This window comes from Pezoporus flaviventris, unplaced genomic scaffold (assembly GCF_033815535.1).
Source record: "Pezoporus flaviventris isolate CSIRO_AGI_PZ_B2104156 unplaced genomic scaffold, CSIRO_AGI_Pfla_v1 ptg000016l, whole genome shotgun sequence".
NCBI classification, from domain to species: Eukaryota; Metazoa; Chordata; class Aves; order Psittaciformes; family Psittacidae; genus Pezoporus; species Pezoporus flaviventris.
Window position 1 is genome coordinate 12171258 of NW_026892564.1, and position 144179 is coordinate 12315436.

Genomic DNA, 144179 nt, shown 5'->3' on the forward strand with positions numbered 1-144179 from the left:
ACATTATTTAGAAACTGAACACCCTTCTTCAATAGACATGGCCACCTATGAGCCATGCAGGACAGAGCTGACTGCCCCATAGATCTTCCATTTCCAGTGCTGTTAAGGTTGTGCCAAAGGTAGTTTCTGGTCTCTTTAGGGCCAACAACAGAGCCCCTCAGCACTTTGCACACAATTTTGCACATGACTACAATACAGCAGTTCTTATTTTGGGTACCTTCTCAGTATTTTTTTCATTAAAAACTGTAAAATTGAAATGTAAAAGTACAAAAAAACACTGTTTCAGGGATAGAGAGGATTTCAGACATAGCCAACAGCAAAGTGATATGATTATACCTCTTTGTGCCGTATAGATGTGCGTCCGTGAAGGAGTGGTGCGGCCAGTCATGAATCCTGACACATGCAGGCGACACTTGAACAGAGTCAGTCACGTGCAGAAGTTCTCATCCATGTGAGTACCTGCAGGCTTCCCTGGATTACTTGGGTCTTCAATTAGATTAATCAAGCCCATGAAGGTTTTCACATGCTTAAGTATTTATGGCACCACGTACTAAGGCAGAGGAGGTTGCCCTGGGTGGTTTTTTGTTTGCTCGTTTTTAAACGCCCAGGTGTAGTGTCCTTACTGCCTTCTTCCATGACCCCGGTCATGATTTTCCCTACAAGCTGGGTGGCTTAAGTAATACTATTAAAATAACTGCAAGTGCTTTCTGCAGTATTGGGGGATAATCAAGTGGGTGAAACCCACTGTAACCCTGAAAATTCAGGGTAGTGGACTGCCAGAGAAAGTAGAACTAACTACTCAATAAACAAATACACAGTAAGGAGCAGTAACTATGAGAAGTGTGTTAATCACACCGGAAACAGAAATACTTCTACTTGTTTCCAAGAACACCGAGGTTACTACTGAGAACTTACCTCACATGCTGTCATACAACGCTGTAATTATGAGTAAAGGACCCACCTCAAATAAATGTATTCTTAAAATAGTATTTTGTTTTCTCCCCTTAATAGCTTTAGTGAAATGTAAAAACATAACTAAGCCTCAGACCTTAACTGACAGTGTTGAGAATCTGCAGGTAAATTCAGCTGCCATGTGTATAAATGTGTGTAAGGCCTGAGGTTTTCTTCCTCTCAGAAAATAAAGGCAGTATGGGTTTTCTTTCCTTTTTTTTTATTACTGTGGTATCAGCTAAGAAGTGTTTCCCATTTTACACCTGGTTTTCTGTTTAAATCTCTCTCCTGCTCCAACCCAGAGTGTAACATGAAACTAAGTCACATATTTTAAAGCCTCCATATATGCATATTTAATCGACAAACGAGAGCCAGAGTGTTCTTCCCCTTAGAAGGAGCAAGTCCCCAGCTCCTTGCTCACAGGTGGGAAGTTTGCTAAAGTCAAGCATCTTGCATTTTGGACGTATCATGAAGCTGAATACAATTGTATCATCAAAGTAACCTTTTGGAGAACTTAAATTCCAAACTCCAGCTTTCTAAAGTACCATAGGCATTTAGTAGTGTAAGTTACATGAAAAAGGGCACCTTATCTTGCTCCATTTACCGTATCTGTTGTTCATTTCCATGAGATTTCCATCCTTATGCAGATGAAAAATTACACTAAAAACCCCTAAGCCCATATAGGAAGAAATAATCACATTTGATTTGAAGATGTAAACATCATTTTAGGAATCCTTAAAAATAAAACAAACAAAAAAAAAGCAAAGATCATGATGGACCTTTGACAGTAAGAAGTGTAAAATTAATTGTGGAGTGAGCAAGATGCTTTTAGAAAATTATCGTGTTTAAAATGTATAGATTTGTTTGAACAGTCAAATAAATGTTTGTATCTGCTCCAAGAGAAAAGGAGAAAAAAATGGAGGAGGAAAAGGCAGGTGAATTAGAAAAGAAGAAAAAAAGGAATAGGAAAAAGAAAAAAAAAAGACAAATAGAAAAAGCCACCATCTTTTTCAGCTCTTTTAGCCATCACCTCAATTATAACCATCCTCTCCTTTCAAGTTCTGAAAGCAGCTGGCTTTATAAAAGCCCCATAATCAATAGGCTTACATTTTTATGTCTCTCACTAAAATAGATATAAAAAAGTTTAAAATTTAAAATTGCAATATAGCTGATACAGTCACAGCAATGCCATTAATGGTCCAGTTTCCAAGTGTAACTCAATACATGCCAATAAGCTGGTTTGGCACTATACAGAAAACCAGGTCAAAACCTAAAAAATAAACCCCCACAATTCATTAACTTGATTTGTGTTAGTCATTTCTTTGAAGTGGTTTGCACCACTAGCAGCATGTGGCAGTAACATCAAGGAAACTATCCAAATGGCTCAGGTTTTAATTCCTCCCTTCTAGAGAATAGTTACAATTTTCAGAATCAGTATATATTCATGTTTGTTTCCATCTGGAGGCTCAAGTAGTAGTGATCATCAAATGAAATGTATTTCTGGGTTAAGTGGGAAAATACCAACCTGGAATTAAGCTACGATCAGCTCTAACCTAAGTTTCTTCTAAATGTTCCTTCTGTGATGAATTCTTGAAACATCTTTATCATTTGAGATGTTCCCCACCCGCCTTTCTAAAACTGATTTGCTATCTGCTGTTATAGAGAGAGGATCTGAAATCAAGGTTAACCAAACTTTTTGGCTGGAATACAGAACTCTCATAAATTTACTTGTCAGCAGCAAAAAGACTCTTCAAGTGTCTTAACCACTGTACAGCTTGATAGTTTTAATGCTTCAACTTTTGGGTTTTTTCCATTTTTCATTGTTGAAGAAATAATTTCACAATCTCAAATCAAAGTCAACACTGCAGTGAGGAGAGCTTTTCTACTTTATTACAAAGAGAAGAAGCCTTTATGTGGTCAGAAAATACAAGATTGATCTTTTTTTTTTTTTTTCTCTTCCTATGAAACGCTGCTGTTCAAACAGCCAGAGTGAATTGTCTCAGTTCACTTCTTTAAGTCCCATCACATTCACTTGGGTATGGATGTCCTTGGCTGCTGAAAATCTGGCCCTTTAGTGCACAGGGCGACAAAGAAGTCCCCTGACCAGCAGTTCCAGAATGTCCCGTTTTCATATATTGCATCCATGCACACCTCCTAAAAATGAGGTACAGCAGGGCAAACATTTTCCAAAATAGATGTCATATATATAATATATACACATTCGTACATACATACCTTTATTCATGTGATGTCCAAAAATTTAAAAAAAATGTACACATTTATTACAAAATCGTAACAAAGACTGGACAGTGTTTTGCTCATTCTGGAAAGATGAAGCTCAGTAATACACAACTCTGGAAACTAACCAGAGACTGTGGCAATATCTTTCTTCTAAACAGTCAGATATTCTTGCATTAAGCTTGGCGAAAACTGCCTTTCGAAAACAGAAGGGGAAGTAAAATGAAGGAAGCAAACCTTGCTCATCTTTCCAAATGAAATACGAGAAGGATCTTCACATAAAAATGCACAAACATTTTTTATTACCAATAGTGCTACAATGAACAATGCAAATTTTGTTGTCTAATTTTTTGTCTTTTTCTTTTTTTTTGTTTTTACATTTTGGAAAACTAAGTGGTAAACTTTTGTCAGTGTACTCGCTTGTCTTTACAGACCCAAGCTTGTCTGCTGGCAAAAAATAAAACAAAAACAAAAATTCAGACCCTGCTCAAACTAAAGAAAAAAACAATTACAAATTTAGTTGTTGGGCAGCACATAAGTAGTAAGGCAGGACCTCAAATGGTGACCCTTCGCATGAGCCAATTGCCAGATCCTCAAGGAATTAAAACCAGGATGCCTGAGCCACATCAGTTCTGCAGTTACGTTGAGTATTGTGCTGAGACAGCCATACCCCAAGAAAAGGGAAGTCTTTAGAAGGCTTGCTGAGCAGGGTTGTAGTTGAAGGTTGATGGCAGATGAGGCCTTTCTTCTAATTTGTCATATTCCAGATGGAACTCCTACAATTAAAATAAAAAGACACAACCAAATCAAACAACCAGTCACTTAGCTGGTGAGACCTGGTCTTTCTACCAGACACACTTGAAAAGCACAAACACACAAGAGGTCAAGTCCTAACTTACCTTAAGGTAGAAACACATGATTTGGCTGTCTCAGATTCAATACTTTAAGCAGGAAGAAGTTGATATCCTAAGCCATCCTACTCACAATATGCAAGTTCTCCTACTCTTTTCCATGCTACATTATTCTCAAAACACTAGTTATGATCTCAAACAATTGTATATATGTACACAGAAAAAACAAATACACAATCGCGGCATGAGCTGAACTACGAATAGAAGCTTCTGTCTTTCAACATATCAGATGTAAAGAAGACCTGAAGTTTGGGACTATTTTGTGGCATACTATCAGACCCAACTGTAAGTCAAACTAGCTAGGTTTCTCCTTGGGAAACACTATCTAAAATGCTAGAGACAAAGTACTGAGATCTACTTAAGCCAGAATTTAACAAAATATTCCGCCACATTTCATACTCCGATACGATGCTTCCGACTCACCCAAGAGCTACATTCTGAGCAAACTGCTCCTGTATCACACTTGGCCAAGACCTTACATGAGAAATTTTCTGTGTTTCATGAACAGCTAGAATAAAAGCCTTTGCCCACGTACTTGGATGACACACAAGCTACCACTTCGTAAATAAGCAGGTTTACTGTCTCACCAGCACAATCACCTAACTTTTGTTTGAGGTCGTCTGGTTTGTGCAATTTTAAATCATTTAAGTGATCCAGTAGGAATTCCTACTCTTGACTACAGCAGCTACTACAAAGTGGTTCGTAATCACCCTCAATGCCTAAATGCATCCCAATTATTACAGTGAAAAGAGCAGCCTCCATCCCTGTGACCTTAACTCATGCACACAACCCTAATTAGTGCACTTTGGCCTTTTGTGCTTTTTTCTCCATTCATGCAAGAACATACAATGACTTGCTGAAATCTTGTATTTCTCAGATAGTTTCAGCAGTTTAACTGACTCATCCCCATTTAATCTTCATTCAAGTAACAGAGTAAGCAGAAGTTTCAGAATCGTCCTTCAAGGGTACTTCTTGGTAATTCAACAACAGCTACCTCAGGCATGCACATTATTTTGCCTAACTCAGTTGAGAACCTCAGCAGAACATCGTATGCATCTGCAAAGCAAGATTACCTATTTCTACATAGAGATTCACACTAAGAGTAGTGAATAGACTATTTAAGAAGTCCCTAAAGTGATTTAACAGTGAAATATTCCAGTTTTGCAGGTAGCCAAAGCAAATTAAAGACAAAGTCAATGCAAGACCCAAAATACAATCTAGGAAATCCAATTCTCAGACCATTCTTCACTAAGGCAAAACAAAGCCCATCTAGCATCAAGAGAACATTGAACATGGTAAGGAAACAAAGTAGGGGAAATGCTAAGCATTCAGTAAGTCTGTATTCCTCAGAGAATACTTCTCTAAACCTGGAAAGACCTAACGAAACCCTGTGAGGTTACAGCCATCTGCACAGAAGTGCTGCACATCTGCTTCTATCCTTGTTCCTCACTCTCTACTCTAACCAAGAGGTATTTTAGGTAGTTGGCAGTTTTTTGGGTGTGTTCTTTTATATCAGTGGTGGGCTTGTCTGTCTTGTTTGTTTGGGCTTCTTTAGGTCATACATAGAAGTGCTTTTGGCATTCCTAATTAACACTGTGTACCAGCTGGTGTATGCTCCCTTTCTGTGCAGATACACATACACGTGCAAATACTGAAGAGATGCTCGTTTAGGCTGGGTGCATCTTCACCAATTCTGAAGTCATTTTATAACAGAAAAAAATACCACTAAAACTCCTCTCCCATTCATGACCTTCAAAGTTTCCATTCTGCACATAATCATGGAAGGATCCGCAGATTGCTATCAACCTATGTTCAGTTTCAATCAGTTACCTGGACCTCCCCGTGCTGTGAAATGCCTTCAAAATTATCCATGGAAAACAGCTATTTAAACTGCTGAGATAGTATCAGTAGCCTAAAAAGGGCCTTCCAAACCTGAGGTGGTTGTGTGCCTCTCTTAGCAGTAGTAGCTGTGAACAAGGTGTGTATCTGAATAAAATGTTTAGGAGCTTGGGTAGGTCTTGTGTGTCACAAACTGGAAGCCCCACATTTAGAAGAAGGAAGAGGATTCCCTACCAAGTTTCCTTTACATGGGAGTTCATACTTCAAACTTTCATTGATTTTTAAAATAAAAGGGCTTAAACCAGCCTGATTTTGATTTGCATCCCAGTAAACAGCAATGCTCAAATCCAATATCCAGTAGTGTACGAGGACACCTCAAGTTGTATCTGACAATACCAATAAAAGAACTCATTGACTAAATATTTTTGAAGACTAAAAGGCAATTATTTATTACATATAGAAAATACTTATATTAGAGATATAGTTTACTGTTTTGCTTTTGATTCCAGTGGCCACTGTGATTTAGGATGTGAACAGTACCACCGATATTTTTTAATATAAATAGATAAAAATAAAATGTAAAAAAAAACCCAAAGAAGTGACATTTATTCATTGACAAATATCTGTTAAATTGTTTTATTTTCTACATGGAAGTAATTTTTGAAAATTAAATACCTTTTATTAAGCAAGAATAGTGATTACTAAATGTGCGTGGAAACTCAGGGCACACATGTGACACTAAATGAACTGCTCTATGCAAAGAAATCCATCACTTCTCATGTCACTCTGAAAACTGATTTTGATGGTAAAGTTACATCAGCCTGCACATGTAGAAATAATAAGAGGCAAGAATACTAGAGATAGAACAGAACTGCTTAAGATGATCCACAGCATTACTAGAGCTAAACAAAACAAAAAATTACCAGAACAGAAAGTGTCCTGGGGACAAAATATTCTGGACTGTGTAAAGTTCACCAAAGGAGATGGTAGAAATCCCACGGCTAGCTCAAAAATTCCAAATGGAACCAAAAGAAGCAGCATTTATGTTGTCTTAAAGATAGATGCAAAGACCCAGATTTAAATTATGGGCCAAATTAAAATGCTATGGCACATCTCTATTAGAAGAACAGATTTAACATTCTAGCTATTATGAAAGTATGTCAATGAATATTGATCTTAGAAGGAAAAGGAGTAATTTAATATAGGCAACAACCATTACAAGCAAATAAACGCTTCTCTTGCATAAAGAATTCCATGTTTTGTAACTATAAAAATCAAAGTAAAAGGGTTTTATATTCTTGTTCCTTAAGCAGGATTAATTCAAGTTACTTTTCAAAGGAGAAATTCCAGACAGATTATTTCAGGCAATTTAAATCAGGATTTCAGTAAACATGCAATTGTAGAAAGCATTTCTGGCATCATATCAACTTCCCTTCCTCTGTCATGTCTCCTCAACAGCAGCAAAATACATAGCCCGATCCTCAGTGAAAAACCAAAGTGTCTTTAACCACACTGTACTTTCCACATGCCCTAGGATGAAAAACCATATATCTGTAATCAGCATTTTTCTGCATTTTGTTTTGCATTTAAGGTGAATTTTACATTTACTGACATTCATATTTTGTCCACTATTTACTACCATGTAATGTATCAACATAGAATTAATCTGATTTTATTTCCTAACAGTTTAGGAACTCTCATTACTCAGCTGTTACACTGCATCTCCTTCTTCACTCTATTATCAATTACAAATATAAAAATAGAGCTGACAGCTTAATAGAAAAGGTTAATTATTTAATGTTTTCTTGAAGTCACTCTGTCTACTGGGCTTTGTTAAAACCAATCTAGGAGAGCATCAAGAAATCTGCTAGATCATGCCTGGTGTATGTTTTTACAAATATAGTCTTAAAGTTTATTCATATTATCTGAAGTAAAAAGTCGTATTTCAGTACCTATTGAAATGCAGTATAATTTAAAATAGGTACAATAAATACGTAAGCTCATAATGCATCATGTCTGCAAAGCACAACACATTAAGATATGTGCTGCCCTACATTTGAGCATATACACGAGAACAGATCAGTTTATACAGTACTGTGAAAAACAACTGAATTTACACATGTAAGAGACAGCAATTTAACGGAAATAATTCTTGTCTGACTGCTTCAAGAAAGGACTAATGAAACTGTTTAGCAAAAATTACTACTGCAGCCTTCTAAGGAACTGATATTCTCAGCATTTGGTAATAATGAAACAGTTATAGTAAGAGACTGCAATTTACCAGAAGACTTTTTCTCACAGATTCTTATATTTTGAACTTCCTGAAACATTAACACTTGAGCATTTGTCTGATAAAATTACTTGGCCAAACTTTGCTTTGCTTTCATGCAACATGGAGTTATGAAATACTGCCACTCTTGTTATGGTTAAGTCTGTGTTAGTCTTCCTCCAAGGAAATATCAACTCTGGAAATTAGTATTGGAGGTAACAACATTCCTTTTCAAAGCCAAGATCACACCAGGTATACATCTGATTTATCAAACATGGAAAGGTCACAGAAAGATTTCTAGCAAGTGATTCATTTCCCATGTAACAAAATAGCAATTTTTCCCCAAATCCACCTCTAGCTGCCTGCTGTATTCTGCATCAAACTAAAATTACATACAAATTAAAATAAAAAAAATATTAAAAAAATACTCCAGTTCCAATTTTTACATTAAGAAATACACAAACCTAAAAGAAATTATCTCTTTGTATGGACATCAGGAAGGGGGGAAATCGTGTTCCCTGTTAATTTATTGTTGTAGGTGAAAAACTTCAGGGAATACTGTCCCTCTCCTTACTAGTTATCAACTGCTTCTTAATGTTGGGACAATTAATTACAGGATGCAAAGTAAAAAGAAGAGAAACTGTGTACATCTTGGGCAAAAGCATCTGGAGAATAGTAGTGGCTCACCTCTCACATGTATCTCTCTCACCACAGTATTTTCAGGAATGCCTAATAGGTGAAGCCAGCTCTACTCTTTAAGAGGAAGGATGTAGTGTGCTAACTGGCAACCCAAGTACTGGATGCCGAATTTCAGGACAGCACTCAAGACCCAAATAGAGATAATACTGTCTTCAAAAGTAATGTTTAAGCACCAAGTAGTAACTTCATACATCTACTATAGGTAGAAAAAAAGGAGACATACTAAGGTGTTACTACCCTTATACAATGGGCACCACTTCTTCCTAGTAAAAGGAATGCCTTTCCATAAAGGGTAAAGAGTCAATTCCACTGATATATGAACCTACATAAGGCTCTTATTGCTCATAAATAAATAGAACATATTCAGTTGACTCCAAAGAAGAAATCTGTCCTTTCAAAAGGTACTTATTTCCCCTTTGATTATCTTACGTAATAATAAGGTAGCTTTAAACAGTGTCTTGGGAAACCTAAGGAAGTATACCAAGCAACAAATTAAAACTTTCCTTCTGTTTCGGGTTTGGTTTTTTTTTGTTGTTTTTTTTTTTTCCACGAGGGGAGTAATGCTTTTGCTTAGAAGTTTTGGAATTACCTCGGGTTTATGAAAAGCCATACAAGTCAGGCTTGCCATTAAAAACTTCAGTTACAAAATCTTGGTTCTTATGGTCACAAAGGCAGAAGAGGCAATGAGTTACACCAGCAAATGGATTGAATAATCTCCCGTATCACTTGGGCCAACTAAAATGCTCATTTCTGAGGGGAGCTGGCACAGACTAAGCAAACTTACTGGGGGAGAGGGGAAGAAAAAAAGAGTATTATATCCAGTTAATCTCTAGATGACAGCAAATCTCAATATACAGAGGGGAGAACACGAAATTTTATTCCCTTTAATTTAAAGCTGATGTTTAAAAACACATCAACAGACATGTAACTATTTAATGCAATATTTCACAATCTGTGCTGGTAGGTTCAAGCAACAAGCACATAGATGCAACTTGCTCACAGACGTAAAATACCTATTCAGGAAAAAAAAATCATGAATTTGGCTCCAGGTGACAAGATTTCTGCTTAAACTAAATATGTAAGGATGTGGAACCACAAAACATAGTTTTGACATGCTGGAATCACATCTGTAAGTGCAAGGCTTCAAGATTAATCTGGTCTGATCTGTTTAGTGGTTTTATAGAGAAAAGCAGCAGTGTGATACTCCCGTCACCTACAGGAGTGACCTATATGGAAGTTCTATGTTCCTCTTTCACTGATGAATCCAACATGTCAGCTAAAACTTGAAACAAAACCATGCCACGTCCGTAAGATCTTATGTAGCTAACTTAAACGGGGAATAAGATTCTTGACAAATTGTTTAACTCAAACAGACTCTAGGTAGGTGAAATATGTATATGTGTATTACATGAATGTATCTCTTTTCAGCTCTAGCTGAAGCTGAAGGCATCACTTTGTCCAGCAGCTAATTTCAGAAGAACACACCTCTTGCCAGTTAGTGAACTTTAACACTCCTGATGTACTCGGACAGTGTTCTGGCACTAGAAAAATCTTTGCTTTAGCAGGGAAAAATAATCACAATCCAGCCAGCAAAAGACATTGTATGATATGGTCTTAAAGGCTGAAAGCTAGAATTGGAAGTTGGATGGTCTTAGAAGTTGGAAGATACTGGAAATTAATTATTTTTGGGGGTGGTGGAGTAAATGAAGAGCAATGCTATACATTTCTTCTGCTAACAACTAAAAGGTGATCATTACTGACAGTATTTACAGACAGAAAGGAACAAGATTATGAAAAGTTTGAAGGGAAGACTTGGCCTCTTGGCTTAGAATCAGAAAACAAGTATCATGAAAACATGACTCCTCCCTAAAAGAAGTGATTTATTTCAAAATACTCTGATGTTTAAACAACAGAGCACAGAAGTTTTGCATTATGCTCAAGGAAAGTACCTGAAAAACAATAATAATACTCATCCTACCCCCAATTTTTAAGTCCAAAGTGAGATATGCTGGCTCCCTACTTAATTTTATAAAGCAAAATAATGAAATACTCGCAAGCACAAGTTCTAAAAGAATGCTTGTCATTCTGTAATTCTGTACTTGGAAAAAAAAAAAAGCAGCAGCTTTTCATTGTAACAAAACTCATAATAAAAGTTCTAATTCCTTGTAAGTCCCAAAGAAGACTGGAAACCGAGAGACAGCTCCTCCTTTCCCACAAGCAAGTCAATGTTTTACAATGTCTTTATTCCCTCACACATCAGAAATTAAGATAGCGAACTTAAACTACAGAAGGTTAAAATGGTTGAGATTTGGGGGTGGGGGTAGGGTTGCGGGGGAGAAGAGGTTGAGTTTTACTTTTGTTTTTCTAAAAACACATGGTTGACATACTTAAGAAATCTGCACAAGGGGAAAGAGATACCTTAGCTACTTTCCTCCAGTTAAGACAGTCAAAGAAGTAATATGTTCCCCTCTCGTACGTATTGGTTTTCATTGTTGGCTCCATGCCGGGTGCCCTGGTGATCCATACTCGTTCTTCTTTGTGGTATCTCCAATCCCGGTTAAATCTTTAATTTTCAGTAAGAAGGAAAAATAATTTTTAGTGTTAGTTATCTGAATGTGACCTAATAAACAAAAATTTTAAGGGTTTCAATTAAAATTGTACAATATATTAAAAGCAAAACTATATTTTTAAGACACTGTGATCTCATACCTTTTCCGTAGAATTATTACACCTCAAACTAATCACATAGGAAACTTTAAGAAGTCTGGTAGGTTCAAGCAACAAACTCATACGATTATTTCATGGTTTTTGTTTTGTTCAAGACAGTTACATTACATGCTCAGTAATGACTGGCACCTGCCGCTTTTTCACAGCACTTCGTAATAACGCAAAGTTCACAAGACAGGCTTTTGATTTCCACTATACGAATGAAAAAAAATGGTACAAAATTGAACCAAGGTTGGAGGAGGTTTTAAAAAAAAAATAAATTTCCAGCTTTAGATTGACTAAGCTTCTGTTTTCGGTTTCTGACTTGTTGGGTTTGGGTTTTTTTTACATCTACTACATTACTGCAATAGATTAAATCATAAAAGACTGACAAAATAGTTTGAACGTACAGCTCTACTGCTGCTAATAGCTGTAATACATCTCCTCCATTCATGTAATAGAGATAAAACAGGAGATCTTCTCCATATCGGCCAAGTTTTATTGCAGCCAGCTGCAAAAGATTGAAGAAAATGAGGATGAAAAATCACAACAGATAAATGTTTTAAGACATACTATCCCACTTAAATAACACAAGGATATATCCAGAATGTGCTTCCATGCTAAATGTGTTGCAAATGATACTCTAATATAACAATAATTATTAAACCAATCCAGTTTTCTTCAATTTTATAGTTAACCTGTACAACTTGAAGGATACAATAGAAAAATAAACAGAAGTAATGAACTGGCAAGACAGAATTTTCTGCCTTTGTGTATCCTCAGCTACTTTTTATTTAACAAAACAACCAACAACAGTTACTTGTATTTTCCCACTTCAAAATCTATTAAGTAACATTACAAAAATCTTTTACAGTATTTCTCAATGATCACTCTTACAGAGCGGCAACAGTTGAAAGGAAACATATCTATCAAAAAAATCCCAATTCATGTAGATATGGAATGCAACAGATAAATGTGAGAATACCTTGAACCACAGTTCTGACCTCATCTCTATAGAAATATCTTGATTTAATATGGCATTTGAATATTACAGCATATGGGTTGTAAGAAACTTTTGCTAACCATGCCCATTCTCAGTTTTGTCTTCCCTTTTTTTAAGGTGGAATGGGTGCATGATGCATCCAACTAACCGGTTAATGCACCAATGTCCCCCAAACAACTGAGGACAACCTGCACTGATTTTGAACATTAACTATCTAAAAGAAAATTACTATAATAAATTAATAAAAAATACACACATACACACATACTCACCTTATCCCTAATGTGAATGTTAGTTAAGTATTCAGATGGAACATGGAAGTCTAAAAAAGAATCGGAATTGATGAAACTATTAAGACATGTAAATGAATAGAATTTGCAAATATTGATATTGAATGAAATAGTTATTTCTCTGTTACCTATGTCTTGAGGTCGACAAGGTGATGAGGCCCAGGGTGATGCAAATTTGGGATAAAGATTTCTGAAAAAGAGAAGCACAAGCTTAGCAAAGTTAAAAAAAAACAACCAAACCAACCAACCACAAAAACTCCATAACCATCCATACAAGCCTAAAAAACCACCAAAATCACTAGCTGGGGAGAGAAGGAAAGAGAAAAGGAAATTTGCAACCCACTTGCCTATAACAGTTACATTTATTCATTTTCTTTTTAATATGCAGAGTAAGATTGCATTTAAAGTGTCATGGGAATATACAGGGTTAAGATTTCCTTTTTCATCTATCATTCTTTCAACTTGGGTGCCAGGGATCCCAACCTTCCAGGGATCCAATTTTACACAGGGTTTCAATTTGCATAGGAACAGCTGCCACAAGCTTGCTGGGTTCTGATTTATTAGCCTAGCATTTAAAAGGGAAGGAAAAGCTAATACTGCCAGATTTTACTTTTCTTTTAAGCTAACCAGTAAAGATTTTACTCTTCTTCTAAATTTCAGTGTCGACAAATAAATCGAATCTTGGCACAGCATGAACATAAGCTTATTAAGATTTAACATTTTTCTTTCATATAGTTTTTGCTACTGTATTTTTAAAAAGGAGCCATTAGTTTAACAAAGACAAAATTATGAACCTTCCAACTCTACTGCAGTGACTGAAGTACCAAGGAATTAGTTTTCTAATTAACAGGTAAAGAACTGAAAAAAAGGATTGAGCAAAGCCTACTTTTGGCAGATTAATACAGCCTGCTTTTAATTATCCATGATAGCACACTATTACGGCAAGTTTTTTAAATGAAACTTGAGTATGGTACACCTTATCAAATCTTTGCTTCCTTCTTGTCAAAGACCTAATAATGACTATAAAAATACTGGAAACCTATTAAATCACCTCAGCAACCAACTCCCAGCTGAGCTATATAGGCCAAAGGCTACACTGATCAAGTGGTGTCCATCTCACTTCAGAGCAATTAATCTTACTGTTGGCAAAAACTTCTGCTTTAGAGCCTGAAGGAAGACTCTGGTGGCAAAAATCTGCAGATGTTGAGAAAAGAATGAAACTGCTCCTTCTACTGAAAGCATGGATGAGCGCTATCCCAAGAAGAGGAGTGTCATGTGTGCCCTCAGAAGTCTGGCTTCCTAGGGCAAAGAATCCAGGATTTTACAGAGATAATGCAATTAAAAAAAAATGAAGCGTTTGTGCACAGTGCTCCCTCTACAATACAAATAAAACTGAAGTACTTCAACATTTTTCAAGGAAGCACTGGACAGCCTACAGTCTTTTTGATGAACATTTCAGAAAGCTTCAGAACCTGGACAAACAGCTACATGATCTCTAAAGAATTAACCGAAGTAATGCCATCTTCTTCATTTTTATGTAGCAGTTTAAGCTATCCTAAGGAATAAAAGGCATATTTCTTTACAAAGATACAGGACTATAAAGCAATACATAATCATTTCTTCATCTGCCAAAATAAATCTTAACCTACCTGCATAGAAAATCTATATAAAACCAGGAGTTATAGGGGTTAAAATTCAAATCATTAGAGCTACATACAGAATTCTAAAATTTTGTTTTTAAGAAGCACATTTATTGTGCTGAATGTTTAAGTCAGACAGGTACTTCTATCATCAGAAGCAGCTCACAAGGCAGAAAATTCTGGCTTTCCACCTGTGAAATGCTTTTACTTTTCCAAATGAAAATTCATAAAGCAAGCAAAGGATGTTTAACATAAGGCAAGATGGCAAGCCAGACACTGAGGACTGCACAAGCTGTCTGAAAAGCTTTTCTGTAGCATAAAGTAAAAACAACTTTATGATACCGAACTGTCTGCATTAAATGTTAACTCCATCCCCTCCATCCAAGACCCTAATTACCCTATTTAGAGTTATTAAATATTAATTAAAAATCCAGCTATTTACAGGACAGCTGCTGAAGAAAAGCAGCAAGCAGCATGCCAGGTACATATACCATCCATGTATAAACACATACTAATAATTTGGATGCTGTCTGTAATTCAGAAGGTGCATAACACAGCTACAAGTTATCACAGCAAAGTATGTTTAGCATTCCTCTGCAGTGAGGTGCTACATAAACCTATGAGATTGTATGCAGACTTTCTAATAGATGTGTTAAGTTTAAGCTTTATGTTAGCCATTAAAACTAATGAATAGCATTTAATAAAATACCAAAAATATTATCATTACTACTATTTTGCATACCAACACCTGAAGAAAGTAGCTGTATAACCAAACAATGTAACTGGATTCCACATGCGCTAGGAACAACTGAAGAATTCAGATACAGATGTACCTGAAATTATTTTAGTGAGCAAAGGCATTCTACTTTCAGCTGATCAGCTCAAACTAAGTTTCAGCAATCTGTACTAAGAACAGTAAATTACTTAAGTATTGTGTAGATCCAGGAGACCAGTCTCCCTGTCACTGCTGTAAGCTATGGGACTACCAAGGAGAAGCAGCAACCCGAGGCCAGCATAACTGTTCTTTATGCATTCTTTTTATGTTGTGCGAGAACTGATGGGAGTGGGGAAACTACTGGATTCAACAGAGAAGTGACCTGCAAGACTAACACTATATGTGAAGAAGATACTGTGTTAATGTAACACATTCTACAAATAAATACAGACAACTAACTTAAAAACTATTTCAAAACAATCACCCTAAGTGCCAGTGGCATACCAATTTGACCAAGTTTTGATGTAAGCTCTACGGGAAGAATTTCTGGAAGTGAAAATTTCTAAAAGTTTACATCTCTAGAAAGAAATACATACTTTAATGCCAATTACTTCAAGTCAGAAAAATTAGGAACCATTTTTCCCCTGCTTTCCCTTTCAGCTTCATCTCTACATTCAGCAATCTTTCCTGATTGTATGAAACTCCATGTAAATTTGTGAAACATGGAAACTGTGCATGTGTACACTGTTTGGTCTTTCGTTTGTTAATATTTTATGTACAAACCTTAAGATACATGTACTATTTTGTCAATAAAGCTAACATTATGTGAAAATCTGCTAACAGAATGATGGGAAATTATCAGCTGAAAGTCAAGAGTACCAGATATTATATTTGTCTCGCAATTACAGTCACCCAGAAGACACCCGTTTTGTCCAAAATGACCTAGGTTCCTTCTGCAACTAGCAGAGAAAGAGACACCCTGGGCTAGTGACTCATTTCACCTATCTTAAGCACTTACCATTAGTGCAGTCAATAATTGCTTTCCTCCCTACTGCCTCTACAGGAAGCCTAGATGACTAAACTTCAGTGAGCTGAATGACTAAAAGTTAACTATAAAACTACATTTTCATTTAAATTACTATTTGGTGCAGATGCTCTATTCATTATTACACTAACATAAATCAAATTTACCTCAAGGAATATTATTATTTGAAAAATAATGTATACATGAAATTTATTAAAAACTCAGTGTCAATTCCATGAAGAAAGTTCTAAAGAAGTTATGAGAACAAGCAAAGCCACTAGGTTTATTGAAAGCTCACATAACAAGATCTCAGTATGCCTTGAAGCACAATTCTTTTGTTTATGAAAATTTTATTTTACTGTCATTACATTTTCAAATCTTATTGGCAAAATATCTTGTGGTTTGATAGTCATGTGAGCCTATTGTGAATGACAGCATAATAAAAATAAAACTGAAAATAGTATTAAAAAGCAGCAACTTACTCAGTCGAGTTGAGATTGAGACCTAGTGTTGTTAAATCACTTCCTAATGCAAGATGTACCATTCCTGGATCTGTCTCTGCTGCCCTGATGAATGTTAACAAGCCGATCATTCCAAACTGGTCCGTCACCATCCCTTGAGGAATGTTGGTAACCCGACCTGGGCAAAAAGAACAAATTAATTTTATCCTTTCAAGAAGTGGAGGAATCAACAAGGTGATCTAAATGACTGTCAAAACTTTGCAAGAAGAAAAAGTGGAATGACACATACCATCAGGTAACACCTGGATCCCTTTTTTCTGCTGGTTGTTGTTTTGCGTAGTTGAACTTTTGTCTCCAGGAAACTTGGGCCCATCTGTGCTGGATGATGTTTTGCCTGATGTACTCAAATTCTGATAAAAATGATTTGCAGAGTTGGTATGATGGAAACAAGCCAAAATGGAGAAATCTGTTGACCATATCTTTCAGTCAAGCACTCCAAACCAGTATGTCAAGTCACTCAGTAAATTAGGCACTAAAATGGAACCAAGCTGAAGCTCTTAAGTTTTTCTGACAAACCTTATGTAGTATTTACCACTTTCTAAAGTATACCTGTCATACAGTAGTAACTATTAAGGAGCCAACAGCTTACAGTATTAAAGGGTAAAAAATATTTTACACCTCAGCTTGAATACACAATGGATTTCCCAAGTGCCTGTGACCAGACGATATTTTGGACTCATCACATCATAAATTTTTCACCATAGTTTTGCTCCCACATAACACTCCATGACATACCAAAAAAGAGTAACTCAAGCCAATTTTAGGTGCAAGAAACATACAGTTGGCACATTTGCAACCATCAAGAAAGAGATGTAAATAGTATGTCTGTCAAGAAAACTGTGATTGCGTTCCAAGAGCCCAATCTTCCGTAATTATTCTTTCTTACTCTTTACTATTCTTTAAAACAAGTCTGCAGTAACCCAGTGTCATCACATTTACTCCCTCCTCCCTTACTGTATTCAGTATATATATATATATAGATAGTTGTATATGAAATGCTGCTTATGCAAAATTTCTCACTAATTCTGGGGGTAAATTTGAAAATCTTACAGCACAAATATAGTCAGTGCTCACTTTAAAATATAATCATCAAAAGTAATACGCACACCCAAAAGAAGAATAAGGCGTACTTACGGATTTATTGTCATCATTACTCGATGTTGGGTCTTTGTAGCTGGAGCCTGGTAATGCTGGAAAATCTTCATTGTGTATTGAAAAGTCCTGGGACTGCTCACTTGCTGGTTTTGTTACCATTCCAACTATCATCAAAATGAAAGCAGGAATAACATGAAATGACTGCTAAGTAAAGAATTTTCTGCTGTTGATCTTGCTTACTGTCCATTTTTACCATGTGCAAACTGTACAGCAGAAACAGCTTTCAAAACCAAAACAAAACAAAAAAAACCCAAACCACCAAAACTCAAGTAAACCAAAACAAAGCATATTCATTTAAAACATCCACACATATTAGACTAAAGCCTCTTATTTAAGTGTGAGCTAAGAAACACTCTGGGTTAAATTCATAGACACATCCACTGCTTTAAGAATGAAGCCCAGTACTTTTACCAGGAACAGCACCTGTTTTGCATGTCTAAACAATCAAATAATCTTTACAGGCATTATTCAAGCAGTATTTAAGTAAATCCACTGATGAAGGAAGGGTCTACTGCTTTTACGATTGTTAACACAATTTTCCTCCATCCCCTAATTGCATGAAGAGTTTCTTAGCATAATCTCTTCAGAAGCACATATTCTTAAAGGAATTGCCATCCATTGCAACAGAACATATCACCAATGAAATACTTGCCTGTGACATAAGAACGACTCCTACTTTCAGTTCAGTATGAAAACTGAAAGCATTTAGCCTGCAACTCTCAGTGCTCTGACCCTAATTTAAAAAAAGTAGGCCAGTCACATTGGAACATGGATTCCAACTACTGAAAAGCAACCTTTTTTTTTTTAAATGCCAGTTAAAAAACCCCAAAACTAAACCAAACCCCCCAACCAACCAACACCAAGGAAAAGCCCCCTACACTATGCACCCATGGGCAAATACTCTGCTGTGAGACAGAAAAGTATTACAGTGATTTGTTTGCAAACAACATTGCATTAGATGAAGAGAAAACAGAAGGACATCTAGGGCCTGTTTTTCAAAGATTCTTAACAGCTGTGTAGGATCTAAACTAGTTCAGTAGATTACTTATTACTGTAGTATTCTGAAATTAGGGATAAAAGTTCCTTTATTTAAGAAAAAAAAAACCCAGCCACTGAGTTAATCTGGTTTCTGCTGTTCACCCTTTTCACCCAGGGTTATTCCCATTTCTTCCACTGGATGAATTAAAATTGATAATGAAATAACTGTGTTGCACACTCTCTATCTAAAAGCTATCTGAAGTCTAATTTTCGAAGAAAGTACGTCTCTGCCCAGTTTCAAACTTTCTTCAACTTTTTGTTCCTGAAGACAGTGTCTAGTGCACCTCATATCCCCATTGCTTGATTGTTTCTACAAACATAACCATCCCCTGCATTAAGCAGATGCTCAAGATAATTCTTCAGACAGAGAAGTTTCTTTCCTGGTTCACCACACCTTTGTGCAAACAGCTACTCCAGCACCAAAATGGGGAAACTGTTTAAGCACAGGAGCAATTACTGATTATTTTTTTTATGCAGCAGTGCTGCTGAATGTTGAACACCAGGTCCATGCTGGAACTGAATCCGTGTGGATCTCCTTCCTATCTTCTATCAGTTTTTTATGTAATGGCTTTTTCACAGACAGACAAGCTCTCGTATAAACCACAAGCCATACTAGCTCTCCACTCTCAGTGTAACTTCTCAGTCTGGGGTAGTGACTTTCCACTGTGTGTAGCACTTCATTTTAACTCATTCAGCTCTTTCTCACCACCACCTTAAGCAGAGAGCCCTGGTTATGTCCAATCCGTGAGGTTACTTCCTCTTGATAATGCAGCATCTATTATTTCTCTCCCATTAAAGTTGGAGATATCTTTGGAAAAAACTACCTTTTTATAGTCAGAAAACACTGCGTTACTTTTTCTTGGAAGTTTTACAAGTATCACAAAAATAACTTTCAGTAATAAAAGCAACTTTTTAGAGTAGCTGATGCAACATGCATGACAAAATCTACAAAAGCAGTAACAATAAAAAAGTATTGTGGCTCAGGCTAAGCTTACCTGGTATTTTTCAAGACCCACCTTAAAGATTTTCCTTTTATTATTTTTTTAATCTGTTCAGCAGTAATTATATAAGACACAGACTTGGAATCTGACTGGGAACACTTCATTCTTACACATTATTTTTTGAAATCTGAGGTTCATCATAAGAGTGACAGTGAATACTACAGCAAGTACTACCCATAAATGAGACAATACACTGTATGTTTACAGTTGCTGACTTTTGACACAGTAACACCTGTAGTAACCAAATATTATTTCTAAAATTTACTACTCAGACCTTGACGGTTCTTGTACACATGGACTTAGAAAGCAAGCTATTACCTAAGAAATGTCTAGAGCGAGTAGCTTCAGAGAAATCATACTATACAGGCCAAAACCCCCCAACAGCTTCTACTGAAAGTAAAACTAAAGCAGATGAGTTCCAATACTAGAAAATCCTGGGGGGAATTTCCAATCAGAGACATACTGGTTATTTATTTTTTTTAAAAATAAGACTTAGAAGCTCAAGTGTCGGCATTTTTTAGAAGACTACCTATTGATCTTTTGTTGTTCATAAGACAATCAAGCAAATACCAATTTCATTCAAAGAGTTTTCAAAAGTATAGTCTTACCATAGGGTGCCCTTCCAGCTAAAGGGTTTATTAATGGAGTTGGATTGCCACTTCCTTCCCTTCTGTTTCTGTCTGCTAGTGCTGGAAAATCTGAGAGGTCCAGTCCTGTCACATTTTCACTTCCATCTACAATAAAAACAAGTATTTTAAATTCCCTTAAGCTTTTTCACTCTAAGACTTCATTATATGCAAGATAAATGTAGGATATATTTTCTTTCTTCAAGGTGATCTTTTTACTCTCAGTATAATTATTACAAATAACTACAGCCTCTGTGTTATGAGACTAGCCTGAAGAGCATCAAGGTGTCTAGGGTTTGTTTTTAAACAATAGCTAGTCAACAGCATTTAGTTACAAGGTCTACTCATTTTGAATTAAAGACTGCATGTGTAAAATACAGGCTATCAAAATTACAGTACTAGGATAGGTAGCCTGTTTAAAATTTAAGGAGCTACCAAGAACAAATTTGAGAGAATAACCCATATTTGTAGAAGCATCAAGGAACTCTTTCATCCTTAGATAAGGTAAGATAAAGCTGAAGCAGCTGTGAAGCCAATGCAGTGCAAATTGCATGGGAACATTTTTTGACTAGCAACAGAAAATACTACATAGGCCAAGCCAGAGCTGCAATTCTATAATGATGCCACAAGGCCCCAAGGGATGCCCAAACCCTTCCACTCTGTGATGTCACCAGCACCTCAAGTTCCTTCATATATACAGCCACCTACAGAAACATCAGCATGGACAAACCTGAGGCATTTATGAACAGGGATATTTTCCCCTCTTTAGTTCATTAAATTTAGGTGAAGAAGTAATTGCCAGACAAAAATCACAACTGAAACACCCTGACTGAAGGGACTGCTTTATAAACCAGCTGTTTGAAAGGAGTTTGAGATGTCAGAAAATGCTTTCCCACTGTTCCTACCCTATATAATGTTTTTGTAGAAAAAGGATATTTTTTTCTCTGATCCCCTCTTCAATTCTATAAGCTATTTTGCATTTCTGACTAGATGTAATCTATAGACATGTGATGTACAGCGAGTATTCGAGAGAATTCTTTCCCTTTGTCATTAAAAGTATTTAAATTCACTGTTATGAAGTAGTAACAGTTTCACAGCATGGCTCTTGGAGCAGCATTTCTATGGAACAACTAAAAATTATAACAAAGTTGCACTCCAACAGAAGAAAGCATTTTCAATTAGACTTACTAAAAAAAATAATCTCTGTACTGTATTTTAAGAGCAACACTAATCAGAATAAACTCACCTGTTCCATTAAAAATGTTACTTGATAAGGAGTTATTCATTCCAAATGCCTGATTTCTGTTCATCCCAAATCCAGACATACTGTGAAAAAAATCCAGGAAGTCAAACAAAAGGGTATACATACTTTGTAATTCCCAGTGGAAGCCATTAAGCAGAAAAAAAGCTCAAGACAATTAAGTTATTTTAAGCTTAAGCAACTCCCATTAGCCTAAACTCAGTTTTTAATGATTTTCCTTTATACTTCTGAAAACTCTGAGCAGCAGCAGCAGGCACTGCTCAATCAAGACAACTCGAATGACTTCAAGTTAACTTGGTTTTTTTAATTGCCACTGTGTCTTCAGACATCTGTCAATCAACAACTTATGGCAAACTTGATTTTTACTCAATAATTTAATATAGAAAAATGAAGCAGTAGTAAATGCAATAGTGCAAAGTCAGGCAGCAATCCATTCATTTGCAGGTGTGAAGCTGGATCATGGAAGGGATCAAGTTTGTAATGACTCAGTTGTAAGCTGATCAGTTATGGTGTCCAATCATCATCATGTATATATGGTACTACTATGAGCATAGGGATGGTCTCTGCAACACAAGGACACCAACTATATTAAAGTTTCATATAGTCAGGCAAAAACATTTGAAGACATCTAAATATCATATAGGACAACTATGGTTGGAAAGGCACCCTCCAAATGATCCACTTCCTTCTGTACAAGATGGATATGTTGAGAAGCCCAAAGGTAGGTCCCAGCTGAGTGAAATTCTGAATTTCTGCCCTGTTTGAAATCACAACATGTATTTTTTTCCCCATAACAGGATGGAAGTTGATGTTTTAGCAGTTTCTGTAACTAAAAATGGCAAACGTTCTCCTAGTGGAAATTTTCCCTACAGGGTCTTTTCCCACAGTTACAAATCTGAAGCATTTAATTTCAACTTGAAATAGCCAAAAAAGCTTCATTTTGGATTGAACTATCAAGAAAGGGAACAGCTAGCCAAGACTGGTCCTGTCCTGCCCTGCTTCCTCAAGGTGGTGGGTTTGAAAGATATCCAGATCTTTGATACCTCAACATGTCTGAAGAAACACATTCCTGGTACCATCTGGGAATTCTAGACTAGGTGAGAGCACCAAAAGGATACAACTCTATCTTGAGGGTATATAATTGAGCCTTATGACAGATCACATTTCTCATGCAAGGGTGTTTTTGTTTGTTTCTTTCTTTTTAGATTAGAAATAACCATGTTAAGAGTTGCAGGGATAACTACTGCTATCCTGGTATAGGTTAATAAACTGTGGAATATGAAATTGTCATTGTCCCAGTCGTATTTCCTTCTCAATTTGTAAAAGTTACAGTTTCTTGAAAATGATAAGCAATGCAAACAGTGAAAGATGAGTATTTTCATTCAAATGGCCCTATAGACAGGGATTTTATCATCTACCCTACAGCCGAATGGTATTTAAATGAGTACTTTCTATACATATTTCAATCTCCAAAATCGTTGTCCTCTGCGTGCAGAATTTTTAAGTATATTACCATTTCAACCTTTTGTGATATTCAGGTTTTAAAAAACCTTTAAAATTTAAAATTATCTTTTTATATTACCTTTTTTTAATCTTTGTATCTTTACAAAGGCAAATTCTATGTAATCAGAAGCAAGACACAAAGTCTTCTTCTACTCCAAGAACATACACCACTACTAAAAAAAATCTCTATTGCTGTAACTCATAAAAGCATCTTTAAGTCTGTTTCAGTGTGAAACCACAGAACTACATAGCCTGACCAAGCTTTAGATAGCTGCTGACCTTAGTCCTTTACCCATTTTGTAAAACATTAGATTGGGTTAGAGGTGGCACCTGACTCCCATGAGCTTGTTTGTGCTCCACGTAAGAGTCAGTCTCCTAGGGAAGGCCTGAAGGGAGAAAAAGGACACAACTGGGAGCACACAGATTGTGAGGGTGTGGAATGAAGCCTGGAAAGCAGTCAGCTGTGCAAAGCTGTGACAACACACACTAAATAATTAGAATTGACACACTTTTTACTACAAGTTTATCAGTATGAACTAAGCATAAATACAGCATCAAAACACAGTTAAAGCCTAATGAGTTATGTTAGAATCCTGCCCAGAGTTAGAAAGGGCAGAAGTGATGGAGAAGCTTTAGGCAAATGACCACTAAATTTTTAAACAAATGGCAAACCACTGTCTGTATTATTCCAGAATTTAAAGATGTAAAATTCTAGGTCCCCACTGTGTCTGAATCAGTTAATTATTTTTCCACAGTAACTACTGTGTTTTTAAATCTTGCCACATTTCTTCCCAAACTCACAGATGAATCGTCTTTAAATGGATTCATATACCCAAACATCCAAGATATGTTTCAAAACCAAACTTGGGAACACAAGAGAAACACTACATATTTTAAAGAAGCAACAGTAGAAATTCAGTAGCCAGAAACAGGATTTAGCTTAAAGGCCTCAATAAGCTTGTATGAATATCAAAAGCATCTTCAAAGTTTATTGCCAGGAGACGAGAACAGATGAAGCAGCTTTTGAGCTTTGTTCTAATTCCATTAGATTTCCAGAGCAGCATTTAAACATGTCCGTGACTGTACAGGGACAGTCCAACTAAATAGTCTTACCTGTTCACAGTAAAAGGTTGTCGAGAGGGTTGCTGCTTTGGCATACATATTATGCTTGGAGAACTTCTGTTGGGGCTGCCTAACCCTGAACTGCTCATGCTGTTTGTCCTGCTGGGAATTCCAATGCCCTGACCAACCTGGGAGTGGTTCATCATATTCCTAGGATTCATAGGCAATATCCCCCTGAAAGAGAAAAACCATCCACAGAGATGAATCTCTACAATAGTATTTGGTTACTCATTTAGATTACTAACCTAGGATGGACTCTGAGCTGTTGTAACTTAATTTGTGCTTAGTGTCAATACGGCATGTTTGGATTATTCTCTATAATTAATGTAGTTTTGGATTTCTTCAGAAATACCAGATGACCCATTACATGCTAACCAAGTCCTTGGTCAAGTTTAGATATATATTTAAGTATTATGCATTTGAACTGGTGTTACAGCTCCTTTTTTAGCAAGCACTTCAGACCTACTACCTTCTTAATATTCTTATACAGTGTATGATATTGATACAAAAACTTTAACTGTACATTTACAAGAACAATAAAAAAAAACAGCCTCTTATATTCTGAAGCAGAATTTGCCAGCAATTTGTCTTTTACATAAAAAAAAAATCAAATACTGTCTTACAGGAAGTCCTTACTGTTTAACAGTATTATTTCCCTAACACACACAATGGTCAACAGAAACTACTTTTCTTCTTTTTTAATTAAACAGATTGTAAAGTAGTTGAGGCAAAATATGCAGAACATTTAACAAGAGCTCTGCAGAAAGACACAATGCCAGAAATATCGGCTAACAATAAATACCTGCTCGGAGATGGAGGCGTATGAAGTGACATTGTTGGTACCCCTGTTGTTGGCGTTACGTGGCTCGGTAACTGAGTGCCTTGTGATAAGCTGCGATTTAACTGAGGGGTATTGTTGCTCATTCCCCTCATTGGAAGGCCTAGTGCACCTATTGAAAAAAAATTCAGAGGGGTGGAGATATAGAGCAATCAGGAACAAAGTCTTCTCCATCAGGTGTAGATGGAAACAATTTATGCTGACAACCTACAAAAAAGTGTAAAGACTGAAGGAAAGTGCACTGTGAAATCTAGGTCCCTCTTTGCACAGTAGAAGCTCAATTATCTCAAATTTAGCCCCATTTCTGTTAAATATTAGAAAGGCTCTTTAAGGAATTTCTGTGAGCAGCTAGCAAAATTTTGTTTCCTTTGAGATGTACACTGTAGAGAATGGTTCAGTTTTGAGCTTTTTGATAAGGACATGAAAATCTGTAATTATCTCAAAAAAGGCAGCATTTTGAGAAAATTAGTAACTGCACTCAAGAAACATGTTGATTACTTCTGCATAAACTGGTATATATTTGGCCAGTATTTCAAACACAGATCTGTCTTGAACACTGATCTGGTCTTGTTAAAAATTAAGCAAACCTCCAATAAAAAAAGTTATGACTGTTTAGTTAATAATAACATTGTTTTTAGGACAACAAAAGCAACATTTTAGGCTGTAAAGTTTAAGTTGCTTCTATTTGGTAACACAGGTTCAGTGCTCACAATCAAGTTCAATCATTTAAGAAAAGAAAGCAAGCAAAATTTTAACTGCCCTCTATTGGTGTTTACAAATAATCAGATTTTTAACATTATGATCAGAAGTGTTTTCTACACAAAGAGTTGGGTGTGACAGTATAAAGTAAGCACTTCAGTGAGACAAAAAAAGAAATTAACTCAGAAGGGCAAAAGACAACCAGTTGCTACCCTGTCTTAGACTGTCCAAAACCTGTTCCTTGTCATTCTCACATACCTTTTCCACATTTGTTTTCAAACCTAAACAATTCTATGATTCTAAGTTTTGGAATGATGCTCAAAGACAAGAAAAACTCATAGTGCAACACATCAGTAGAAACAAACTTGGCATCTAAAAGTGATGGCTATCAGCAACGGTCTCTATTGCTTCAGCATAAGGCTGCTGAGGTAGACTCACAGAACTTAAATCTTTTATCTTGCAGACCAAATAAAAGACAAATTTCAATGAATGAGCACTCTCCCATGATACATCACCCTTGCAGAACAGGTGAATATGCCAGCGTATAATGTGATTAAATACTAAGAGTGCAACGAACAGACAGCATATGCTCAAGTTATCATCATGGACAAGGTCTACAGAAACATCCCATCATTCAGCTCTCACATTTTAAGAGCTGCTGCCTGTCCATGTCCTTCCCTACAAATTGCAACCCAAGAAGTGTGCAGTAACACACACACTACTTCTTAATCTGAATTAATGGAGGTAAATTTGACTTGCAATAACAAGCCTCCTAAGACTTCATTAAATGTCAATTATATCAAGGTGTTCACTGTAAATATTTTGGCAATTTGCTGCAACAGAATCATTTTGATGAATATAAATATATATTAAAAATATTTCACACTGATTAACAATTACATGAAATTTTAAAAATAAAGTAGTAAATAAAAAATGTATACACCTCCAAACTAGATACAGCAGACTGAAAAACATGATTTCAATAGGTTAATTTTGTGCAAGCATTTGCTTCAGCAAAGCCAGTTTTATGCTAATGGTTACTTCTTGCTGTTGGCAATCTTTAAACTAGATTCTTTAATGTGTAGGGCTGTTACAGTGAAGCAGAACCATATTCCTGTGCTGGCAAGTAGGGGCAGCTGAAATATTTGCCATAAGAAGGAAAAAAAAAAAAAAGTATCTTTTTTTCCTTGTGCTTCCTTTTTCCACTTTTTTACTTGAAAAAAGAGATCTGCATGGGCTGTATTGGAGGCTGGTCAATGAAGTGGCCAATTTCCTGCCTAATAGTTAAGTTTAGGCTACATTAACAATATAACAGGACATCTTGCTTAATGACTGACAGCTACCAATCTAAAAGCACACAGGCATTATTAGCTTTGTTGTTCCTTGAAGTATTTTAATCATAAGCATTGACTTCAACACGGAAGTTTCTTGCCCTTTTTTCTCAGTATTTGGTAGAAACTGAACCCTGACAGTATTTACTTTCTAGTTTCTAGCCATGCATGTCTCCACATTAGAGAGATTGTATCTCTAGGCACCATAACCGAATGAACAATAAAGCTGAAAAAGGTTAACCTTAAAAATAAACAACAAGTATCTATGATAAAGAGAATGAACAAACTACTTTGGTATCTTTATTCAGTTGAGGCTGAAAGGTTCAATAGTGCTAGATTGAGGACCCCAAAAGCAAAGAGCCAAATAATGACTCTCAGACTGGCCAGAAATTGTTCATAGAAATCTCAGCAGCATAACCAAATGTCAGTGTATATTACCTGGTCACTCACTGACAGCCACTGAGACAGTAAAAAACAAAAACAAGAACAAAACCACTGTATTTTTAAATTTGAAGAAAGCCAAGAATTTGTGAAGGCCACACATCTAGCAGACAATGCTTTTAGCTTATCCAGATGAAGTCTATACTCTCTAAAGCAGGCTGAACTTTTTTCTTAGAATCCAAGTCAGATGCACTTGGCAAGAAAGTTGCAAACATTCAAAAGTGTATAGTGATAAAAGAGAGATGTTCACAAATCCCTTTTACTTGTGTAACTGTACCTAACTCAGATATTCTGAGCCACTTTCTGCATACATCTCTCGGTTACAAGGAGGTTCAGCTCTCAAGGCTGGCCCTAAAGTTAGCTGGCTAGCAATACACACTGTGCCTGTTACTTTATAGGTCTTCTATTTCAACAGTATACACAAGAGTGTCAGATACAGAAAATAATCTTCAAGGTGTGGGAAAGATAAAACCAGTGGTGCCAGCATGCAATAATCTTACTGGCATAGTTCTTTGCCAAATGCGAGCTGCCAAGCATGTACAGAAGATTTAATTTGCTCCTGTTGAGCATGAAATATCAGTTATAATTTAAGCTATAATTTCCTTCTATTCCTTACATATTTTTCTGACTAGGTTCATTTTGGCCCAGCTCACTTAACTCAGTTTTTACTTCAGAGTCACAGTTACATCACAGACATTCTTTATAGGATTATATTTGGGTATTTAACAGCTATACAGCGTCAATATGACACTCTGCATACTAAACACTGCAAAAATACATATTAAGCAAAGCAAAAATGTCTCTTAAAAAGAAAAAAAAAACCCGAAACACAACTAAGGAGACATACTACTGTTTTTACAATCACCAGAAAAAAAAAAAAAGCCGTATGCACGTTCTCTATCCGAAGAGCATGAAACTGTAACTTGTTTAGCATAAAACAAATCATCAAATAAAAAGAATTCTTACTTTGTTGCCCGTATAAACTTGCCCCAAACTGAGACAGCTGACCTGATGTTGATGGTGATGCCAGCATCTAAAATGCAAGAATAAAAGATTATTAAAGACACAAAGATATTGTGCTTTTTTGCTCTGACAGTTTACAACTGTAAAATTAACAGTATATGACATGTAAAGTCATAAGTTTTTATTGACATGTATAAAACCAGACTTTCTTCTACTGGCGATAAATAGCACAGAGGAAGAAGATAAATGCTTTCAGTTTTAACTCCCTTGTAGCGAAGAGATCCATCTTTACAGAAGGAATAATCAGTTATTTAAATCAGATGTAGGGTTATTTTCCCATGCAAAACATGCATCAGACAAGCAGTGCAATCCCTGCTCAATGTAGTAATATCAAACTTTGCACTTGCTGTTATCAGTTACAGTAGCAAAAGGTGGGAAATGAGTGCTAGGTAACAGGTATATAGAAACAGATACGAACTTCAAATAAGATTCCAATGTTAGAATTATAATGTACTGCCCTAAGAGCTGGTTTGTATACACCATATGAGTAAGTAAGATGTACTAATGTCAGAAATAATTGCTCCTGCTCTATTATGCCCACTTTGGAGACATCACAGTTCATCAAATGTTTCCATTAATCCTTCTTTGTCGACTTTCAGACAGGACATGTTTGCATACTCCAAAAAGAAGGCAACTGCGGTAGGGACATAGTGCCAGATTTCCAGTCATTGTTGTAGGAGGAAAAGAATAAACTAATGATTCTATGATTCCATTCTCCATGCTGCCACAGAAGGCATTCATAAATTTGAGAAAACAGGAAATTTAGGGCGAATATTTGGGGAAAAAGTCCTTTGCAATCCTAAGAAAAGTTAAGCACTGAAACATCCCTCCCTGGATGTTTTTAAAGACCAGATTAGACATTCATCAACATAAGGTATAGCTGATTGTCACTCGGAGCAAGAACAGGTTATTTATTAGTTGACCTAATCCTTCCAGCTCACAATCTTGTATGCTACTCATACTTGGTGACCCATAGGCAAATGTCTGCTTGTTTAGCGCAGTAGTCTGGACTTGGACTGAATTTTACGATAGTTTCAAGGAAAGGAATGCCTGGATTCTTACACCTAATGGGATTTCAAGCTTTTTCAACTTGAGAGTAAAGAATTCAAATCAAAATAACTTTTCCTATAATAAACTTCAAACTGCTTTGTTGACTTGACAGATGCAAAATTCAAACAAACCTTATAAACTGCATCAGCCCTTCCAACCCAAACCATTCCATGATTCTAAGCTAGTTGCCTATAATGGGGCCAAGTCTAGATGGTAGAAATGAGAAAGACGATGTGCAGGATAGACACCAAATACCAAAAGTAACATTCTTGTCTGTAAACCACAAAGTATTTATGATTTTCTGGATACATACAGAACGCCAGAGAAGAGAAATGATAGCAGACAATTATTGTAGACCATCAGAAAAAGTGTGAGTAATATCACCCCAAAATACTACATGCTTATACATATTTTGAACAAAGTACATATATTTGAGAGGAACTACAGCAATTAGCATCCACAGTTGCATATACAACAGGTCTGAAATACTAAGACTTTTTTTCTGCTTCCTGTAGAAAAAAAAAAAACAAACACCCCCCCCCCCAAAAAAAAAAAAACAAACCCAAACAGAAAAAACAAACCAAAATAAATAAAAAAAAACACCAAACCTAACATATATGCCAAACTGGACCAAAGTTCTCCTTCCTTAGTGAAGAACTAGCTGTGAACAAAAAGAACACTTCAAATAACTACCAGTGGCTTCAGCTCAGCACTTACATAGCCAAATTCACAAGCCACATCTGCATTAGCAAGTAATGCAGGCAGAGAGGAATGCATTTGTAAAACAAACAAGTTGGCCCTGAGGGCCTAACATACATACTGTATTTATTTCTAACTAAGCTGTGACTAAGACACCTGATGCCATGGAGTTAGTGAAGAGAACCTGATGCCTGTTAGTGAAGAGAACATATCTGGTGCACTCCTGGAGCACCTCTTCCAACCTGTTTTGATCCAGAAGGAATTGAATTCACTCACACCCAGACTGCTCTACAACATGAACCAAGCATGCTGAAGAACGGACACTTGGGAGACAGGCTTCAAAAGCACATTCCCCACCCAAACTAACAAGCTGATGTTTGTTAAACATTGATAAAACAAGCTGATACAGTAAAAAACATTCAACAAGTTGGAAAACCCCAGAGCATGCTGCAAGGTTTGGCAAACTGTAATTGTATGGAAAAAAAAAAACAAAAAGAGAAAAAGTTCTGAGGCACCTTCAGAAAAAAAAAAACAAAACAAAACAAAACCAACCAGACACTGAGATAGAACCAACAGTCAAAAAGCACTAATAGCTTTGGTGGGACAAGTAAGCAAAACTGTTAAGCCAAAAAGAAGATCCCATAAGAACAGCTGCTCAGGGCATTCAAAAATTGCTGTGATGGCATGTGATAGAATCAGCAGAAGATGATACAAACATCAGCATAAAAATCTTTTATTTATGTTAACTTGGATTAAAAAAATAAAAATATCCCAGACCTAAGAGGTACTAGATTACTTGAAAGAGAGGAAAAAGAATCCCACCTCTTCTACACTACTAAGTGATTTTCTACTACTAAGTACTTTAAGCTACAGTTAAAAGGAAAGGCAAATAATAGTTAATGAACACTGCTTACTACAAATTGGATTTTCTTTTGAAATATTGCAAAGTAGGTCACATATACTGTGCCATTTGCTTTCACATTAGAAGTTAATTGCAAAGTGACTTGTAGAGAGACCATTACTGAAAACCGTAATAAAGGCCCAGTATTACATTCAGTAAGTCTAACAAATAGTGTTAAAGTCAAAACATACTTGGACCACAAAAGATAACAACTCACAAGAAGAAGTAAATAAAAATTTCTGTGGATCTGTTCCAGGCCGATTAAATGCATCACTTCTGAAATTCCATGCAGAAGGAATATGCTGTATGGGTATCTCACTTGTTCTCTTCTTAGTTTACTTTGTAATACGCCAAAAAACACTCCCCAGTGTTTTTTGTGTCACAGACAAGTAAGGGGCAGTTTGAATTTTGTCTTTTTATTTCTATTATTATTTCCATATAACTAAGGTTAACAACAAAACTAAATTAGCTAAAACCTCAACCTAGCCTAACATGACCTTTATTTGCATTCACAAAGCCTGGGCAACTATTATAGCCTACTCAAACTTGGTCTACCAGAGGTAATGAAGATTCAAGACACACGGTATCGGTAGTATTAAAAACATTCCTTTGGGCATTCTGCAATCATTATTTTATCTGACTGGACTACTAGCCACACAACACAAAACCTAACAGCTCTCCAGGAGCTGTACCTGCAAGAGTGGCTGGAAATCGCTCTTGAATTTCTTTTAGTCTACAACAGCCGAAGGTCATGATAACCTGAATAAAAACCAAACCAGTCTAACCTTAAGGTGACTAAAGCCTCTTGCTGCTGGCAAGATCATTATTTTAGGAAAAAAATGCCAAGAATTACACCTGTAGCAACCTTTGAAAAACAAAATTTACCAGAAGACTGAAATCACACCAGCAAACAGCATATTCTAGCAGTATGTGTACAATATCAACTTTTTAAAACCAGTAACTAATAATCCTCAATCGAGTCAAGACCTTGTGTAGCATGAAGGGTGCACTTTATTCTGCTAGTGTATGGAAGAACCAATGATCAGTGCTAGCAGACTGAAGAACTAAGTGGATGACAGTCAACTAGGATGTGAACATCATTTTACTCACAAATCTCAAACAGTTCTGATCATGGAAGATTCTGCATCTAAACTCAAACCGATGATCGAAGCAGACGGCCAAATTTTTCTGGACTGGTCCACACCAAAATTCAGTTGCAATGTGCTATCAGGCAACTTCCTATGCCTAGTGACAAATGAGATTTTACTTTAACTACTTTCATTACCTCTTGATGGGTTTACTGCAATTAAGTTCATGTAAGAGTGCCAAGAACCTCAAGGAAACAGCACCAGCAACTGTTTAAACTGTGTAAACCTGACGCAGTTTACACCCCTCTGGGGAGACTGTCAAACACAGGCTGTAGCCTTCCTGCAAGTAGAGGGAGGTAGGGGGAAGAGACCCAGTAGCCTCTCCCAAGCAAAGTCCCAACTTATGGCAAGGAGAGCTGCCTGTCACTGTAACTGGTGTGCTAGCACACCTCGGCATGGTAGCACCAAGAAATCTCAGTAAAGCAACACTTCTGCCAAGGCTATTACATTACGCAGTTATAGCTTAAAGCTACTTCCTTAAACGCAAGGCAAGCCAAAGTGAAAATACATCAGTCCAGCGCTACAAAGTCAACTCCTAAAAGCAAACTGTGTTAGAATAAGCAAGTAAGCCTCTGAGTAATATTTGGCCCAATAAATGATGGGTTTCTCACAGGTGCAAACAGCATCATTTTGTATTTGCACTGCTTTATTTCTGGTATCTGCCATCTGTGCTGCATTATTTAATAATAAACCAGCTGACCCTTAGCCTGAAAAGAAAAAAGTGTTACACTGAGGTAAAAAATAATAAATCAAGCTAGCAAATAACAGACAGAGAAACTGCACAGATTTTTTCTTTACTTTGGCAGGTTTTCAGGAGTATTATTAGTCCTCCTCTGGGTGAAAAACTACCTTTTAATACAGTGCTCACAAAATTCCCATGTTAGAAGAAAATATTTCAAATCTCAAAATCAGAGATGAGTGGAGACATTTGAAAGCCTTATTATTGCAGAGGAAAACTGGTTTTGATATAAATCATTTGTGAAATATAAGTCCAAACAATACTGAAAAATAAATGAAATCTTATTCAGACTTTCAGAGTTCACCATTATGGTTGTGATGGTCTGCCACCAGCTGCACTTGTGGTGGTCTGTACCAGTTGCACCAGAAGCACAAGGAGATAGAAATGCACTGTTGTTGTCAGCAGTATCTCAAGATCTTAAAAGGGAAGATGTTGCTACTGAATGACACTATTAACGTAAGGTTAACGCAGCTATTAAAGTAAAACTCTAAAACCAAATTCTCTCTGTGCAGATACATTCAGTTTGATGGTACAGTGTATTAATAAGCCAAAAAGAGTACTGAAAAATCACTGAAAGCTGTCACAAAAAAATGCCATAAGCAATCAAAAACTAGGACAATAAAGGAAATATTTCAATGAAATAACCAGTTGCATATGAAAAACAACTAAAAACCCCCAAGAAAACACCCCGAAACGAAGCAACCAAAGCCACCCACACTCTTGAGCACATAAACCACTAATGTTACAATAAAGCATGTTCAGTGAATTGAGTTATTGTATAAGAAACCATAACCTCCCCCTTCTAGAAAAGGCAGATGATTTTATGTATGGAATTAATCTGGTCCAAAGAACCACTTCAAATGCTAAAGCTGTCACACAGAAACTATTATATGTCGGTGATTTAAATGGAGATGCAGTAAAATACAGCTTTTAGATGAAGTACAGAAACAACATCTGCCACAGTCATTTAGTTTTTCTATTAAAAAAAATTAATCTAAATACAAACTCAATCATAGTGAAAATTATATACTACAGTCATCAATTGCAAAATTAATTTCCGAAAGTGATGTGAAATAACTAAGATACATACTTTCTGCAAACTGTGTGACAGAATACAAAACCCCATTTTTCCCCTCTAGGTAAATTTAGTTTATCATGTATTATTTTATTTGATAAACACATCTGGGCTGCATTTCAGATTCTAAACTTTTTGCTCTTTCTTCACACTTTATTATGAAAATGCAAGCTATAGGTAGAATGGCAACAAGCTCTGAAAGTGTAAATTGCATGAAAACGCAAAGACTCCCTCAGTTTGTTTCAAATCTCATCCCTTGCAAGTGCTTCCAGCTGTTTTCATTAATGGCATTGCAAATTTCATTAATTTAAAGTTTGGTTTTGTTTTCTTAAAAAAAAAAAACCAAAACAAAAACCCCATACTACGTACTCACTGAAAGATGCAAAGAATGTTTAATCACACTCTGGAAAGGTAAAAAGCAACTCTTGCTTTGCAACCCACACTTCAAAGAAAAAAGCTTAAGCCATGTGTTTCTCAAAGCAAGCAGAGCAAAGCAACCCACCACTCAGTCAAATCTACAAGTATGTTTACATGCAAAGTAACGCATACTAAAGTATTCATTTGCCATTTATAATTAAAGACATTAGAATCATAGACTGGTTTGTGGAAGGGACCTTATAGATCATCCAATTCCAACCCCCCGACACCTTTCACTAGACCAGGTTGATCAAAGCCCCATCTAACCTGGCCTTCAATATTTCCAGGAACGAGGAATCCACAACTTCTCTCAGCAACCTGTTCCAGAGTCTCACCACCCTCCTAGTGAAGAATTTCTAATATCTTAATCTCCCAGCTGCCAGCTTAAAGCTATTCCCCATTGTCCTGTCACTACAAGCCTTTGTAAAAAGTCCCTCTCCAGATTTCTTATAGGCCCCTTTAGGTACTGGGGGGCTGCTCTAAGGTCTCCCTAGACCCTTCTCCAGGCTGAAGAACCCCAACTCTCTTGGCCTGTCTTCACAGGAGAGGTGCTCTATCCTCCAATCATCTCTGTGGCCTGCTCCGTACTTGCTCAAACAACTCCACATCTCTCCTGTGTTGGGGTCCCAGATGCAGTATTCCAGGTGGTGTGTCACAAGAGCAGAGTAGAGGGGCAGGATCACCTCCCTCGACCTGCTGGTCAAGCTCCTTTTGATGCAGCCCGGTGTACGGCTAAGTTTCTGGGCTGTGAGCACACACTGCTGGGTCATGTTGAGCCTGTCATCAACCAACACCCCCACATCCTTTTCCTCAGGGCTGCTCTCAATCCACTCTCCACACTGATCCATTTTCTTCCCAAAACAAGCCTTACTTTTTTTTTCCTCCACAAACAGATCAAGATCGAAACTATTCAGACTATGACAAGTTACGTTAATGTAAAGTAGCTCAATTCAGCCAGCCAGCAATAGTGTGAATGCTGCAACTGCTCCTGATACAAGAGGGTTCCATGGGAATTCTTAAAATACTTACACATGCAGTATCTGAAGTTAAATTATGACTAAGCTAACAAACTCTCATGCAATGACTCAGGTAAAAGCCAAGCAAGATGCCTTAGGAAACAATATACCATAGTTTTCCTTAGAATCCTAAAAAATAGCATTAGAAAGTAAACAAGCCAGCTGCAACAATGTAGTATTAGGCAACCCTAAAGCCAATGCTGTCTCAATACCGACTAAACCCTTCCACATTTAGTTTAGTCCCAAACTTAGCACGGTTCTGGATTTCTATCTCCGTGCTAAGCCAAGTCTTGTTACAGGGTTTTATCTCTTGTAAAAGTAACACCTCTTTGTAATGCCACATATTTCAAAATACAGTAAGAATTTGCTAAAGGTCTATAAATTACTTTAATGGAAGTTCACAGTAAAACGTTTTAATAACAGGTTCTGACCCCTTCGTTGCATTGCCATCATCATGTCCATTACAAGCCAAACCCACTGATGCCTTCATGTGACTGCCTCATGACAGACAAACACCTGACTGATCCATCACAGACATGCGTCTACTACATCAGGATGGAAGAAGCCTCTGGAAAGCAGGCTCCCAGAACCAACAGGCCATTTCACTGTGTTCAATATCCAAATTTGAGGACCTCCTACACCAGGAAATACAGCACCAGGCAGCTAGATTAATAGTTGCAATGAGCCAAATCTAATCTGCAGGCTACATCTTACTTGTCCCAGTTGTTAAAATACATTTGACTTCATAAGAAACCCATTTTGAAAGAACTAAGCTGCAAAACAGCATCAGGTCTCAACTGAGAAAGTCCAGATAAGTTACAACAGTAAGATGGTTCAGAGAAGAGAATATGCTCAGCAAACCAACCCATTAGAAGTGAAAATCAAAGATTCATTATTATGTTACAGCAAGCACTTTTTTATCCGCTGAGCAATTGAGAAAGTGAACAACAAAGCACTGGACCAAGAAATGGAAACAGCATTCACTGAAAAAGGTCTCCTAACTTTCTGCATAATTTGAGCAGATTTTCACTAAGAAGCATGTCTTTCTATTGTCAGATTTAGAACTGCAGTTCAGAACAACAGAAGATGCCCCAGTGCTCTGCTCTCGTGTAGGCATCTTCAATGGATTGGGCTTGACTCGTCAAACCTTGTAGAGCACTTGTATTCTTATACATGAGAAATCAAATAATTTCAGACTGAATAGGTCCCATCTTTTCTCAAAGCTTACTGTAATTTTTCCCCGCCCCTCATCTGAAGACAAGAGATTCAAAAGTATATGAAAGCTTTGATATACTGATTTCTACCATTGTCACTCTATCCAAATAAAAATACGTGTAGTCTTGCCCTCAAAATGATTTTGCTGAGTGCACAAACAGCACAAAATTGCCACAAATAAGCTCTGTAATTATTTTGTTGGCACACTGTGCATCTTGTTGTCAATTTAAGTTATAGGACTACACTTGTTTCAAGCCAAATCTTAAACTATTTTCTTACACTGTTCTATTCTCTGCAAGTTCTATAAAATATCTCATTTCTTTGCCAAAGGATTATTGACCTGGTTATCACACACAGATCCTAAGTGCAGCAGAATTCATAGACAGCATTCATGGATATAGTCTGTTCCACTTCCCTACTTAGCACAGCAAGGCTTGTGATGACTCAAGGCAAAGCCACTCATTTAGTAAAAAGGAAGCATTAGACGGCTTGAGCAAGATCTACTCTCATCTAAGGAACCATAATTTTGTGCCTAAAACAACAGACCCAAACAGCATCCGTATTTGGAAGCACTTGTGCACATGAGTAACATGCAACTTTTCCATTTCATTTACCATTATCAGTCCTGACTGTCTAGAACTGCATTCCCTAGTGAAAAAAAAGAGAAGTTAAAGAAAGCTTTTAGTTTTTAGCTACACTGAGGCTCTGAAGTAAAAATAACACGTCCTAAACTATTTGCTGCAACTTTTTTCCACTTGTAAAAAGTCTTTAAAATTAAGACAGGACCTGAGCAGCCTTAGTTGACTTCACATTTGTGTAAAGGAAATTCTTTTAAAATCCAAGTTAGCCAAAGCAACAAGTCACAAGAATACCACACCAGTAAGTGCTATGAAAGTTGTTTATTAAAAGGCCTGATTTTTTTTTCCCCCACGTCTTTATTTTAGATAGGTTCTTAATTCTTTTTTCATTTTGTGAGGGAAGAACTATTTCCTAATACAATTTGAAAAATAGTAAAACCTCCACCTTTGGTATTAAAACAAGGTTGAAAGCTGAAAAGATCCCAACCCAGGCAAAAACTGCGTGCAAGTCACCACTGTTATCACATCTGAAGACAAGGAGAGAAATTCTATAAAGTGAAAAATAGGCTCTGAAGTTTATACAGAATATGGTTGCATTAACAGTCCTTACTCTAAGTTTAAGCAAGATTTCACCATTCTGTATGTTCCTCTGCTTGGAGTATACATACACATTCATAGCAACAATTCCTTGGAAAATAGCAACTTTTAAGGTCAGAATCAGTAAAACTTCAACAAAGAGAAAAATATAAAAAGACTTAGTCCTGTTCATTATGAGGATATACACTAAACAAGCTTTAGCCCTTTCTGAAGAGCAGCTTTCAAGGAGACATTCACAAAGGCCTTCCCTCAGAACCACTGTATTTCAGCTTGAATGCATGTATATATGACACACTAGAGAAAAAAATTAACCTCTAACTATTTTCTTCAAGTTTGTAGCTAAAACCTGCAAAATGCATTATTTTTAGCCGGAATTAATAAAGACATACAAGAAACTGATAATGAAGGAGAACAATAATTTTAATTGCATTAAAGCTGCACTTTGATTAGATAATGCTACCATATTAAAAGCACAAAGCTTGCCATTTTCCAGCAAGCTTACAAAGAGATTGTCTATGCCAACTTTTAACCTTCTCATTACCAGTTGGGTTTTCTGAATACAAAAGTGATCTACTCCTTTCCCCAAAAGTTTCTTCCACCTTTACCTCCACATTTACCTACTCCATTTCAATACAAATGTGAAGGCAAAGACTCAAAGTGTTTCAAGTATGCTGAATGTTTTTCAACCCCCAGGTGTTCATAAAACTGGATCCAAATTTTGAACATTAGTCTTTATTAGCTTGCTCAGCTAATAAATTCTCAGCTAAAATTCTGAGCAATTATGTTTGTCAATACTATTATCCAAATAACAACACAGTACATTTATTCTGATCTCAAATACAGAACAATATTTTAGCAGAACTGCAGTTGAAAGACTATTAGAAAACATGGTTATTTTCTATTAGAAAAGGTTTCAAAGCCACAGAATTGGTTGGAAACTATATGAATACAACCACCTTTGCAACTTATCAACTATGAGCCAAATGAGATATCAAATGGAACATGTAATACAGAATATACATTTAGCTATACATGAGTGATCAAAGGTGTGCAGACAATGTCAATATCACCGCCATATATTTATTTTGATCAGCTTTTTAAAAAAATATTACAATAGCATATCATGATTTAATATTTCTTAAGCATTAACTCAAAGTTGTAGTCATCAACAGTGAAGCCACAAGGGGAAAAAATAAAATAATAAAAAATTTTAAAAAGCCCTTAAAAGGATTTGGAAATAAAACTTTAAAAAACTTCTGCAAAAAGTCACTCTTCCATTTCCTGTTGGAACGACATCACTCTTCTGCCAACTACAGGAGCTTCTATGCCCTGTTTTGGCCACTTCTCCCACAAGCTTTCATGATTTCTTATTTGTCATTCCTGGTGTCTGGAACACCCACCTTCCTTCTCTCGAAGTCCCATTCTATGATCCACTTCTGCAACATTGCCTACAGAAAGAGTAGGCAACTAAAACACTCATTCACTGTGTCAACAAGCATCAGCTTTCATTGCATACACTGCACTGCACAGCATTCATCTCACTTTACCTTTTTCACTACACCACAATTTCATCCACAGTGCATCAAAAATACTAAATCCCCACTTTCAGATAAGAAACACTTTGGAGAAATAGTATCTACTGGCTTTGAGAGCTAGCTGCATGTCTCAGTGCTCACAGAAAGGAAAGTATGTTCAACATCATAAATATTCTATTGTGTCTGTGTGCATCTGTGGTACATACACATCTGTAATGGAAATAAACAGGAAAGAGCAGCCGACTTATTTTTCTTTACACTTAAGCCCTTTGCTGGATTACCTGAAATTTCCCATCAAAATACCTTACGAAATTGAATTGGAAATCTGCATTTAAGCATATTTTTTTGTTTTGTTTTAAAAAGCCTTCTAGTCTGAAACTGTTTCGTCTCTTTGAAAATCTGGCTTAAAATTTAGGTAACTATGAGTATATAGGAAATGTTTATGTTTACATAGGTCAAGGTCTATCACAACTATATATTCTCATCTGCTATTAAACAACTATACTGCTGGAGAGTCATGGGGGCAGACTTGAAGCAATGACACCTTTTTGAAAGTCTGAAGGCATTTTTGAATTTTTCTATAATTAAAAAGAAAATTTAGTCTATATGCTGCTTACACATATTAAACACAAACCTGTCATGAGGTGGTATTACTGACATTCAGGTGATACGAACTTCAAGTCATGCTTTCAGTCTTCCATATATTTCTACATGCCACTCCATATAAAAGTAAACTATTTTACTGGCTAATTTATTTATTTTAATAATAAGCAGAGCTTCAGTAATACCACTGCAGTTCTAATGTACAACAGTGCATTACCAAGGGGAAAAAAAAACTTAAGAATGATCTGGTTTGTAACTTTACAAACCCATTGTCATTACAAATGGGAGAAATACCTGAATTGTTACACTTGAGCTGTCAAACAAGCTGCACAAGGCATTTTCAGAAATTAAAAATGGTTGAAGATGTAAAACACAAAACAACAAAAATACTGTAGACACAATGTGTAAACAAATAAACCCTGGCAGCTAAAGTTTACATGTATAAACTCACTAAAATTAAAGCACTTGCCACTCATGCAGAGCTTCAAGCCAAATAAAGCCCTTCCTCACATTTATGTCATGTACTTGAAAGTATCTTCCTATTGAAAGAGGAAATAATAAACGTATTCAACTTACATCTTTTTCTGACCGATGTGGGAACATCGATGATTGGCTGTAGTACATATTCTCATCATGGTAGTCACCATCAACCCCCTCTACAAACTTCTTCCTTGAAGCACCAAACATGCTGTTTGTCACCTAAATAAAAAAAAATGATTATATATCATATTTCATTTGGTCTGCTACATACTTAGAATATATTTTAAATTTAAGGATTGTTAAAAAGTCCTGTTTCTAAACATTTGAAAATTCCTCTTTAAAAATATTTTATGTACATTGCCAATGAAGTGGTTCTTTCAAGAGAGATATTCATGTGACAGAAACCTGTATTTCAAAAGGGCTGAGGTGGGAGAGGGTGCACACTTTATTTTCTTGGAGGGGTGTTATTTTATTAGTTGGGTTTTGAGTTCTATGACCTTTCACTTAGGTTTATTTAAAATTCCAAATGTCATGAGCAAATGTATCAATTTTTCCTCTCCACAGGTAAACACTTCCAAACCAAAAGAAGAAAATTAAGGAATGTTCTTTGGAGCTCAGCTACCTTAAAAAGAAATAACCGAAATTAAAAAGGGAAGAAAAAAAATAAAAATCTGTGAAATCACTCCCATGTCTCATCACCACAACTTTGGAAAACAGCTTTCCGTTTGACCCTGAGCACTCAGAGTCATAATTAAGAGGAGGTTGAGTTTAACCACACTCAAAGACCTCATCACAGACTGGCAAAGTTACTGCAAACAGCCCATAAAAACCCAATAGATTTTACTGTCCCCTTACTTCCACAGGCATGCACACACAGAGCGTTTAAGTCAGGACCTGGAAACAAAAGAAAAAGCAACCATGCAGCTGGTCACAGAACCTTAATTCATTAGAACACTTAATCCCACAGCAAGGCCATACAAAACTGCTCAAGCATCTACCACATGCAGTGCATATTTATACACCTGACTCTTATTTATGTAAAAACACACCTCTGCTAAGTTTCTAAGCTACCTGGCTATGAAACACTACCACAGCACTGTGTGGGCTAACCAAGTCCTGTTTCAACCCAAGAGGTTTAATGTTCAAACCAGCAACATGGCACATACTGCTCAGCACTGAGCAACTTACCCAGCTTCCTGTACCATATGGGGAAGCTGGAGAGAGAGCACCCAACAGGATGGTATCAAACCCTGAGCTACCACCCTACATAACATACCTTTAAAGGGATCTTTAGCATCTTGAAAGGTAAGGAAGCTAAATTACAGTTAGCTTACGAAATGCTCTGAGCCCTAAGATTTACTATCTTCACTACTGACAGCATTAGCCGAGTTTAAGGGGAAAAAACAAAAAAAGTACAATTTTTTTTAATTGATTAAATTTAAAGAGTCATTTTACAATACCTCATGCTTGAAACTGAAATTTCAAAACATTTATTCTGGTTGTCTGCAAAGAGAGTTACTTTCAGCTTGAAATCCTCTTATCTCTACTGACACAAAATTACTCCGATATTCCTCACAGTGTGGTTTATTCAAATTTCACTTTTACTGGCAAAGATTTCTAAGCAGCATTTAATAATATGCATGGTCCTATACTAGTAACAACCCCGATTTCAAAGTCATAGGACTATCAAATATAAGAGAAGTCAACATTTGGGATGCATTTAATACAGCTACATTCATAGAATTGCCCTAAACCATTCAGCTAAACGAAAGCCTAGTCCTACAAGAGTTTCAGATACTCAGACTACTGATGCCTCAAAACAAAGTTCTAATCTGTTACACATGTATAAAGGCATGTAAAGGTACTGCACACCTTCTCCACATGAACCTTGTATTTTATGGTATTTACAAAAATGTGGAAATGTAAGGTCCCAAAGTACTCCAATGCATTCAGCTGACTTTCACACTTGTAGTGAAGCTTTCATTACACTATAAACCTATCCCACTGTGCTAATCCCCTTACAATGCAATTATCACCTGCCAGATGGGATGGAGCATCTAACAGGCTAAGGGGATTATATCTTGTCCTTTGCTCTGCCTGAGTAAAGTGCAGAGAGGTGAGCAGTTGCCTTTAACTGCTGTAAAAAGGATAGTGAAATGCTTTGGTAGAGCTATCTCAAGCAATGAGGAGAAACTGAGTGTCCCAACCCCCTACTGATTTTGAGAAGGTAAAAGGCAGCTTCTCACAAGTCCTGAAGAACTTTTTAGTGCTCCCTTAACAATACCTGGGATAAGAGATTTTTATTTGCCCTATAACCTTCTCTTCTGATACATCATCAGGATAACAAAATTTAACTGTGATAGAAAGCAAGTCACGGAAACATACACCAAACGGTGTATACCTGAGTTATGGTACAGGAACTATGTAACAGGAAAAACAACTATGTCTTTGACCCTATAACTTTAGATCTTATTTTCACAAAGGTTTGCACATGGATAGCTACATATATACCATAAAGATTTCCAAGTCAGTGGGGTATGGTCAGAGCTTTCTGTCTCAAAGTGTATGTTTAAAGCTGCTGAAAGAAAGCCAGTCTGTCTAAATATGAAGTCTACATACAGAAAAGGTGGACGATATTTTAAATGCTCTTCACTCTCCATTGTCTAAAAGATTATTTTCTATATTGATAATTTTATAAAGACAGCAGCCCAAAACCTAATCAAGATTATGCCCTGAAGAGTGATGAAGTGCACTGATATTAATAGGGAGTCTGACGAGAACATGGTTATTAAAGAATGAAGAAAACTTTTAATAATTAGATAGATGCAATATTGATATTTTTATTGGCAACCCATATTTCTACGTGATACCTAACAGGACTGCATTGATGAATTTCAGAGAACAGAGCAGTGCACTGCAAGCTGCAGGGGAAAAGAGGAAAGTTGGAGGAGCTCTGCCTGCCACTCAGCTGCATTGCTGTGCCCAAAACTGCTCTGAAGACCTTTGAAAACTTCTTTTGCAGAAACTGACAGCTCTTCACAGCAGCATTTTTTGCAAACTATTCCGTGTCATTCAATGTTGTCAAGCAAAGCAGTCACATGCAGCACTCAAGCTGTCCACACTCCCAACTGAGGGAACTGGTACAGGCACTGGAGGGCATTCTGGCAGCTGTCTGCACCCCAACAGGATTTCACTTCACTAGAAAGAACTGTCACTTGCTCCCAGGGTGAACCACAGCACAGATCACAACAGAGAAACATAGTGCTGCAACCCACTGCTATCCAGTCCCGTTACAAAACTAACAGCACAATAAAATGAGGCAGCAGCTGAAGACCAGTGACTGGAAGGGCAGGAACTGGGGTGAGAGACTGGAGCTTTAGCTGCTATAGCCAGTCTATTTGCTTCCTGCTTGTTCTTAGGCTAGCACCAGCAGCCAATTTACCTACTACTCAGTAGTTGCCAGTGACAGTAAACAGCTGGTAAATTTCTGCATCAGAGCACCTATCCCCATGCAGACCTTTATAATATTACAGTAGGTTTACACAATGACAGCGTCAGATAGTTGCCAACTTAGCAGCAGGCACCATCCCATCCATATTAACTTATTCCAGTCAGTATTCCCCAACATTTTCATTAGTCAGTCAGGCTACAAGCATATGCACAGATAGTTAAAAGCACTGCTGCAGTACTATCTGAAAGAAGGTGTGAGAATAACTGGGGCTATGCCAAACTGAGGCAGATCTGCAGATGGAACTTCACTGTTTATTTCTTAGGACATGAAGCTACCAGGAAACCTCATACGGAAAAGACTGCAGCTCCTTTTTCACAGACTGATAGATCAGCATCCAATCAGCTACAAAAGTAAACACAGCAAAGTTCATGCAGCCCTTAAAAATACTTTTTAAACCCTTCTGAAAGTAACAGTGACCTGAGGTTTTGTACTTTCACAAGATCTAGACCAATGAGGTGAAATGTAGGAATTTGCTCTTGTATTTAAGTCCCTCATTCATACATACTTATGCGTATATTTATACACACACGCATTTATGCCAACACAATCTCACAGAAGTGGTACTCCAGCTGCACAGCAATTTCATTAAGTAAAGAATTCCTGTCTACTCACCCTAATTTAATACAGATCCCTGTCCTCCTAATGCTGTAACTACCTTTCCTGTTCTACTGTGGGAACTCAGCCCTCTGTTGAAAAAGGCACATTGGCAGCGCAATCATTCATTAAAAACGTAAAAATGGTGCACTTCCTTAGCATAATATTGCAAAAGTACTTTCAACTCCCACTGGTAGACCCCTTACAAGTATTATTAGAAAATAATCATGCTAACAGAGCAATGAAAGGAAAGGAGCTGCATGTTAGGATGGAGTTCAGAGAACTAACCAGCCACGCTGTCACAAACCATGCTCAAGTCAGACCAGTTGAACACAAGCATTTCTTTCAAAGCACATCATGTTTAAAAATTAGATCTGTCTGCAATTCCAAGTTAATGTTAACCACGCAAAATGCCATCACAAACCTAACAAAACCTTTAAATACTTCTATGGAACATTTTCTAACAACCACCACTATGGGACAACTAAAGGCACCATACAAACATTAAGAACTAGAAGCATCTAATAAGCAGTTTGCTGTGGTCACTGACCTTTATTCTTCAGCTGAGCATATAACACATAAGACCCAACAATACTGACTTAAAAAAATTAAAATCATTCTTATTGCAAGAAACACTGCAGTACTTCGGCACACAAAAAAATTGTTTGTTAGCAATAACTGAAAATACAGTATTGTCACCAAATTTGTAAGGAAAAACGATTAAAATTACTGTTATCTTAGGCTGTAAAAAGACCTTTACAGTCAGTTATAAAATGATACTATGACTGTATATTAAATTAGCTTAACAGCCTGAAGCAAATGATAGTATTAAAATATGAAAAATGTTTCTGTTTGAGATATTACTATAGGTAGTGCTCAAGGAGAGCTTACTCATGACATTAATACAGCCAACTCTAAGAGGATACTGTAAAATCTCCCTGGAGAATGACTATTTTAAATTTTGCATAGGGCAGAAAAATCAATCATTGCATTACAACTGATAAAACTCATCATCTTTATGAGAGCTGAAAACAAAACACAGTAATACCAGTTAAAAAAAAAAAAACCAAAAAACAAAAAACAAAAAACCAAACCACTTCAGGAATTTCAGCAGTATCTTCCCTTTCCTGCACCTCAAATGACTATGGCTATTTGTCCACATACACACTAGAATTACATGAGAGCAATTAGAAGTTGTAATCTCAATCTGACATTACAGAGCATCAATATACTAAGGGTTCTGCTGTTATGTCTTACTAAGCAAAGTTAACAATTTACTCTGTTTTTCTCATCTGTTACAAATCGGTGTTTTCACATAAGGTAACATACCCAAAATATCCACAAAATTGACCCTGAATGAGCCTTTCAGTGGCAAGTGTCTCAAAAAGTAAGTGTCTGTCAAAAGTCACACACTAGTAACCACCAAATCAGCCTGCAATTTAAGTCAAAATATAGAATTTGGAGTTCCATCAGTTGGTAAAAGCGTAAATCAATTTATATTAAAAACTGCTACTGTTTATGATACTATTTTCAGCGTCAAAGATAATTCCTATTTGACCCAAACTGCAAAAGATACACAATAGAATATATACTTTCAAAGCGCTAGATGCAAAAGATCTCCTTAATCCCAAAATCCCTATTAAAAAGCACTATGAAAAGTACACTGGTACAAATAGATACATTTAATTTTCAGGATGAAAGCCAAACCAAAGCTAGAAGTTGAGATCCTTTGGTCCCTTGTTTCCTTTCAGTGACAGTTGCTCCACTTCTTTAAGGTGACTGATAACCTCTAACAGTATACTGTATGCTTATGCTATGGTAGCCCTTCAAATAAAAATTTTGCAATATCAACATTACATAATAATGGAAAATGGAACATTTCACGGTATTTCTTTTTTGTTAAAAAGCCTTTTTTCTATGATGAGATTAATACCAGCACAGATTTGTATTCATTTTAAGAATACAATAGTGTATTAGTTGTTTTGCCCACCTTTAACAACTGTCTTTGTATTCTTTTAAGTTAATAAAGTCTTTAAGTTTAAATCTCAGAAATATGGAAGACTGAAATCAAGACCACCATAATACATGAGACAAATCTGCCAAGGAACTTGAAGGTTGTCTAGACTTTAGAATAATCTCATAGTACTTGTGTCATATGGTTCATAAATTGATTATTTTCTAAATAATCTTATTTTACAGAGCACTGTAGAAAATAGCAGCCATAAAGAAACTACCTGATTTACAGACTCAGGTCACGTCTCAAAGTAGTCCAAGATATAACCAGTCTCCTTAGAACACTGCACAGTTTTTTCTCTCAGAAAGAAAGTATGACACATAGCAGGAAGTTCAGACAAAAATTCTGAGCATGAAGGAAGTAAAGAACATGCAGTTATGATTTTAGACTATCCTCTGCTCATATTCCCAGGAACAGCCATCAACAAGGTATCATTTTTCAAGTGTTGTATAAAGTATGATAATATTTTCAAAAGCTACACTAAACTGAATCTCTGCCACATGCAAACTATGTCAGGAAAGTCAGGCCCTAACATCAACTAAGCCACAGATACTGCCTTGACCAAGATCTACGTGCCAACTGTTCTAAACCCTTAACCATCCTTAACTACTATGAAATGAACATTTTAAAACACTCCTGAAATAGCACAGCAGGAAAAGGAAAACCAATCCTATGTTAAAATAAATAAATATTGAAATTACTAAAGCTAAATTTGAAAACTGAGATTACAAGAAGCTTCATTTGGCTTCATAACATGGTTGACACCATGCCCATGCCAGGACAAATTCCTGCACGTTCTCTTCCTGCTAACCACAGGCACAAGATTTCAAAGATGTGAGAAACCCACAGTGGTTGGGGATATGACACTTTACACTAAGCTGCGTGGATGGCTTTTAAGGGTCTGATAAATGAGATGTACTCAACCAAGGAAGCAATCTTTGGACATACCATTCACCAAAACACACGGGAAGGACACTTCAAAGATGAGAAAGGCAGCAACCGATCTGCAAAAGTGACCAGAAGAGCAGACAAACTAGCACTCCACCTAGAGCAGCCATGGGGAGAAACCGAGAAGGTGCCAGATGCATTCCACCTTACTTAGTGATCTGACCTGAGGAGAATCAGGAGTGTGTCCTTTGTAGATGTAGCAATTAAGTCACAAGTCCTGACTAACTGCACACACATGCTTACCCACAAACATCTGAAAAGCCTGAAGCTCGATTATCTGTCAGAGACATGGTTTAAGAATTTTGTTGATGAGGAACAACTACCACTTGTCTGATATTATTATTTACTTAATAAGAAGATAGGGAAAAAACAAAACAAAACAAAAACCAGTATATCACCTTCAACAGCCTATCCAAAATGTGATCATATTTACCAACTTTCTTATTCATGGTTCCAGGTTTTTGTAGTACTTACAGTACATTCAAGACTAAGAGTAGTTCTAGATTTAATTTCACACAGCATTTCTAACTTACTACTCTAAAATGCTATACACCTTGCTATGCAATGCCTTTCAACTCTAAGGTTTCACTAAGATGACTGCATTTTAGAAAGTGACAATCATGCCAGTAACATTAGGGGGCAATATGTTGACTCATACTCTTAAATTCAACATTTTAAGTATGCATGTAGTGAACAACAGGAAGAATCTTGAAAATTAATGATGTACTGTTGTACTCCTGTTACCTACTTCAGACACCCCTCAGCCACAACTTTTTCTTCTTTTAAAGAAAACAGATCAATTTGTAAACAAAAAGTAACTTTTAAAGTATGTTTCAGCTGATGATCCATCAAGACAATTACCAGCTAAGTATACACTATCTGTATATTTATTTATTGATTATCTTTTGGGAACACCATTAAAGTAGAAATCAGTTATGCTCAGAAGCCAAAGTTAACCAAAATGAAGCTCAGAAACCAAACAACCTTGGGAAGTACCTGTGCCATCATGGAAAAACAAATAAAACCCAACAACCAACCAAAACAACATACTAAATAACAGGCAAACTTGGATTTCTAGTCACTATTTCAGTAAATGTGCCTGTGAAAACTAGTATTTAATATGAAAATACAGTTAACAAAGTTAATACAGAAATGGGTCAGTCTTAGGAAAGAAAAATTCAGCTGTCATGTTTGTAAACAAATGAGAAGAAAAACAAACCAACCAACCCCAAACTCAAAACTCCATTCTGGAAAGATAATGAAATTTGCTTCACATATTCTCATAACAAACCTTTTCCTACAGGGGCACTTCCCCCGGATCCTCAAAAGTTTACTCTGTGAGTTTCTCTCAACCAGTATTTTGCAGCTCAACCATAAGACAAACAGCCATTAGAAGGTATTGGAATGACAACTTCGTACCTTCTTTTGATTGATAAACTTTGACTCATCCCATCAGGTAATTCAGAAACACACTTGCAGTTTTAACTGAAAATTAATTTTGCAATTGAATAACATTGAAGTTTGCCATCTGGACTGCATTAGTGCTTTTGGGTATTTTGCTGTAGACAAAACGAGTTTAGCTGTATTTCAGAAATTACTCTTTCATAACAAGCTAGAGTAAGATATCTTCTAATTCAGCAATTTAATGCATTTGAATTTTATCTCCATCTTCATGCCCGAGCTTGCCTTTTTGTTGCTTTGTTGCGTGGCTTTTCTTTATAAAATAAATAACAAGGCACTTTACTCAGTTTGAAATTCTAGATCTACTCGGATGCACTCTAGGGAGTTCCTTAATAGAGAATATACAATGGTAAAGCCCAGCTTCAAAAGATTAAGATATCAGCTACTGAACTGAGTTCTTCAGAAATAACAAAACCCTATCATTGCCTCCAGTCCCCAGAGAAAGAAGTAGGAGTCTGGCATTTTCTTAAACACTGAAATACCCAAATTGTTAAAAACACGGTTTCTGCATTCAGCAGAATTCTGCTCTAGCAAGTTGTGCATATAGCCAAACTCACACAATGTATGTGCAGTCTGAAAGCTGGATCAGGTAAGTGAAGAAATGAACCCATAAAATAAAATCATACTAAGCACACGCAAATTGTTCTCTCAAAAACATGATGTGACAAATTCTATGCATTTCTCATGGAGGCAAAAAAGGCAATACTGACAAAAAAAAAATCTGTATTAAATAAGTCATATAACTTATTATAATTTAATTGACTTCAACTGAAAACTCAAGGAGGGGTGCCAAGACAATGAGGCAAAGCAGACACAAGGAACAAGAAGTTTCAGCCTGAAAGAAAAATGTTCCAATTTACATAAGCAACAGGAAACAGGGGATTTCAAGAGGGAAAGGCCAGCCTGCTGTCAGAATACTGGTACTGTCAACACTCTTTACTGTACTCCCCCACTACTAGAATGCAATAAAACAGGACAGTTTTACTAGATGTGTTCCATTATACATGTACAGACATGCAGCAGAGGAAAGATCCTCAAGAGACATAAATGCACTTTTATGAAGAGAACTGAGCAGGTTAAGTGATAATCATACAGGCAGGAAACCAGATTTGGAATTCTAGCATCTTCATTCATAGAAACACCAGATACGACAGATATGTTAAAAAAAATGCAAAGAAATTAAGTATGATTTTTTATGAAAGGCTTAGAAAAGTTTAAGGGAGGAAAAACAACCAACAATATCTTTTTAACAGCCTTCCATTCTTCATTGGTATTCAATAGTTATCACATATTCATACAACACATTTTTAATGGCAATTAGAACAGGAAGTTAAACTAAGTAAGATTAAGTAGGTCAGACTTCAACCTCCCAATCAAGAGGCCTGCTATGCTAAAATACTTCTTTACCAAGTGTTACATCTTCACCATGACATACTTTGCCACCTTCAATGTTGATACCACTCCTAGCCAATCAACACAAATGACAGACAACTCAGATGATGCACGCACGGACTGACAGAGCTTAACCTGGAAAATGAACTACGTCCTAATCTAGTCCAAACCAGCAAAATAGTCTCACTAAGGTCCCACCTGTGAAGGAGAGATGATTGTTCCCAGTATTACAGAAATGATATAAGGGTTTCATTAACGAGCATCTCCGAAAGCTTTTATGTTGATGAGTCCCCTAAGTTATGAAAACAAGAGAATCCTTGACAGAGTAACATGCAAACTTTATTTTACAAAGAAATAAGGTGGTAACCATTTCTGTGAACTATGCCCATTGTAACTAGTATGTTAACAGCTGATACTCCTCCCAAGAAAAAGTCCTTAAAGGCTCTGCAAGCCAGCTCCCTGCTACCACTTACTGAAAGCAAGAAAACGCCATTTGTTCATGTAGATGACAGTTATGTATTTGATTGCAAACATTTGCTAACAGTCTATTTTCTGGTACTTTACAACAGACAACCATGTGTTACACCACAAATTCATCTTCCCCTCTGCTCTGTTGAGACCCCACCTGAAGTACTGCATCCAGCTCTGGAGTCCTCTGTACAGGAAAGACATGGACTTGTTGGAGAGGGTCCAGCAGAGGGACATCAAAATGATCAGAGGGATAGAAATACCTCTCCTATGAGGAAAGGCCGAGAAAGTTGGGGTTGTTCAGCCTGAAGAAGACTGGTGAGATCTTATTGTGGCCCTTCAGTTCCTAAAGGGGCCTATAAGTAAAATGATGAGAGACTTTTTTAGCAGGGCCTGTTGCGACAGGATGAGGGGTGATGGTTTTAAACTAAAGGAGGGGAGATTCAGGCTGGAAGTGAAGAAAAAATTCTTTACAATGAGGGTGATAAAATACTAGCATAGGTTGTCCAGACAGGTGGTAGATGCACCATCACTGGAGACATTCAAGGCCAGGCTGGATGTCATTCTAAGCAATCTGATCTAGTTGAAGATGTCCCTGCTCATTGCAGGGGGGTTGGTCTAGAATACCTTTGAAGGTCCCTTCCAACCCAAACTAATTGGTGATTCTATGATCTGCAAGCTTCACTACGTTCCCTCTTTTAAAGTCATCTACATATTCAGTCACACACCAGCACAGTGTGACATTATACTTAAAAGAAAAAAATAAATGTATATACTTAAGCCTCCCAAATGGTAAGACACAGTTAAAATAAAATAGCCTTCAATAAAAGTGGCACACTAAAACAACAGCTTCTGATCTGACCACCCAATACCTGACTCATTTCGTAAAAAGGCTTTAAATGGTAATTCACATGTAAACCGCATCCCACTGCTTCAAAACTTTTGCTGAATTTCTTGTATTTGCCAAATCGGGAAACTTTTACAATGAAAGCAAGTGGTAAGCAAAGAAAAAACAACATTCCCACCGTTTTTAGGGAAGCTTTATCCTTCCAGGGGACAAAAAAAAGAAAATTAAAAAAAAAAAAAAAAATTGAAGGCAAGGATACTGGCACCGCAAATCATGGAAGCAAGCTGACCAGAATGGATGAGTCAGAAACATGAAGGTCAGCTGGGCCTCACAGGCAAGGGAAGATAGTTACAGATAGCACAGCTGAGAAGCGATTCTCGAACAGCATTAGGAGGATGGCATTGATACGCTTGTCAGCGAGCAAGTAAGATGACCACATGCATGCTCAGTTGCTGGGAGAGTGTTTTTTCCTTTATCTTAAGAGATACATGTGGTCCCTTATATCACATCTAAGCTAATCTGGTAGCATTTCATCTTCTGCGTGTCCCTCCAGGCTTTGCAGTCATTACCTTACATGCTTTTCAAAGCAGTATTTCTTAACAGTTCCAACACACCCAATCTAGTTGAAGCCAAAAATGCCCACTGATCAGCTTTCTAGATCTGTAAAATATTAAGCCTTATTAAATGATCTATGTTGCAGTAACTATGAGATAGTCTGTATCTGCCCACTGGACACCTTCTTTTTTTATTTAATTTACTATTTAAGAACTTTTGTGCTGCATACCATATAGGGAAATGAAGCTTATAAACCAAAAGGAAAGAAACAAACTTTGAAGTAATTCAAGTTTGGTTTGTGAACTCAGGATTTACATATTTTCATCACCTCAAATCTCTTGTGGGAGAAGAGCAAAAGATTAAAAGTTGAAGAATAGGACTCCTCTGACTTTTTATTTGCTTTCAGCTGAGACTCCCAACTAGTAGGCCAGATTTCTGCTTCAGCTAAAAGAAGGGTAACCATTGCTCCAGCTGAGATGTTTCCACGTTGATTTTGAACAGGCTCCTCTTCCCAGGAATACTGCAGTTATCTTTTTTCTCCTTTTTCTTTTTTTTTTTTTTTTTTTTTCCATAGCAAACAATTCCTCTAACTTTTTAAGACAGCAGCACTGCCTACCTATTCCTTCCTGGACAGCCAAAATTTTCATGTTTGGTTAATCTAAAACATTGTATTTTAAATAAGTGTTGGTTTCCCAAGCATTTCCTGCAGTTAAGTACTACAGAGTCAGATGTAAATCATGATTAATGGAGTAGCAGCAGGCTTTTTTTTTGTTTTTTTTTTTTTTCTTTCACTAGTCAGATGGAGTTTGTTGGCATTAAGTAAATCAGTATGAGACATTTCTACTCTGGCTTTTACCAGGCCAAAAAAACCAAACCGACCTCAAACCAAAAAAGTATCGTTTTGAAGGGGTTTTTTTGTGTTTAGGGGTTACAAGACAGTAGGCAACTAAAACCAGTACAACTGATTTTTAAAGATTTATCTAATAGTGCATCCACACATACTGTATTTAATGTAAGCTGCTGACCATTTGATTGAACCACCCACAAGAAAGAGGTAACAACTCTATTCTTACTTTATGTTAAATTTTAAGAAATACCAGGTTCCTTTTGGTTTGGTTCCCCCCACATCCCTCCCTCCAAGGTATTCTAAATAAAGACATAGCTGAGAACATTCTGGCCAAAAAAAATTCCTTCTGCACACACAGCATATCAGACATCTTGTCTTACCTTAAAATACAACTGGAAAATTCAAAATATTAAGTACGTTTAATATATTGAATCCTTGAAGAGAAAGAAATATTTATGAGCTGCCACAACTTCCTGGCAGTATACTTGCATCTCAGTGACTCTCATTCTCCAGACTAATGGTACATTCCACAAAAGCAGAAACATTTCCCAAGAGCACAAAGTTAAACTCATGTATAGCTTTTTAGTGTGTCCTCCCTAAAACATACTCGAGAGTCTGCGACTCTTCAAGGCAAATGCAAAGTTAAAATTAAAATACTTCTGTCCTGTTATTATTTTTCTTTTTAATGAAAGCTTTAAGACACTTTAGGAAGCATGTTTCTCAAAATATTCTGCAGCCTGGTTCTTGTAACCTTCTGACTATGCAGCCAGGCTATGTTGTGCTTACAGCTATATCGGATTCAGTCATAAAGTATGACAAAACAACTTTGATGTTTTTACATTATATCTAAAGAACAAGGACACAGCCAATCTTCATTCAGAAAAAAAAAAACAACCTGTTACTGAATTTCTTTTAAAGGTAATGAAAAAGTACCAGAATTCTTTAAAATTTTAAATTGCTGAACTGCAATTCTTCATTAATTTTTTTATTATTTAAGTGTTAATTGATACTAAAGAATTTTTAGAGTTAGATACTATTCCACACAGGAAAAGATAAATCACAAACTCTGAGATCCCTACTATGCTATCACAAATACAACCACCAAGTAGAATTAGGAAAGCAGTAACTGCATCCACCATGCTTTTCCACTGTACTAATCTTCCTCACATCTAAATTAAACCTCTTCAATCATTCTGTTCTCCATTAAGGTTGTCAAAAAATGGATTAATCTAGCTGTGAACTCATTTAAGCAGGTGGGCTTCAGTCAGATTCCCATATTGTAAAACTTTGGCTCAATACACACTGCAAACTTTGTTCAAATATCAGAAACTGAAATAACCAGTCATTTCTCATTTTAAAGCAATTACTCTTTGAAATGCCAGACTTTACACCACAACATTTTAAAATAGAGCTACCTCAAATTGGCAGTCTAAGCTCAGACTGCAAGTGTTGCTTAGACCTGGCCCAAGTCCCAGACATGGGATGGTCCTCTCCATCTCATACCTTCCTCGCAGTTTCTCAGAAAACAGTCACATGTATTTAGAGCTCCAAGACAGGATGTCAATTTTTAGCACCTCAACAGCCTGGTAAAACAAGCAACAGGGCATTAATTCCCATTATTCTGTTCTCATAAAAAAAAAAAACAAAAGACTATTTTCACTGAAAACGTGCTCAATCTTTAGCTAATATATGTAATTTTGCTCACAATGAAAGTGTTGTAGTTGGTGAAGTACTTAAAAATGCAAGACTTCAAGACTTCATCTTCTATTTTTTCTTTTCCTAGAGCTGATTTCATAAGATTCAAAAGTTACCCTGACCAGCAGCATTACAACGCTTTTATCTAGAGTTGCAATAGCAAACCACTCAAATCAAGTTTAGTCTCAAACCATTTTACCAGTATTGCAGATGGGAAAAATACAGGGATTTAAATCATTACACCACAATCTGATGCCAAATTCTTTCAAGACTTTTCAGGGTCAGCCAAGATCTTGCTTCTCAAGTGATACAATCCCTTCCCCGCCCTCTCCCACCCTGCACAATCTTGAAGCAGGACTCAAAAAATTTTGCTTTTAAAAAGACACATTGTTCCAGCATTGATCTTGTTCAGGAAGACAGAGAAACGCTAATTTCTTCACCACATTTTCAAAATCCAAATGCATACTCTGAAGGCACAAAGATGCCGTTCTCTGAGCATGAGGATGGTGAGAACATGAAGGGTGATACACTTCATCATGAACCTATATACTGGATAACTGGAGGCAGTTACACATTATATAAATTTGTAACTATTCTTAGGTTAAACAAAACATCACCCACATAGAGCAGCTCTCTTTCAATGACAGGAAGCGTACCACAATTAGCCCTCTAACACTACAAGTGGCAAAAGTATTTACAAATAGTGAAGTATTCTTTGTATTTGATCTCCACTTACTGACATTTAAAAAAGAAAAAAAAAATGGTTTCTGAATCTCTGTGGTGCCATAAGCTTTTTTTACTGCACTGTTAAATAAATGTGTTATCACTTCTGTTAACCCTTCCCTCTTTTAAAAGAGAATTTATCAAAATGCTTATTGCTACAAAGAAAAACGTTCCCCAAGGGAAGCGTACATAAACAGCCCATAGAGCAGCACTGAGCACAACTCACAACTTCCAAAATCTAGGTATACAGACAAGTATGTTCTTCTAGTTCTGCATGGAATTTATCTTCAAAAGACAAGAAATTTTTTTCATTTTGAAGTGATAAAGAGAAGCCTTCTAAGCATTCATTGAACAATTCTCACATTAAGGGGCTGCACAGAAAGATAAATTCATTGTAGTGTGAATCATCACTGAGCAGGATTTTTACAAGGCTTAAGGTTTCACAGCAGCCAAGTCCTGCTCTTGCCCAGTGTGTTAAAACTTTAAGCCAGCTGGTCGCTTGCTCCAGCTTTGCTATATGGTTACAGCCATGGTTACACCACACCATAGGGACAGGACAAGGCAACAGCCACAGCCCCAATTTACTGTATCTTAACAGCCAAGAAATTGTACCTGAAGATCAAGGTATTAAGAAATGAAGAAAGGCAAGAAGCCAGTTGCTCAAATTCATTTTATCATAGGGATGAATTGTATGATGGCCAACACTATTAAGGAAGCGTAACATGTAACTGATCACATGCAGTGGTGGACTGAACCAGGGTGGCCAATACAGCTGTCGTACTAAATTTTTCCAACACGCCCACTCCCCAGGGGCTGCTGACAAGCTGCATAACACAGGTAGGAACCACCAGTTTACTCCTGATAGGAAATCCTACGCACATTTCCGTATAAACTACATACCCTGTCCAACCATTCCGACAGCAGGTACAACCACCTCCAGGACAGGACTAAGAACACAGCTGAGGGTGGTAATCACATAAACAACCCCACTTTCACTCCACAGGGTGCAACCTGCATGTGCTGTTTTCCTTTATCTGCCCAAATGCATTTTCATTGGGAAAGAACAACAAAATCTCAAAAAACCCAAGGATCCTAAAAGATCTTAACCTTCATGCTTCTTATGTCACATCAAGTGTTAACCCCCAGTCTTAAAATTTCAGTTGAAAAAAACCCAAACTATTAACCAATGCCTGTTAATTTATTATTCAGGTACTACAATAACAGTTCTATGACAAAACAGCACTAAAGGAAAATAATCTGCAGCAAGCCAAGAAACACATACAGAGAAAATATGCATGATTTGAAGAGCTCTTTTTTTCATTTTAAAATAAAGATAAGTTTTCTAACCTCTAGATTAAATTCTTAGGTACATGTTTTGGGCACCCATAGCCCCAGTTAAGCAGATAAAACCAAGGAGCTGTAAATTTTCTTTTAAAAGGTAAGTCCTCAAAAAAGGACTTAAACGTTTTTACGTTTCAGGTTATTTACAAACTAAGTAATTCTGTGAAGATTTCCAGTATACTACAGCTCTGTGAACTTTGAAAGTATTCTCTGCATCCTCCGTGTATTCATGTTTCTGGACGTTCTATGAAGTTTACAGTCCAATTAATTGACAAAAGATTGAAGTGAAACTTTAGGCTTTTTACACTCTGGGTAGAAGGTGCATGCTTGGCAAGTTCTACTCTCCTCCTTTTATTATTTTTTTCCCAGTTCAACAGCTTGCTTTCTTACCACAATTCCAATAAATTTCAGAGGAAAAAATATTTCGACTGCATCATTTACAGTGATCCAACAAATTTCTAAGGAATAAAAGCTGGGGCTTAGCCTAATAAGGATAAAGACAGGAGTCCCTATGGGAATTTAGTGACTTTCAACATTTCTTCTCTGATGTTTTCCTCTACATTGACGCTTCCTGATTTCTTCTCATCAAGAGCAGAGCATGGGTGCTGTTCTCTACAAGGATTCTTCAGTTACTTTCTGAAGACTACTCTTATCATCGGTCTTACACTTTTTAGAGTATAGTTTTATAGTTTGTTACCTCCTGTCATATATGCTCATAGGGACTGACACATTCTGTCAATCAGGGTCTCTGAAACACTACTTCATTCTTGTTCACAAAGCAACGAATGTGTCCTCAAGGATTTAATACAAACAAAAATCCACATCTGAAAACTTTATCACAGAAGCATCCCTCTCTTCCAAGTTCTGTTCTGAAATACCTACTTCTAAGGGAAACAAAACATAAATTAGATATAGTTGCCTGTGAGTGGTTTCTGTAAAATTTCTCGGTATCAAAAGTGCTAGAGATTGGAAAAGAGAGACAGAGATAGAGGGCACAACCAAAGCAGCTTTATTTTACAAGACAAACCCATTTTAATATTTCAAAAAGAACAGAGCTGTAGATTACTCTAAATAAATGAATGACTTTTCATCTGTGAATCCAGTATTTCAAAACAGGTCTGTCTGGTACTGTTTCATGAAGTATCAGATCTAGTCCAAATTTAAATGAGCAAGGCTGCACTGCCACTCCTGAATCACATGTCCAGGAGTGCTCAAGCTGTATCTGTCCTTACTTCTCACACTGTGATGTTCACATCCATCTCAAGGATTTCTGGCTTTAAGAAGTGAACCTACTGCCTGGTTCAGAATAAACGAATTCAAAAAATAACAGCCACCTGCCTTCCTTATTACAGCAACTGCATAAGGACAACTTTTGTCTTTCTGATACGAAGGATATCTGAACTGCAACTTCTCAAACTTGCAGTGAACCAGTCTGCATACTCCATTGCTGCACTTTAAATGCTGGCTCTCAAAACTGAGCCTTCACCTTTGTAGAGAATTGTAATTTCACAGTACAGGCTGCTCAGACCTTAGCCTCCTTCAAGCACTACATGGGAAACATGCTTTGCCACAAAAACCAATCTCAGAAACTTTGTGAAATGTATGCTCTCTAATGGTAAACTACTTACCCAGCCTTGCTCTAGGAAAGCCAAACAGTCTGAAGACTGATTTGGAAGCAAAAGCAACACACTGATAAATTATTCCGAGGAACAAGAAACTAACCTGTGCCAAGCATAACTTTTTCCCAACTAGTTTGGGATTCTGGAACAAGAGCTAGAAGCACATAGGAGCAAAGTTCAAATTCACATTTAAATCCTCAAACTGAAGCCTAACTGAGCATAACAAACTACATAACGAATGAAAGGAAAAACTGTTCAAGATTACTTCTGGGACTTTCCACAGTGTATCATTAAATTCAAACACATATTGCCAAAATGTAAAATAGTAATCACAAAAGCAAGCTGTTCTTGAGGGTTACTGACTCTTCTGCTCATCTTATTTTAATGACTCTTAAGCATGTCATTTCATGTTCCTGGGAACATGTCCATGCTACTTTAACATGCTATTTGGCAAAACCCCAAAGTTAACTTGTATGTTTTTAACTTCATGTCTCCTTATCACATTCACTCTTTTCTTTTCCAATAACCTGTAGGTTTGATTACCCCCCATGTCTGCAGTCTGTTGAAATTCCTTCCTAACTCACAGGAATTTAACAAATTTTGCTTCCAAAATGGCATAATACCCCATTTAGAAATGTCACCTCCTTCCTATTCTCCTTTTAGGCCATAAAGACTGGCTACATTACACAGCACCACAGTTTGGGACTTGCAATAAAAACCAAAGCCACCAAGTTTTTACACTAATGATTTAAAGATAAAATCAAAACGGTCCTGAAATTGAACTTTCCACTTCAAAGGTAATTTTACTGAATTAAATGCAATGCTCTCCTGAATTATCCTATATAATTATTAATAACATACTTTTTTGTATGAACAAAACCAAGTGGTTTTGGGGAATTTCTTTAGTCTTATGCCATTTGAGCTGAAGAAACATTAGGGATTAAAAAATCTCCAAGATTTATTTGCAGAACAGACTATGCTAAAATAAAAAAGAATTAATTTTTTTTTTTTAAGGGAATAAATAAAATGTGATTGGTATTCACATGCCAAAATGCAGAACACACCCACTCACTGGATGGTACTACTGCTGCAAAGTTAGAATCCTGGAACCTTGACTAACTTTCATTATGATTACAGAATACTATAAAAGAAAATAATATACTGAGGCATAACAATTATTGCACTACACTTCAAGGCACTGAATGTAGTAAAATACCAACAGTCAACAAAATAAAAATGCTCATGCCCCGTCCCTTTCTAACTTACATTAGGGAAGTCATGTTCAAATCTAGGAGAACTATCAAGAACACTTAATTTACAAATCTTACAGACAAAAAAATGTTACATTTTTTAAAGTACATTTTAAAATAAATATACTTGCTCAATTTTTCTGTACCACACAAATGCACATATGCATCATTCTGAGGCACTTTTTAATAAAAATCTCGTGAAAGAAAGGAGCACATTAATATACTTCAAATACAGTTCCTGCAACACCTGACCATCGAATCTATTGCCTGAATACATTAAAGAGCAAAATCTTACATTTCAATAGCTATCCCCACTCCCCTAAAATAAGGTTCTCCTCAAAGAACCTTAAGGGCACCGAAAATAGCTACCTACCTACACACTGTACTTTTGCCCATTAATTTTTTGTCTCTGCTGAGGTAAGCAAATTTTGACCGATGACCACTTCCTGTAAATGAAGTAATTAATAAAACATTATTAGTAAAAATATATTATTATCTTTCAAGCTTCTTGCAATTCTTACTCTTCCATAAACAGGGAAAAAATGCATTTCAAAACCTTGTGCACTGAAAATAATGTAAGAATAAACTTAAAATATAAAGCTTCTCAGTAGTTTTAGAGCAAAAGTAAATGCAATAAAAAGCAATAATCACACACAAACTAAAGCAAGAGTCATTAACTGTCAAAATTTCAAAAAACAAAATTAATACTATTTTGGAGACTTAGGAAAAAGACGCATCAGCAGTAACCTCTTTCCCCCAGTAAAAGGTGTTCACAACTTGAACTAAAAGGCTACAGAGATCTAATGTATCTACAGCTCCTCTGTCCAAACAGAAAGGCACAGATGCCTTGATCCTTTAAAGACAAGTTATGCTAAAAATAATATAGAATTAGTCTCATAAGAAAGCCACACAGAAATCACAAATGCCCCCCAAATTACTTTCAACTGTGGGTAATTTACTCTCTGCTAAACCCAATAAAACTCGAATACCATCCAACTCTTTCTATCATACAGTTTAAAGGGAACTTTGTCCTCTTAGAAGACAAACAGAAATGCTTCCAAACCACCCTTGGGACAACAGGGGAACAAGCCCAAATTCATGCCCCAAGACTTTTCAGAGATGACTGGAAAAACAAAACGAGAAGCTGGAAGCACAGAATCCATGATTCCAAAACCAAAGGAGAAAGAAGAAAGCAAAAATCATTCCTGACAGAAATCTCGGTCCACTGGAAAAACTAATGGGAAAACTAAACATAACACCAAAAAACAAATGCAAAAGCAAATTTCTGACCCTTCAGGACCTCCAGAATCAGTATGTTCTGGCTGTAGCTGGTACAGGAAATGAACAATAACACTGGTGAAAAACCACATCACCAGAGTTTTAACACAGAGCAGTATGCTAGGACCCTAAGCTAGTGAAGGAATGAGTTGTTGGAAGTAACGATGAAGTTGCAATTTTTTTTGACCAGAAAGCCAAAGCACACATTCACGCTGTTGAGAGTACACCCAGAACAGGCACAGCACAAACGGTTGTGTTTCACACCGTCCTTTCTCACAATACTTTCCTAAGGTTCTTTACTTCAGAAGAGCAGCAAAATTTCAAAGTAGATTTGCTAAAGAATTTGTATACACTTATTCTGAAAAACTTTTTATTCAGCTTTAAACAATTAAACCACAACACTCCATTGAAAATATCACCGAAGCACTGACTGACTAGGGAACCTATTCAAAATGGCTACCACTAACCATGCCCTTAAGTGCCTGAAGAAAGCAACCAAGTTGCCCAGGCCCACAGCAGTTAGCGCTGTGGTCCCGGAGCAATTCAAGTGTGGTCCCCAGCGCCAGGGCTGCACTATGCAACAAAATCCACAGTTTGCCAATGGGAGGAAGCAAAGCAGGAGATTCTGTTGTCTCTGCCACTGCTACACCACCTTAGCACACACCCAGATTCATCACATCCTGCAAATAAACTGTAGGACAGCAGGCAAGCTGCTGTCTTCCTCCTTCCAAAGTGTGTAAAGTCAATATAAACCACCAATAAAGTCAGCAGAAAGTTTCAGATACCCATGGTTCTGTGAAGAGACCGGGCCTCTCAAGCCAAGTGCCTATATCAGATGACCCAAAGACGCTCTCTTTGCCAGCACTATAAAGAGCAGTAGCACTGCCCAGTGGGAGTGGGACTTAGCACCGCTGGGTGCAAGGATGTGTCTGACAGCTGGTTCTTCACCTGACAGAATGGAAGTAGTACCAAACACTGTGGAAAACCCACCAGGTTTCTTTTCTGAGGAAGGGATTGCTATAAGGACTACATTTGTTGTAAAAGTACAAATTATGTCACTGAAGTCTTACAGGCAGACTTATCCTTTCTGCCTGACAAAGGACTGAATCCTTAGAGAGTTCAAATAGGAGAAGACATACGAGTTCAGAGTTTCCAAAAGTCCCAGGTAGACTCTAAACTCAGACTGCACTACTTCACACTCAGTAATGCTGCCTTCTTTACTTGTCTTTTAAAGTGTTACGATTTCAGTTCTAGCATCTATACACTTGACAATATGAAGTATTTCTTCTAACAGTGTAATCTTCAGACTTCATTAAGCTTTTATTTCATTAAATTCAGACTTGCTACACGAGGAACAGAGGAACAGCTCTTTCATCCAGTCTTCTAAACCTATTGGTGGGAGCAAGCACCATATTTGACATGCAAATATAGTAAAATCATAACAGAAATTAGAGAGAAAGAGTTACATTCTACAACTACACCAAAGCAAGAAGTTCAGTTCCAACAGAAGAAAGACATCTCATGCCATTAAAATGCGATCATTATCACACCAATTAAAACAGCACTGATAAGATTCCACAACACTCCAGCCTTGTCATCCCTGGGACAGGGATAAAGCAAGTGGGACCTTATGTGAATACCAAAATATGACTTGAGAAAGTTATCTATTTCCAATTTGAAAGCAAACTGGAAATAAATGCAGTTTGAATGAGAAAATGCCAGTCTTCATCATTTTATTACATATGTATATAATGTTAAATCAAGAAGACAACACGCTAATACAAACATTAGCCTATTTCATATATACACACAATCTCCGCGCTGATTAAAATCACTGTAATTCCACCTCATTACAGGGCTTTTCTTCACACATTTTATGGGAAATGAGAATTCTTTGGCCCAAAGGCTGCGCATCAAGCTGTATTCTTCTTTTCCAAATTACATGTTAATTTGTTGATTAAAAATTTTGCAGGAAATAGAAAATCGGAATCATAGAATAGTTAGGGTTGGAAAGGACCTTAAGATCATCTAGTTCCAACCCCCCTGCCATGGGCAGGGACACCTCACAATAAACCATGTCACCCAAGGCTCTGTCCAACCTGGCCTTGAACACTGCCAAGGATGGAGCATTCACAACCTCCTTGGGCAACCCATTCCAGTGCCTCATCACCCTCGCAGTAAAGAATTTCTTCCTTATATCCAATCTAAACTTCCCCTGTTTAAGTTTTAACCCGTTACCCCTTGTCCTATCACTACAGTCCCTAATGAAGAGTCCCTCCCCAGCATCCTTATAGCCCCCCTTCAGATACTGGAAGGCTGCTATGAGGTCTCCATGCAGCCTTCTCTTCTCCAGGCTGAACAGCCCCAACTTGCTCAGCCTGTCTTCATACGGGAGGTGCTCCAGTCCCCTGATCATCCTCATGGCCCTCCTCTCCCTAGCAAAGAGGTACCTCATACTCAAGAGACGCTAGCATCTGCTACCATGTCCTGCATGGTAGCTCCTGGCTCCTGCTTTTTCACCTAAGCAGAAGGCAAAGTCCAACACCATTACCGGCTCTTTGACCCACGACAGACCTTACATGTACAACCGCACTGAGGAACCTATCTCACAGCTGACCATACTTACCAAATTCCCTTGACCTCCTAAAAACACTTTTACACAAACATGATGATCTTACACCTTCTCAGAGGACAAAGAACAGCTTTTCTTCTCCCTCTCCTTTTGCACTGAGGCACAGTACTGTACTTGTTCCCAGCAGAGAGCTACTCCAGTTCCTCTCTGTTCTTCCAGTTCATCTTTACTAGACCCATGTTCCTTTTTAGTCCTTTTAATAGTTAATATACTTCTGTAAGTACAGTACGCCATGCGAGTTCCTAACATCTTTGAACACAGCAACAGCATTTCACTACAATTTGGACACAGGAACTCTTGCATACAAATCCTGGTCTGCTTCCATCTCTCCCTCAACAACATACTGCCAGTCTGAATGGCTAATTACCCACTACAAGCACTACATCATTCCCTGCTAATTAATCACTACTCCTCACTATAAATTTGTACTGTTTGTCATTTCTGTATTTGCCATTTTATGCAAAAATGGGTACGTTTGCTTCGGATTTTATCATCCAACAATTCAGGAAAAGTACCAGGCTCAAGAAAATGCTTATGAAATCTACACTTTCACAGTGACATACTCACATTACAGTTTTCCAGACAACTTGTGGTATCTTCAGTCTAGGACATACCTCCTTAGCTTATTTATGTAGACCATATCAGTATGTGCAAACACTCTTCTTAAAATACACAGTATCTACTCTGATCTTCTGCTCCACCACGGGAAGATGCCGGATTGCTTTAGCAGTTTAGTTTTATACTAAATCTCTTTTCGATTAAGCTTAAATAGTAATACCCAAGTCAAATTCAATCTATAGCACAGGTTTAGGTTTTCCAAATCCTCAACCAAATAACTGACCCTCCATTCTAACAAACTGAGAAATAACATTGCTAGGTACTTAAAATGTTTAACTAAAAAAAACAAAACCAAACCAAAACCAAACATAAAGGCAACACACCCTAAGAGCTACCTTATTTTAAAAGGATGTTAGACACCGAGTAAAGGTCACAGAAATATAAATAACAAGTAACTCTGCCTTTGATTTTCAGAAATACTAGTCAGTATCCATATAGATCCTGTCCCACTTCAAATTGCAGAAAACACACCTTGGACAACTACCTCCATACAAACCAATCCTAGTGGGAAAAAAAAAAAAAATATGTTTAAGGGCCAGGAAAAATGGTAAACACTACCTTCAAGGATTCCAAACTTCAAACACAGATTAATGCAAAGCTAAAACAAAGATGCCCCTGATGTTAAGACCTTAGGTCACATACAGAGTAAGGACAACTGAAAGGATGTCATTATTGGAAAGATTTTATTCTATAATTTACAACTCCCAGTAAAAATGACAAAACTGCTTATATTAAAACAAATTAAAATATGCACGTCATTTTGTATAACATTTCTTCTATGCTAAGCTCAGATAATACAATCTGCTTCTATTCATGACAAATTAGTTTAATATTTGCATTCTGAATACTGGAGAAGGTTGCCTGCATTTTTCCCTGTAGAAAAATTACTTTGAAAGATACTTTCTCTGTAGTCTCATATTCATTAGTCTTATACTCATTAGTCTTGACTGATTGGCAATTTCATTATTCCCAACTTGGAGATGCTGTTGCTACAGTTGAAAAATCAGATTTATTTCAGCATCTCCCTTCAAATTCAAACATTCTTATAACTGCTTTGACTTTACATTACTTGTGAAACCTTCAGCTGATCAATGATCCTAATCCCAACCACCTTAAGTCATCTTTGGGAGCAAACTGTTGAGAGATTTACTTTTTATTTGTTTTATATATAACTCCCTCCTCCTGTCCACAGTAACGCATAAATAAAAAGGTTTCTCCAGGTAATGAGGCCTTTTTATATGTTCCACCAAACCAAGCAAATCTGCAGCACAAATCAGAAACAGCTGCATGAAGAATCCTGCTTTCAAAAGCAACACGTAGGCTTGCTTTATAGTCAGTCAAGAGAAGTAGCAGGGGAGGAATCGCTCCTGGAGTGACCTCTATCCACTGACTATAAAGGGAGCCTGAAGAAGTAGGTGAACCAAATTTCAAACTTGTTAGTAATTAAATATAAGCAAGGCAAACCTACTCACTGCATCTAGCTGATTATACTTTACATTTCCTCTGATCTCACCAATCGGAACAAAGCCAATAATCCTAAATTTGTCACATCAGAATTCTAACGGCTCACGCTAAAAGTATACCCTTTTTTTTCTTGTCACAGAGAAACACAACCATCTAAAATGAATGACAATTAACCATGCACAATAAATTAAAACAAAGTTTACCATATAGTGTAATTATCTGCAACTCATTTACTTATGCTTTAATACACTCTATTTCCACTGCACCTTGCATTCATCTAACACAGCTCTAAATTGCCATTAGCATCTCAGGCCTCAGCACTTGAAGCCTGAAGTAGAACAGGCCACAGTGAGCTGCACTTAAAACAATCCAAAAATATTTACAAACTGTTCAAACATGCAGAACTTTGGCAGGAGCACAAAACAACTACATAAAAGGTAGTAGTTAACAGAAAACAAACATTAAACACAAAGGACCCATAATCTTGAATTATCTTTTACCGCAGACACTACTTCTATAAACTTGAGTGGCAGACAACTATCAAAGCAGAACACCGCTATTTTGTGGACAAGTTTACCTATGTGACCCAACTGTCACACTTCGTAAGTACAGACACACAGAAATATCCGAGTAAGGCTTTTAAATCTTCCTCCTATCCAGGTAAAATGAAGCAGGGAAAAGGAAATACTTGAAGCATGTTCTAGCACCAGTTTCCCCTCTAACCACTTCAGGAATTGAGAACAAAAATATTACTTTTCTTTTCATATAAAAGCTCAAAATACAGTAAAAAGTTTCCATTCAGAAAAAGTGACCATCTGATCATTATGAAGAAAAATAATGCAGGCAAATTTAACTAATTACTTTAACATATTAATGCAGAGATCATTCTAACGTATTCACATTTCTTGCATACTTTTCTGTCCAGTTTACTTGACAAAAAAAAAAACAAACCAAAACTTCTCTACTTGGCACATCACAACCACATTCTTGTTCACTTGCATCATGCAAATGACCTAACAATCCTATCAGAACAAAGATTTTCATTTCACCAAAGTTAAAGGGCAGGGGTCTAATAATCCATATATCAAGATATACATATACACATACACACAAATACATGTGCACATGTCTATCGTACTAAAAGTCTCCCTGGTGACTACAGAATTCAAAAGCTTTAAGAACTGGCAGCACTTATTAAAAAAAAATAAAAAATAACATCAACAAAACCAAATATAAGACTCCTATAATGTAAGCTTTCTTTTATTCCCCTCACCCTGAAAAACTCACAAAAGAGTAATGCAAGGGTATTCAAAGTCATAAAACCTAAGCAAATATTCAGTTTCTGGCTAACCATATTCTCATTCAGTAACATTTTTCAACTTGCACCTTTCAAACTTCTTCATTAGTCTGTATGATTTGACAACTCCTTTTCATCTTTCACTTTCAAATCCTCCTCATCTTGCACATCTGACAATGTAACTTTAAAATCCACGTCTCTTGTATGTGTACAAACTGGTATCTTCCTCAGTATCTGGGATGAGTATATACACTGAAGACTTCATCTGAAGAGTGAATATCCTATGGAAGCACTACTTACTTTTAATAAACATGACTAAAAATAATGAAGCATTCATTCAGTTAGATATCACATTGTCAAAACCTTCTAAACAGATAAAAAAGGCAAGTAAGTGTCACCACAAGAACGCATAAAATTGCAGCATTCCAAAGACACTGACTCAGTACATGTTGCACAGATGTCACACAGGCTCCCTACCGTGACCAGTGGTAAGAATGAAGACCAGTAGTCTCTTTGAACAACATACTAGCAAGAAAACAACCTTAGTTTGGTATTCAGGAAAAGTGTGAAAAGCGGCTAAACTGTCATCATTATACCAGTAGTGAGCCATTTCCAGCGCTGAATTAACCCCAAATGAGAATAAACATGAAGAAAAAGGAACTTCAAATGGGTCAACAAGGAATTGGTGAAGGGGAAGTAACTATCTGGCCTGGGCTGGTATAGGTAAGTGTTTACAATGTCAATGAAATTACACAATTTCCTGTTGACACTACATGCTTTTATGGTCTCACAGATTTGTTCCATTACCTGGAAATTACAGCTATCCAAAACATAGAGCTGTTTTTCAGTGATTCTCCTACCCAATAAAGGTCATTTCAAAATATCTATTCCAGGTGATCATTATTTTAATCCCAAGTTTTAATTCAAAAAACACTAAATAAGTAAAAACTGGAAGACATTACTGCTGGAAAAAGGAAACTGAAAAGCACCTTCAGTTTCCCAACTTGATGCAGAAGCAGGTTCAAACAGGAGCATGGATAATACTTCAAAGGGTGACCAACTTTTTCATTGGTCCAAGTCAAATTTTTCCCCTGCTGTGCTAAGGGTCAAATTTGACCTTCCTGCATCCTAAAGTGTGGAAATCCGAACATGTATCACTGCAGCACTAAAATTAACAGAATTGATTATTTGCTTAATTCATAACAGAACCAGCAGAGATCCATCTGTAGATGTCCACCTCCAACACACTGGTCCAAACCTCCCATTCAGACTCAAAGCTATTAAGCAACTCTACTTTTGCTAAGGTACTTGCATCTTTCAGAAAACAAACCAAAGGCAAACACAACCCCTGATGTGGTCCTTGTAAATATTACATGACTTCATAGTATCTTTTTCAATATCGCTATACTGTAGCAATATACACTGTCACCCGAAGACAGTGACTTGTCATCTACTCCACTTCACTGAAGAGCTCTAGAAGGCTGATACTGCACTTTTGCTTTGCTGGCATAAGCAACTCTAAACTGCAAGCCCTGTGCATCCCACTTCAGATTAAATAAAACCAATTCAAAATAAACTTTAAATCGGGAGAAGTAACCCATTATGAGGACAAACTTAAGGATTTTACTCTACTGTGGTAGGACAGACCAAGACAGAATGGTTCTGAATCTGCCAAGGCAGAAAAGCCTTTGCAGATACTGCGTCCAGAATCACCCCAGTCAGCTGCATCCAACTGATAGGATGTAAACAAAATTTCTGGGTGCTGGACTTGGAGTTTAGCTTTCCACTGAGAAAAAAAAAAATAAAAAAAAAATGCTTCAAGATAACCGTATAGTTTCTTGAATCTCTTGAGACCCCTATTTCATTATTATGAAGACAAAGGAGACATCACCATAGTAGGTAAAGAAGCCAATCAATCAGATATTTTACTATTAGTATATCTGCATCACTAAAAAATAGATAATTCCTCTGATGCTCACTTCTGTATTTCCATTCCAGTATCTTGAAATCACAAGATACACTGATTTTCTTTCCTAACTGGCCAAGAGGGAGGGGAGAAGATCAAAGCTTAAGTCTAAAATTACTCCATCTTTCACCTCCTTTTTTATATTTGAAAAACAGGCTGTAAAATCCTTTCATTCTGCAGCACAATGGAACTTTCTCTACTATACTGTGAAAGTCCACACTGATTCTAGAAAGGGAAAGGTAGCGATGAGCTATCGGACAGTAGTAGTGTGACTGGCAAGACTTCTTGTTAGAGTACCAAGTACAGGAGACAGAGTTTCTTATGGTTTGATGGGTTTGTTTTGTTTTTTTTTTATTTTAGAGGAAGAAAACTGCAGGTGGGGAGACAAAGCAGACAACATGAACCTGCTGGGACACCTAGAGGTTCCCAGCAACAGAGGAAATATAGATGGGTCACAGTAGGTAACAGTCATGAAGCCTCCAACTCTGATAGTATTTTTCTGCAAGTCTAAACAGTAAGGAGAAGCTGAAACTAAGGTCTCCAAGCTGTGCAAAAGCCACCTTCCCGGGGGGGGGGAAGGGGGGGGGGAATAAATAAATAAATAGGCAAAAGAAAACATGCTCAACTGACTGTCAGCTAGAAACCCTGACAAAATGAAAGATCACCTGTTTTCAGGCCAAACAGCACAGGTTTATTAAAAGTCAGATCCTCTACAAGAGATACAAGCATACTGTCAAAACACAGGTATATTGTTGCCAATCCTGGGCTTTCTTAGAACACCTATCCCTAAATTCTTTAAAACCTCTCTTGATTGTGTCAAGACAACCAGACAGGAGCGCAATACTGAAAATACTCTCCTAGAAGCCTGGAACTTCAAACCTTTCTTTTTCAACAGCCAAGGAAGCTGAAGTCTGCAGCAAAGCACAGCTGTGCTTTGGCCTCACCAGCAGTTAAGAACAGCCCAGTTACTGCAAGACATCCATGAGACTGTGGGATGCTTCCCCTCTTCTGTCTCTAGTACACAGGACATTGCAGTGCCTGCAGTTAAATCCCAGAAGTAAAGCCCTCGTCCCACTAGCACCTGGGGATGATGCTCCCTCTGAAAGACAAAGATGGGAGAAGACCTGTATTGTAAAGTTGTATTACATTCAGATGACGTGAGGAAGATGGAGAACCACTAACTTATCACACAAACCCACAGACTGGAGTATATACCCAGACAGGTTAACTTAATAGGCATTCATTTGATCTGCTTTTAAGAAAGAAGTAAACAGAAGCTTTTGCACCTAGCCACCATCTTTTTGCCCTACCCCACACACAGCTTGAAGAGACTATAAAGCCACTACCACAGATACCGATGACAGGTAGGGTAAGCAGATTTAAAGGCCAGAAATTCCAAGTGAAAAACTGCGTAGCTCAGGGAAAAACAAAAATAGCAAAGTGTTGCCAGCAAACAGGCGAGGGCACCAATACTACTCCAGCTAAATACCACTTACAAAGCAGAAGAGGCCTCTAGTTCGAGCAGCTGTGTGGTACACAAGGATCTCTGATGAACACACACATGGCTCATGACTCAAAGGTAAAAGAATCCCCACGTGTCAGAAACCTCCAAAAGTGGGTGGTTTGGGGTTTTTTTTTGGCTGGTTTTGGGTGTTTTCTTTTGTTAATATACTTACAGGAGTACTGGATTCAATAAGAAGTTTGAGAAATATTTAGTTGTTAACATATGTTCCCAAACTGTTGAATGCAGAACCAGAGCCCCAGCTTTAGAGTACAAGAAGCATTAGGCAGCATTTGTGGAAATGGAGCTGAGACAACCCTAACAATGACACCTCAGCCTCTGGATGCACGTAGTTCAACACGAATCAACAGCACTCATCTGAGCACACCTGCACTATTCCTGATGTCTTGTTTGAAATTGGTTAGCACACACCACTGCAGCTGAATCAGTTGTGACACTGAAACTGGATTTTGTCCTACTTCATCTAATGGATTATGAATTCTCGAAGTTTCCTTCTCCTTAATTTAAGCATCCTGTGCCTACATGGAGCTACAAATATGCACCTGTGCTAGCCTAGCACAGTCAAGCACTGATGCAGAGCTATTTTGTTTACTTTACTCAAAAAACAAAGCCCAGGCAAGGTGTACCTTTCTTCTCCAACCGTTCCACTTATCCTGACACCATATTACAATATCCTATTAATGTTTCAAGCATTTTACCCACTGCTATTTAAGTGGATATTAGATAATCCTAAAATGCCCTTATTTTTAGGTTGCTAGTAATTTTACAGTAATGAAGCAACATTAACAGAGCAAAATAAATGTGCAATTCATGATAAACAGCTACTTATCTTTATAGTAAGTCCTACTTAAGAGATATGAGGTCATGCCTTCACCCTTCATCTACACACACTCCTTAGAGATACAAGAGTACATGACTTCAATAAAGACCCCTTGCAGACTTTAAAACCATGAATCAGTGGTTTATGCACTTGTTACCTCTGCTTGCAAATAAATCACAGACTCACCAGCAAAAGTTACTTGAAGTATTGTTAGTATTTTTGCTTATTTAGTTGGAGAGCACTTTGCAGATCACTGGTTTCACTCTGGCTGCCACTTTCTGGTTCCTCCATTGATGCTGTGCACTGCTCATGCACTCCTGTGTACCCAGACCAACTACAGTATCTAACAGCAACAAACAGCAGAAACAACCCTGCCCTGAAGAGCCAGCAGACAGCAAAGGGTGCACAAAGAGGAGGAAGAGAAGAAACTAGCAAGATACCTTTGCTGACAAGCAAGAGTTTCTGCAGGAAACTGTACATCAGCAAGTGGGGGGGGGGGGGGGGAGCACTTGAATAAATAAAAGGCCTCATGGTAAAGTATTCAAAATGTCAACTTAAAACAATCAGCAGTGCCCCTTCAACTACTCCTTTTTTACACAACCTTCTCCTCAAGTGGAAACACTGCACACAATTAGCCTTACTGAAGTCAAATCAGAAACTCATGTCTGAAGTCAAGCTATGTTTAGTGGGATGGGAGGCAATCTCTCCCCAGATGCAAGTGGTTTTACACACAGGGAACCCTACCGACACCAACAGGGCTCAGTTTATTCTAAATTAAGATCTGAAAACTAAGTCCTCCCCCCCCGTTTTTTTTCCTTTCCCTTATTTTTTCCCTTCCCCTTCAATTTTGCCTCCTCTTGCTTAAGCAGACAGCAAGGAATAAAATTTCAAAGAGAAAAATACAGGATGAGCCCTGTTATCTCCAACACCACAGTAATAACATAACCCTCACAAATGAGCTTCAAGAGAAATCTGTTTTTCATGTTAAATACCATAGCATATTCTAGCATAACTGAATGTTTACCTCCATAACTGTCTTTTAGATAGGTACACTAAAATTTGGATTTTACTTCTTACATTTCCAAACTGGGCAACAGACAAAGCATTTCAGTCTTTGCAGAGTAGCTAAATTATAAATTATATATATATATAAATTATAAAAATCTAGATTGCATTTAACATGTTAAAGTATGGCTACAATTAATCCTTCTAAGGCTCATCCAGAATTTATATTCCCTTCATAGGAAGGAGCCAAACAGCACTGCCAGTATACCAATCTGTGCACCTCTTCCAGCTGATCAGTGTCCAGGTTATTTGGCTTTCAATTATGAAACCCTTCTTTATTTCTGAATGGCAAATCAAAGTACCCAGGAACAACATGAAGCTTATTCACTTCCTCTCTCATAAATGCTTGGTTTTCTAGTAAGAAAACTATTCAGCCTTTTGCTCCTTAAACTAGAAGATCTAAATGGCAAACCTTTCTTTTTTGACCTATTGCAGACAACAATGCAAGAATTCCTTGGGTCAAATCATTGCTTCAGTATTGTCTATGCCACTTCACACTCTTAATTTGTTGATGGACCAGAATAGCAATGCCACTCATTAGTTCTTAAGGCACTAGTAAAATTCCCATGATAGCTAAAGAAAAAAAAAAAAAAAGCTCCTTTTCTAAAGTAAGCACTAAGGTATATCTGAAAGCACGAGGATCTTGTAATTAAAAATGTGTCATTACATAGGCACTTTTATAAATGAAGCTATAAAGAGTACTGCTGTGATTATTCTACATTATATCAAAACTCATTCTTTTAAGGGAAGGTACATTAGGACACTTTAGGCTTTCGATCAAATTTCAGTATTACAAATATTACTATGTATGCTAAACACTTCTCCTACAGTATATAAAATTAATTAAGCTTCTAGAAATGAGCATCCAGAGATCTTCTTGACTGACTATATGTAATTAAGATTAAAAGATATGCATGCATAATGAAAGATAAAAAAAAAAAGCTCCGCAGTCAGTGCTAGAGATAATGATATTTACATAGATTTAAATACAAAAATATAACATTTTTAATAAGTTTTCTCAATAGTATCATCACCAGGCTGCCTCATATTAAATTTTTTCTTGCTACGTATTTACTGGCCTATCATCCTTTAAAAATTGTTCCTATAAGGATACAGTAACAAAGTATTTGAAAACCTTCCACAACAAGTCAGTTAAAAAACTAATGCCGGTATAATCTCCATTCTCATATATATCTGGACTTCTGAATACGTCTTAAGTTATAATATCAATATGCAAAACGAGTTTTTGGAAAGTTCAATACATTCTTATAATAAATTTGAAACAAACAAAAAAAAAAAACACAAAAAAACCACCCCAAAACATTTATGTTTGGATTAAAAGATGACTAAATATTATGTCTCTCTCAGAGTTTGCTTTGAGTTAAAAGGGACATACCCTATATCCATTTTCACTCACTTCTGACAAGAGCCTAAAGAAGTGAGACAAGGGAAAAAAAAAAAACAAAACAACAAGGGTCTGGAACAATACCACTTACACACCGCAAACAACAAATAGGGGAAATGGGGCTGACAGTATTATTAAAGATTGACAATGAGAATTAATGTGATACGAGTTTTTCTACTTTTCCTTCCTTTGCATATTATCAATGAGTCTCTAAAGCTAAAATTTTGCACTGAGTATTTCCTAGCACTGGATAGGCCTTAACCATTCTACAGTAGAAACACAAACAAAAATTATGGGATACTGTTAGCATATTTTGCTACTACACAGAAGAGTAAATCACAGGTTTATCTTACTTACTGAAAGGCACTGAAAGGAAGAAGGGTTCCCTCCTTCATTCCCTGCCTATGGACAGAATGCAAGGAATGCAGCTTCTGTTTCTCTATCTAAAGTTTAAGAAGTAAGACAAACAGAACTTACTACAAAAACTGTTATTCCGAGAGAAATATTCTATAAGCCTATTATAATGGACACTTGGCCTACAGCAGCCAAGAGCCAGACTTAGGACTTGCTACTAGGAAGGTAGAAGTCTGGTTGCTGGAAACAAGTACACTTAAAGAAGCTGAGAAGCAATTTGACTATTAGGAATATATCAGAAAGTTACCTTTGAATAAGACAGGCCTACAGACAAAAATGGAACAAAAACAAAATGGGAAAAAAAAAGAAAAAAAAAGAAAAAAAAGAAGAGGAATGCAAGATAACAGATTTGAATTTTTTCCCCCATAAAGTTCTCTTTACCGTAGCTCATTTTGCACATTTGTCCCAACAGACCTTTTCTACGTTGAGTTAGTAACTTATCAAGTGACTTCTGTAAAAAGGTAATACTGACAGAGGAAGCAACAGGACCTTTCTAGACATTTGCTTACTGACATGATACTCACCTTTAGGTAGGTATCAAAGCAGAACAAAAATGCAGAAATTATTCCTGAAATGTCATGTGAAGAAGTATACTCACTACAGACAGCTGCAGAAAAATGCAACCTATACAGAAAAGGATTTTGCACCTCAACTCAAGCAATTTCAAATGGATACTCCATGAAGTATCATATTAGTCACATCATGAACACACACACACACACCCCGTCTTACTTCAATGACAAGTTTAAATTAGTTGGCGAGCCAGGATCCTGCTCCATCTATGAAATACTCCATTTATGACCTCCAAAATCTAATTTTGTGAGAAGGACCAAAGAACAGCAATAGCTTCCTAGATGACATTTAAGCTGGAAAACAGCCCAGCAAGCTACCTGAAATATCTCTTTAGAAACTTGTTCCTGTCTTTCCCTGATGTAGCAGTTCTCCTTAATTCAGCTGCCTTGCTGGAAATCAGAGATAATTGTTAGAGCCTAAGGCAGTACTTCCAAGCCTGTCTAGCATTGAATACTGAAAAAACAACTTTCCAGATCTATCAGAGCAGGCTTCACCAACCAACTTCTCCACTGGTTCTCACAGCAACTTTGTAGCCAGTTTATGGACTGGCAGGATCTCCTGGGTTTATGCTTACTCGCTAATTTCCCTGTCATAGAGAGGTACCTGTGCTGGCAGGTAGGAAGCTTTTATGAATGAAAGGAAAAAAAGGGAGGCACAAAGTGCTTTGTGGCAGTGATGATCATAAATAGTTTGCTCAGACAGGGCTGTATCAAAGCTATTGCTCTGCAGTTGACATTGCACTCAGAAGGCTGACACCACAGAAGTAAAGCGGGATAGGTTTAGATCACTCTTTCTAGTGGAAACCATCACCTTACATAAATGGCTTCTGTCTCTTACTTCCAAGAGAGGAAAACATGACATTGTCCTGAACAGCCCACACTGTCCAAGACTTTAACTGCTTTTTATGTTCCCGCACGTATGTTCCCACTCCCACACAAATCTCTCTATCTAATGCTTTCCTCTTTCTATACACAACACCTCTTGCAGGCTATGAATGGTAACACTGGCATTTAAGAAAGGCAGAGAAGCAAAAATAATTCGTGGAGACAGCTTATTCCTCTACACCCTTGGAATGGCAAGCTGCAAGGAATCAGAAGTCATATAAATGAAGAGCTGTGTAATGACTTGTGTTTTATAAACCCTTAAACAGCATTTCAGGGGACACTCTCCTAGTCATGTATCATGTACCTCTTTATCAAATGCTAGCATCTTCCAGGACACGTATCTCCAAGACAGGAGATCCAGCATCAGCTGTCCCTCTCCTAACTCAGAGACAGCAGCAGAATCCTTGGATCTGGTTATCACCTTCCATGACATCCCTATGGGAAGGTCCCTGAGACTAACTGAAGAAAGCTAGACTTAATGCCCAAGTAAAGTCTGTTAACGTTTTAACAGAGACATTCTTTACTTAAAGGGTTAACAAAGATGTTATTTAGGAAGTACATCAAATAGCTTTAAGAAGCCCAATAATCCAAAGTGCTTGCTTAACAAATGTGTGTTTTGAAAAACAGAAAACAGTACTGTCAGTCAGAAAACACTGTCAGTGTTTTGAAAAACAGAAAACAGTACTGGCCACAAGCTAGAGATATTTCTAAGAGTGTATCATGCATTTCATTTTGTTACCTCCTTTACTCACTACCTTGATCCTGAGGTTAGGATCAGAGTCCTCTGCAATAGCAAATGATATCACAGGCATTCTTCTGCACTGTATTAGGCTACACTGGTGTGATTTGCTATTTCTCAGGATAAAAACTTGAACTGTTAATTTAGTTTAATGAAAGTGACACTGGGTTTGAGATGTTTTGAGGCATCCTTCAATATGCAATCCTAAATTTTACTTTTCAACATAACAAGGTTCTATAAGGCACAAGTTCACTTAAGAACCATTTACAAAATAGTGCAAGAATGCAAAACATAGCAAAGCCACAGTCTCAGGTTATATTATCCCTGAAAATAAATACATATATATATATATATAAAAAAAGAGATTGCCCAATTTTGTAATGCATACCAGGTGGCATAACAGTCTGGAAATTGCAATCCATGTTTGCAAATCAAGAGTAAAAATATACTTTTCACTACAGAAATGAAAAAAAAAAAAAACAGAAAAATTCCAGAAATCTTCAGACTTCTCTGTAACGAGATGAAAGGAGGAAAAAAAAAAAAAAAGTAGTATCTTCCATGAAATCTACTATCTGCAATATTGAAAAACTATAGGTTTTAATACTGAAATTAAATCCAGCAAGGCTAATGCTTAACACAAAGGAAATTTCACTTTTTAAAACAACTGGCCCCTCAAGAATCTTCCAAACCACATGAAACATGTATGAAAGATCATGTATGATCCAAACCACATGAAACATGTATGAAACAAGTATGAAAGATCATCATCTTTTCTAACTGGTATAGTGACTAGTTAATATCATGGCTCCAGTGTAAAAAAATCCTTTAAGAAAAAGTTTTCAATTAAACACAATTAATCCACTTATACTCTATTTCTTCCAGCGTAAAGTATTCCTAAATTATGACCAAACATCCCAAGATAAAAGCCTAAAGGAAAGAAATTGTTTCACTAGTTTACTCCTTTGAAGTGCACGATTAATGTGTCAGTTACATGATGTATATGGGAGTAATATACTTCCGCTGCCCTAACGGGGGCTCCCTTAAACAACTCCTTATCTACCTCTTTTCAGAAAATTAGATTTTTACCGTTATATTTCTTATTAATCCAGAACTCTTCTGTAAAAAAAAAAAAACACCCACAACCCCCCCCCAAAAAAAAACCAAAAAAATAAAGAATAAAGTTTTCACAGTAAATGTTTATAGTAAATCCATCCATACCAAGCACATTTCTGCAGTTCTCAAGTCTCATAACCAATTTTAAGGGAAAAACAAAAAGATAAATTTTAACACTATTAGAACTCAGTAGTCTTGAGTATGTCACATACTTAACTTGACATAGATAAAACTTCAATTTAAAAAAAAGAAAATAAAACCCCCAAAAGACAACGTAGGCTGATTAAGAACGTCTCTAGGATACAGAAATGGTAACAAGAACTCTACCTCATATTTTAAGGACAGTTTTATAAGCAAGGTCAGTACTTTGGGCTTACTTAATACCATTAGAATGGTGGCCCAATAAGGGTTTTCTCACAATAGATCTAAAGTGCAAAATTAGAGGGCGCCAAGTCATTAACTGAGCAAAAACTACATAGCTTGCAAGCTTTCTACTTTGTATACTACACACCCAATCCAATTTATATTGTTCTGATTGTCTAAAAATAAGCACAAAACTAACTTGAACATAGTTTTAGTCAAAACTGACAATGATTTACATATGCATCTGAAGGGTGGGTGCACACATGGGATCTACACAATTAGAAGAACTTTGCACTAACACTATAAAGGCTGTACGTCATTATAAAATTATACGTTAAAAAATTATCACACTTTTCAGTCAGAAAAATCCAAGCAAGTTTTAAGAACTGCAGACTCTGATTTTCCCAGACAAAGAAGACTTAAGAGGAAAGATCCTAGAGGCACTATGCCTGAGGAACAGGCAGCAAGAAGCCAGTGAAGAACCAGTAAACAAATGATAATTCAATACAGGCCCTTCACCAAGAAGGACAAGCACCACAGCACAGGCCTGACAGAGGGGAGAGAGGAAAACATGAACCCAGAACTGATCCCTCACAGGAAAATATGCTAACCACATTCTCATTTGTGATTTCAATAAACACTGCTTACAAAGTCACACAGAGGAGCTCTTCAAAAAATGCATAATCCCACAGGGATTCTACTGACTATACATTGTTGCATGCCTCTTTTTTTTCCCTCGCCCCTTAGAAGAAGATTATTCAAAGGTTTCACAATTGTTGATACATTATACTGTAACTGCTATACTGATATAAGACTTATTTAGGTTCTTTTGCGTTAGCAGAAGTCTAGCATTGCTACTGCCTATTTATACTGGAAGATTTTTACCAGAACTGTAGGTTACAGGCAGAAAACAAGACCTGCATAATAAGAAAAGAAACTCTACCTGGAAATTAAAGCGTAACTCGCAATGTCAGTTACACATTATAACTCCATCCTAGTGGAAATTACTGATTGTTCATTATCTAGAGCATATTTGCATATCACCTAGATTTGCTGTATGTGTGTTGCCACAAGTATGGTCTGAAAAGAAGGAAAAGGGTACAGCAGCACTTACACTGACTGCATGATCTACTATACACATTACAGTAACATGTAGTCTCTTCAGTTATGCCTATTCATTCAGAGAGTAAGTGCTCATTTCTGGTATATGTATGTGTTTTCAAGCATACATACAAAGTTCTTACATTTCTTTCCCTGGACTTCCAGAGGCGTAGATGCCTACCTTTTAGCCAGCTGAAGTCAGAGGAAAGAATTTTAATGCTTAAGGTGAAATTAAAGTGGAGAAAGATACATGGGATAAATCTGGATCTTTAATTGGCAGCCAGAGATTTATAACTGAGTCTGGGTTTTCTAAAATACAAAGAAAGGAGAAAATGAGTTGTACATTACCTGAATAGACACCTTTCCTATTTTCATTATGGTTTCAATGTAGATGAACACACCAAATAGAACTAAAATCTTCACCTCATGTGAGAACACTCCATTTGTAACGCTTTCTCTTTTGTTTCAACCTTTTCCTCCTTATGTAATCCTTCCTATACCCTTACAACTAAAGTATCCTCATTTACATCACAAACTTTTTTTTTTATTTGTTAAGTAGCAATGTTAATCACTCCTTGACTATGATGTTACAGCTAACCCCATTTTCATGTCTTCCTATGGCTACAACTCCACTCAAGTGAAGCTTTGTTTCAGAAATAAATAAATAAATAAATAAACAGCACAAAAAACCCAACTTTTTTCTAAGCATTTAACTCTAGTGTCATTTTCAAAATAAATTTTGGGCAGATAACTCACTTTGAAAACTGTATCATGTTTTATAGTTAGGAATTCTGAAAACAATCCTGTAACCTGAGGTTTAGCCAACACTTTTAGGCTAAGCATTTTCCAGACATTTTCTACTGCTCTTATACTCCAGAGAACTGCAAAATAAATTGCATGTACATGAAGTACACTTTAATCTGGGCCTTCTTTTAAATTGCCTTCAAATGTACTACTTTGAAAGAAGAAAAAGTTATGAAAAACATACAGATTCGGTTTTACTTTTAAGAGCAATTTATATTGTTACAGGCAGCACAGGAAGTAATAATGCTGTGTTGGATAATCCTACTCATTGCTTTTAAGACCCAATACTCATTTACTTGGACAAATTACAGAATGCACAAGCCTTTTATGCCCAAATACCTCTTTCCACCACTTCTCAGTCGAAACTCCTCAGATTTAATTTTTTTGTTTGTTGGGTTGGTTTTTTGGTTTTTTGTCGTTTTTTTTTTTTTAAACAGGTAAAATGCTCTGTTCATTTCTGAATGTTTATAAACAGGAAAATATCCTCCCCCCAGGTAAAAACATCTTAAAATCTCATCTGTTGGGATACTCTAGCACTTGAAAGCTGTGCAACACTAACAAGCAGGGCACACTGCCTCAGAAAGGCACTCTTAGGAAGGCCCTGCATACCCTCACAAGGACGACCTGGCTCAAGTTTCCTTCAGCTGGTAAGGCTCTGCACCACCACTCCACTCACATGCAACACCAAGACTGTACAGGATTTCACCCTCTTGCATGAGGCCTCTATGAGATGGTGTGGATGTAAGCCTAGCCACAGGATAGCTAAGGACACTTAATCCTAGAACTGAAATACTTTTTATTCACTTAAAAATCAGTTGGGTGCCATCAGGAGGATAGTTAGGACACAGGGGAAGTGGAAACCAGAAGAGGAATTGGAGTTCAGAATAGGAACAGAAAAAGAAAACTGCAGAGAGAGACACGTGCAAGATGCTGATGGGAAAGCGGAGAGTCCCAAAGACCCAACCAGTACAGCATGTGGAGCTTCAGACCCTGGTCCCAAAATTTCCAGATTCCCTCCTTTTGGTGAATAGCCAGTAGGCCAAGGACCAGTGTCAAGATGAACTTCTATCTCTTCTAATTAATGACACAGAGACTAGAAAGAAAACAACGTGTCTAGCTAAGATGCTTAAATGCCACATAAGTAAACCCGTATTACGGCTTTTAAGGTTTGTCTTTTTTTTTGGTCCCCAATAATTCTGGGAGAGGCACACAGATTTTCACAAGTGCCTTCTACTCCAAATATTTCAAGAGTCTATACGGAAGCATTAACCATTATGCTGCAGATAAAGTGGAAGGTATTTGTGTTATGAAGAATTAAGCCAATGCCTCAGTTTCTCTGTTTGTAATGCATGGCTGTCTCCTTAGTGAGGCAATATAAAAATATAACTCCTTCAAAAACATATTATAAATCACTTCCATGAAATTGTAATGAAGAAACTGGGGAGAAAACATTAATCCAGAATTTAGTTATAATTTTGGATAGCATGACCTGAACATGCTATCCAAATTATATATATAAATTAAAAAAGAAAAACCTCAGTGAGCAAACACCATGCATCCTGTCTAAAGAGACCAGAGTCCTCAAGGAAAAGCACCATTTGATCCAAAAAGCTACATAACAGGCATATGCAAATAGAACCTGACTTAAGACGGGAAAGAAAATCTTCATTCCACCATTTCTTAAATTCAGATTGCTTTGAGTATGCTATTTTAAGTTACTGAAGCAGAGGTTTGTGTACTGAGTAAGGGAGGGGTTTGTTTGTAACAGAACTTCAAGATGCTCATATAAACAGTTGACCTACATCCCTCTCAGTTTATGAACTGAAAATGAGACAAGTTTATGACACAGCAATACAAAAACTAAGCATCAGGAAGAACAGGTAATGAGATAACCCAAATCTCGTCTTTGCAATCTTAAATTGCTGGAGAAGCACAGAAACCAAGTGAAAGAATAAATGAAAAAGAGTAAGAAAAGTACAGGGACAAAAAAAGACAAACCAAAAGAATATATAAGGTAGAAAAAAGTGGTATTTTGAAAGAACAGGAGACAATAGAGGCTAAAGTGTTCTGCATTTATCTAAAATCCTGTCTTCAGATAAAATTAAATTCACAGCATTGTGTGCCTACACTGAGACTGGGAATGTCTTCATCCTTCCTTTGATGGAACATAGCTGCTCCTCTCCAAATTTAAATAGCAACCCAATTCAAAGTTTCTCATGCTAAATGAAAAAAAAAAAAAAAAAAATAAAACCAACTCTTAATAGTTAAAATTTCAAAGCATATTTGATTATCACAAAAAAATGTAAATGAAATATTACAAAATTAATGTGTGAAGGATATGACCACCTCAGCAGTGTTGCATAGACTATTATCACTATTATATTTATCACTATTATACATACTATCACTTCATATATCAACCGAAATTTAAATTAGCTCCTCGTTACAGATTTGTAATTCCAAAGTATCACTAAGAGTTGCATTCTTACTTAAGGGACATATTTCCATCAGTAATCCAGCCATCAGTAATTCTGGGTTTTTTTGAAGATTTTATTTTCCCAGTTTGACAGTGTTCACAGAGGTCAGGCTACTGACAGGAGGAGGACCTGGTCAGGTTCCCGGTGAAGGACAAGACCTTGCTGTGGAATCCAAACCAAACCCACTCTACCAGTGGCTATCCATCTTGTTGCAATATAGCACCCTTACCCTGTCACCTCTGCGAGAAAAACACTAAGTGGTTTTTCAGAGGAAAGAGAGAGAAAAAAGAAGAGGAAAAAAAGGATAATGTGGGCAGAACCACACTCTGCGTACAGAGAGAAGAAACACACCACCAAAGGGAATCTTCTTTTGTTAACCAAGGCAAAACTTGGTATGTTGTATGGGCTTTACACTATAAAGCACGAGAGCAACTAATTCTGCAAGACCATTTTCACTTTTTCTTTCCTGTTTCAGTGTTAGAGTTCAACACTGACAATTATTTTAAATGCTCTTCATGCATAACAATTTCAGAAGTCTACCTTCTTAGTGAAATGTCATTCTCTCGCAGTTCTACACACTTTTTTTCCTTTCCTGTAAAAGCAGTAACAGATATATTTCAAAGTGTCACTACAATTATTAGTGACTAAGAGTTTTCACAGAAAACATGTTCACAACCAAAACATCCATACCTCAGAAGGATCAAAACATACCCGCACAGTTTAATGGAGTGACATGGCAAGGGCAGCATTAAAGGGATGTCAGGTCATTTTGACCCTGCACTAGTCAATGAGACTATCCATTCACTCCACAAGCTGCAAGTCAGAAAGGCAGACACTAAATAAGCCTGACATAAAAATTCAAAGTTTTACTTAAATAGAGAGGAAAAGGGAGGGTTACAGATCTTCTACAAAAATCTAATATTTCTCATAAAAAGCAAGTGATACAAGGAGTGCAAGATAATCACTAATTTCACAAAATTAAATTATATTAACAGGACAATTGAGCATTGACAGTAAAAAGTGTGTGCAGCTCTTCACACAAAATTAAATAGGAAATTCTTTCCATAAGACTCCTCCCTCCTACCAACCCACCCCCCGCGAACCTTGTGATACCAACAGTTTCCTGACACAGCTGTGCTCAAACCAGGCCAAGAAGACTCAAGAGATAAGATGCCAACAACCACCAGGGCCTCCTTGACATTAGCAGTCTTCTCTTTCCAGTGGACAGAAGGACAAAAAACAGCTGTGGTGAGGGAACTCTAGAACACACTCTTAAAAATAAGACTGGGCACATGAACAGTGAAAGATACAACTGATGTGTTACTCTTGCACTTGGCTCCCTGTATTACTACTCTAGAATAAGAGGGAACAATACCAAACAGAAGAGTGGAACATATTTACTATGAAAACAATTCATTTCTCCTCTGTAAACGCAGTATTAATAACAGGCTAAGCCAGGGCTGACAAACCAAACACAGAACAACATGGCCTGGCCTGCACAGGCTCTTCCTCTCTGGGATGCTTCCCCTGTCCTTGTCCTGCTCCTTACGTCGCTTACCCAAGGTGCGTGCGTGCTCCACCTTGGCTAGGGCACAGTCCCAGCCTTTCTATGCCAAGAACATGGCACTTGGGAGTCCCTCAGTGCCAGCAGACAAATGTCCTTCCTTTCCCCAGAACCACAGTGCTCCAGCTGCGTCCCAGGGCTCTTTGGAGAGCCCAGAATTGAGAAAAACACAAACCACTGCTATTCACAAGGCAAAGCTGAGTAACAACAAACTTGCTTTTGACATCCTGCTCCTCATCACTTGCATACTCAGCAGTTCCCCAAGAACAGGAGGGATTGTCTCCTCATGGTGAGGATAAGAGGATGGTACCCCCAGGCCTCCAGGAAGGGTGGTGCAGTGCTTTGAGATGTGGGAGTGTGGGTGTGTGTGCGTGTGTGTGTCCGTCCCAGTACATAAGCTGGGTCAAGAGTTTCTTAAGATCCACAAAGGAAGAAGGCACAGGCCTTACTGCAGGCTGTCACCTCCTGTTGCTACCCACTCTCCCACTGCACAACCCAAGTCCATCCTAGAAGCAAAACCTATTCATATAGAAACGGCACATCTCTATCAATCTATACAGATACACGCTGTTTGGCCTCAGGAAGGGCAAGAGTAAGCCTCATACAGGGCTTCTGGTGCCATAAATACTGAGGTTTACAAATTTTTCAGCCTTTCAAAATGACCTCTATGATTGACAAAGAGGTCTGAGGGCTGACTACTTCCCCCACCCCAAAGTACTGGATACCTGACCTAAGCACTGCTAGAAAATTAAATCATTTCAATTGTTCAGATACAGCAATCATTGAAAGCATCTATAAAATCTCACTTGTTCTTAATGCTGAGACCTAACGAAGTCACTACCCGTTTGTTTAGTTTTACAAGCACCTATCTACTTCTTCAGACCTCAGATCGCTTTGAATCCACTCTTCACTGAACCACAGGATTCCTCAGGGAAAGAGGACCTTGTAAAATGAAGCACATGGGATAGCAGTAAACAACACTACAAAAATTTAACTTTTATAAGGACAGTAACAGAACCAACAAAGGATGTATCTGTTTTGGCCTTGGATTTCAAGACTCTCAACTTTTGATCCTCTAGTCTAACATTTCAGCTCTGCTCCTAACATAAAAATAAAGCACCTACTTCAAGAAGTTGTGAAAAATGAGAACCAAACTACTCTGTAATGAAGCTATAATTCTTAATAAATCCAAGTTCTGTCCTTTAAATTATTTACATATGACAGGTTTGTTCTGTCCAGGTGTTAACCCACGAGTAAGACATGATGCAGCCTATTATTTAACATGTTATCTGTAGCCTGAATTCAAAAAGTATGAGAAAAGTTACATTCAAAAGAGCAAAACATTGCTAAGACTACAGCAAGATGTGTACAAAAGGTAAGAGAACAGTATAATTTGATCATAAATGTCACCTAAAATACTGAAAAAGTGGTTTATTTTCAAGCATATTTAAAGTTTGCTCTCAAAGTTGCATTAACGCAATTAACATCTCCCTTTCACATCTGCAGCAACCACAGGCTTTCAGAACTACTAGAGCTACAGAGCAGAGTCAAATTATGCAAGAGGTCTCTGAGAAAGTCCATGTACCTGTGAGCCGGAACCCACCAGGTTTTTTCAATTAGAGAAACAAGTATCCACTGTATTACATAGTGCTTTCAAACTGTTGTTTCCTTAAGATATGCCAAACTAATACTCTAAAATTCTGCAAATGCAGAGGAGTAACATACCTAACTGTGCAAATATGATATTTGATATTCCTAAAACAAGCAGAGATGCTGTTTGGCCATAGTCGCTAACAGGGAAAATATTTCAGATGTAAATACCCACAATCAAGAACTATGTAGGATGTATTCTGCTTCATACCAGTGGGGATGAAGCCTCTAGGTGCTAACAATACAAGAAGCGTTACATAAGACTATGCACTTATTTTTAGAAGCACATTACAAAATTAAGTACTGCACTGGAATCTGTTGCAGAGCCATGGACAGTTACATCAATGTGCACAAAGAACAATTGCTCAGCTGGAGCAGAATATTAGATTTGATTCAGACTGGAGTTCTCTCCTGCTAATCCCCAAAAATACTGAACCATCTGAGACTAAGAAAGTTAATTTGCATCCATTAAAAAAAAAAAAGGAAATTGCACTACTAATCATAAATGCAGACATATTCTTTCCTATGAGCAGCAGAACTAATAAAGAAATAGTTTCTTCCAAACCTGTTCTTTTGTTTCTTAATACTTCTCCCACACCATGATAATGCTCAATTTCCTTCTTTTCCACATCTCTTCATGATTCTCCCCTGCCCTGGTCCAGGGAAAAGAGTTGTGGTGCAGACACGGGAAGTCTGCCTGTGTTCACAGGCTGCCTGACCAGCTGCCATCCTGCAGAACACATATTAGACCCGGGCTGACTATCTCCTTTCCAAGATGATGCACTAATTTCAGCTTCTTTCCTCTAGCTAGACACAGTTTTCTGAGGTTTGTAGGACCGTAACTTGAGTCTTACTTCCTCTTGCTGATTTAAGTTTCCATATATAAATACAAAGTATAAATTCAGTTAAATGCTTACCTCCTGATTTAACTCAAAAGTTAGGTTACCTATATATACTTCACGTATTTTAAATTTTTATATATACATACACATATATACACACTTACTGGGAAAGGACAGGCAAACCAAACAATCTCATAAATCACACCTCCTGAGAAAAAGTGAACCAAAGCTTCCTAGGTGTTTGCTTTTTTAAACAGTACTAGATACCACAGAATGAATCCAGCATGCATTTGCCTATACTTAACTTTTTTCTTCCCTCACCATCTGCAATTTTCACTGTTCCTCTCATTCTTACCAGTTTTTAAGAAATTACAGCTAACTCCATCACACGTCACACTGCTCTTCAAAAGAGCCCAACCTGAATTCAGCAGAGTGGCTTCCTTTATTTCTTGTAGATACAGACATAAGCACAATCTACTATCAACAGATTTTTACTACCACTGTTCATTCACTTGCAGCCTATGGTATTTCTCTTCAGGCTATTTGCTAAGTACACTAACAGCATGGTCTGTGGACTACACTTAGTCAACCAAGTTTTAAAATACACTTCTCCAAGTGTTTTGTTTTAAAAAAATCAGCTTTGCAGATGCACATATTCACTAGTATAGAAAAGTCCACCAGTTATATGATGGAATACACATGTGCTGCAGTTAAGGGGCAGTTAAGATACCTGCTCTCAGCCACTCACTCCTGGCTTCCAACCAGACATACACTTGGTCACCCCAGTTTTCAAGACTTATTGAGCTATTACTAGAAAAACAAATTCAGCCTGGTGGCACATTTAAGAAACAGTGGCTTGAAATTCAATCTACAGCTAATATCAACCACTTGCAAATTCCTAATTAAACGGTTCTGAAAATACTACTTTCCATCAAGCATATACTGCTGGTTGTCACAATACGCACCTGCCCAAGGTAAGGAAAGTTCAAGATGTTGGTGCCCTTCTGAAAACTACATTTTATCTTACCAAGAAATTTGGAAATTTCCTGTTTCATCATGGATGTCCCACAGCATGTATGTTCTTATATAACTCAACTTCTGTGAATTAAGGGGAAAACAAATAATGTATTTATTGCCCAAAATATACCAGTCTGAAAGTTCCAAAAAGCTCTTAAGAAAGAAGTTAGCTCCACATCACAATGGCACAGGGACATGAATCTTCTTTAACCTCCACCACAACACAAAAAGACATTCTCATATATAATGCTGATCCTAATCAATTTGATCTTGAAGAATCAACTTACTAGAAATGCACATCCACATCCAAAATTGAGATTTCAACATTAAGGTACCTTTCTACTTTTTGATGATGCTTTTGATATGTTGACAAAGGTACCACACAGCAAAGTATCAAGAACAGTACTGCCACTGCAACAAACTAATCAAATACCTCATCTAAAAAGTTTTTTTTACTGTGAACAGTTTTACACGTTCTTCTTCTAACATTCAGCTTCTAACGTTCAGAACTGCTCCTCATCAGTTCAGTCTTTCAAAAGCTGACATTGCATATAGCTGATCTCTTTTTGAAAATCTTTCAGGTCTCCACTTCTCCACGCCAAAAAGCATGGTATGACGCCAAAAAGCATGGTATGAACTTCAAAGAAGGAAAGACCTTCTATGCATCTTTTAGCCTAATTATTCATTACGTAAAATGCCCACTTCACAGCCATCTCCTGCTTTTTTTTTCTTAGATATGTTTACATGCAACAAGTACTTTCTCACAATGGCACTACTTCTGAACGGTGAAAGACTCCAACCGTATACCCGAACAAGTCCCCTACACAGTAGGGCAACAGAAGGCAGGTCAGCAGACCTTTTTTCCATCATTATAATTCTCTTGTAATACTTCCTTTGCAAGAAGATTTCACAATTAGAACAACAACAACAAAAAATGCATTGAAAATAGTTACAAAGAATAGTCGAGTCTACCTTAAAGAATGCAAGGCTTTAGTAGGCTAGAAGAGGAAAAAAAACAACCAACCTGATGCAGTCATACAGACTGTATGACAAGTATACAAGCCACTGACACAAGCATTACTTATTTTGCACTAGGCCAGGCATCTTCCTAGAACCCTTAGACAGAAGAAATATGTTACATGAGTATTGTCTGTGTTACAAAGGCAGGCTTAGAAAAATTTGCTTGCCAAGAATTGCCTACAAATCTAAACATTAACAATTTATAATTTAAAATAGTTCGTGGTTGTTTTAATGGAATTAGACATACTGGTTCTTTTTGTGCCTGGAAAGCCCTTGCTATGGTTTCCAAATACACACAGATTTAGACTGCAATGAAAATGTTGTGGACATACAATTCTGAAACGTAAGGACAAACAGCGCAAGTGCCACCCACTGAATTTCGTATAGGACCCTTTTGAGGTTTTTAAAATTGCTTTCCCTGACAATGTATGTTAACTGCTACTGGTATCTAGTTCCACAGATGCCTTGAACCATGAAAGTAAAACATGGGAAAGCATTATCTTCTTACTACAGACTAGAATTTGGCTATAAACTGGTTAAATGACTTACCCAGTCACCCATCTCTTCAGCAGGTAACCCAAAGACAGAAAGCATGCTCCAGCTCTTATGCTTATGCTCAATCCACTGGATTACTGCTCTTTGCTCTCTGCTCAGAGAGAGTAATACGAAGTAGGGGTGTCTATTTTACTTCCCACAAATGCACAAGCATTTTATACTAGTTTTCATTTTAAATAAATATACCTTTTTACAAATAACTTGACAGCAGCCAACTATATTCAAACATCATCAATATCAAATGTATAAAAAAAAAATTAAAACCAGAACTTTAATGAACTTCTGAAGTATTTTCAAAGTACTCACTGAAACAGAAAAGAATCCCAGCCAACACGGGGTACAGGATGACACTTAAAAATTCCCCCCCAAAAAACAAATCCAAATCAAAAGAAAACAGAATGAAACAATGGTTTACTTATTAATAAATTTCTGATCAACAACTCTTGCAATGCAATTCAACACTGAGAACATGGGTTCAGACACATCTTCCTCAAAAGAGGAGGATACGTCTGAAAAAAAAGCCTCAGTTACAACCAAGTTTTAACCTACCACCATAATCTGATAGAAATCCTCATTAAGAAATGTGGAGAGCTGTGAAATTAAACAGATGAGCAGTGTAAAGAGCGGTCAGATGGCAGAGCATGCAAGTCAAGGGGAAAAAATAATGCACGCTTTTCTGTAATGCTAATGATAACCAACGCTACCTCAAGACAAATTAGGGGGGCTCAGTAACCACTTTGGGCAAGCACCATTTACACTTTCATTTAGGGCCTATTTCACAAGCAGACCAGAAGCTGAGCTAGTACACACTACCACAATATAAATACTTCATTTCCAGCACAGATTTATAAATGAAAGATAAAATATAAACTAAAAGCAATCTGCCTTTTATTATTTTTTGCTGATACAAAGACACAAAGATTTTAAATCCTACACAGAAATCTCTTACTGATTAGCAGAGACCATGTTTGGTATACACACACCTCCTCTAACAAAAAAAATAATTCCGTAAGGACAATTTTAAACATCCTACTGTGCAGTAATTCCATTTGACACAATTCTTCCTAAGCTATTACAATGCTCAATAAAAGCACAGTTAGCTGTCAACATACAGCACCCATCCTGAAGACTCTCACACACAAAGTTAAGTGTCAACATGCAAGTAGGTGCTTTTAAGTCAATGAAACTACCCACAAACTTTCAGTTGTACATGTGATTTCACAGGAACCTGGGTCAGGAGTCCAATGCAACACACAAACAGAACATATGTACTAACATATATTTGGAAATAAAAAAATAAATAAATAAATAAAAAGGGTGGGTGGGGGAGGGAAAGGCAAACCCTGTTCAGGGAACACAACTGAAAGAGGCTGGTTTGAATGGCTCAGTACAGCATATTTGAGACATCAGGATAAATTTCAAGCAAAAATATTAGCAGATCTCCGTTATGCAGAAGAATGTTTACATACACATTTTTATTTATTTATACCTCAAAAGCCAAGATGAAGTATAGTTAACCTAACTTGAACTTCTTGGCTGTTGACAACAAGTACTGTAATTGAGGCAGACCCTGTACTAATAATAATTTTTAAAAATGGGAAAGCCTGTATCACTTAGAGAGCAATCATTTAAATCTGTGGCAAATAATACTGTTTTGACTTACTATTGTACTGTACTTCTATATAAGCTGGCACAGAACTTTCTATCTAAACTCACATTTAGAAATATTCTCAACAAATACAGCGAATATTCCTCCAAAAATTCAAGAATTTTTTAGATTTTTTTTTTTGTACACATTTTTTAAGGTACCTTTTAAAAATCTATATTCAAGCCCATTACAATTTTTAGGGGAAACACAAAAATAAAGTTGAATACAAGCACCTCCTTACTTTAGAAAATTCTGTACTTGGAATCTTAGGTGCACTTTCTATACTACCTCATTACAAAACAGCAATTCAGCGTTTCTCTTAACTTTCCAGATCAAGCCAGAAAGCCAGGTGCAAGAAACCTCTATTTTAATTCACCTATGATGCATTTTCAAGCTGTGTTCACTTCTTGAGTCAATAACGAGGAGCAAGAGATTTCTGAATAAACAAAGTTATGATACCAGACGGCTTCAAAGCTATGATGTGGTTACAACTTTGCAATTACTACACAACAGACAGACCCCTGCATCAACACAAAAATTTAGAAGAATGTTACTCACAAGCTACAGCAGAGGCTAAAAATGCAATGTTTCTAATTTCAGAACTAAACTCTATGTAGACAGAAATGCATTTATAAGTATTGTAAATAGCAGGAGAAATGCTTCCTGACAGCTACCACTCCACTGTGAGCACACAGAACTTTCATATGAAGGACCTGAGGTACAGACCAAGATCTTCAGGCGCAAACAGCCACTTATAGGACCAGTTTTTAGCATCAAACTTCAGCACATGGTAACTGCCCAATTTTTTCCACTGAATAGCAATTCTCTAAAGTTAGATTCTTTCAAAGAGAATTCAAAGAGATTTTTTTATAAATTCCAGGGATTTTTTTTTAATTATTTTCAGTTCTTACCCAAGGCCTTTGCTTTCATTTTACTGACACATAAACAAACAGGTTACAATAACAATGACTACTTTGACAGCAATATTAAGTTTCTTGAAGAGAAATGTAGACAAGGTTTATCTGCTACTACACTGTTAAGCATTATCAACAACTTCCTGAAAGTGAAAATAGACTTGCAAGTCATGTCAGTCAGCTCATGATAGCGAGTATTCAAATCCCTTCCTAAAATCAGAAGCAGTTGACACCCTGAAGTTTAGCATGTCAGCTGAATTCTCAGCATAAATAACAGTGGAAGTTAGGGAGGGTGAGAAGGCATTGGACACTCACAGAGTCTCCAGGATCATAAAACTGGATCTTGTGAGCTGTGTTCTATGCCACTGTAAAAGAACTCAAAGTACATACACACACACACACACACAACTATTGTTCCAGGTCCAAGCAAAGATGCCTTCGCAATATAAACCTAAACGATTATTTTGCCCTTGCAGGTCTTTACAAGTCTTAACATGTAACCTCAAGAAACATAAAGGTTTCCACTGACTGATGTGACAGCAGGCCTGATCATCTTAAACTCCCTTCCCCCAGCTGAAGAGTTAAGACTAGCAGCCAGCCACCAGCACCAGATGTTACTGCCGTGAAGGCACACAGGAATATCTCCTTCACACACACACATAAATATACAAGGAGACAAAAAGTTCTTACCTTCCCCTGGGGATAAAAATAGCACAAAGTTGGAAACAAGTTTTTCCCAAAGAAAACAGACTCGCAGTAGAAATGAAAACATGCTTGTGTTAGATGTGGATCAGAAGTTGCTGATCCACATCTAACACAAGCATGTTTTCATATTCTCATATTACAAAATCTCCAAAACAAACTTAAATGTAACTTCATGTATAAAACTGACCCCAAAACAGATCTGCTAAACCTATGACACCTATAAGCACAACCTTGTTTCTGTCAGGAGCACACATACACTAACTACAGCGTAAATACTGCTGCCGCTTACACCCTTCCCCACCACACTGGTGTCCCTAACCTGTCACCCTGTGCCACCTCCTCCTCCAGCCTGCACCTGAACCCCCAGGTCAGGTTCACGCCAAAGCTCCATACCGCCGACCCGGCGGGCAGGGGAAGGCCAGCTTCTTCCGCCGGGAGCAGCGCTCAGCGAAAGCAGCTCGGGCCGTTTCAAGTTTGTTTTACAAACACGTCCGAGGGAAAACCAGAACCTGTTTATACACCGCCTTAACGGCGGCCAGGAGGGCAGTGGAAAAGGCACAGGCAAAACATATATAGATATATTTCGAGATAAAAGCAGCCAGCAGCACCCCTCTCTCACCCCTTTCTACACTCCTGGCCTTCCCGACGGCCAGCAGAGCAGGCCGCAAGGCCACTCCGGCGAGGCGCGCAGCCCGGGACCGCCCCGGAGCGGGACCGCCGGCAGCCCCGGCAGTGGGTGGCAGGTTTCGCTGCCCCGACCCCTCGCCCGGCGGAAGGAGGCTGCGGAATAGGGCCTGGCGGAAGCGCAGCCCCGCCACAGCACGGAGACAGGCTCGGCGGGAGGAAGGAGGGGGAAGCGCGGAGGCGGCCTCCGCTAGGCCTGAGGCCGGGCCGGGGCGGGCGGCGAGTCAGCGGCGGGAAGGAACCGTCCCGGGCGGGCCGAGCGGGCCGCAGGGCGAGCTGCCAGCGGCGGCCGTGGAGGATGCGGGGCGCAGGCACGGCTGGGCCGCGGCCTCGACCGGCCCCGGAGAGGCGCCCGGCGGCCGCCGCCGCCCGCGGCCGCGGAGGAGAGCGGAGGCAGCAGGCCGGGTCGGGCCTGAGGCTGCGCTCCCGGCTTGGGCGCCGCGCGTCCCCCCCGCTCCCCCTCGGAGACAAAAGCAAACGGAAACCCGGCGGGACGGCCCTGGGACCCGCAGGGCCCCTCCGCAGGCCTCGCCGCCTCCCGGCCCTCCCTCATCGGCCCGCGGCCGGTACGGCGGCAGGTCCCGGTGCAGCGGCGGGGGCCGGGGAGGGGTTGGCCAGGGCCGGACTCACCGCATGAATTTTCTTGTCCCTCGGATCCAAGATGGCTGAGTATCCAGCAGGAGGATGCTGGGGGACCAACCTTTACCCTCTGACCCGGCCGCCGCCGCCGTGACCCCGCCGCAGCTCGGCCCGGCAGGCAGTGCTGAGGGGCGTGGGCAAGCGCAGCCGCACGGCTTGGCGCGGAGCGGATCGGAGCGGCCCCGCTGGCAGCGGCGCACGGGGGTACGGGGAGGAGGAAGAAGGAGTATAGAGACTTGCTCGGCTGCGCTCACTCCGCCTCCCGCGAGAGACGCGGCCAAGCGCTTAGAGCCGGGCCCGCGGCGGGTCACGTAGGCCATAGGGCTGCCGGGCCCTGCTGTGCTCCGTAAGGCCTAGGGCAGGCGACGGCGGCGGCGCTGACAGAAGCGCAGCGGGCCGGGTGCGCGAGGCCCGGCCCAGAACCCGTTTTGTGAGGGGAGAGGACGGCTCAGGCGGCGCCCAGGCCGGGTGCGCCGGGCCGGGCCGGGTCGGTCAGTGGGTGTAGGATGAGCAGGGCCTGGGCGCAGCGGTGCTCCCGGCCCTTCTCTCCCCCTGCTGAGGCAGGAGCCACCAGGAATGCGGGGGGTTGTGGACACCTACCCTGGGCGGGCGGCCGTGGTCCCCCAGTTTGCGCCTCAGCGTCCTGAGGGGGTGTCCCATCCCCTGTGTCCTTAGCCTGTCCCCGCTCCCTGAGTTACAGAGCACAGAAGGCGCGGCCTGGCCTCAGTGGAGGCTGAGCTTTCGCCTGCGGAGGATCTGGGTAAGGAGGTACCCTGCTGATTGGGCAAATTGTGTGAAAGTTGGTGTTTTCTCTGTCCGTGAGGTAGCAGCGGGCCCCGTTTTCTGCTGTGTCTGTTATCAGAATGGAAAAGCACTACCGAGATAACGTGACTGGACTTTTTTAATTTATCAACCCTGAGAACATATATGTTTTAACAGTGGCTTCAGTACATCAAATGCTGATGCACAAAACATTCATAATGCAAATTATCAACAGTAGTAAAGCTATGCCTGTGCACAAGTGTTTAAAGGATCGAGACCCACATTATTTGTGGACTGACTTCTCTGCTTCATCAGGAACACCAATGACATTTCTACTTTGTTTTGAAATCATCACAAAGCTTAAAAATTCAGAAAGATAAGCATATTGCACTCTGCCAGAAGTAGCATGGTTTTGCCAATAATTTCACAGACACGTAACATCTGTCAATGTAGACATGTTCTGGAGATGAGAGAACAGAGTCTTTCGTCTAAGGCAGGACACAAGACGGTTTCTTGCTGCCACCACCTTCTTGTGCAGTGCAGTTGTGTGCTGAGCATGGGTGCCATGGCATGGGAATGAATGTCTATATGCTCTGTCCAGGAAAATATTGTTATTCCAATATTGATATTTTGTTAGTATTGTTATTCCAATATTTTAACATTTCCTTTGTCATTCAAATACTCATACATTTGGTATAAACAAACCATTAAAACTCACCATAAGTGACATCCTAGTCTGAGTAGAGTATGAACTTCTGGAGTACTTTCGTTGCTCAGTCTGAAAAATCAAAGATTACACCACATGACAAAGGCAGCACTTTCAGACTGAAAAGTGGTGAATGTTATTAGTCTTCACTGTCACTGAACAAGCTTTCTATAGTCTCATTGACACTTTTACATACATTCATAAATGTTTCGCTTCATTATGCCTCACTTTACACTTAAGTGGTCTTGAGTTTCTTTTTCAAAAGCTGATTTTTGTTACTTTCCCCTAAAAGATGTAATTTAAGATTTATGATACCAAATGATAAGATGCAAGTAAACTAAGCACCTGTCATTGTTACTGCATCTCTGTGGACTGATCTCTCTGTGCACAGAGATCAAGTCAGAGACACAGATGTGGACAGATCTGTCCACATCTCTGTACAAAAGTACAGTTTACATGCAAATTAATTTAACATTTATAGGACAAGAAGCCTGTATAGTTCATCAGAGCGAGGGAATGAAAATAAATGGGTTTTCATGTCTTTGACTGGTTAGCTTAGTATAAGAACCTAACTAGCAATCACAATGTGTGTAAATTCAGTTACAAAAGATCTAACTTGCCCTTCTGCCTAAAACTCTGTTTAGTTCAGGAGCCCTGTCCCTCTGGGTAGGTGTGTATTTGACTTCCTCATTTGTTGTCTTAAAGAAAGTGAAAGCTGTTAGCATTTTAATGCTTAAAAATAACCTTTGAAGCTGCTAAAGAAGATGTATTGTCATGTATGTTTTCATATATTTGTTTATTTTTAGTTTCTGCTCAATGTGTTTTTCCACAACGGTGAGGCTTGTTTCACATAGTTCCACCTGCTTAATTAAAGAGGTGTCCTGAGCTCATTTAATTCAACAGCTGCTAATCATGTGCGGACACTCCCAATCCATTTTGCACCTTATATTGTGTGGTTTGACCTCTACAAATAGATACACATTTGTTACTTCTAATCTCATTTAATCAGTGGTCTCTTATTCTTTTCCCCTTGACTTATTTCACAGACTAGGCTGACACACATCAGTTTTTAATCAATATAAGAATGCCCACAGGAGCCAACATGCAAATTTTTGTCCGTGACAGCACAAGTGAAGGAACTATGATATATGATGGCAGCTATTACAGAAAACATGTTTTGCAGGTGACTGCATGTGCAGTCCCATGCAGTCAGCAATTCATGTGGTGCTGTTAAAGTCAATCAGCACAGTCTTCTACCTAATCTTTGTGAAAGCCAGGGCCTTAATGTGCATAATGTTCTATAGCAGTCATGATATTCATGTAGTAGCCATTTGGATTTCCACCTGCCTATTGCTTCTGCTGAAGTCCACAGGGGTCTAAAAGCTTACAGCATCTGACTGGAAAATTTGGGAACAGGTCATTCAGAGAGACACGTGGTCAGAATCCCCCAGTACTTTACTGTAATGGCTCTGGGTGTTCACTGGAAATTCACTGCAGTTTTTCTGAACCTTTGCTCTTGCTTATTTGTGGATCCTTTTTGTCTCTGTTCACAGTGTTACCTATAGATGTGGGCAATGCAGTGGCAGAAGTGGGAGGAAGGTGAATTGCATAGAGTATGTGCAGGGCACAGTTAGGGTGTTCCACTTTACCAAAACATAAAATTAAATTAGTTGTAGTAAGACCACCACCCTTATCATGAGTGCAGGCAGAACATGGTGAATACCCAACCTTGTAAGTTTTTAAATTAAACAAAAAAAAATGTGTTGGAGTGCAGCAAGGCTCTTTTCTTCTTCCACCTACAGATTGTCCCAGTATTTCTCAGGAAAAACAAATCCAGTACAATCACCTAGAGCAAGGGTTAGCAGCTTCTCAGTCATGGTGAAACAAGCTGTATTTTTCTTTCTAAAATTAGGCTTTAAGTCCCTTAGAAGAAACATCTTGAAGCAGAAGATAGTGCCCCCTGATTGCATGGTGCATTTGATTGGCTAAAACAGTGAAATACCTCTTCTGAAGGAGGCAGGGTTTTCTCATTTCTGCTGAACTCGCAGCTACTTGAGACTCCTGACTTGGGAGCAGCAGCTTCTCACAGATATCTTTGTTGCTGCATGAAGCTCTGAAGTCTGTCAGTTGCTTTCCTTGGAAGAAAGCTGTAGGGTTGCAGCACTGCTCTGCATTAATCTTTGCCCTGGAAGAACATAGCAGATAAAAATAGTCTATCTGATTTTTTAAATACTTCTAAAACACAAGGATAAAGGTGTGTCAAAGTGTACACCAAATTTGATATTAAAGATCTTACCACAAAGAAGTGTTAAAACATCTTTTTCATTAATAAAAGCAGTAATGCCTCTCATTTTCTTACTGTATTTTCTCATAATTCTTAATTATTACACTAAAATGGAGCACAAAATACTTAGATTTGGGAGGACTTGATTAGTTAGTTTGAATTTTGCAAGTTAGCCTCTAATTTCTAGTTTATTTAGGAAAGGTAAAGGAAGATTCAGCTGTTTCCATGGCACTGTCCCTATCTATCCTTTCACTCCTACAGGGGATTTCCTGGGATGGCTGCTGGCAAGGGAAGCCCTATAAGTGCAGCTCCATTACTGTTTTAGTGTTAAAACGCATCACAAGGTATCCACACAGATGGCCTCTCATCTGCTGGATTTGTATTTTCCAGGAGGGGATACTGGGAACAGAAGTATCTTTATCTCAGTCTCTCATATTTTTACTATCAGGAAGCCCTATCTCAGCCTTCTGCTTTAGTGCCTTCAGTGTCTGATTTAGTGCTAATTATACCAAGTATCAGGGGAAAAAAATTACCAAGTTTAAAAAGAAATCTGCCAATTCTGGAAAATAATATGACCCCAAACAGGAGCTAAAATGTGGATTTTCCAAAAATAAGATGGTTCACGCTGCTGCTAGCAACTCAAAGAGTTCTGCCAGAGTGCTAGTAAATGAGAGGATAAATCAAGAGCTAGAGATAGCAGCAGTTTCGAGTATTTCTTAAGACAAAGGGTAATACTGCAGGAGGAAATACGTTCTTCCAGAGGAGACAAAGTATTAAAGAAGCACAGCCAGCAGCAGAGTAGGTGCTGACTGACATTCCCAAGCAAGATTATCCATGGAAAGATGGGAGTTATGACAGTGGTGACAGGGGAATCCTTCCTATCTTAGTTCTCAAGAGTGCAGTCAGTGGCACTCTTGCTGGTGGTCATTGGAGAGCCGCCTGGCCAGGCATGCTGTTTCTCCTTTGAAACTACTAAATCATAGAACCATAAAATCATTTAGGTTGGAAAAAAACTTTAAGATCATTGAGTCCAACCGTTAACCTAGCACTGCCAATTGCACCAGTAAACCATATCCCTCAGTGCCATATCTACATGTGTTTTGAACACCTCCAGGGATGGTGAATCAACCATTTCCCTGGGCAGCTGTTCCTGTGCTTGACAATCCTCAGATGAAGAAATTTTTCCTAATATCCAATCGAAACCTCCCCTGGTGCAGCTTGAGACCAATTCCTCTTGTCCTGTTGCTTGTTGCTTGGAAGAAGAAATCCAGTGCCCACATTGCTAGAACCTCCTTTCAGGTAGTTGTAGAGGGTGATAAGGTCCTCCCGAGTCTTCTCTTCTGCAGGCTAAACAACCCCAGTTCCCTCAGACACTCTTCCTAAGACTTGTGCTACAGACCCTTCACCAGCTCTGTTGCCCTTCTCTGGACATGCTCCAGCACCTCAGTGTCTTTCTTGTAGTGATGGATCCAAAACTGACCACATTATTTGAGGTGCAGCCTCACCAGTACTGAGTACAGGGGACAACCACTTCCCTAGCCCTGCTGTCCACACTATTTCTGATATAAAACAGGATGCCATTGGCTTTCTTGGCCACTCAGGCGCACTGCTGGTTCATATTCAGCCATCTTTCAACCAACACCTCCAGGTCCTTTTCTACCAGGTGCCTTTCCAGCCACTCTTTTCCAAGCCTGTAGGGCTTGCCTTTATTTCGGGTCTTGTAGACTTTTTTGGCATGACTTTCCCATGTGACTAACTGATATGGTTACTATGAATACATGCTACATAGGAGAGTCTCTCCATTAAGTTGCAGTCCCTATTGATAAAAACATAAACTTAAGTGTTTAAGATGGTCATCATTAAAAGTTATGCTGGCACGTAAGAGCTATTACAATGGCTTTGTAAAATATGATTGGCAAATGTATAACCAGCAGCTTTGGGAAAGCAATCTCAGTATTTAAGGTAAAAGGAGGATTAGTTTCCCTTATGACAGGTCTCAGCTGGGGAAGGGAACAGCCCGGAGGAGGATGGAAATTCTAGTGAATTCTAGTTCCTGCTTTTTGACAGTTTTTCAAGTTTGATGGTCAGGCCAATTTCAAAAAATGCACTCTCCCCTAAATAAGTGATAAGAAGCCCAACAAATAAACTCTGGCTAAAGCACATGATGATAGTCTGCCATCCCAGTAGAAGCCAGAGGGCTCAGCATCACTATGCCTCTGGGCAGAATGCTGGGATCATGGCCCCAGCCCTGTTCAAGCAAGTTGCCGGCACGGAGCTACAGAAGACCCACAAGAGCACAGCTGACTGGGCAGCCCAAGTTAGCATCTTCAGTTCCTTCCTTCCTCCCTCCCTCCTTCCCTCCCTCCTTCTCTCCCTCCTTCCCTCCCTCCTTCCCTCCTTCCTTCCTTCCTTCCTTCCTGCCTGCCTTCCTTCCTTCCCTCCTTCCTTCTTTCCTTCCTTCCTTCCTCCCTCCATCCCTCCCTTCCTTCCCTCCCTTCCTCTCTTCCTTCCTCTCTCCCCTCCTCTCTCCTTTCCTCCTTTCCTCCCTTCCTCTTTCCCTTTATCTTATCTCTCTTTTGATTGATTTCTTTCTCTCATCTTGCTTGTCTTTTTGAAATCATACACAGAGTGATATAAATACTCTTGCAATTAAGCAATCAAATCCTTCTAGTACAAGAGCCACTCCTGGTGTGGTTCCTGTGCAAACAAACTGCAGGACCTGCTGGGGAGCCCCATGGATTTTGGTAAGAGCCAGAAACATGCAAGTTGTATTGTGCAAAACTTACAATTGTGATTTCTACATCCAGGATATTTCCTATTTCATTACACATTGTGATAGCTAGATATGAAGGCATTAAAGCCCCAGTTCTGCAGCACTTTCTCAGGCAGAAGCTGTAGTAGGCAGTGCCTGAGCTGAGCACAGGGGCAGACCCACCAAGACAACCCTAGGTACCTGTCTAGGTACATCCCAGCAAGCTTCTGTTAACAGCAAGTCCATGGGATATACACATTTTCCCTCATAACTAAGCAACAGGGTAATGCTGATTCCCATTGGTAACTGAAAAGATACAGTAGCACGTACTGATGGAGCTGCGTATCTCACATACACAAATCTATTTTACTTTTTTTATTTTTCCATTGATGTTCATTCAGGTGAATTTGAAAGCCAGTGGTACGATTCATCTCAGCACCTTTACCTGTCTGAAAAGGAGGCGCCTGGTCCAAGCTGTTCATCCAGTCCTCCTGCAAGTCAGTTAAGGGAAAAGGGGGACCTTACTCCTTCCACTGCCTCCCAGGGCTGGGTGTCTCTGCTGGGTGCAGGTGCCTGGTGTAGATGGGATGTGTAGCACTTGGATGGCTAGTGCTAGCTGGGAGAAATTATACAGTCTGTGTACTCAAATGGGAAGCCTGAGTATTACTTGTTCTGCATATTTAGGAGATGTTCACTAAAATATAACTTTGTGCACAAATGTTAAGATTTGCTATTTAGGGCTTGTGTTTGGAAAATATGCAAGAAGGTCTCTCTTTTATGCACTATATGGTAAATCTGGCCATGAACTATTATGTTGGCATAAGAGAATGGGAAGTATTCTCTTGATTGCAAGATTTAATTTGATAGGAAGATCCTAGATATAAAGCTATGTCATCCTAATGTATATTCCTACAAAATACTTCAGGAGATCTTTGCCTTTTTCAGGGCTCAAAAAGTTAATCTGGAGGAAAACAATTTCTTAACATGAAGGTATTATTAGCTTCTTAAAATGTAAGCAGCAGTTCTATCATCCTCTGTTTTCATACTTGATTATGTCTGGCTTTTTAGGCATATTTCTTTAAAATTCACCTGCGTAAAGAGCTGTTACAAGCTCCAGAAATCAAAGTTCTAAGTGCTGTAAGTATATAACTGGAGACGGTCCTTTTATGAGTGCTTACTGTCAAAACAGACAAGAGAGAAATGGAGGAGATGATGAAAAAGAGCTGAAGTGACTTGCTAAAACTCATGTAACAGTCTCTTCTTCCAAGCTGCAGTGCAGGGGTAAAGCTGCTGGCTGGAACTCCAGATGGACTAACTTACTCTGCAGTTAGCCTGGCCTTTCCAGGTCAAGGGAGGTGTTTCCTGGGGAGAAGAACAATATGACAAATCAAGCATGGCAAAAGATTATGTGATGAATAGTGGTTGCTACATCCTTGTTAGAAATCTGCACTGCACCCAAGGAAAATACTAGCTGAAGGCTTCTTAGTGTGGTCTTTTATAAATACTGTACAAACATGAGATAACCTGAGACATCTTCAGCAGTCCAGGTATACAGTTGTCCTTGTGCCAACTTCCCCACTCAGCCGAGTGTTTCTTTACTGAGAACATCTATGGAGATTCCTCATGCTGATCCAGTGAAAAGACAGTGGGTGTTCTGAGCCCTGAAACCACTTGAGGTTGGGTCAGAAAATAAACCTGACTTCAGAGTTCCCAATGCTGACTAAAAAATTGTGGCCCTCCTTCTACTGGCTCATATTCATCGTAAAAAATGTAAATGAATTAATTTTGTAGCAACAAGCCTTGTGCCGCAACAAGCTTTTTGCCAAATCAAGAGCCGAGCTTTGTGCCAGAGCATGTGTTGTCCGTCCTTTGTCAGTTAACATAAAATCAGGAAAAATAGTGAACTAGCTCTGGCTGGGTCAGCAAGCCCATTCTGGGATGGACCAGAATACACATTGACCCAGGCATACGCAGATCTGGCATTAGCCATCATGGCATCGCAGCCTCAGGGTAGATAGCCATATTTTGGGTTGATTTCTTTTTTACTGCCAGTCACACTGCAAACTGACAAAAAGCTGCTTAGCCTAGGAAGCCTTAATAATTAGGTCTCTGTGCTCAGCTAACAAAGTTGTATTTTTTTCAGGGAGGATGAGCTGTGGGAGAGGCTTCACGTCTGGCTGCAAAACACTGAATGGACCTACCCTGAGAGCACAGTCTGTGCATTGCTCTGCTGTGTGGTGAAGCACTAACAAGTTTAGCCTTTGTGCTTCCTCCTCCTCCTCCTCTGGAATGCATCAGTCAGTCACCATTCATTGTCTTTGGGGTACCTGAGATGGCATTGCTCTCTCTTCTGGAGCAGATGGGGGTTTTACTGTCCCACCAACCACTAAAGCAATATCTGTAGCCATCATTTCTAGTTATTGAACTAATAAAGCAGTAGAAAGGAGTACAATGTAGGACATTTTCTGCCAAAATCATCCAGGTCTGTGCTGAAACTGAAACACTGATTGCTAAGCATTAACTGCTGGTGGCTTAGCGCTTCATGAGTGAATTCATGTTTACATAAGTATTTTTATGTGCTCCCTTGTAATACCCATAGGCATTCATAAGCAGGAATTGGGAGGAACAGTTTAATGTTGTTATAGGTATTATCATTATTACAGTTGCTAATGACTTGTAGAAGAGCTGTGTTTAAATGAGCCCAGGTTCACATGTGTTAGTTAGGTCAGGACTTGCTCTGGAAGGTCCCCAGTGCAACAACCAGCTGGTTTCCAGCGCAGCTTGGGGCAGATGGCTTGAGTCCTTTTCCCAGGTGGATCTGACACCCAGAAGCTGCTTGTTCTCTCTGTGTTTCTCCAGATGGTTGCTTTGTCACAAGTGTCCAGCCTCAACTTCTCCTTCCACTATCTGTTGTCACTGTAAATAAAGAAATGCTTGATGTTGACCAAATTTTCACGTGTTATTAGGAAATAAATACCATCATTCAAGTCTACTTTGAAGAAACTTCCATGTCTTGGCCTCGTGGTAGTTTCAGTAGAAGGTCTTCCTGACACTATAGATAAAAATTATGTTGGAGGGAAGGGACTAACCCTAGTGGTAAAAGCATATGTTTCTAAGCTCACCATTGAGCATTTTAGAATCATAGAATCATAGAATAGTTAGGGTTGGAAAGGACCTTAAGATCATCTAGTTCCAACCCCTCTCCCGTGGGCAGGGACACCTCACACTAAACCGTATCACCCAAGGCTCTGTCCAACCTGGCCTTGAACACCACCAGGGATGGAGCATTCACAACCTCCCTGGGCAACCTATTCCAGTGCCTCACCACCCTAACAGGAAAGAATTTCCTACTTATATCCAATCTAAACTTCCCCTGCTTAAGTTTTAACCCATTACTCCTTGTCCTGTCACTACAGTCTCTAATGAAGAGTCCCTCTCCAGCATCCTTGTAGGCCCCCTTCAGATACTGGAAGGCTGCTATGAGGTCTCCACGCAGTCTTCTCTTCTCCAGGCTGAACAGCCCCAACTTCCTCAGCCTGTCTTCAAACAGGAGGTGCTCCAGTATTTTCATAAGTTTAATCATATCCAATGTGATCTAATTGAAGAATTTATAATTTGTAACATATAGTTAAAATCCCAGTGGTATAATATAGCAATAACTTGTACAAATTCATCTGGAAAAGTGCAAGAAATTTTTTTTTGTTTACAGTATTATCACATATTTTACATTTTATGGCAGTTTAGGGAAAATAAAAGCTATTGAATTAGTTTAGAATAATTTGCTTGTATTCTCTGAACTGGCAAACAGTCTTTCATTTCTCCTTTATAACAGCCATTTTATAAGCACTGGAGCTTCACCCACCCACAGCATGAAAATAACTAGGAATTGTGTTTTAAGAGCTGTGTCACATGCATGTACGTTGTGTGTGTGAATACCGTACTGTTACAGTCCTCTGGAGAGCAACAGAGCAGTTGTAGATCCTACTTTCTAAACCCCATCTCCTGGGATGAAAACAAAAGCTCTCTTGGTCATCCTTGCTGCTGTATATCACATGACTTTCGTTGGAGTTTCTTGAGAAAAAGAGATGCCCAGTTATAATTTTCACACAAACATTCCCGCCCTGAAATTCTTGTATAATAAATAACTGGAAATGCTAACGATAACCAAAATATTTTTAAAATACATTCTGATTTCTCTTGTCTGTCAGACATAGCTGGCACTGGCACTCATTTGCCAGCAGAATTACTTCTCAAGACCTAATGCATGTTTATTTTAGACAGAGAGCTTCTCCAGAGGGGATACCCTGACTAATGTATGTCAGTGAGGAAAGTATTGAAACACTACTTCCACACCAAACCAAAACTGCCAGAAATGAAATTCACTTCACATACAAAAGGAACCAAAATGTCATAAGAAAACAGAAATGTCATAGATACCTCCCTAACTCATTGCTAATGTAGATACATTGCTACTTTGCTTATAACTTGCATATAAGAATATTTTCTTGTTTACCTTTACAAAAGAATGATCTGAAGTTATTTTCTCTTCACATCTTTCATCCATTGATACTTTCTAAATCATATATTCAACATTTAATTTTTTTAAGTCTGCCTGTCACTGGTCACTCTAACTCACTCCCTGGATCCATGTATTGGTATAGATAGTATAGACAGGCAGTTCTGTATGTAATGATCCACTTCCTATATGTAGGATGCTTCAGTACAGCTGTGGTGAACGTCTCTGGACCACTGATAACCACTGAATACACCCTACTAGTTTAGCTGGTGTTTTCCCAGAATCCAAATCCTGTGGAAAGCCCCATTCTGAAAACTGAATTTTATTTTAAGCAACATAAGAAATTTAGCATATAAATTTCTGCTTGATTTCCCTACCACATTTTAGCATTCTTTGGGATTTAGGTCATTACATTTTTATTGTTCATGACACCCCTCATCCTATCACCTCATCCATCTGGGATTCCCTTCTAGGTTACTCTTTTCCTCTAATCAGGGACTCTTTTTCTCTCCCTCTGACCTTTGACAGTTGTGTCAGCTCCGTTTGGTCCATCAGTGGAAAAGGGCATTCTTGCCTGCAAAGCCTTTGTCTTTTGGAGTGTTCTCAATGTCTCAGCTTTAGCAAGCCTGAATACTTGTTTGGGTCTTTTTATTTGTTTCGTATTCCCTGCTTGGCATAGCTCTGCACTCTACACTTGCCTCCATCCAGCTCTCTGAGGCAAAAAGGATCCTCTTAGGTAGTACACACTCATTAACATCCCCTCTCTGTGTTTGAAGTCTTAATGACTTCTTTTTCTCCTCTTTACTCTTTTGCATGATGGGATTCTGACAAGCCTTTAGCTGTTTTGCTGCTCTCAGAGGGACAGAATTGTACACAGATTTCTTCAGTGCCAACAGAGCACACATCAGAGATTGTTCCAATACCCCACTGTGCCAAAACAAGCTTTTGCATCTGGGAACCCCACCTGGGCTGCAACTGCTTCTTTCCAACTACAACACATCATGGACAATCACCTCCAAGGCCAGGGATGTGGCAACCCTGACTATTCATCATGAAATCCCTCACTGTGGGAGGTAGTGATGGCTGGAGTGCAGCCACAGGCTCACCAGCATGCTGCCTGTCATACAGTCTGGCTCTGGCTCTCCTCAGCTTTGGTGATGCTTACAGTCATGCTGTGCTGTCACACATGAAGTTGCATCCTAGAAGTGAGAAGGAGGGTAGCTGAAAAAGTGCTTTGATTAGACAGAAGTCTGGCATTGCTATTAGCAGCCACATGCAGACAACTCTGGCAGCCTGGGACATGCAACACTTACAGGAACATGATTCAGTGCAAATGGTGCCCCTCTTTAGCCACTCTTCGCAAAAGGAGACTCAAAAAAGAGAGAAGAATAAAAACAGAGTCCACAGCAGCTGGATCTTTGAAATTTTGCGGCTTATACCTTCCTCTCTCTGAAAGAGCTGTGACAAGAGGATTTGGTCTAAATAACTGCAGCCTTGCTCAGTAACAGAGCCCTTTCTCTCCTGGAAATGCATTTTATGTGCCTCACATTCAAACTCTAATAACCCTGGCCTGAGCCAGCTAGAAATACAGTGTTCATGTTTAAAAGGTAGATAAAAGCTTTTGCTTTCCCGAAACGTCCTTCTAATGAGGAACAAACCAGATGACATTTTCCCTTGAAAGATGCATTTGAGATGTTTTGGTTTGAAAGCAGAAAAATGTCCAAGAACCTGATCAAAATTCAGACACCAGTCATGCAAGTCATCCTCTAGTATGAAGTATTCAAACAGGATTTCTAATCTGATGACTCTGAAATGCAAAAAACCCCAGCAGCCTTAAAACCCTCCAAAAGACAAAACCCTCACACGAACCTTGCACGTAATTGTTTTGTCTTTGCTCATATAAAAATTCAACAGTTTCTCACATGCAGCTACTAAACTTTTACTTAGAATGTTCAGGATAATCAGCTTCTGGCCTGCAGTGACACAAACATGCTCCTCTACCCATTTGGTCCAGCAGATATTAATCTCAGTCTAAAATCGTTAGACAAGCTGTTGGCACTAAGGTCGCAGGTGCAATGCTGCCGATCCCAGCGCCATTGCTCCTGGGATGAAGTTGGCAAGATCTCTAGCATGGCTGTGCTGCTTTTCATCTGTTCACATGACACCCTGCCCACTGGCAAGTGCTTGTGCCAGGATTATCGACTCCTCAGTGCTGTAATGTGGGCACGATTAGCTCTGTCCCCATCGCAGGCACCGCTGTTTGGGTGGCTGGGGCATGGGTCTGTTTGAGCAAACAGGCGTCAGCAGGGTATGTGTTATCCCACACAGACAGGATTTTGGGGGGTTACAAAATCCTTTGTTCACTGTCCCAGGTTCCTTTCCTGCAGTGCTACCTGGTGAGTGGCTACTGACACTTGAAGGGAGCCAAGGGGAGTGCGGCAGCAGTTGGGAAGGCACCAGTCCCAGCTCTGCAGGTGGCAGCTGGTGGAGCCAGGACAGATCTCAGTGGTACGCCGAGTCCTGTTGCCGCCACAGTGTGCTGTGGCAAGCTGGTATCTCATGCTGCTTTCTTAGGTACCTGCCAGCAGGAAATACAGAAAGCTTTGCTAGACTGATCCTTTGAAAGCAGCAGGAAGCTTTGAGATGGTATAGGCAGAGAAAGCACTATTACTGGGTGTAAAGCTGATTTTATAAAAGGAAAAGGGGTTGTTGTAGCCTTGCACCACATGAACAACCTGAAAAAGGACATAAGGTCTTGACCAACATTTTGCAACCTGCAGCTGCTCAGGTCCACCTCTGCAAAAACATAAAACCACAGTAGTAAATGCCTTGCTGTGCCCTTCAAATTGAAAATAAGTTCCTTTATAACTGAATGTTCCTTTTATAACTCAGAGTGCTGGAGCACCTCTCTTGTGAAGACAGGCTGAGAGAGTTGGGTTTGTTCAGCCTGGAGAAAAGAAGGCTCCGGGGGGACCTTAGAGCACCTTCCAGTGCCTGAAGGGGGCTACAAGAAATCTCGAGAGGGACTCTTTACGAGAGTATGTATGTAGTGGCAGGACAAGGGGGGAATGGATTTAAACTGAAAGAGGGGAAATTTAGATTAGATGTTAGGAAGAAATTCTTCCCTGTGAGGATGCTGAGGCCCTGGCACAGGTTGCCCAGAGAAGCTGTGGCTGCCCCATCCCTGGCAGTGTCCAAGGTGAGGCTGGACGCGACTTTGAGCAACCCGGTCTGGTGGAAGGTGTCCCTGCCCATGGCAGGCGGTTGGAACTGGATGAGCTTTAAGGTCCCTTCCAAAAACCAGTCTATGATTCTATGATTCTGTGATTCTATGATAAATACCTTTTAGCAAGATACACAAAATGCATATGTAAGAGTATTATAGTGGATGGTGCATAAGATATATTTATATGTTTTTTCAGACATACAGTGAAACTTTTTAGACTGTCCAACTTTTCCAGACTTACCCATCTTACACAATGGACAATGAAAGTAAGTGTCCATGTTTGTCTTCTGAAAAGTTTTTGTCCTGTGTAGTCAATACTTGGAAATAACTTGCAAAATAGTTATGGGATTGAAAAACATTAGATTGGGTTTTGATCAGTTCAGGAACAGGATAATGGCCAACTTGCCAGATAATTTATTTGCAATGAATAATTTAGTCTTAATTATAATCAGCTAAAATTTTAATCCCTTATATCTTTCACTAATCAACCTCACTTAGCATATGAGGAATGAAGACAAATTCACCCTTTTAATTAGAAAATCAGAAGCCTTTATATGCTTGTTGGTTGATGACAGGTCTCAGAAAAGCATGTCACCAAACTGCTGATGTTTCAGAATTCCTGTCTTATACAATGCAACTCTTTGATTACATGAGGTGTTTTAATCATGAGATTAAATTCTGCAAGGATGCCTGATGCCAGCACAGGAGCACTTCTGATTGTGCTCTTTGATCCCAGCCACCTTTCAGACATCAGCAGTCATTGCTTAGTGGCACCCAGGATGGGGTTTGAAGTGACAAGGCAAAGGTTGCATGGCACCTTATGGCAGGCTCTCATTTTTCAGGTGCACTTAATGGGCTTGGTGCCTTTCTAAACAAAGATATTTAAGATGCTCAAGAGAGTATGAGCCACTTCTGGGAAAAGATGCAAAAGAAAAAGAGTTTCATTATATTTTCTACCAGAAATGCCAGCATTTAGAGAAGTATTTTCACCTTGACAGCGTGCTACTGTATTTTCTTGTGTTTTCTGAGTAGCCAAACTAGAAAAGCTGGAGGAATTGTTAAAAATATTAGCACAGGATGGATAAAAACGAGTGCTGGTCTCAGGTGGTGTAAAACCAAGAAAGGGAGTTACGTGGTTATTCCAGAAAACTGAATAAAATCAATGTAAAAACACAAGACATTTCATATCTAAACAGACAATGTTTAAGGTACTCTTCTAAAGTGTTTTTCTTCTGTCTAAAGAAGTTTTTGAGTACTTCTTGTACTGAAGAAACTGCTCTGGAAAGATATATCAGACTATAGTGGTCACAAAGGACCAGTCAGGGAATCCCGAGGACTGGGAGATAAAGAAGGGTTAGACAGCACCCTGACCTGTGACCATGGAGGAAGGTCCACCTCTTCACACCTGCTGCTTGCTATCCTGTCTGTTCGCACCACCTCCAGTTGCAAATATGATACTAAATAAGATGGACCAGGAAGCCTTTCCCTGCCTCTGACACTGACTGACATCCCAGCAGCTCCCCTTTGCCAACCTGACTTATCAAATCTGCATGAATGGGCACACTCAGAGTGTCTGCTGAGGACATGCAACCCCCAGACCATGCCCAGGCATTTCTCAGAGAACACCAGGCAACACAGGCAGGCAGCACATGGATGACTGAGTGGTGTGGATAACTGAGGGCTCAAGCCTGACTGCCTTGTTTGATTTGCTAGTGCACATATATCCTTAATGTCTGCCATGGTGTTGTGTTGATCCTGCTAAAAGACAAACTAATGAGATTACGGGAGAAATGGGGGGAGGGTCATTGACAATCCCTCCCAAACCAATAAAGAATATCTCAAACAGTGGGCAGTTAAGGAAGGAAATGGGCTTTGCAAAGAAATTCTCTTTCCCATTGGAAAGGAAGGTGCTTGTACAAGAAAAAGTTCCTCTTCCTTTTTTTCCCCCATGTCTCTTCCTCTTTTCCTATGCTAAATTAAGCAGAGTATGACAAAGGTTGCACCACGGCCACTCATCTCTGTCTCTCCAAACTCTCCAGCGACCTTTGTTCCTTTTCTGGGCTTAGAATGAAGACAATATTAATACAGTACAACCCATCTGTTGTCCCAGACCCACAAAGACAGACATCTGGCTTCATTAAAACTAAAAACCTTTATCCAAATCAGAAATAATTATTTAGAAAATGAAAACAAATTTTTAATGCATTAGGTCGTCCCTAAGAAGTGATATTAGTTAGGAGTAGCTCCCTCTGGGCACATTCTGCATCTCTTGATGACCCCACCTTTTTCATTTCCTGTTTTCTAAGTGAACTGTTTTTATCTTGTAGTAATCTTTTTAATAGCTTAAAAATCAAGAAAAAAGAAAGTGACGCAATTTTCCAGTTTTTCTCGAGCTGTGGATCATAGTTAGATAATCATAGTCTAAAGTGTATATAAATGTGATTGATCATTATCCTGATAATGGCACCAATGTATTATAAATGCTATCCTGGCTTTTCATTTCTTGAAAACCTGAGCAGTTGTCTACCCTTAGCAAAAACAAAAGAAAAAAGAAGAGTACGAAGGGTTTCAGATGTCAAACTCCAGAGCAGCAGCTGAACAGTCTCCACTACATTTTTGCCTCATAGTAATGACATCTGTTGCTTTCACCGTCCCAAGGAACCACACATAAGATGAAGTCACCATCAGCTCTCAGATGGGAGACCTGAATTGCCAGAGCAGAGGTGTTGGGGGTATCAGTGCTGGTGACTCATTATGTGACACATTTCCTTCTGAGTCACGGTTGAATCAGTGCCCCATTAGGATGCTGAGAGGCATCGGCAGGGGCTCTCTCCATCTCCTAAAACCATCAGGAAAGTCAGTTGCCGACAGTGATGTCTTCAGCACTTATTGGCTGACCTGGAAAGAAACCAGAAGGAAATTGCAGAATTTTTGTCTACTAGGAGTATTTCTCTCAGAATGGGCTGTGTCTATTTTCCACATTGTGCCTAGGTTCCTGTAAGTGCCTGGTCTTGGTAGCTTATAGTTGGGTCCTGTAGTCACCGCATGTTGTGTAGAAACTTGCAGCTGCGCAGTAGGTACCTTCCACCAGGATTAAATCCTAGCGTGTGCTGAATTTTACTCTTGATTTTTTATTTTCTTTTTCAGAATTGAAGCTCTGGCAGTTAATTATATTATGTCACAGATTTTCAGATTGAACTGCTTTGGTGAAATATTTAATAATGGGAGGGACAGAGTAATTCACTGGTCCAAATAGTAAGGGGCTATAACCCTGACTTCCAGACACAAGAAGAATCTTCACAGGTCTAAGAAAATAAAATTCCATATCATGCTGCCTTGAGGATATAAACTGAAATGGGTGAACCAAAATTAATCAATGATGGGCAAAAATATTTATTTTGTATCAATACTTAAAGCCAATGATGTCAAGCGACAAAGAATTGATGTTTTAGCAAATACCTGTCATAGTAGTGTTCCAAATCCAGTACAAGCAAATGCTTGTAGAAAGAGGCAATATTTTTGTTAGGCCATTTGCAAAAACTAAAGAAGGTTTTGAGTATACAGTATCTCCATCAGGTCTGGCAAAGAAGTGTTAAAGCCACAAAGCTAGAAACATTTACTTTTGATATAACGTTGTTAGACAGAGATAAGAATTGTTTGTGTGACAGCATGTTCATTTAATTCAACTGGATCAGCTGATTTAATAAAAAGTGTTATGCCTACCTAGGTACTTTATAGTACAAAGCAATATTAGATCACTTAGGCTGGTAAACTTAGTTCCCTTGACATTATTTAACTCTGTATCATCTTCATGATAAAATTATTTTTAGAAAACAAAATAAATTGTATTATATTTAATATCAAAATGAACACAAGCACCCTGTCTGCAAAATTAAGCAGTGATATGATAATGCCTAGCCAATGCTTTGTTTTGTAGGTGCACAGCTGACAATGAGAAAATAAACTGTGAGCCCTGTACTTTAAACTGTACAACTTAAATAGTGAAAATAAAAAGGAGCACATCAGGCTATGCAGTTCGCTTATGTGAAAGATTTTTGCCTTTTAGAGGTATATTATTTCACATTATTATGTCTCAGAACTCAGCAGATTAGGGCTGGGGAAGTATCTCAGAAAAAGCAGACGTTATAGAAATTAGTTTTAGTTATTCAGTGGAGATGTTCTGTGGAGTAACTGGGCTAGTAATCAGCAAAAAATAAACATTTGACATAATGCAATCTTGTGTCAGACTTCTATTTAACTTATTTCTTATTTTGTTGAAATCAAAACACTCCTATGAAATACTTATATTTTAATGAAACTATTTTCTGACAGAACAGACTTCAGCCAAAATGCTTTTGAACAGCTTCTCACAATGCTACTTTAAAAAATTGCAGGAATCAGTACTTTCAACATGAGCAACAGCTTGCCTTTTTATTCAGTAATCTAGAAACACAGATAAACTCTGCAGAGTTTAACCTAAATCTGTGACATGATTTCGTTATATTACCTTTGAAGTATTCAGTAGATTGTTACCTCTTTTTCTCAGTAAGATGAAAGTAAAAGCATTTCCAAAATGGGAAATCCCCTGTAGGTGGCAATTTCGGATTCATTCACTCCTTTAGTAATTGCTTTGAAATTCTGGAGACTCAGTTTCAGTGATGATTAATGGCTTGCATTTGCAAATACAACTCGATGATGCTGAGATGCATTGCTGAGTAAATAGACTGATGTGTCAAACCCACAGGAAGATATTTTGCGGATTCATTTACTCCCAGTAGTAGTCAAAGAAGTAAACACCGTGGTAAATCACAACTTGGTGTTTACTTCATTGGGTGCATGCTGCAGTCCTGACTGAGTCGCAGCACATGGCAATGCATGGGACTTGGGTGTCTCCCCAGCAGCAGTTTCTGAGCCCTCTGGTGTCCCTGTGTGTATTTCACTAGCCACCAGAGATGCCATGCATGTGTTGAGATGTCCTTCTCACAGTATACAAGGTCAGGGGAACCAAATCTATGTTTCCTTGTCATTACATGGTATGAGTACAGAGAGTGAAGTATCCCTGCCGCTCCATTTCACATCCCTCATAAGAGCCTGAGAGAGCACACAGAAGAGGGATGATGCTGCTGCCTATTGCAACCACCTGCCTCCTACAGGTTCCCAGGTGTTTCAGGAGCTATGGGCATGTTCTCCATATTATGGCCTTGCCGCCCTCATTTACACTGTCTCCATTCGCTCTGCTTTCCCTCCCAGGAGGAAGCTGAGAGAGGCGTGCATTGGTGATAGCAGGAGAAGAGCTTGGAGGTACAACCTGAGGAGACCAGGGGTGGTTTTGGGTTTTCCAGATCAGTTCTGAGAGCACATGGGCAGTGCTTTTAGCTACTAAATCATTCCAACTGCCTCAGAATGACTCATTTGTCACTTCTTAATCATTTATGGCCAAGTGATTAGCTCTTTTTCATGTTCCTTAGGAGTCTTGAAACCAGAAACAGACTAAGTACTTTTCCCCATGCATGTAAAACAATTTCTGTGACTCCTCACTCAGTCGGCTATAAATAACCCCAGTCCCCTGTGATTACCACGTTATGGTAGGAAGCATTAGTGATGGAATTTCAGGCACCCAGCCAGCATTTAACAGCACTTTACATCCTGTTACACATATCTCTTCTAGTATCTCCTCATGAAAGTTACCACCACAAAATAAATACTCACCTTGCTAATGCTGTGACAGCACACTTTACAGTACGGGAATGATGAATATACACACCCCATCATGCATCACACCAGATAAACATAGCTACATTTGGCTCTCCCTGACACAGTATATAGGCTTGGTGGCAACCCCTTGGTGCTAGCACAAAAGACCTTTGACAAGCCCATATTCAGGGCATCAGTGAAGGTTCAGCAAAGACGAAGCAGAGCTTAAAAGTAAGAAAATAAAAAATGTCATCTGTCATGTCAGATTTAAAGGTCCATTTGCCAAGTGAGAGCACGGAGCATGGCTGACCGAGCAGCAGTGTGACATCCCGGGAAGGACACAAGGTGGAATTCATGGTGCTGCTTTCCCCACTTGCTGACTGACCCCACCAGGCCAAGTACACGTGGTGAGTGGAAGGCACCGTCTCATGCCGAGTTCTGAGACAAAATGGCCGTCCCTGTCTGGCCCAGGACATCCTCCCTGGTCCCGAGGTAGAAGCAAACCTTTCACAGTTCAGCACCTGCATGGCACAGAAGAAGGCAAGCTCTTGGTCTTCTCTCTAGCTCTGCCCATCAACCAGTGGATGTTTTTTTCCCTACTAAGGTTTGTAAAAGTGAACACTACAAGTGGTACAAGTTAATACACACAGCATTTCCAGTGAAAAATATATAGCTAAGGTATTTGCCTTCCCACAGTCCATGGACTTTTCACTTTATCCTGTTTTTTTCTGTCTTTTAAAAGAGAAAAAAGAAAAACAAAAGCGTTAACAGTTTTAATCCTTTCCTCCCCAACTTCTGTTTCTCCCTTCCCAACTTCTTTCTAATAAAAATCTTGTCAATAACAACTTAACCAACATCTTCTTAATGTTTTTGAAGTTCTTCACCAAGAGAATAGAGATTCTGCTGTTGTCATGTAGCTTAGATAAAGTAGTTCATCCCACAAGCAAAACAAAATAGTCACGAATGTTAATGATTGTAAAACATATGTCATGTCATAATGATGTATTTTCCTGAGAAAACGAAAGACCTTTGAAAGAAGAAATACTAGATTACATTTTTAAGCTGTGTTGTTGTTTGTATTTTGTAAACTGTAGAAAATTACTTGACCAAGTCACATAAAACTTAGGCAAGTTTAAAAACCCAGAGTATCAGTCAAGGGATTTTATTTGATCATGCCTTGCTTAGCTTCAAAATGATTTTCTAGTTCAGTGGACTTAGTGGAAGCAAGAGCTTTATGGGGCATATCCATATCTGCGTTTTAAATTTCACATTAAACACTGCAGTTATGTACTGTGTTATTAATATCCACAATCTGCTCTCTCCATGGTGAACATGCTCATCTTAAAGTAAACTTCACCAATAAGTGACTTGATAAAACTTGTTTGAGAAAAGACTTTTGAGGGTGCCTGGAGCAGTATGCGATTGAATTCAGCTGATGGGATTATATAAAAACTGATACAAACCTAGGAAATTTCTGCTGGATTTCACTGCAGAAGAAAGTGAAGGAGCAGTGATGGAGTTCAGATGAGTGGAGAGAATGAAAGTGTGGAATTCAACCAAATAACCTTGGAAATTGTAAAGGCAGCTGTGACTCAGGGATTATGTCTGCAAAGATCTGGGCAGACAGTCCACATTTGTTGTAATTGCTCTGACCTGATGAATACATTACATGAGGAATTAACTTGACAATATTTTACACGTCGTAGATTTTTTTTGTTTAAAACAGACTTTAGCTGGTTCATAAAGACTGACAAAACTCTTTAGAAAAGTTTTGTAACTAGATTATTAGTATTGCTTTTGGAAAAAGCGTCTGTAAACACAGTGTTGAGTCCTCACCTCAGATGTGGCTGGTTTTACAAAAAAATTTGATTTAATAAACTCTAGGCAAACAACCCTCATAAAATGCATTTAAAAAAAGGTAATTTTCCCTTTAAATTATGCATTCAAATCACAGCACAGTGCATAGTGTCCTTGCTTGTTTAATGAAAATAAAAATTTCAGCAAGTTCCACATACCACTGGTGAATAAAATATATGTATCTTCGCACATCCACCTACCCAGATTCATGAATGTTATAGGCTACACGTAAACAGCACCTGCAGCTATACTCCTCTTAAATGTTCAAGGTGACTTCAGCACAGACAGGCTTTTCCAACCCATTACATACAGTACTCTGTGTATTATATTGAAGGCATTCCTTCAAATAGGAATACATTAGCTTAAGTGGTCTGACTGAAGCTCATTACTGCAATGGCTTTCTATGTATGTGGTCAGCTGTGTTCTGTAGCTGCACAAGTATGGAGCTCTGCCATAATGAGGAAATCCTGGTAACTACACAAGACTATAAAGAGCATCTGCTGCTCACTGCAGACTTCTCTTCTGGAGAGGAAAAGGCACCAGCAGAGCATAATTCGTCTTACCTAGCCACATCAGATAAATCCACTTCTGTAGGTGTTTACTTCATTGCACTGGCTAGAAGAGGGAGCTTCTTAGACTGAACACCTAATTTTTAGGTCACAAAAGCCAGCTGAGGTGTATCCTGCTTTCAGTTATTCACAGAAGGACTGATTCAACTAGGTCGTTTGTAGCCCTTCAAAAACTGGGCTCTGGCATTTAACTGGTTGTTTGAGGTTCCTTTACAGGGAGTGGGGAAATGGAGATGCCTGTGGACATGAAGATGCTCTACAGAATCGGGGCTGAGCCATCAGGGCTCCCCATCACTCTAAGCAGCAAGTGTAAACTGTTACACATTTCTCATCCTGAAAAGCTTAAGTGAAAGGAAATCTACCTATAGCTGCAGATTTAAAAAAGTATAAAACAAGCTTAAGGAAATACCCAACAGATCACTGGAATTTGCCAAGTGAATTAGACTATTTTCCTATCTGTGGCAAAGCCCGATCAGTGACATATCTGTATCCCCTGGGTTCATTTTGTCATGAAATTGGTTCTCTCCGGATTTTATTTACCTCAAAATGCCTTTGTGCTTTGTTACACATTCACTGTGATCCTCCAGGCCTCACCCAAACACCATTAAGTTAAAAACCACGACACCTCCACATCTGAGTTTTGCCTTCTTTATTGATAAGGTTCTCAGTTATGACAGGGCAGAGCAGATGCTGTGGAGATGCTAACCTGCAGGAGCAAACAAGAGGGTGCTTAATCCTCATCGCTTTTTTTTCTCTTACACTCACATAAAATCTCATTTATTAGCACATTTGTCTAATATTCCCTGGTTATGTTCTGAAATGCAATATAAAAAAAAGCCTTTCCACAACAGTAACAAAATACTCATTTTGCAACTGTGAAGTTCTTTTTCATTGCACAGATGGAACTGTATTGTATACTAATCCTTTTTTATTCCAATACCTTCTCAGTGCTTGCATGTTTCACGTATTTATCCTAGAATTTTCCCCAAAAAAGGTAAAATAAAAGAAAAAGTAAAACCCAGCTTCCTAGAGATCTCCCACAAATTGTCTTTCCAAGATTATCGCATTAGTACAGCAGATTACCTTGATAGATTGAATATAATGCGCTCTCATTTTACCTAATGCTGCTTTACTGAAGGGGCTAACAAACTTAATTCTATCCAGGCCAGGATTACTTGGCAGGGTAGATGAGTAATTTTGTGTGCTTACAGATAGGATGAAACAGATAGATTGGCTAATTTCTTTGCTTTATTTGCATTACTTTGTTGGAAATTACTTACTCTTTGGACTTACCTTGAGGGCCCTCACTGTCTTTGGTATGAGGCTCTGAGGACCTCTCACCGCCTGGAGGGATATTGCTGCCAGGTCCAGCAGCTGAAGCTCATCCTCAAGCAATGTGCTTTAACTATATCTCCAGCCACAAGCCCTTGCTGCCAGCGCTTGCCTGCTCATGTGCAGAGTGAGGCAGATGCTGGTATAAGAAGACAAAGCACTTGCCCAAGAGCTTGCCCAGATGATGGAGCCCTCACTCTCCCCACGCTAGGCTCATCCTGTAGCTTCTGAGCGCTCAGGGGATATATTTTTAGCTTTTGCCTGCTTTGCTGAGTGATGGCAACTCCCTTGGGACCAGGGCCAAACCACCTTTTGGTTTGTCCTATCTCTGGGACAGAAAGGTCAGCGGGCAGCCTCCAGCCCAGATGTCCTGTGGTCACTCCAGGAGGTATTGCACTGTCTGGCCTACCTCACATTTACTCTGCAGTAGACAGGAGATTAGCAGGCATGTACTGAGGCTGTGCCAAGGTGCAAGAGCTAAATCCATCTGGGTGGGCAGCAATAACAAGGCAGTCATAGGGTAAGTCACAGGACTATAGTTGACCCAACCCGTATTAAAGCAGAAGTGGGTAAATTTTCTTTAAAAGAAAAGGCAAACTCCAGACCTTCTCATCTCTTTAATTACATGGTCACTACCAACATCAGCAAACAAACAAACCTTTTCTGTATTTTTTTTTAATATGCTCATCATTACTGTGACCATGCTGTGGAGCCTCATGTAGGCATTTCAAGGGCTTTTCCTGCTCGCAGAGACTGGAGTGGCCATAGCAAGGTCTCTTTGAAGAAAAGCGCTAACAGTGAAAAACTTTGGTAGCTTACCGCTTGCTTCAAACAATTTCCAGAGTGTTAAAAAGCAAGAGAGAAGATGAAAGAAGGAAGATTCAGGCCAGAAGAACAGGCTAATGTGAGATCAAATTATATATCCTAAGAAAGTCCACCGTGTGGGGCTCAGGATAAGTGACAAAAGGAGTTTCATTCTCAGGGAGTTTAAATTAATCATACCCTTGCAAATAAGCCACTGTAAGGTCTTTTCTGCTCTCAAAAATAGTGAAAAACAGGTAAAATGCAAGAAAGTACCGAACAGAATAATGAGAGCAATCTACGTTGGGCAGCACAGCAATTGCACTGGGAAGAAAGAAAATTTTTCATTGAGAGCAGTCTTTTAACACCTAAATCTTATTCTCCGGTACTTTCATCCAGGGACATTAAATCACTTTACTAAGGAGCCTAGGTTCCCCTATTTTTTCAAGGAGGGAGATGAAAAAAGTTAGAGACAAGTGTTTGAACAGGTGATCACCAGTTTTCTTTGCCAGTGTGGCATCTCAGCAACCTGGCTCTTACACATTGTGGATGACCACAGACTCCATCTGATTAATTTGTTTTGGAAGACCATGAGTGGGTCTGGCGTGACCAAATTCACCTCAAGTCACAGTAGAAGAGTGTGAAATAACAAGTGTATGTTACAGTTCAGCTTAGCATACCTCCCTAGGGAATATGTGTTAGATATTAGTTCTAGTCGTGCCATTTTGACAAAAAACAAAAGCTAGCATATGCAATGACTAAAGATCTAAATAAATACAGAAATCCAGCTCTGTTAGTCTGTCTCTCTTAAAATAGCCTGCCCTACAATAATAACGCTGCTACATTTATATAACTGAAAGTGGGAACATCAAGCAGATTTGAAGCATTTCTGAGACTATTCAGTGTTCCTAGACTTTGGCTCCTCTCTCTTTCCAACCTGCTCGACAGCTCTTTGAGAAATGGGATGTGCAAACTTTGCAAGCAAAGCTTGGGCTGTGGCTGGACCTTGCAACAAGGGTTTGTCAGGTTTCTGGAGCCAGATCAAAACCACATCATTCACCAGTATGTTTCCTCTGTGACACGCTCACTAGTTCAGCCTTGCTCAAACAGTATTAACGAGTTAACTCTGCACCAATGATGTTTAGGTCCAATCATGTATTGTCTGTGCTACTTCTTGTTTCTGTTGGATTAGGTAATGCCTGTGTTCCTGCAGCTGGGCTGGAAGCACAAACTTTCTGTCATGTGGCTGGGTTAACCCATATCCAGCCTGTGGACATGCCTGAACAAGGCTGAAGTTGTTCTCTTCCAGGCTTCAACATTAATCCAGTATTAATGAATGAGGGATGCCAAGCTCACTGACTTCTGCAGGCCAGTGTAAAGGACTAAGCACTAGTGAAAGAGTGGTGTCCAGCCCTGAGAGGTTGTCTGTAAGTCTTTGATTTAAACATACATACTTCCTTTTTCAAATGACATTTTGTTCTCTTGAAGGTTGTAGTGCTGACACCCAGCTTTGCTCAGCAATGAACCCTGTGTGAAGAGTGCAAAATACACTGCCCTGGCAGTCTGCCCAAAGCCTGTTTTTCTGTGATACGCCTTAAAGTGGAGGTATGGAAGATCTCCATATGCTTCATGGTGAGCCTGCAATGGAGGTGTCCTGGCACAAAGACAATGAGACCTGCCCAGGAGCAGGGTGGATGCAGTGGTAGGGAGCCAAGCACCTGGGCACAGGGCGGGAACTGAGAAGAAGAGCTATGGGAGCAGCTGGAGGATGAGAAAAGAGGTACAGTTTCCAGCATCTTGTTGCGAATTTCAAAATGGATAAGGCAAAGCCTATCCTCGACTAGCCCAGATAACATACAGATTACACATATCAAACAGTTGCTTCTTTGCATCAATACTATAAAACAAGCACAAATACATGCTTTGCTTTTCAGAGATTTAATCTCTGGGTTGCTGTCTTTTGACTTTTCCCATTGGAAGAAACTGTCTCAGCTCCTGTGAGTTTGTTCTCCCAAGTCTCCCTTTCAACAAGGAAAGAAAGCTAATGTACAGAATTATATTTCAAGTTTATGTACAGAGGCTTATTATAATAATTAAAAAATCCATAGCGCAATCAGTAAATAGTTTCTATGCTTTCATTCATGTACACCAATTTATCTTCTTGGAGTAATATGTTGTTGCAGGGAGCTCCCAAGATCAAAGTCTGGTTAGTGCAAAGACGTTATCTGATCAATTCCATGCTGCTAGGGATTGAAATTGAAATTTAATGCTGCAAGAAAAGAATGCAGTAGCTCCTGCTGTAAAAGCTTATTTCATAATACTGGCCGACATATATGTTGTTTTAAATGCTGGTTAGCATGCCATTGTCTACTAGTTGATTCCAGCTGCTGCAAGTAACTTGATACGTCATGGTCAGGAGCAGCTCCAAGAATAATGCAAATAATGCCAGATGCTGGAAGCCCATATTAGGAGAAGTGTTGCTCTGTCCTTCCGCATCAGCTGAGTTTACGCCTTTTCTTTCTAACTATTTCGTCTGTATATTCATATTTTCTTCAACTTTTCAAGGATATTCCCAAGACGTTGGTTTATTATCTGTTTGTAAACCAACTTTTGAAATTATTTGGGATCAGGATTTAAAAAAAAAAAAAAGGTGCAGACAGCCAAAATTATGAAATTAAAAACACAGATGAAGATTTTTCTCACAAGTAACTCAGCACTTTTAAGGGACTTCTCAAAACCAAGAGAAGTTCGGTGAATGCTGTATACTCGCAGAAACAGCCTTCTTGCTTTAATGTATTTTTGAAAATCAAATAATGGCTTTTAGAATTCAGTTTAAAGGAAACTATTCCTTTCTTCTTTGCATTCACCATCAGTTTTTTGAATACCTGCTTTATCTAAGGTGTTTTCACTGATTTTCATATTTGGAGATTTTCACTCGCATAATTGAAAATGGTGATTGAAAGTTTCTACTGGCAAATGCAGTCTAGTACTTCATCGAGACAAGCTTACATCACAGAACACAAACCTCACTATATATTGACATCCTGTCCATCAGAAGTGAGGATAAGAAACAGAGAGCACCAGTATACTATATCTATGCAGTGCATAAATCCTATATACCAACCAGTTAAGCATTAATTTTGTTTGCCTACAGTATCATCCTTCACATGGTACCTACTTTTCATGGAATATTACAACACAAGCTCAAATTCTTTTATCCCTTCTGGTTTTGGTTTTCCATCAGTTTTCAGTCAAAAATATTACTTTTAGAGGCACTATTAACTGACCTTTGATGTGATGCCAAGATCTTGCCTTGAAGCACACTCAAATTTTTCATACTAAGACATGGTTCCTGATGTTGCATTCTGACATAAAATAGTATGCATTGACCCCTCATGAGTTTAAAACGTCCACACATTATTTTAACTTTTAATTTAGATCCATAAGAAGTAAGCGAAAGGAAGAAAGAAGTATCTCTATGCCAAGCTGTGACCAGCACCACCAGTGTTGGGAGCAATATGAGTAAAAATATATCCTAATTTTGATCTACTGTTGTAGACTGTTTTCACAAGAAAGATACTATATTTTCAACATTTTTATTGAATGTTCTGTGAACTAATTTGTTGAATATATGAATATTCGTCAAGCAAACAATTCAAAATATTAAGGTCTGACGTCTGTCCTAAGGCATGCAAGGACATCTTAGGACAATGGTTCAGATTCATCTCACCTGTTTCAGGTTCTAGGTGTGCTGGGCATGCTCTGTCATCAGTAGGCCACGTAGGCATTTTCCAGCTGGATAGTTAGTCCACTGAAATTTCTCTGTCGACTAGAAAGGAAATCAAGGTGAATACACGCTTCACTTAATTAGATGTCTCATTTCAGTGCGATGCAGTAAGTGCCAGCAAGCTTGAAGTTATAAGCAGGAGATCACAATTTGGCACAGCCTGTGCATGGTATTAAACCATACAACAGACATCCACTTTCATTCAGCAGAAAACCTCACATTACTTAAAGTGCTAATTAAAGTACATGTCAAAGTAACATACCTGTACCCACTACAAGGAACAGGTTTATAATGTTGTTCTGTGAGGACTGTTAAGTATAGACAGCCTTATGTATGGAAGTCATTAATAATTATAAGTAATAAATAACACTGAAAAGCAGTAACCTTTTGTTGCAACATTAAACTTAGTGAAGCTATCAAACCACTCACTGCATGTCTTATTGCAGCAGCAGTACATTTAGATACAGATAGAACAGCTCTGCAAGTAGCACAGTTAAAGAAGTCATAATTACAACCAGTCCTTACCAACAATCTGTCCCGTCCTTGCTTAAAATTAAAATAGTCTTTTGTGCACCTGATTAAACTCTAAGAACTATAAATTACTGATTGCTTCCCTGCTACATGCCTCTTTTCTTGCTCTAATCTCTTTATCCTTACATTTTTCTCTCATAGCTGTTGTGAGGAGGGACATAATAATTTGGGCTCAGGAGGATTTGCATCAGCATTACATCAATGTGTTTTCACTCTCTTCTATCTTCTTTAGGCAACCAAGAGCACTACATAGTGCTTAGGTTCAGAAGCCTGTATAACCCTAACTAGATGCTCTGTATCACCTTCATTTTTGGAGCCCACAGAAAATGGCAGTAACACCTCTACAGGGAAGGCTGTATTTGTTGTTTGAACATCTGCAAGAACCTGGCCTCTGTGATTATATAAGATGCGCACGTAAAGCCAATTTTGATGTAACGATGATTTGACAAATGTAGACTCCTGCTGATAGAGCTACTAATTACATTCTGCAACTGTGCTATTAGATTAGAAGGATTAATATATGATATTCATAAAAATTCCTATTTTGATGGATACCATGCATTAATTTAGTAATTCTTCATACATCTCTGTTCAGTGAAACAAGGAATTACTGGCTCGCCAAGGGCATATAAAATCACACTAGTGTTTAAGGAGAGGTATCCCCCTAAGTTCCTTCCATCTTTGCTACTATTTCTTATTTTTCTTTGGCATTTACATTTTTAGTGCAAGAGTAGGGTTTCTAATCTTGTGCTGTGGAAACTAATGCGGTTACTGTAACAAGTGAATAGGTGACAAACAAATGTAGATACAACACCTGAACTGAGATTTCAAACAATATTCCACCAAGCCATTCCTTAGCTGCAAGAACCATCTCTGAAAGAAACAAGATAATCCAGGCTACACATCAATTTACTACTTAGTCTTTTGAATGGGATTACAGGGAAGGACACAGTTTTTGACCATTTTTGTGATGCTTCAAATGTTCCTGGGAAATTGTGTTGCCAGGACCAAAAAGTCACCTGCAAGCACCTGGGCAAATTTTCGTCAACTGCCTGCAGAGAGCTGAATGATTCTGTAAATATCAGAGACCCCTGAGATATCCAGATTGTGAGGAACTTTGTTTAAAAAATAAAGCTTCCAAGAGCTCAAGCTTATGGAATGTATACTTTTAACTTCCTTGCTGCTGTACTTTTAAAGCAAGCTATCATTAGTGATCAGTTTGGTTGAGACTCCAGGCTCCGACGTTCTTTTGTGAAGACTCTGTATTTTTCTAAAACCGGCTCCTAGTCCTGTAAGAATGATCTAAGCCATAGCAGATGCCACTGACTCCAGAGTAAGAGTGTTTTTATAGGATAGCAACATGGCCTGATTCTCCTTTCCTCTGAAATCACCATATAGGTGACAAGTAGTTTCACTGGAGTTAGAAGAAACCAGCAAGTGCAGGACTGAGGCCAGTCAGCAGGGAAACCAAGGCTCTGCAAATGAGTCATTTTTAGTGTTAACTATGATGATTGTGGGTCTGAGAGTTGCCTCCCTCATGCCACCCATCACCCATCAGGCTCAGGCAGGGACCCTGCCAAGTTGGAGTCAGATATTTCATAATGACAGCTTCACTAAATCCCACTCTCCTTAAAGAAAAGTGAACCTTACAGAATGAATACTGAACTTCTCCAGACATTATCTTTCTTATTTATTTGCCAGCTTTTCCATTTTCCCAGACCTCTCCAATCCAAAAGCTTTCTGCATGGGGAAACGGAGATCTTCATAGTATGGGACTCCCTCAGGGACAGTTTTAGCTAGATGTGATGATGTGGACATAGTTTAAGCTAAAATATTTGGTGGTCAAGATAAGTGGCACATGAAGGGATAATCCCTCAGTTTTTCACATGGTCCTAAGAGGCTGTTTGGCAGGGCTCCCACAGGACTGTGGCAGCTGAGCATGTGGCCAGCAAACATGACATTAGGGAAACAATTAATCTTCATTCCAGATTATCTGCCATTAGTCACTGTGTACATGTACACAGTAATTAATCCCTTTTCTTGTTGAAGGGCTGGTTCACTGTCATGTAACACAAATTTCTGCACCCTCCTTTGCTGCTATGAGTACCTTTGCTTGGGCTTTCTCCTGATCACATTCTTCCTTCTCTCCTCCTGATGCCAGGTGCAAAAGGGGTAGTCGAAATTCAAACACTATCCCAGAGGTGTATCTCTTGAACAAGGTAAGTTTATAATTATCCAGTTGCAAAAATCTGTTAGAGATGATGTAATTTCTCTCTGTATCCCATGGTATATTGACAAAAAAGATGAACTATGCAGGCATTTTTCATAACAAGATAAGCCTTTAAAAAAAACGTGGGGTGCAAGACCAAAGTACATGACTTTCTCCCTGTTTTCATTCAGATGAGTAAATCCTTTTTTCATTCAGGAGCATGGAAGGTGGGTTTGGATCAAATCCTCCAATGAAACACCTTAAAATAATTCAGACTTGAATTGATGTTGCTTACATTTTGTATCCTGAGTAAGCCATCTCTCCCATAGATGTGACTGCAAAGGCAACTTTTACAATGTTTTGGGGTTTTTATACTTATTTATTGCTATTCTAGCCAACATAGTAATAATAATAATAATAATGTAGGATTGGGAATTTGTTGCCCTGACATTATTTATTTTGATTCTTTTTTGTAAACTGATGTGGGAAATGTTTTTAGAATGAAAATTTATGAAAAAAAAACATATTTGGTGCACAGGTTCATTTCATTTGTATTATTTTTAACTTGAAATGTCAAGTTTTGTTTCCACACGTGGTAGCAGAAATCATTCTAGAACTAATGTCTGATTAGAATAAAATGCGTATCTTTGGACTAATTATTTATGTACATAATTCAAACTATGATTACCAAAAATAGAGTAATCTCTTTCAAAATTAGCAAGAATCAGTAATTCCTGCATGCAGAATACAATTAGCACAAAGTTACTGCTGCAGCAAATAGTCTTAAATGCATCACAGCTGACTAGCTGGATGTACCCAGAATACAGACAAGGTGGTCCATGCAATTAGAGATTCCAGCTTTTCCTTTAATAGTCTCAGTAGCATTTGCATAATTAAGCAAAGCAGTTGTAATATTAAGGAATAACACCTGGGGAGGGATCTCTCTGAAATTACACCCTCCTCCCCTGTTCATGCCACGTGATACCATTTTACATGCAATGGCTTAGGTTGAGTCCACCAAAGAACAGCTTTATGATGATGTCCACCACTATTACTTGGTTAATTATAAAGCTAATATAGAGGCATGCAGATGCTACCTTGGGGTCTGCAATGTCAGTGAGATGTAACTGTTAAGGGAAATGCACACTATGGTTTTGCATTTCCTCATCTTATTTTCCCAGAATGTACCTTTTCTGAAAACTTCCATCTTCTTTTATCTCTAAATGCTACCTTATACTTCAGCTAAATAATGGTCCTAAATGAACTGTTTTGTTAACCTTTTCAGCCTAACAATTCTCCTTCTGTTACTATGCAAGCATAAAACTATGAGCCAATTTAATATGTCCCCAATTTTTTTTTTTCAATTGCTTTCAGCTTTGTAAGGAAGGAAGAACAGTTTGAAGCATCTTAAAAAAAGAACGGGCGGTGGATTCTTGCATTTTTTTCAATGGTTTTGCCAGTAAAGTGAAAGACCTGTCATATAACAGATATCATAAGTCACAAAATAAGGAATGATTTTAGCATTCGTTAATGAAACTTAAGGGAGGGAAAGCATAATATTTAAAACATTGAAAGAAAATCAGTAAGACTAAACTTTCTTCTACTTATCTGTATTTGAGTCAAGTGGATTATTTGGAATTCTGATGAAGATTCTCAGATAGCTGGGGTTTCGCTGGCATGGGATTTAGCAGCAACCTCCCTCATGCCTCTTTCCCTCAGAGATGCTCAAAGTAAACGTCCACAGAGTATGGGTAAAATATTGTTTAAACTAAGCTGCCTTGTAAAGCAACACAAACCAACTGCACAAAGCAAGGCACAGCAAGAACAGTCAAGTGTAAGCTTCTGCGTTTGAAGCTTGCAGATCATATGGCACATGACCCAGTTAGCCACCCTTGATCTCAGATTTACTCCACTGCCACTAAAATGCCTTCAGATATGTTACTATTGTTTTCTCCTGGCTGTATTTAGGAGGAAAATGTTTTAGCGCACGAATAGATTGGCTCCAGATGGCTAAACTGGACTCTCAGACTCCTGGTTTGGATTCTCAACATCTCAGATCCCAGGTTCCATAGTTTCTTTGGCCTTGGCAAACCCCATCTGATACCCAGGCAGAGTAGGGCTGCAAAGAGCATTCTCCTTGCTGGTCTCCTTGATGGCATCCCCCTTTTCTCCCTCTTCCTTAATACAGGATGCTTGCTGTTGCTGGTGCAGCTCCTCAGTGGTTATTCCCTTTCCCTATCTCTACTGTTCTCCACCCCCTGACAAACTTTCCTTTCTCATTAGGTAGCAGGAGGGGAGCTTCTGCTTCATCTTGGCCCATGATGTTAACTTCAGTCACTAATCTTCAAACCAGGACCTTCATGCATACTTCCCTGCTTGGGGGACACTCCCTGTAACCACCTACAGAGCTACCTCACTGTCCTCTTACGGCCCCTTTCTTAAGCCCCCCTCCCCTTGCTTTGATAGCAGTAAGAGACTTGTGTCAACAAGGTTGTAGACGTGCTGTAGCTTGATGCTTCTCTGCAGAAGAAAACCAGAAGAAACCTTCTGCAGAAGAAATCTTCCTCACAAAGGAGGCTTTCAGGAATGTGTATTTTTCACCTGGAACTGCGTCAAGATTTATAGTATATTCAGTGGCAATGGCTCCACTTGGAGTCAGGAATATCTTAGCTAGATGTACCAGGCATCAGCTCATTCCCACTGCTTCTGGGGGCTGGCCAGGGACCCTTTCTTCCATCTCCTGAGGTCAGTCAGACCTTCATGAGGCTCCCAAGCACGATGCCCGGGCGCCACATGAGCTCTCTGAAGCAGTCACATATCTTTCTTGGATGATAATGGCTTGTGAGTAATGGATCGCCATAGCAAGGCATGCTGATGATCTATTATTCAAATGACAGCCATACCCAAAAAGGAAAAAGCCACGCTTGGATTCTGTATAATCATGGGACAGCAATCAACCTCCAAACGCACGGGTGGCTGCTTCCCTGGCACCACGCGTCTGGTAGAAGAATGCCAGGCTTGCAACCCTTAATTAGTACTTAATAAACTGAAAAGGTGTAATTTACACTGCTCATTTACCTCTGGGAGAGAGACTTATTCTTCTTGCTGGCTCTGCTTTTCCAGGCTTCAGGCCTTCCTGTTTTCCTTTTGCTCTCAGCAGCAACCGAGAGAATACAATGGCATCTTTGAGCTGAGCAAGACAGTTCCTTTATTATGATTGGTGGCACTGTTCTTGCAGCTAGCTTGCAAAGCCAAATCACATGTCTTTTTACATATAACACTCAGGTAAATCAATTCAGGAGCAGTTTTTCAGCAAAATGTGCAATGCAGCTAAGGCAGTACTCTCCAAGAGCACAGATGCTGAGTCTCCCCAGTGAAGTGAGTCTCCATTTGGCTGCATTTAACCCAATGAAGACATGGTCTTTAGACACTTTGTGTAGTTATTTCAGATTGCTGCATCTATGCAGAGAAACACAGCCCCATCACTATGGGGCAGGTTATATTCTAGTAGTCAGGAAAAGACTGAGGACTCGGGACATCCATTCTGATGCCGGATGTTTCAGTTGCCCTTTCTGTAGTTTCCAGCAGACCTGGCAGTGTATATGTCTTCTCTCGTTAAAACAGAAGCTGTACATAAGGAGGCCATGCATGCACACACACCTCTGCAGTTCCTCATGAACATCAGGAAACTTGGTAATTTCCATTTGCTGTGCAAAGGAAATGCCTGGGATGATAAACCGTAGCTCACAACCCTGCTGTATAATGGGATACCAGTCACTGAGCAAGTGGTGTTGACAGAAAATATCTTCAGCCAGATGGCAAAATTGCTTGCAACTGTGTCTTTATGTCCAGCCAAAGTATAAGGAATATTGAGAGTGTTTACTATTCATGATACAAAAAGGAGAAGTCACTAAACATAGTTGCAAGAAAATGAATGTGGAGAGCAGGTTAAAATATAAAGCACATAAAAGCTTAAGAGCAACATATATTCTTTTTGTCCCAGAGCATTTTTTGAAATACTGTTTCAAAATACACTTACTCTGATACTGTAACAATTCTACTTCTTTCAAGAAATTAATCCATCCACTTGCATCTCTAATTTCTGTCTTTTACTCAGCCTTAGCAATAGTTTTGAATTAACTATCATTAAGCTTTTCAGCCTTGTCATTCTGTTTGTGTTGCCATGTAAGCATAAAACTGCCAGGACATTTCAGCTGACCTAAAACAAATGAAGCAGTATTATGGATAAATACCTAGAAATCACAGTTGGAGCTCTCGTTGACTTCAGAAGTGCCAATGTTTCATCCAGATGTTCTTCTCCAATACAGTGTCTTTCTGAAGCTACAAAAGCACTTGACTGTCTGTAGCAAAGTACACACAGATCCAGCTGAAGTGCTGATCCTTGAATGGTGGGTTTCAGCCTACTGGCAATAGATTTGCATTTCTTAGTTGCCTTTTAGCCCGTATGTACCTGTGGACAGAAGACTAAATGCCTGGTCCCCACTGGAATGGCACAGACCTGTAGCTGCATGGCAAGTTCAAATGGCAAGAACTAGTGATGTGCAGCTGCAAAGTTTTGAAAAGCAGTCTTTGTACACCACAGAAAGTGATCTGGAGCTACCTTTTCTACTACTTTTGTATTATGATTGCCCGGTATGACTTTGACATCTTCAGAAACGACAATGTGATTTAAGAGTGTAAGATTCTTTAGGTTTCACTCCTGAAACTTTTCCAAGCATTGCACAGAGCTTCTTCCACATTAGTTGCCAGAATTTGGTGTATCAAAGGAGTGTTAAAGTTGAGATTATTCACATATTTAAAGGTAATACCTCCCTTTCATAGATTTATGTCAAACCTTTTGCAATGCCTCCTGGATCTGAGCGTTGACTGTGCAGATAGGCTTATTTTTCTGGGAACACAGCTGTCCTGTCCAAGCCTATGAAACATGGAAACACAGTTTTGTATAAAAAAAGAGAACAATAAATTGCTGGGTTGCCTTTAAAACACCTTTGCACAGCTCTGCAGCATCCAGACACTGAACTCTGCAAGATCCCCTGTGGAACCTGCTGTGCTCACAGGATCAAGTGAACAGGGCTCCCAGGGCCCAAAGCTGGATGAAGAATTTAGAGGTTTTACATTGGATCTAGCGTCAGGAAAGTTCCTTTGCTCTGGCCATAGAGGCATAGTGGCTAATGCAGCAGAGGAGACAGGTTTGCAAAACACAAATGTTTGGTGATCACAAGAGGGAATCTTAAATATGGACCTTTTACTTCAGTGAGAGAGAAAGAAATATCCAGTTCTGAGATTCCAAATACTGAACTGAGATAAAAGGAAAAGGGCTTCAGGGAAGTGAGGGTTCATCAATTTGCAGTACATTTCATTATTTAAAAATTAATTATCTTTCTGATAAATTAAGCTGAATCAGTAGCTGAGTTTAATTCTGTCTACTGTAGTGAAATCCATCCTCATTTTCTGATCACTCTCCTGCCCTGCAATGGGAACCATTCTGTGTGATGAATCATTGGTCTAAATAAAGTAAGCAAACATAAACACTTTGGTTATGGCCATTTCAATTAGAAACCCAGTGCCTTCAGGAAAATAACACTGAGTGTTGATCCATGATACATTTGAAGAACAGGCCAATATATTCATGCTGGTGGTTTGCATCTGTGGAATGACTTACGCAGGCATCTTGATCTTTCAGTAATCTGACTGTGGAGATGTTTTCCTCTTTTTTCCACCTCAATTGCTTAATTTTTTTTTTCTCTCTCTTTTTTTTCTTTTTAGCAGAGGTGTCATTCTACATCTTCCAGGATGCTTCACATATATTCTAGCTTTTTTTGTTCCAGAATTGCTTTTTACTTAATGGACAAAGTTTAACAATACTTGTTAACCTCATCTCAGCCAATTAAGCTTTGAAAGTAATAAAGTATAACACTGTACTTGAATTAAATAAATATCTGAGATATTGTTTTCAGTGAACACCAAGATATTTATTCTAAATAAATAATGAAGCCGATTGCCATATATTTTTAATGCTCTCTGCTGAAAAAAAGATATGTTATTGCTCTAGATCATGCACGTAGTTACTAGTTTAGAATGTAAAAATAATCAGTAAAAAGCTAAAATATCTTTTCATTTATAGGGAATAACAGAAATGTTGTTTCTCCTACTACTGTCTTTGGAAATTGCATGTACCATTAAATATTCCTAGTTTAAAGCACTTGGCCGCTTTTGACTGGCAACATTACCAGAATGTTTTGCACAGTGTTCACCTCAGGATTTTGTGAGGAGCAGAACAGCCTTTACTGAATGCAACACAAATCAAAAAACAGCGATGAGGAAGACTCAAGTAAGGAAATTATTGCAGTGGTAACTCTATTCCTGGCAAATCAGGTGTGTTTGTACAGATGATGCTCTTAACACCCAAGAAAGTAAAGGGTGGTGGTAGGAAAAACCTTCCCTTCCCTTCCCTTCCCTTCCCTTCCCTTCCCTTCCCTTCCCTTCCCTTCCCTTCCCTTCCCTTCCCTTCCCTTCCCTTCCCTTCCCTTCCCTTCCCTTCCCTTCCCTTCCCTTCCCTTCCCTTCCCTTCCCTTCCCTTCCCTTCCCTTCCCTTCCCTTCCCTTCCCTTCCCTTCCCTTCCGCAGTTCCCCGGTAGGACTCACTGCTCAGCCCCACAGACAGTGGTGGCAGCATGCCACCAGGACATGTTGGGCCAGAGATCCTGAAGCTGATATTGTGGCTGAGGAATGCAAAGGAGGAATCAAGCACCATGCTTGATATCCACATTTCTGGGACTGCATGGAGACTCTCCTGGCTGGAAGTGAAATTGCCTTAATTTGGTTTATTGAAAGGCTGGTGAACATCTGTGTACCACAGTCTGCTGTGCTTTAATGAGGTATTTTACACACTCACCTCTAGTTAACGCATATTTCCTGAGGATGTGCCTATACAGGCTGTTATTTTGGAAAGGCAGCCCCTGAGTGCTCCTGTGTGTGCAGTTCAACTCTCAGAGATGCCCCAAAGCCCCTCAGCAGGGCAGGAGCTGCCCCTGGCCTCTTCCCTAGCCCCAGGGGGCCATTCCTTCTCCTGACAGGAGGCCCAAGGACACAGAAGCCAGGAGGGCAATCCCAGGGGATTGCCGGCTGATGGGATGGACTCCCCCTCAGCTCAGCTTGTTCCCTTTCTGGTACCCCATAACGGGACAGACAAAAGGCAAGTTTCTGGCCTGGGGACAACATGGCCTTCTGCAATTTATAATGAAGCTTCCATGAAATTACTTTGTTGTAACTTTGTCAGTACCAAATGAATGCACCATAATTAGTGCCTTCTGTGTGAATCCCAGTGGAAGCAATAATGATTCCCAGTCTTTTCCAGAAAGGTTGCTATTTTCCCTAACAAAAAATGATGACCTAAAAATATCTGATGTATTTCTCATTACTTCAGTGACGGTAATGATATGTTTAGAAGAAACACCAATTTTCCTGTCTACTGCTTTTGACACAACAACAATTAGTCATAAGCAATGAAAAAAATACTTGCATTAGTTAAGAAGTGGTGAGAAATCCACAAATGTTTCTGTATTCATAGCTGCTGCAACATTATTTTGTTATATCCGTCTGACACAATTTGTAGGAGCAGGGAGTTGGAAAGCATACCCTGCAAAAATTAAAACTTGTTGATAGTAAAGAGGCAAACCAATTGTATTTCATCAGGATAGTCCTCCCAGAGGAAAAAGATGCTCAGTAGCATGCCAGCATCATATCAGGTAATGAAAATAACAATGCTGTTGTCAGAAAACAAGTGCTATCCTAGTAGTGTTTGTCTCCTTACAGAGAAAGAACATAATCACATCATATTATCTCTGTGTTTTGTCACTAAGACTGGGTGCTGTACCTGTAGCTATTCAAGTGAATATATAGAAAAAATACATTTTATAGAATGGTTTGGAAGGGATGTTAAAGCTCATCCAGTTCCAACCCCCCTGCCATGGGCAAGGACACCTTCCACTAGACCAGGTTGCACAAAGCCCCATCCAACCTGGCCTTAAACACTTCCTGGAATGGGGCAGCCACAGCTTCTCTGGGCAACCTGTGCCAGTGCCTCAGCACCCTCATAGAAAATAATTTCTTCCTAATGTCTAATCTAAATCTACCCTTTTTCAGTTTAAAGCCATTCCCCCTTGTCCTATCACTACAAGCCCTTGTAAAAAGTCCTTCTCTGGCTTTCTTGCAGTCCCCCTTTAGGTACTGGGAGGCTGCTCCAAGGTCTCCCCTGAGCCTTCTCCAGGCTGAACAACCCCAACTCTCTCAACCTGTCTTCACAGGAGAGGTGCTCCAGCCTCTGATCATCTTTGTGGCCAGCTCTGAATGTTCTTCAGTACATCCACATCCTTCTTATGTTGGGAGCCCCACAGCTGAACAGTACTGCAGGTGGGATGTCACAAGAACAGAGTAGAGGGGCAGAATCACCTCCCTCGATCTGCTGGTCGTGCTCCAGTTTGATGCAGCCCGGGATATGGTTGGCTTTCTGGGCTGCGAGCGCACACTCCTGGGTCATGTTGAGCTTCTCACAACCAATTCCCCCAAATCCTTCTTCTCCTCAGGGCTGCTCTCAGTCTAGTCTCCAGCCAGCCTTTATTTGTGCTTGGGATTGCCCTGACCCAGGTGCAGGTCATTTACTTTATTGTTCTTTATTGGCATACTCATTGGTAACTTCTTTTATTCATGTATTTGATAAACATAAAAAGCTATTATAAAAATAGTCACTATTACTATTTCAGAAATTTAAAAAACATTCTCTATCACAACTTGACTGTATCAAGTTTTGCATTTACTTTCGCCTTCCTTACTCTTCACAAGTCCTTCTCCCTCCAGATATTGCTCTTCCAGTTATTCTTTTTGCACATGGTATCTTACACTTGTTTTCCCATGTTGCATCATTTTCTGTGCATCCATCTTCACCAGTGATGCATGGGGGAAGAATCTACAATTTCTCTGTCATTTCTTATCTCTAGGATAGGTTCATTCTCCCAGCACCAACAGGTGAGTCACTGACACACATCACCCTTGTCGTATAGACTAGTTCTCTCAAGAGTGAGCTGCATCTTTCTCAGCTTTTCCTAGCACTGTGTACTTATTACATAATTATGAATTTTTTGCCTGTTAAACATAAATCTAACTTGGTTTTGAAGTCTATAATCCCAATGCCACCATCTATGCTCTTGATGAAGGATCACAGTGGCTGAGGTCTGGGGCTCTGTGAAGGTCCAAGCTGTTTGTTCCTTCCCATGTAAGGATGGGACACGGGTTAGGCTACACATGCCATCTACCTCTCTGGTAAGAGAAATCCTGAGCCTGGATGCTCCCAAGCAGAATATTAATCCGAGTGCGAGCTACAGCTAAATGGGTAGAAGACACATGGTCATGGGCCCAGTGCATGGAGCTCTGATGAGAAGTAAGGTTTGTAGGAAGAAGAAAGAAGTAGGAGTCAAAAGGAAATTAGCCTCTTGTTCAATGCAAAACCAAGTTCTACCACAGCATGAGGCTATTTCTCCACTTGTTTCTTTTTCTGTCAAAGTTGGATAGCTTCCCTCCCCCACTTCTTCATTTCTTACTATTTCTGGTAGACTGAGAAATCTCATTCTGATGATTTTTATATTTTGAACACCAAAGAAAATGTTTTCATTTTATTACTGCTCACCCAACAGAATTTGTGTTTCCACTGTGCATTTTGCCGTCCAGTTTCCAACTACACACAAAGATACACTATTAAAATGTAGAATAACTTGCACTATTTGCACTTTTCTAAGCCCTACTGTTTATAGGAGTAATTTAAACAGCACCTACTGCATCAGCTAGACAACTCTGTACTGTTGTTTTCTACAGATAATGGGGATCATCTGTTATTAATGAAGCTTTATTCATTCACCTCATTTTCGTTGTTGAGTTCCCTCAGCAACAGACCCCAAACAACAAACAAATGAGGTTGGAAATTTTTTTTAATGCACTCAACATTAGCATAGAGCAAGCTTTCCAAGACAGAGGCTATGAGGACCCTGCCATGGCAAGACAAACCCTCTTTGAGGCTTCTTTAAAAAGCCCCTCTGAGAGTATCTTGCCTCTGACACATGGGGGGCCAATGAGTCCCACTAAAGCTGATGTCCAGCAGTGCTGCATCTTCACCTCTCTCCCTGTACGCACAGGAGCCATTTCTCAGAGGGTGCTGGTGTGGAGAACCAGCTTTAAGTAACACCAGAGTTAGGAAAAATCACTGAAGTGGAGAACTGTCTGCACATCTCCTCCCTGGGGCAGGGTTCAAAATGCTTTATGAAATAAGCATTACACCTGGTGAAGAGCTGAGTTGTTCAAAACTCATTTTGTTTTACTTACAGAATTGCTAGTTTCTCATATGGAGCAGAAACATCAGACTGTAGGTCACAAAATCAATATATATGAATGTTTCCAGGCCTCTTGCTCCCCTCCCTGATCTTATAAAGCTCTTTGAAGATAAAAAAAAACCAAACCTCTAATTATCTTAAGAAAACCTGTGTGAACAACGGGCCTTACCATCAGAGTAAGAATTTTACCCATCATCTATTCTCTCCTTTATTCCCATGTAGAATACTTATTTGCACACTTTCTAAGGCATCTTCCCTCTGGTTGACTTCTGAAGGACTTGAAGTGAAGGTTCATTTGTACCAGGAGACCAGAAGAATATGCCTTTTCTCTTTGAGTTCCTTGTATGCCCTATAGAAAAGTTGCACTGTGGTGATATTTGCCAATAATATCACCAATCATGAAATATTTTGTTTAAAAAATGTAACGAGAAAATCTTACATTTATTAAGTTCATTGACAGGCCAGACTGTAAGAGAAGATGGCCTAGGTTAACACAATAAAGTGGCTCCAAATCTGGATTGTACACTGAGAGAGACAGAAGTGTTTGGGTGAGAGGTTTCTCTCAGCGCTAATTTCAGGCCTGTTGCAAACAGAATGAATCATTTGCAGGCACTCAGGTGCTAAGTCAGTTCCAAGTGCTCAGAGATACCTATGATCAAAGAGAGAAGCGTAATTTCTGTATCTCAGTGGGTGAATGAGTGATCTCAAGTCCATCAGCTGCCACTGCTGCAGATATTAATGTTAATTATCACCAATTTGGAAAATCAGGTCATCTGTGTAAATCCTTCACTATCAGCACATTCAAATTTTAAAATCACAGATGTAAGTAACGAGACATGCAGACTTGGCCATGGGGGTCACCAGCTGTGCTTGAGAATCCCACCAGGCTTCAAAAGGCAGTAAGAGAATGAGCTGCCCTGAAGGAGGAGAGAGCTGACTTGGTGGACAAGGTAGAGCTGACCCCTTTACTCGTTTGTCAGAGCATATTCAGCTAGTTGAGAAATTTTACACTGAATGCATTCTCTCTTGATCCTGTGGGCAGCACAATAGATCCCAGGGATGCAGATGGTGAGAGACAGGAGGTGAGCTGTTCCGCATGCTGCTGCACAGCCATGCTGGCTGTGTCTTAGCTGTAAATGAAGGAACTTGGAAATTGCCATAAATTACTTTGCCAGCCCCAGAGGCTGTTCCAGCAGTTCTGAGCCACTGCCATGTCAGAGTGAACACCAAAATGCCAGCCCCCAGCCTGTGGAGCTATGCACAGGCAGATGCAGGAGCTGTGTGTCCCCTGGGGACTGCCTGATGCTGGATACAACCTCAGAGAGGCAGATGAACTGTGTTAAGTGCTGATTTGCATGTCAGTCACTTATACCAGTACTTCAGAGGCAATGATTTGGTTCTTAGCATCTTTGAAGATATCAGTTGCTGCCGAAAATAATAAACAGAAGTTGTGTGCATCCCAATCAGCTAATACCCATAAAAAGATCACATAGCATAAAAGGCGTTGCCAGAGAAAAAGATGCACCCACTTGAAGCTCTCGGCAGCAGCTAAACTCCAGACTGATTGGCTTAAAATTAGCCCCAAAGGCAGCTGAGAGCAGTTTCATACATCCCAAGTCACATGTCAAAATTTCATTGTCTGAAAGGGTTCATAAATCGCAAGGCAGTGCAAGAGCACACCAAGTAGAGGACCATTAATTGCATGCTAGAAGAAATAACCTTTTTAACAAGCAAGTTTACTGGGTCTACCATAACCAGAAGGGAAAAAAGAAACTCTGTATGGTCTGTCCTTGAAATTATTTGCCTTCATCTGTTCTGCCCTCAGAAATCTCTAGGTTTCTTCAGTGTAGTCTTTAATTCTGTTTAGCAGCTGGAAGGCCAATGTTCAGTTTGATAGTGCAGAAGGTATAGACTGCTTTGCTGAATGAAACACCAACGGTTGAGTCTGACCAAGGACCTTGGGAGAAACAGGCATATGCTATATAAGGACTGTTTCATGTGCTAGGGCAACAGCATTTTTGCTGCCCTTCTACCCTTTCATTATTGGGCCTGAAGGTAACCATATATGCTGGGCTTGCTGTACCAAGGATGCATTGAGCATTGTGTCATCTATTGGTCAGATGTCTAGAAAAATATGGGTTAGTTCTGAACAGTGAAAACCAATAGATTTTCCACTATGTGTGCATGCATACATGTGCCTGTGTATCACGTGTATAGCACAATACCTGTTTGTTGCAAGTGTTGACTCTGTGAGCGCCTGTGCATCCACATGGGAAGAGGAGAACTGATGTAACTGTGGCTAGTTTACGTGTCAAAAGCGAGGCATGTGCAAACTTGTAAATTTGAAATATAAAAGAATAATCCACACACACACTCTGAGGCAGGAGGAAAAGCCCGCGGACATGTGAGGATTGACGGCGTGCCAGACTCTCTGGAGAGCTGGTTGGTGGAGGTCTTGCTGTTTTAAAACTTGTAAAACAAGAATTCCCAGAAGGCAGCCAGTCTGCAGGCAATTAGGAGGAATCCGCAGTACCTCTGTGTGGGGGGCTCCGCTTGTACGGAGGAAGCATGTAACCGGGTGGGTATGGGTGTATGGGTATTGTCACACACGCCAGAGCCAGTGGGACATTAGGATCACACTAAATCACTGCCTGAGTTTCTGCTGCGTTGCTCCACTGATGGGTTTTCAGTATCATTTTGATGTAGATCAGCCAAGGGGCTCCTCCCAGGGCTGTGCCTGGGAGGAGCATGCTGTTATGCTTGGAAAAAGAAACCTCTGTCTTACAGCAGCCTTTAAAATCCCCCCCCCCCCCCCAGTCATCCCCAGTCATTAAGTCCCAATAAAACTGTTAGCACCTCCTCAGATGTCCTATTTTCTCATACCATCTTTCAGGTGTGCTCTGTGGGCTTCCCTGTTTCGTACATGCAGGATACATTTTAAGAGCCTCATGAATTATTTTGGGTAAAGCAAAAGGAAACAAGCTCCTGACTTCTGAGGGGAGTTTAGTGTGATAGCAGCTCCACAAATAGGTACCCTGGATATCAGCCCAATCCTCTGTCCTTCCCAATCTCCTTTCCACTTAGGTATGATTTCCAGGCAGGCAGCTGGACAGCAGGAAGGAAGGAGATACCTGGGGTGGCTGTGGAGGATCCAGCACCAAGTGCTTGCCTTGCAGCAAGAGTGAACAAAGCATGAACAAAGGATGCTAATAAAAGTGCAGCATGCACAAAGAGGACATCCATGGGCAGCTTTTGTAGCAGGCAAAGGAAGGTCCTGTAGATGTGAGCTCATTGGCTTTATCAGAATACACATCTGCACTCCTCAGGATTTGCTTCACTTTTGCAAATGCTGGGTTTTGTTCTGGGCTATATTGCTCCAAAGGGATAAAAATTAGAGAGCCATATTTTTACAAAACTCATTGCAGCACTGTTCTAATATGAGAACTTTACCCCTTCCTTTCCTTGGCACCGCAAAGACCTGCATAAATTTAATTACATCTGTTTACTTTGCATTAGCATATCCCTTCTCCCTTGTCAAATCACCATGCATTAATTCCTCAGTTTAGGATTTCTTAGCACAGAAAGGATCAGGCTAACGGGGGGAAAAGGCATTAGAGCTACCTTCCAAAAATCGGTTTCTCACACAAACACATTTTTGCAGGTATTTTTCTCCTTTGGGAAACTTTTGTTTTTCTGACTTGAAAATGAAATATCTTCATTAGCAAGTATGGATTTTGGTGGTTTTCTCAAAAAAGAAAAATAAATATGGTATAGTTTTTTATTCCTTTTCCCTAAATCTGTTGAAAACTGCTGAAATAATAAGCTACCTAGGCACTCAGCTTGCATTAGTCCCGATGGGAATAAGATATCTAAGAGTTAAACATCTAAATAGTCTAACTAATTGCCTCCTGAAGAGAGACTTTATGGAATAAGCCATTCAGCCCACACAATTGTCTTCGTTACCTTCAGAGAATACCATTACAGCTGTCAAAGGCCTGGTAGAAGCTAAGGGTTAACTGAGGATAGATTGTTAAATATCTTGATTTTCATGGATAGATTTGATGTGATTTTCTGCTTTCCACAGACTTTTATGTACAGAAATAATCAGCTTAAGGATAGAACAGACAAATACAGTATTGCTGCTTTCCACAGGGCCAGTGTAGCCATAGTGGTGGGCACTTCTCCCTCTTTCCTCATTGATAGAATAATATCAGTATGCTAAAACCATTACAAATGGCAGCACATCTTCTGGCCAGATATAAATTCCCCCTTTTTGAAGAGCTTGCCTTGACTCAGCAGCTAACCAAGATCCCATCAGTTAATCCAGTGCTCATCTTGGAAATCCATCTGGGAGATGAAAGTGGGAGCAAGCATCATCTCCCCATACAGCACAGAAGTTCTCATTGAAGGTAGGTGCCAGGGGATGGTGCGAGCAAAGCCTGGGAAGACCCCAGAGCAACCTAAAACATCTCCATCTTCATCTCTGGAGAAGAGAGAGTTCAGGGCTGGAGGGATCCCTGCCTTTTGGGATGTTTTGCCAGGTTGTCCCAGTCCTTAGAGCAAGGCTGAGGTCATGCCTGAGAGCTAGGACAGTGTGCTACAGTGAGATAACCAGTCACTGCAAAAACTATGCTGAGTAGAGGTATAAGCAAGAAACAAAAGCTGAGAGTTGGATAAGAGAAACAGAGAGCACACTGGACCAGAGGATATGTCAAGAGCATTGTCAGGCATTAGAGGCAGCGAAGACAAGAAGCTCATGGTGGACCAGGTACTGGAGCAATGCAAGGTAGGAGCAAGAACCAGGGTAAAACAAGAAGAAATACAGCTCCATGCTTAGCCAGGAATAGTTGCAGCGATTGCCTGCTCTGATGTCTGGGTGGGGACAAACCTGGGCTGCAGGTGGATCTGAATTTTATTGGGCCCTGAAATCAACCAGGATAGAGGGTGCATAGGCTGGCATGCACCAGAGGCAGGGCTTGAGTGGAGCCAACACCATTGGGGAGATATGACAAGATAACACCCTCTCACTGAAGGCATGTTTTAAAATATAAAACGGGTTTGAAAACCACAGCTAAATAATGTGTTGGTTTAGGTACTTATATCTTAAGAACCTTATTCCCACAGACATGTAAAGCCTGGTTTAAATTAGCACATTGCCTGATAATTAAGAAGTTTACTACAGTAACAACAACACGAATACCCGAAACCAACATTGTAAAAATAACTTTGTGAAAAATCTCTGACTGTTTGTTAAGGTCATTAATTAGAGGAACTATGTTGCAAGGATTCTTTTAAGCCAGTGGTCATATAAACTGAGACATAGCAACTGCTGGTTAGCAGATATGTCAGAGATATTACATTGTATGAAAGGAGAGAATATTACATACAGACTATAAAACACACCATTGTGTATCTCATGTATTTTCAGTAATCTTAAATTGATACGTGTACTAAATAGCTAGAATTGCTACTAACTCCAATGGTTTCAAATGAGAGGTGTCATACAGCTAAGTGCTGTGTGGATGGGGAGTGGAGGAATTAACTTTCAGCAACTATGGTTCTATTACCACAGCATTTTATTTCATTCCCTTTGGCCTCCCATCCCAGAACATATTGAAACTTTTTTTTTTCTTTCCGATCTATGAAGCCACAGGCATGACAGGCCCCAGAGGCCATTCCAGGGCTTCTTTTCATTCCTTTTGGGCTTATTTCTGTACCCCTTTTGAGGAGGACAAGGGGCCCAGTGGTGCCATCTGTAAACATAATTATCTGTTCCTCCTATGTGACGCACGTTTGTTTGAATCCTGCCCCACTCCCTTCTTGGATGACTGCTTCCAGCACTGACCACCACAAGCTTATTGTGGGAATAATTCTTTCTATTTCTTACAGTTTTACTGCTCTTTCAAGTAAGCATTGTTCTGTTCTTTTAATATAAAATACATTCAAGACAACAGTTTGATCTGTGTTATACTAATCATAATCAATCAATTCTTACTATATAGTCTTTCTGCTGAAGATAATGATTCCCTGGGTTTGTATTGTCCTCACTAAATCTGAGTCTCACGAAATCCCTACCTTTGTTATTCTTCCCTGGATCTTTCCTACTTTATGTTCTTTCTTGAGATGAGAAATGGTACTAAAGAAAACATTCCAGATTTATGCACACACATACATTCTGTTTGCACTTTTCAGCTCAATAGTTTCTATCTCTATTTAATGACCTTTAATGAGTATTTAATCGGCATTAATGCATGATGTTCACTTCACTGACACCCAGAAATTCTTAGTGTTTTCCATAGACCCAGCCTAGAAACCAGCAACATATGAACATAGGACTTCTTTTTTCTAACATCCACACCTGTTATATCTAATAAAATAAAAACCTTTTTAAAAAGTTTCTTATCATTTTCTTCAACTCTTACTAATCAAATCATTTAAGGATCAAAATTCCTCAGTTCATATAATAGGCACAGCAGGAGGGTGCATATCTAAGATCTGCTTAGCATGGGACCCTACATTGTTACCTCCATGGTTGTGAAGGGCTATGTGCAGTATGCACTATATTAAAGTTCTCTAATGCTGATGTACGTCAGTGTTTTAAGTGGGAGGATACTTGTGAGAGGAAAACATAGCACTTTAAAGGGAAAGGAGCTGTCAGAGCTTCCTATATCACTGAGTAAGAGAGGAGTTGAGAAAACAGGAAAAAAGAGGAGTAGGAAGAAATGTGGGCAGTATATTTTTCAGATGTGGAGGTCACTTACCCTAATGCCATTCTGTCCTCAGGAGATGTGCTCACACAGGCAGTGGTCAGGACAGCAGGTCTGCTGGGCCAGCACTGCTCAGAGCAGTGAGCTGTGACACTGCTGCTTCCTGCAGCGTGACCTGGGAGGCAGGCAGGCTTCCTGCTGGGGTGGGTTCATTTTGAGCCCTGCACATGAGCAATTGCCACAACCACAGATGAACTGGTGACAAGGCAAAAAAAGCCATAAGAGACACTTAACACTTGGATGAGAACCACCAGCTTGGTTCCCTCTGTGCATTCCTTGAGATGACCTTGGGTGCATGCACTCGGTAACATATGCTTTCCATCTGAACCCTATGCCTTTGGGGAGCCACACACATAAACTGACTGTAGTTACCTAAAATGCGGCCACTGAGTCTTACCCTTCATAACTTCCCACTGACCAGCACTGCAGCACAGGCAGACCATGCTCTGCAGGATGCTTCATTTCTGCAGCAACCTCAGAAGAGGCCAACACAGTCAGCAAATACTGTTGGTAAGCAGCAAGGCGAAGATTACAGAAGGCAGATGGGCTGAGGTCCTTCGGTCCTCCCAGGAGCATTTCAGGGTGCCAATGTAGGGCTCAAGAGCTCTGGGCCATTTCTTGAATGCCCTCAAGAGTCAATAGGAAGGGAAGAAATTCAATGACTCCTTGGCCATGTGGGAAGCATTTGTGTTGCAGCACCCACATTTGCTGTCTCACATTGGGTGAGGTTAATACTCTCCCTCTTCATGAACACCTGCCTGCTTACTAACTGTATACAAATTGTCTTCTCTTTCTGCTGTTTGAGCTCTGTCACATTCTTTTTTGCTTATTACCTCTGACATTTACTTTAAGTCCTTCAGATTTATCTTCTTTGAAGGACGCGGTCTTGGTAGATATTACAAGACACTTGTGGCGTGGCCTATAGGTTTTCAATATATGCAGCTGAAAGATACTCAGGAAGATAACAATATTGAAATATAATTACTTTCTACTGGAAATGAGTTCTGTACTTCATGGATCCTCAGCAGGATGGATGGAGGAGAGGATTCATTTCAGAGGAGAGACGTAGCCCTGGGCCCTCAATGCAATTCCTACACTCTCAAACACAGGTTTGTCAAACCAACTTCCTTGTGTAAACACCAACTTCATCATATTAATTACATTCTAAAATTCATATGCACTCGCTCAATATTTGCAAATGATCTCCTTGCAGCAGAATTCTTTTCTTTCCCCCCTGAACTAAGTACACACACTTTGTGGCTCATAAGAAAGTGCACGATAAAAAGAAATTTAAATACCAGCTGGCCCAAGCCTATACACGTTTGCAGTGAGCTGCAATTTACTCAGCTGAATTCATTTCCCAACAGTATATTTAAGGGTAGAATGTAATTTCAAGGTCTAATGGCTGATAAAGTTAATGTGCAAGCAGGAGACACAAAAGGTGCTGTCACTGCTGCAGATGATTCCAGTGCAGATCCACACACATACATTACTGTGCTGAGATGATTCTCCTCGAAAACATGACATGCTCAGCCACGTTCCCTGGGCTGAGCTGGGGGTAGGGGCTGTGGGGGAGGACAGGGGATACAGTGGGGTGTTGGGGGACCATGGGGAGGAGACAAGGGGGCAAAGGTGCTGGGAGCCAAGGACAGGCAGGGTGAAGGGGAGAGGAGGGTGTTCAGCAGGGGTTCAGGGCACATTAAACAGCCTTTTCACCACAGCTGGGAAGAGAAAAGGGATAAGGAGCAAGGGGTGAGAGAATACAGGGATCAGCTGCTGAATATAGTCTGTGATCCTGCTGCTGCAGCAAGGACAACCCCGAGGTATCACACGATTGACTCTGCTCAGCCTGGAAAGGCACCATCACTTAATGGCTCGGTGCGCTAAAGCCATTTTCCTTTCCGAGGATACCAGCTGGCTCCTCATTGCTAGAATTTGGCTGAAGATAAGTTTAAAAACCAAGCTCTGCTTTTTTTGTGCTTTTCCATTGTGAGAAGTCCTGTTCTCACTTGGGATCTGAGGAAATGCTGAAATAAAAGAAAGGTATTGTTT

At 39.0% G+C, this 144179-nt stretch overlaps 1 protein-coding gene across 7 annotated transcripts; it reads right to left on the reverse strand.

Moving 5' to 3' along the window:
• Positions 1 to 2819: 2819 nt before the first annotated feature.
• On the reverse strand, positions 2820 to 94610 carry LOC133269990 (CCR4-NOT transcription complex subunit 2). Of its 7 annotated transcripts, XM_061454807.1 has the most exons (17): positions 93927 to 94265; positions 60536 to 60608; positions 40994 to 41116; positions 39680 to 39727; positions 28788 to 28854; positions 25315 to 25462; positions 24504 to 24686; positions 21873 to 21952; positions 20609 to 20734; positions 17941 to 18065; positions 17036 to 17156; positions 16768 to 16924; positions 13035 to 13096; positions 12889 to 12938; positions 12024 to 12124; positions 11326 to 11470; positions 2820 to 3965 (listed from the first exon to the last, which is right to left on the reverse strand). In XM_061454807.1, the coding sequence occupies exons 3-17, from the start codon at positions 41102 to 41104 to the stop codon at positions 3879 to 3881; spliced, it is 1611 nt and encodes a 536-aa protein (XP_061310791.1). In that variant the 5' UTR covers positions 41105 to 41116; positions 60536 to 60608; positions 93927 to 94265; the 3' UTR covers positions 2820 to 3878. The 7 variants fall into 7 exon arrangements, with proteins under 7 accessions (XP_061310791.1, XP_061310788.1, XP_061310790.1 ...); XM_061454804.1 differs by lacking the exons at positions 60536 to 60608; positions 93927 to 94265 and adding an exon at positions 94536 to 94610; XM_061454806.1 differs by lacking the exon at positions 60536 to 60608.
• Positions 94611 to 144179: the final 49569 nt, after the last annotated feature.

Coding starts and splice junctions, on each gene's coding strand:
- LOC133269990 (XM_061454804.1), bottom strand. CDS start 94,595: ATGGGACACCCCCTCAGGACGCTGAGGCGCAAACTGGGGGACCACGGC. Junction 17,157..17,940: donor GTAATGATGACAATAAATCC/GTAAGTACGCCT, acceptor CATTTTTATCAG/AATTTGAGTACATCAGGCAA. Junction 12,939..13,034: donor TTGTCGACCTCAAGACATAG/GTAACAGAGAAA, acceptor ATTCTTTTTTAG/ACTTCCATGTTCCATCTGAA.